This window comes from Colius striatus, chromosome 5, assembly GCF_028858725.1.
Source record: "Colius striatus isolate bColStr4 chromosome 5, bColStr4.1.hap1, whole genome shotgun sequence".
NCBI lineage: Eukaryota > Metazoa > Chordata > Aves > Coliiformes > Coliidae > Colius > Colius striatus.
The window spans coordinates 48,106,916-48,251,094 of NC_084763.1; the positions used below are offsets into that span (position 1 = coordinate 48,106,916).

The 144,179-nt window shown below is 40.0% G+C and overlaps 1 protein-coding gene across 5 annotated transcripts; it reads left to right on the forward strand.

Annotated features, from left to right (window-relative positions):
* Positions 1-4,025: 4,025 nt before the first annotated feature.
* On the forward strand, positions 4,026-119,301 carry NRP1 (neuropilin 1). 5 transcript variants are annotated; one of them, XM_061996167.1, is made up of 18 exons: positions 4,027-4,156; positions 4,310-4,812; positions 8,072-8,246; positions 51,457-51,638; positions 56,236-56,463; positions 64,111-64,266; positions 66,586-66,752; positions 84,457-84,612; positions 87,457-87,601; positions 90,084-90,415; positions 94,996-95,140; positions 98,277-98,381; positions 101,343-101,402; positions 108,467-108,604; positions 111,773-112,047; positions 112,542-112,635; positions 114,210-114,269; positions 115,587-119,301. In XM_061996167.1, exons 2-18 carry the CDS (start codon positions 4,746-4,748, stop codon positions 115,874-115,876), a joined length of 2,775 nt encoding a protein of 924 aa, XP_061852151.1. In that variant the 5' UTR covers positions 4,027-4,156; positions 4,310-4,745; the 3' UTR covers positions 115,877-119,301. The 5 variants fall into 5 exon arrangements, with proteins under 5 accessions (XP_061852155.1, XP_061852151.1, XP_061852152.1 ...); XM_061996168.1 differs by having other exon boundaries at positions 111,776-112,047; XM_061996169.1 differs by having other exon boundaries at positions 98,277-98,360.
* The last annotated feature ends 24,878 nt before the right edge of the window (positions 119,302-144,179 follow it).

Sequence of the window (144,179 nt, forward strand, 5' to 3'; positions counted from 1 at the left end):
ACTGTAGTAAGCAACAGGAAGCCAAACAGTGATTCATATGGCCAAAGCAACAGGAGAGGAGATGACACAGAAGCCTGATTTTGGAGAGATTACTGGGGAAGATAAGAGAAAGAAAAGGAAAACACTGGAGAGAAGGTTATAACTGCACATCAGCCTATGTATGAAGATATTAGTAGATACTAGCGAATGTATTTCTACTCCTCACTAAATATTCATAAGAAGTCTCCATTTTCAAACATTTAATAATATGAATGGGTTTAATTTGTTGTGTTTCCTTTTCAAAATAGTACCAAATAATGGTATCTTCGGCAATGGATTAACCATTTGCCAAACTTAGTTTTTAATTAAATACATCACTGTGCTAAGTGAGTGTCTAAAGGAGTAAACTTCAAAGTTGGCCTGTTCTGCTGTTGTTAAAATGGGAAAAGTGTTTTTTCCTTTGGAATTTTAAGTTTTATATTACATGATTTAGCCCAAGGCAACTATTTTTTATGGCTGAATTATAAAGTTCTTGAGAAACAGGTTTATGATAGAAGTGCAGACAATCTTCAAAAAAGCATTATTAGCACCAAGTCAAATCACAAAGCAAAGATGGGCCTGAACCCAAACCCCAAAGCTAGCCATTCCATTTACTTTTACATACACTGGATTCAGATCCAGTCTTTGCAACACTAACTAATCCTTGCCATAAAATCCCATTACTGATGTGCAAATGGAGAACTGAACAAATGTGTGAGCAGTTGCAGGATCGGGGCCTAAAACACCGTGACTAAAATGTGAGAAGTGGATTATAAAAAGAGAGTTCTGAGTGTCTCATTTGATGACGATTTATATTCAAGATTATTAAAGATTAAACATTTTCAGATAAATATGTGTAAACCAAGGATAGGATGTCTTCACTCATCATTTCAGCGCAATTCAGACATGCCAGAAACCTGTGCCTGTAACTGAACTGGAACAAAAAAAGATTAATAGAAAAACTAGACTAATGCCATTCATGTTAGGATAGGAAAGGACATTAATGTACTAGATTCTGATATATTTCCTAGGACATCAGAATTCAACAGCTGGAAAAAAGTCCCAGTGTTAAATCCAAAATGCCCACAGAGTTCTGAGGAAGGGCAGAAATTCTCTTCCATGGGCCACATTAGCTACAACAGAGGCCATTCCTGTTCAGCTGTCTTTGCAGCCTGGAGCACATCTCTGTGCAAGAGAAGGAAGCACTAATATTTGAGACATGAGCATGTGGAAATAAACGTCAGTGTATGGATTAGTGGTTACAAGGTAGGCTGAGGTGATAAAAGCAAGCTTCATCATTAGTCTTACAATTTATCACATTGTACCATCTTCACTAATGTACAAGTCCTGTCTGCATGTAAATGTTTAACTTCTCTTTCAGAGAATGGAATTTCTTTAAAACACACCAGCTCCTAACACACTGTGCCTGCATCTGTGGAAAGTGACTTGTTAATCTGATAGGAAAACAAATGGAAAAACCACCACAGTTGGTAGGTTGGTTGGTTGGTTGATTCAGAGCATCTTTGCAGCACACATCTGGGAATGAGTATTTCCTCTCTGTAGATTTGTAGAAATTACCTGATGGACTATGCTAATCCCAAAGCAAGAAAGCCATTGTTGTCATGCATGAGGTGTAATTTTTTATATAGATGCTCTCTGGATATCTGCTTACCACTTTTCACTTACAGAATTTATCTTGGCTTCTGAGGCTGAATGTTTAAAACAAATGTGAATGTATACACTTCTGCAGCCCCTCCAGTAACCCACCAGCAGCAGGTAATTTCTGTTTTCGAAAACAGATGTACTTTATTTTAAAACCTGTATTTTCTTTCAGTCAGTCACAGACTGTGATGTGTTTCAGGATAGAACCAATTTATCTCAAGGACTGTCCAGCAGCATAAGAGTTTTAATAATCAGAGACCAGTGTTAACTCTCCCTTTCCTCCTTGTTCTGGGAACTTCTCTAAGAGAAAAAAAAAACAAAGGGGATTTAATGTGCTACCCATAAAATATACATCCAAATCAATCAAGGAAATGCATAAGTATTGCCTATGATGATCCAGAGACTGTCTAAAGATGAGGAAATGAGACTGAACCCAATAACTCAGTCTGCTAGTTCCAGCCTGCCTGATTTCCAGCCTGCCTGCAGACACAGGCATGGGCCAGAGCAGGGGCAAGGGCAGGAGCAGAGCCAGAAACTGAGGAAGGAAAGAATGAAGTGTACAGGGTACATGAGAGGATCAAACTGCACTTTAGTGCACTATGTTACAAAACTGCAATCATAGAAGGGGAATGTCTGGCAAAAACTCAGAAACTAGTGATGAGAGAGTGCAGTATGAAACCGGCAGACAGATTTCCTACAGACTTAATCTCCAGACTTCAGGTGACCTTAAAGTCAGGGCTTCAAAAGGGCAATGAGGGAGAGTGAGAGTGGAAGGCTCAGACTTGGGGCTGGAGACAAAGGGATGGAGAAGGCTGAACCTGTGTATGATTTCTGAACACAGATGTAACACATTTGTAGTTAATCTATCTGGCTGCAGCCTTACAGCTATGTTTGAAAACTATTTCAAACAAAGTTACATCTTCAGAGTGGACAGGGATTTACTGCTGTGGCTGCACTTGGAGGATGACCCAGCCCTCTGCATGCCCAATTCTTTTCCCCCTTGCATCCTTCAAGAGTAGGTTCTGTAACAGGCCTTTTTCCTGATGAAGCATTAACAGAGTTTGCTTTGGTTGTGCACCAGTAACAAACTGTTTTCAAACTCTGCTCTGGGATATGAGTGTCTGACATCCACTGCTGACCGCAGGTCATTTTCCTAGCGTAGACCCATCTTTGGGGACCATTTAACATGGAGTTTCAGCTTTCAGCCTTAGAGCTCTCCCTCTAACCCCTACTCCAGAGACTGGATTGCCCCCACACAGAGGGAGCTCAAAGCACTCCACATAAAAGAAGCAATTAGGTTCAGCTAGGTAATCACTCCCCATCTGCAGGGACAGTCTGTAAGGCAGAGCAATGGGGCAAGGAAGGGACAAGCCCCATAGCTGGTGAGCACCAGACCGTGCAGCCAAAGCAGCAGGATCCAGAGCCCACTATGACCCCAGTTTGTGCCTATCCCCAGGTGCCAGCAGGGGTGGGAAGGATGGCTCAGAAGACACATACTCCCCCGTGAGGATTTCATGCCACGTATTCTCCATGGGGAGCAGAGACAAGTTCAGGGGATCTCAGCAGCTCCTTAGCCTCTCCAAAGGCTTCGTGAGAGATAGACCAGTGGGCAAAGACACAAGGGAAACTAAGAGAGGTGGGAATGACAGCCAGGGAGGGTGAGAAGGGAGAGGGTTCAGTAAGGTTCCCCAGAGAAGGGCACAAGGGCAGTGGGTCTGAGTGAACTTGCCACCTGGGGCTATCCCCACGGGAGGGTCCTCACAGCCCACTCCACACCAGTGCAGCCAGCAGCCCCTGGGATCGCAAGGGACGCTGGTGTCCCACTGGGGGACAGCGAGGACTCCGAGAGACACGCATGGGCTGCATACTCACACGAAACAAAAAGGAGCGGGGCGGCGGGGAAGGGGAGGGTTGCGGAGGGTGAGTCCCGGGAAGCAACGGGTCAGGATGCCTGCGGGCCATGGCGGAGGGAGCGGGCCGGGAGGCGGGCAGGGGTGCGTGAGTCTCCGTGTGAGGCCGGTGCGGTGGGGGCGGCCGGGCAGGGCAGGGCAGGGCAGGGCACGGCGGGAGCCCGGGGGGGCGGCGGGGCGCAGGTGAGTGCCTCCGGCCGGGTTGGCTCTACCTGCCGTGGCGGGGGAGGCCGCCTCTCGTCCCCCCTCTCTCCCCTCCGCGTAGCCCCGAGCCAGCCCCCCGCCTCGGCTGAATGTCAGGGCTCGGGCTTGCCGTGTGTGTTTGTCGGTTCTTCCGCGCCGCCGATGTCTTGGGGGGCTGAGGAGGAGGAGGAGAAGGAGGAGGGCGGGGAGGGGGAGGGGACTGGGGCTTGGGAGACGGCAGCTCCTCGGCCTCTCTTATTGCCGCTGAGTTGCGCTCCTCTTCCTCAGGCTGCGAGCAGGAGCCGCCCGGGTGCTTCTCCCTTCCCCGGCCGGCCGGGAGTCCCTGCAGCGGCAGCGCGCCGGCTCGCCTCCCGCCGGGGCAGGTGAGTGGGGCGCCGGGTACCGCCGCCCGGAGCTGGCGGCCCCGCAGGAGCCGCGGCTGCGAGAGAGCGGGACAGGCGAGGGAACGCAGTTTGCCAAACTCCGGTGCCCGACTGGTCCCCGCTGACGGCCGCTTTCCCTTCCTCTCTCCGCAGAGCACCCCCCGCCCCGTCTCCCGGAGCCCCCCCCCGGCAGAGCACTCCCGAGGTGCCAGCAGCCGCCCGGATTTTTGTCTGTCTTGTTTGTCTATTTGTTGGGGTTGGTTTTTTGTTTTGTTTTGTTTTGTTTTCCTTCGTTTTCATTTGGCTTTCTAGTCTGGGAATGGCAGGGGCAGCAGCGCCTGGAGAAGGAACAAGTGTGGGGAAAGGGAGAGGGAGCCGGAGCTAAATGACAGGATGCGGGCGACTTGAGGCACAGAAAGAAGCCAGCCTCCCTCTGCCCCCGGGACTGCCCTTGCCGACCGTGCTTTCTGCTCCCGACTCCGGCTGGAGGATTTAAGACCTCGGAAGTGTTGTGCGTGGAGGGCTTTTTTTTTGTTGTTGTTACTTTTTTTTTATTTTTTCCTCCTTTCCCTGCTGTCGGAAGGGAAAAATGGATTGGGGACTTCTCCTGCGCTGTGCAACCCTCACCTTCACCCTCGCCGGGGCTCTAAGAAGCGGTAAGTGTCACGGGGGAAGTCAGGTCTCAGCTCAGGCTGGCGGAGCGGGGCTGGAGGGGGGGCGGACGCTGGGGCCCGTCAGCCGATGGGGCCAGCATCCACTCGAGCCCGGCGGGGGGAACTTTCGGCCGGAGATGGGAGGTGGCACGATCCTCGCCCGAGGACTGCCCGCCCTGGCATTGCCTTCCGACTTTATTTTACGCTCTTTTAGGTTGTTGTATAAAGCAGGCTGCTCATTCTCGCTAGATCAGGACAGCCAATTATCTTAATAATGTTTCCTCCCATAGGCAATTAAATCTCGCCTTCGATATCTGAAAGATAATGAACACTTTAAAAGGAAGGCGTTCTCTTCGTCATCCCCCCTTTCTTTTTCCAAAACGTTAAGATTTCAGATTATCGTGCCTTTCGCTAGCTGTGTGTGTGTATACCTGCGGGTAGTCTTCAAAGAGAGAGCTCGCTAGACTGCCCCTTTCCCAAGTCTGCAGTTTACGTGCAACTTGCACAGTGCCAGAGAGAAGCTGAGCTTTTCTATGAAAGCTCAAGACTCCTTTCCAAGAGATAAATCCCGTAACGAATGACTGATGTAGCTAGTGTACTATCAGGCAGCCCTTGAAAACACAACTAATTAAAAGCAGCGTGCTCCTCCTTCCCTGAACAATGCCAGGGCACCGTGAATATTTCACTGCATGATGCATTTTTAAAGACAGTCTAATTGTGAGACTGCTTGACGTTTAGCTCTTGCACATGAAACAGCTCGTGCAAGTCTTCCTTTCCCGACAAATCCTGAGCAATTATTATTAACTAATTATCAAATATTTACTTTTTCCTGACTGGGTTTTCAATCAAAGTAATTAAAAGAAGAGAGCACCCTCCACTTATGCTGGTATATTGTTTTAATAAGAGACCGCAAGCAGAGTGTCATGGAAGAGAGAGTATTAAAATTGCGTGTTTTATGATAGAAGTTAATCTCTTTCCCAATATGAGGAGGCTGCTTAATTTAATCAGGGCAAGCTGTCTCCTGCAGTGCTGTGGCACAGGAGCAAAGGTTCTGGAGGTATATGCCAAGCCCAACTTGGGGATGCTCTGAGAGAGGCACGTTGCTCAGCCCCTGGCCCAGGTGAGGGGTGTGGGCAGCCACCTGCCTGGCTCCCACATTAACCAGGTGCCCCTAGTCCTCCATCCTATGAGAGGTGGGAAGGGGCCAACTCATGCTCCTGTTGATTGTTTCTCCCCATTGAAAGGAGAGTAGAGCAGGTTTCTGGGCAGAAGCCTCCACCGTGAGCAGTTAATGTGGTGGCCTTGCTAGAGTAACCAAGGCCATTAACCTCCTCTGTAACCTACCAGACCTACTAATGCCACCTTCACCTACATGCGGTACTAGTGTCTGCTAAATTAATTCATTAACCTTATTTAGAACTAATGGCCCAAAGTCATTAGAACCTGCTCTTCTTAATCAAGTGTGAGAGAGATTGCACAGAGCCAGGGAGTCTAGCAGACCGCATTATCTTATTACACTGTCACTTTCCCAGAAGTCGCAGATTAAGGAGCGCTGGTGGTACTGAGTCCACCTCAGCGTCCTCTAAAGTGACTCTGTCAAGTGACTAGAAGCAGCACTGCTTTATTTCAGGCATTTAACAGATGCCAGACTCTGCCATGTTGTTTGCAAGACTGGAGTGGGCTTAATGAGACAGGATCACTTTCCGAGTGTGCTTACACAGGGAGGAAAAAGCAAGATTCCCTGAGAGCCCCAGCCAGCGGATTAGCAAGATCACCAGTGACAGCTTTTGAGCTTTGAGCTGCAACGCCTTTTGTTCTGGTCAGAGGAAAACAGCCTGTTTTGCAAAGGCAAAGAGGAAATAAATAATAAGATAGTCTTTCCCAGCAATATGCTTAGCAATATCTGGGTTTTGCCTGCACAGCTGAGGATATATACCCTTCCCTCCCAATTTATTGAAAATAATTTCTATAAAGAGTGTAGCTTTATACATTTTTGATGTGTGCTTACTCATTCATTTCCATTTGACCTGTTTTTTCCTACAATAAAATCCCATACATTTATAAATTCATGCTGAGAGCAAGGAATACCATTTTGCTTTCACAGAGAACATATTAGCTACAGCACTGCAGCCTGTATGTACCATTATTGGCATGTAGTGATATATAGTCTTGCTTTGTAGTGTGGACATTCTTCCTGTCTGTAGTTCACTGTCATATTTTATTGCTCCAAATTAAACAATCATTGTGTGGAGAAAGTTTTTCCTCCCTGAAGGCCTATAGAAAAAGACCCATAGTAGTAGAAAAGTGGTAACACAAACCTGCACTGGACAGGGAAGTGACTCACAGTGTAGGCTAGATTCCTCATCCCTTTTAATTTTTCCTATAAACTTTAAAATGATGGCCAAAGGAGCAAGAAGCAGCATTCCACATTTCACAGTCACACTTGGTGATTCTGGAAACTTTTGCAACTCTTTTGCTATTAGAAATAAATCTTTGTTGTTGTTGGGGGAAGGAAGGGACAGAGGGAAGAGGAAAGGATGTTGTTCTGCTCCATTACTTTGATGCAGTCTCCAAGCATGAACAAACTTCCTTGAAGGAATAAATAGCGGGTGATTTCTGCTTCACTAAAACCACTTTGTTCTCTGCTACCCTGGGTTTGAAGAGCACAGATAGTTTCAACCTGCCTAGATTTATTGACTGATAAAACAAAGGCAGGGTCTGCTGTGAATGAGCTTGTATCCACCAAGACAATCTCAGTGGGCTGTGACACAGACCAGGCTTACCTCATAGCTGGGCAGGGGGTCAAATGGCATCCTTTTAGTTCTCCTCCCAGCTTTCCTCAAAACTTCATACTTCAGAAGATTATACTTTTTTTGGAGACAATTGAGTCTCAGACACCTTCTGAGACAACATTGATGCTGCTGTGGGGATGCAAAGTTTGGACTCTGTAAGGGGAGGGGATCTTTTTAAAAGGATGCTGCTTAGGAATGGGGTATCTTTTGCTGTATGCTGTGGGTCCAGCCGCTGGAATTAAGGATGGGCACGAAGTGGCAGACCTCTTCCCTTCGGTAAAATGTAGCAGAGATGCCTTTTTTAGCTAAAGGCATAAGGGTGCAGCGAAAGTTCGCTTGCGCGCCTCCCCCCGTCCCGTCCAGCATTCCCACGGCGCTCGGCCGGTTGTCTGCGGCCGGCTGAAACCGGGTGCTAGCCGCGGGGCGGGGGGGCGGACTGAGAAAAGCCCATCTGTTTGCTTCCCCTGCAGATAAGTGCGGCGACACCATCAAAATTGTAAGCCCCGGGTACCTGACGTCTCCCGGCTACCCCCAGTCCTACCACCCCAGCCAGAAGTGCGAGTGGCTGATCCAGGCGCCGGAGCCTTACCAGAGGATCATGATCAACTTCAACCCCCACTTCGACCTGGAGGACCGCGACTGCAAGTAAGTGCGGGCGCTGCCGGGCGCCACGGCGCCACCTGCCGGCCCGCCGCCGCCACCGCGCCGCGCCCGCGGATCTCCCGCCGCGCTATGCTCCGCGCCCGCGCCACCCCCGGCCCCTCTCATTGCCGGCGGGATGAGGACCGTGTTTCCGTAGCGTTCGGCGGAGCATCCTTCGGGCAGGGGAGGTTAAAAAGAGTTTTGCGACTTTTTGAGTTTTTGTAGTGTTTGGATTCCGTCTGCAAGTGAGTGGCGGTGGTGATGATGCACGTTGTGCGGGCGCGATCAGGGTGAGGCACCGTTGCATGTTTGTCGGCCTGCTTGCTTGTTTGAGTAAGTCTCTAGGAGTTTTAAAACATAGTTCCTTTCATTTTTGCATTCCCGCAGCTGTATCAGAAACAGGCAATTTACAAACCGCCAAATCCTCTTAACGCGGATTTGTCTGGCATTTACTCTCACCCCTTAAGGGGCAGTGGACTGCAGGACTGATAGTTATATTTCCCCCTTTCTGCTTTTGCTGCTGATTTATAGCCAACAGCTCTTCTTTTCCCTTCTCCTGCTCTACGGCAGTGCCCTGAGCAGAGGACAGGGGTGGCTGAGGCTCCCTTTGCCCCCCTGTGCTCACGTTCCCTTTCACCAGCTGTTTTCAAGAGCAAGAAGGGGAGTCACAGCCTTCCAGAACTGTTCTCCACTTTTCCCCACATCTGTAAACCATGTAGCTTGCACAAGGCAACACGTGGTCAGATCATTCTCCTTAACATGCCCTCTAAATTCAGGGTACTTGTTTAATGAAGAAACTGTTTTATTGATTCATTATTTTAAAATTTCTTGAATATCATGTTTTTTTCCAACTCCTTCTGGCAACTAGAAGAGAGAGTTATTTTTCATTGGTGCTACCAGTCAGGGTTTTCTCTGTGTGTCAGAAAGATTAAACTCAATAGCTATTGGTGTTTGGCATTGGATGGGAGTATTTGGGACTTTATAGGATGTGGTCCTGAAAAAACTTGAGAGCAACTGTACTCAAGCACTTAATTTTTACCATGCACGTCTTTGCTGCTATTATTTAATAAATTGATTACTTAGATGACAATTATTGATTTCCCTCAAGATGAAGTTCTTTAATGAGGCAGTGTGGTGCTTAGATGCCTTTTTGTTGTTTTTTATAAGCTCTTAGACATCAGCATTCCAGTACCATAGTGGAGTGATAATGCAGGAAAACCCTATGGTCATAAAACCAAACTGACTCTTCGTTAAAATGAGTTTTTACTGTGGTGTTGGAGCTGCAGCTCATATTCATGCCATATGTTCACACGCTGACTTCCCATTCTTTAATTTTTAATTTGTTGTACTTGGGCCGTGATTCAGTTCCCTGTGTCTTCATGCTACAGGTTTTGTTCTCACTCTGTGGGACAATGCTTTAAAATGTTTGTCTGCTTCTCTTTATCTCTTAGACAGAGATTAGGAAATTAAATCAAGCATATTTCAGTGTCAAATCCTTTTTGTTCCTTGCTAGAATACATGTTTTTCCAAGGCTGTAAAACCAACATAGTCTTTGACAGCAGTAAATTGGTGTAGAGCATGCAATTATTTGAAGAACAACTAATCTTTGTGGCATAGTGTTGATCAAAACAGTGCTAGACTGAGCTGAACTGGGTCCAGAGAAGGGATTGACTCCCTCCCTCCATTTCTCCCTTCACAATATTCATTGTCCATTCTCCCCACTTGCATTATTTCTTCCTCTGAACAGGGGCCTAGTGCAGTAATGACATGGTAGTGGGTGGAAGGAAGTCTCTAAATAGGGTCGTTTGCATTGTCTTTGCAGTGTGTGGTGGTGATGAGTTTACCATTATTTGGTCTATGCTGAAATGCTAATCTCTTAGGCTATGCTAAATTACTCAGCTGCTATTTCACTTATATTTAAAATTACTCTTTTTAACTTGAAAGGGACTGTATTTGTGCCAAAACACTTTGGACCAGAATAATAGAAAATTATTTCAGCAATAGGAATTTGTCAACAATCTCTATGGCTTGAAATTTCGGTTTCTACTGACAAAACTCACATTCCTTGTAGCAAATATTGGTTACAACAGGAGATTAATGCAATCAAATATGTCACAAGATTTTTTTGATTTTGCAGCTAAGTACATTTTGATGTCCTAATATACTTAGATTATTAGCAACTCAGCCTGCAATCTAGAAATGTGCAATTCATGTTACACTCTAGTTTATTGAAAGGTTTAGCACTGGAAATTAATAAGCACTTAAATATGAAATGCAGATAGAAAATGAGAGATGAGGGAATTCATGTCTGGAAACAAAAAATGCCCCATACAATTAGAGCAAACTAGAGGAGAAGATTAGCTTGCTGGCCTAGCTCCCAAAATCCTCTTTATAATACTGTTCATTGCATCTTAGACCTTAGCTAGCGTTGAAAACAACTTTAATAACAAGGACCTTCTGAGTCTGGGGAGGGAAACAATGTGACTTTGGAAAGGTTACCTTCTTGTTCTGTAGTGCCAACAAGAAAATCAAGAGACCTTATCTAACTTTGTTTTAATATTACTCTATATAGAAGACTAGAGGTATTGAAATGTAAAACTGGTGAAAGGTTGATTCTCTGAGGAGAATCAAAAGCAGCAAATCCAAGCATTAGCTGTACTGAAGCTGTTCCCAGTTAGTCTCTTTGGATGTTAAGGTTTGGAATTAATTTTAAAAATATGCCCTTGATTTACCTACTTATTATGCTATGCTTTAATGAATAAGTATTTCTCAAATGACTCCTAATAAAATTCATATATGTATGGCTTTTTGACGATCAGGGCCATTTCAGCCGTTTTAAATTTCAAGCAAACATGGTGAAAATTCCTGTTTCTCTGGAGGCATTCCAAAGGACTCAGCTTTCCCAGTTTTGAAGAATAAAGATACGCAAATAATTAAAAATATGTTCACACAAGCTAGGTTCATCTAATAAAAATCTTCTAGCCATAACTACTGAACGAGCATAATGGAAGCCCTGGGTTTCGACGGGAAGTATACAATCTTGTCAACCACAGATTGTTATCAAGGACATACATAATGAAAAAACACACAGTCTCTTTTAAACTTTTAACTTTAATGAGTGTTATGCCTCCTCTCCAGGAGGCCAAGAAACAGAAATTGTGGTTTTACTTTAAGAGAAAAGTAGTTTCTGCTTGCCATTTTGCCTTTTCTCAAGCAAGCCCCAGTAATAGCCGTGCATTTGTGGAGTCAGGAACATGGTTAACAGGAACAGAGGAGACAAAACATATGACTACATATTAGTTAAAACGCTCCAGTGTTTGTTGCATGGGGTGAATGCTTTTCAGCACTTAGTGCAGGCAGTACAAGTCTCGTGTTGCTAAAATATCCTACTGTGTAAATGTAGCCATCTTGAATCTAGTAAAACTTTATACCTCGATAATAAACAAGAATGTCACTGATACAGTACTTTCAATTTATGGAACTTTTCCGGTTTCCCAGCAATGCACACTATCAGCATGATAATTTATAATGGTTTGTGACAAATGTTGCTGAGCAAAGAGGTGTGTGGTTACATTCAGATCAAATGTCATTATCTAGGGAGCAATAAAAATTTCACAGACACTAGGTTAAAAACATTAAGAAAATGAATGTGAAGCTTCAGAAGAAAAAGGCTTAGGAAAGGTGGAGGGTTGGGTAGAGAAAGCCCAATAGTGGTTTCCTTACTGACAAATTATTGACTTTGTTGCCAGACTTGACTATATTGTTTTACAAGGTTTTCATAAGTATACCACACAGCACAATTGGTTTATTGGCCATCGTTTATAGAGGTGGAGAGTAAATATCATCTTTGCTTGACAATTATAGAGTGTGTACACAATGCTGTCAAATCACTTGGAGTGGAGAAAGTGCCCCTTTTGGAAACATTCGTGTTTTAGAAAGAGAGATATCATAGATAATTATTCTTTATATTGCATTTACTAGGGATTAGTTACACCGATGAGATTAAAGCTATAGAGAAACTGCAGTTAGTTAAAGAATACAGAGAAAAAAATACCTATGTTTGTTTATATAGAAGAAAAACTACTCCTCCAGATCCTTGTGTATGCTAAAGCATAGCCCTTCAGTGTGAAACTGTAACCCCACAGAAATCCTATAGACGTTAATAACGTTAGAAATTCATCCATCCATTTTATTTCTAAATAATGTCAATGGATTTATGCTATAAATCTGTAGGCATTACAAACTGAGACTGGTAAAATAAACAGGAGCAAGACAAGCCATGGCTCAGACTTTCTTCAGTTTCTTTAAAGTTTAAGTTTTCATTTACTTTTGTCTAATCTTATTCTTCTATGCAGCAAGCTCTGATTTGTTCTGACTTTGTGCCTCAAGTTTCTCTTGTGCAGAGGTGGTTTTTCAGCCCTTTGGATTAAGCCACTGGGAGTAAGAGGTTCCCCAATAGAATTGTGCTGCCACATCAGCGCAATGATGCAGATGTCCTAGGTGTCTCTCTAGAGAAGAACCACCTGTAAAGGACATTGTTTGGCTGCCTACCAAGCCTTTTTTATCAGTGGGGTCCTGTCAATGGCTGCACATGATAGCTGTTTTCTGACTGCCTAGAAATGAAGCTACAGCTTGGCTCTGGGCTTACCAGCCCTGAACTGCTCCCACAAACTGCACCAAGGACATCTCAGGTGTGATGGAAGATCTGAGCCCAGTGTAGCCCCATTATTGTTAAAAGCAATGGGAATTTTGCTCTCCAGTTCCACAGAACTGTCTCCTGTTGCTCTTTAAGGCTGTGAGGACGGGTGCAGCACAGGCCATATAGGACTGGTTTATGACTGTAGGGCTCATTTTGATGGCAAATGTCAGTCAGAGCTTCCTAATTCCCTCTTCCTCCACTGCTGTTGAGTGTGGCAGGATGTGAGCTGACTGCAGGCGACAATGCCAGATAAGGAGCAGAGCTAGCAAAGGAGCAGATTCAATCCAGCCTGTGACAGGCAGGGACCATATTTGCCCATGGTTTAGCAGAGAAGTCAAGGTCTCTGAGCTTTCAAGCAGAAATACAGTTTTAATGGTCTGGCACCAATCCCATGGGCAGTGGGCCCAATCCAAAAAGCACTGGGCTTTTAGCTTTTTTCCTCAGGACAAGGTACCCAAGCCAGGCAGGAATGTCACCTCCTCACCTGCTGAGGGCAGTTGGATGAATGTCCACACTCCTGTGTTTGCTTTTATTTGAATTAATTAAATTGCCCACCCCACACACTTTGAGCCACCCCACTACATACTTCACTGCAGGAAGCTGGCACGGGCCTGAATGTCTCTCTGTCAAAGCCAGGCTCCATACAGCCATGAGAAGGATGGGCCCAGCACCGACCCACTGGGAAGGCCATAGCTGGGTCAAAGGGGTGGCATCTCCATCCCCTTATCTCTCTCAAAAATCTCTCTTTCAAAAGATGTTTGGTTTCACTGAGAGACAATTTGGACGTACTAAAGAGATGAAGAGGACCATCTTTCATTCTGTTCCCAAAACAAGAAACAAGTATTTTTGGCATAGTTTAGGATGAGTCATTGCAGTGGATTTGAGGGATGTGTGATACCTCATGTTTCTGGGTGCACTTCCAGGGCATTGCTTTATATAAAGCACAAGAAAGGCTTTCTCATGGAGCATGATGCTAGACTCCAGGCAGCCCTGCTGGTGACCACTCCTATTTGATACCCTCTGGAACACTACAGTAAACTCTGCCAAGGATAAGAGTCAGCTCAGAGCCTGTGCAGTATCGGGGAAGCAAAAAACACTTGTTGCAGTAGACATGTTACCACACAGACATACATAACAGTAATTCTTTCTCTTAACTTGAAGGCTCTGAATCATAAAAGTATATACAAGTATATGTTTTTTTGCCACAGGATTCAGCATGTATTTGCACACAAGTATCAGATGCAAGTATCTAAAGATAATGCCTTTATTTTATTGTGCTTTGGAGGCTAAATAAGAGTTGAAAGATGTTGGAAATTATATTGTTTTTCTGATTACACAGCACGATAAACCAACTCTCTTGTTGTTTATCCAAGCAGTTGACTCTCTGTTGTCAAACTGTTTAACAATCCTTTCCTTTAGAGTACTGGTTTGGGTTTGAATTTTCACAGGAAAAGGTATTAGGGAAACTATGACCAAACTTCTAGAGAGTCTGTGCTGGCCTGCGTTCGGGGCTGAGGTGTTGGAACCAGAGCCTCGTCTTGCACTCTGTGTATGGGTGCATTACCTGGCACATCAGAGTCTTTACTTGAATCTCTGTACAGTAGAGCATTAAAATAGAAATAACAATCATATGCAGGTGTTTCTATTAATCCAAGACAGTTAAGTGAACACTGGGGAGAATTCTGTCTTGATGTTCCACTACCAGATATCCCTCAAACAGGAAGATGTTTGAGGGTCAAATATGGATTCTCATAAGCCTAATCCTTCATCCTTTCTGTGGACAGAGACAGACAGTTTCCTTTCTGAGTTGAAACCCAGAGTCATTGGTATTAGCCCCATGAAACATTTGATAGGTTCTCAGTCAACTCCACCCTGCTCTCCTCTTCATCCACCTCTCCTGTGCTAATGTAATTAAAACAAAAACCTATGTGTTGCTGAAAATTAGTTTCTTAATTATAGCTTATTGCAAGCTATAACATTGGATCATAATTTGATAATGATGATACAGAGATTTTTTTTTGTACAGCTGATGTAAAACTAAATTCAATTATTTTCTTCTGTAGTATTTCTAAATAATTAAATTATGTCTGAAAACAGGATATAAATGCACTAACATGTGTATGTCTAGACTTATATATCACACAGAAGTACTTGGATATAGACAAATGTGTTCCATGCACCTCTTCAAGACAGTGTATATATACACACATTTAAGCGTATAGTATAGATTTCTTAGTTTATGTAGAAGTTCCTAAAGTAAATCTACTAATTAAAGCACTAATACTCATCTTAAGGCTGATAATTGGATATAAAGAGAAAAAGAGACGGGATTAGTGTTCAGATCATGTTCCAAATGCCTCTTAATTGGGTGTTTGTAATCAATCCTGATTGCAAGAGGCAGTGGTTTGGCAGAATAAAGAATGAAAAAGGCTTAGCCCTGCTATTTTCCTGTTAGTTGACTTGGCCGTATCATTTAGGTCAGGATCCAGGGTCAAACAAGGTAATTTTGTCAGCTTTAGCGATACTCTTAAAACATAAAAATGTCTCCTAATGATATTTTTTTCAAGCTAAAAACCCTCTCAAGCTTGAGAGTTATTTTTATCCAGAATCTTAAAAAGTGTTTTCAAGTGAACCACAGAAAAGACTTTGTTCTCCTGGCCTCCATCCACCACTGACTTCTGAAATCAGGTCTGAGTTCAGTGTGGGTCTTTCATTGCATTGACCTTGGCACTTTTCTCACCAAGCCACAGTTTTCCATCACAAAACCACACAGCTTGGTATAATGATCATTTCTCTATCCCAAGTAACCAAACAATTTTTTAAACAGGGTGACAGATTTCCCTTTTGCACCGTGGGAAGCAAGCACCTGGCTATTTCCAAATAGAGTTTTAATGAACTTCCTGAAGGAGATTTGAGAGAAGTTTTAATAAGTCACCTGCCAACTTTTTGGGAGCATAGGTCATTTGCTTTTCTGTAGGAGTTCACAAAAATGTGAGAATAACCCCCTTCCCAAGTGCTAAACTTGCATGGAGGAAATTGATTTTCATGGGCAATATCAAAGGTTTTTAAAAACGTAACCTCAAAAATCAAATTTCTGATTGTTTCTCACACATAAGGTACTGTGAAACTCTGTGATCAACAAAGCTGGTTGTGAACTGTGTGAGCCTTATAATAACTCATTTGAACAGGAAAGGATTGTGCGTATTTAGACTCATCTTGCCTGTTAATAGCATTACAACTATTCTACGTAATGCTATAAAGTGAAGAATTTAGATGTCTCAAAAGGACCATTGAGAAAATATCTCCATATGTGGAAGAGACACCCATTTGACGTGGTGATTTCTTCCAGAAGAAACTATACACATCCCAGAAGCACGGCAACCAGCTGTTGTACAGGAGAAACTGGACAGTTGTCTGCTGCCTTCCACATGGATGTGGAGCTGCATTGGCCAAATGCTTCCCCAAAGTACAGATGAGCCAGGCCTCATACTGAATGAGAGCCTGGCTTAATCCCAGCATCTTGTGCTCCGTTACACGTTTGCACTGTGGGCTGGAGCACCCCAGTGCATGTGGAAGCACGCATTGCTCTCACAGCTCTACCCTGTGGCTTTCCATCTTGGCAAATAAGATAGAGATAGTAGGTTTTGGGTTTTTTTATACAACAATCCTCCTTAAATTGGAAGTTTATAACTTACAGACAAATAGAGAGGTTCACACCCCTGTGATTATTCTGCCTCTGAGAAATGCTCACTCACAGCCAAAGTTTTGCTCATCTTATTCACATAAACAGTCAATTAAAACAACAGACTCACTTGTGCAGGGCTAATAGCCAGGACATACATTTATGGCACTGCACAAACTCAATAGTTACTTCTTATAACAATGGATTTCAGATGCTTGCAGGGTAATTTACAATACAGTAGAAAATGCAACTTAATTCCTTTTTGTCCACTCAATTCATAAATCACCATAAATAAGCCATCATTCCTTCTCCGGAATCTTAGCTCATGAAGTGAAGGTTTGGGAAAAGTTTTAAGTACACGAGGAAGAACCAAAGTTCACTTTATTGCAGAATCTTGTGCCAATCTGTCATTAAGCCAGACAACTTCTACCAACTTTCCTCTGATATATTCATCTGTAACAAGGAAAGCAGATCAGCAATTTAGAAAAGCTTTAGATGATCACCATGCAGAAACATAGGCTACATTGCCTATTTCCATAGCGATCACTCCACTTTGCCAGAGACTTGTATCTCTCATGCTAAAAGCCCTTCTTAGAGGAAATCCTAGGCTGTCGTTCCATTTGAGTAGCTTTAGTTAAGTCTGCAAAAATATGCAAAGGTAGTGCTTAAATAAAAGCTCTTTTTTTTTTTCCTGTTTCACAGCCATCTCCGTAATCTGTTTTGGAGACAGAGGCATAAGATGTATTAACATGGCAGGCATATGTTCTGATTGCTGAGTGTTTTTTGACATTCCCACAAAACCCCTGAGATTTTGTGTCACAATTCTAGAAACTTTATCTATTTGTATATTCATATCTGGGCTTAAATTCAAAACTTCTTTACATGTGTTTACAGCAGACATCTCCTTTTATCTCAGATGACAAGCAGCTAAAGCACGTACCCATTTTAACCACTCTATATAGTCTAACATTCTAATGCATTTCAAAAGTTTTCTGTCGTGTTCCAATAGCACATACACTGTGTAATGTAGGTATATAAAATAGATACAAGACCACATTGAGCTGCCAAGCAAATGAGGACAGCTCTACTGATGCCTGTAGCGTTGCACCTGCTAATAGCTCAAACACAAAATACCATAAGCATATCGTATTATGTTCCGTACTGGTTTCCATTTTCATTTATCCTCCATGGCTATACTAGATGATAGCCTTCAAATAGTATAATAGTCTTCTTTATCTCATTTCTCTGACATCATTTTCAAGTTCCTTATTACTCTTGAACAGTGTAGCTAATAGTGCCCAAATTGCTTCTCATTCTTCCCATCATAGCATGTCATTATTCAAAAAAAGTGCTCTTGAGCCTTTCCCACACAGATATCTCTTCCCCAAATTAAACTTAAAACTTACTTCCAAGAGCCACTCTCACATTTTGTAGGCAATTCAGCTCCTTCTACTGACTATTCCATTTTTAATTTGCACATTTTTACGCTTCATAATTAACCATACCTATGTATTCCTTGAGAATTGAATCTTTGTCTTCTAAAGCCTTGTCTTCATACACTGGTTTTTGTACTGATTTAATTATTTCAATTAAAGCTTTGTTTGTGCATTGTTTAAACAATTCAGCACACAGATGAGGATACATGTATGCTGGTATAAAGATGTCTAGCATCAGCAGTTTGTAGCAGGGCCTGTACTGCTTTACCTATAATTGTTTCTAAACTAGTATAGCTAAAGTGGCTGTAAAAGGATGTATAGACCTACTTCTGTGGCACAAATGCTAGCAGAAGTTTTTGGATACAGTGTTAGCTAAATTTGTTAGCAAAAATTAATTAGTTCGCCTTACTGATTGCAAGTTGCAAATTGCATGTAGCTGTGTGTATATATATATATGTGTGTGTACATACTGGGGACCTTACTGATGTGTCCACTTTCTCCCAGATTTTACTCTTCAAACAAAGGCTTAAGCAAAGTATCCAAGCTAAGCAGTTCCTCTGCCTACTGTAACTTATGCTTTCCAGGAAGGTTTTTTTTGACCTCGCCTCACGAGGCAGCTAGATAAATTACTGCAGTGTGACCTTCAAGCACCTCGCTTACTCCATGGAAATTATCCATATGCACACTCTCACCTCGTGATATTCCATATGACATGCAAGGCAGTTTATCCCTTTTTTTAGTCATTCCTGCCCCCAACCCTGACGTTACAAAGTTAAAACATGCTCATAGGTGTAACCACAGCTCAGCTGATGCTCTGAAATCAAACTCTGAGTGCTCTGAAAATAAACATGTGATCACCAGATAACTGTTGTATGTCCCCATATGCTCAACATATAAAGGAAAATATATCCTTTCTTTATCCTGTATCCTTCCCTGTCACATCCCAGCTTCAACTCTTTCTCATCTGAAAGATACCAGATAATTTTAAGTAAAGTAAGTAAAGAAAGGAAGCTGTTTTTCATGGGCCGTACTCTTAATTTGTCCAAAGATCATTCTGCTGAAGTTAGTGCAGCCCCAGTGATTTATATCAGCAGTCAGGAGCTGACTCTACATTTCTGAAGTTCCCTAGAAATTCTCAGAAGAAAGGCCAGTATTGTAGCTGAAATGGCATTAACTCAGAGTGAAGTCAGTTAAAGTTTTGCCATTCAGCAAGATCAGACTTTATTGCTCATGCAGAATGGGTAGGATCTTCTCAAAAGTAGGTGGAATAAAGATGGAATAAAGACCAAAGACCTTCTGCCATGTGTACAAACTCCTCTTTTGACTAATAGCTTAAAGAAATACACAGGATTGGGTGCCAGGGCACTGAGGCTGCTAACTCTCTCATACTATTTGATCTTGGGCCAGTCAGTCGTCATCTTGGTACCTTAGTTTCCTTAGAGAGGATAATATTTCTCTGGTTTGCAAGTGTCTGAGGATGCACTTACTAGTATTTGTGAAGTCCTCAGAGGCTGCTGGATGGAAATGTAGTGCAGTGTAACAGTTATTTGCCATTGTTTGGTATTTGTTCATCTTCTACCTGCTAATTATTTCAATTTTTTAAACAATACACTGCTGTGTAAAATTACATGTGGCAGTCTTTTAACTTTCAGAGAGAAATGTTATCTAAACAAAAATAAAGAATAGGACTCATGTTCACAAGAGACACATTATCCATGATGAGAAGAATCTGTAACAGACACAGCACTAATGCAAAACTGAGCACCGAGCAGCATCCAAAAGCAGGCAATTTCAAATGTGTGCATATTGCCAGTACAAAACCAGGCCATTCTGCAAACTCAGTGTCCCCCAAGGAGTAGTGAACCTAGCAGCAGCAATGCTAATGGCTGTCTTCTCATGTGCAGTGAGGGAAAGCAGCACTTTAGAGCCACCTTGGGCAGCTGTTAAGTTATTCATTCTTAACTTACTTCTATAAAGCTATTATTGGGTGGAGGCAGATGACAGAGATTTTGGGCCTTGCTCTGTCTGCTACGGAGGGAACATTCCCCATCCTTGCACATAGAATTAAATTCTGCCTTCCTTTGAGTCAGTGGCAAAATTTCTCCCCGGTTTTCTGTTGTTAAAGTATAAATAATGCATAAGGTACTGTTCTAGGTCACCTACCTTGTTTCTTAGCCTCCTTTCAGAACATTTCAGGCTATTTTGTGGTTTTCTTGCTCTACTTAGTGCCTCATCCTTCCCTACTTTGGCTCCTTAGATGATGTGGAAGCTCACATTTTCCTGAGTAAAGCACAACAGTGTTGCAATATTGTCCACTCCAAGTTTGGGACATCATAAGTCAGGCTTCAAAAAATTGTGAAACTGTGTAAACATCCTTGTATCTCAATAATTACTGTTGGTTTGTTTTTCATTATTCATTCTGTATATTTTGGGGGATTTCCTCTGTAACAATAATAAGCAGAAAATTCCTCCACTTTAAGTGAGAAGTTTGGCAAAACCATGATATCAGCAGCTGATACTTTAAAACCTGCAACCAAATTTCAAGATATTCATGATAAAAATTGTGAGAGCTGTCAATGTTGTATTCTTGTTAAAGTTCCAACTTCCTGATGCTGTTTCTGTTCTCAGTCACAGCCCTGAAACTCCCACTCAAGTGACAGACATGGAAGAAAAATAGAATCAAAAGGAAATGGAAGTGTTGAATTATATTGCCATCACTGCTTGGCTGTATTTCTTCACCCCTCACTGCATGATCAAAAATTTAAAAGAGCAGGATTCATGCCTGTGTTTCTGCCCTTTCCTCTGAGTATACATCAAATGGCATTAAGAGTCTTACTGCTATGGAGGTTACATGTTTGCTTGGCTTTAAAGCCAATTTACACCAATGAGAAGAAAATTGATTGAAAGTCATTAAACACAAGGACATGACTTTTGGCTTGGGAAGACCCTTATCTGCAAATTGCTGACATGTCTGGGACAAAGATCACACTGGCTGCCGCAGGATCCTTACAGTATCCCACTGCTATTCCTTGGCAGGCACGTTGGAAATAAATGAGGCGGACTGACACAGAAAAAGCTTTCTTGTGCCACGTTCATTTATGTGTTGTGTAGGATGATTTTTTCAGGATAGCCTTCTCTTTCAAATACTACACAAAAATACTGTGCAAGATAGCTAACACTGACATTAAGGTTCCCATCCTCCACCTAACTATACCATTTTTATGTCTGCATGTTTCTAGTGAAGTCGATGAAGTTGTGACTAACTGCTTTGTATTTCCTTTACGCTTTGCATCCTTCCCTGCTGCAGTCACAATAATTGCAGTGGGTCTAATCTGATGTGCACAAGCTGAGAAGTGGCCATAGGGCTCTCAAGTCAGGGGGCTGTTCTGAGGACAAAACTAATTTTCAAAACACTTTTATGAACTCAAGTAAATCTTAATGTTTTTATTCTGTTATTACTTTAAAATAATAATCCCAAATTGACCTGGGAGCTATTACTCAGTGAGCGCTGGCCCCTTGGAAGGTTTCAACTTGTCAAGTTTAGCCATTTTTTGAACGCACAGAGGAAGTCATTAAGGCACATCAGGCTCCTGATTGCTATTAAACTCTGCAGAGGGTTCTGTGTAAAAATCAATGCCATAACAGGGCTACAAGAATCTAAGAGGCAGGAAAAGCATTTCTTTACCCTTTGGTAACTCAAAAAATGGATTAATAGATTTTGTGAAACCTCCAAAAAAAACCACCTATGAGCTAGGGACCAAATGTAAACCTCTGTGACAGAATAATACAGCTTAGAAAGCTCTGAGCAGATGAAAATGGGATTATAATGGAACTGTCACTGCTGTGACCTCAACTATATGTTTCTGTGCTAGAGAAATCTCACACATCTGCACGTATATGCACGTATGTACTTATTTATTGTATCACAAGGAATACCTTTTTTGTTGTATTAACACTAAGGAACCTGGAGGGGAAATGCATTTTTGGTAAGGTCTGACCTTATATAGCTTTTGCCAGAAAAGTATTACAATAATTTTCCCTATGAGTTCAGTTTCAGCATCAGTAAAAGTATTCCGTAGATGGCCATGGGTTTTGCTTGTGTGGGAATGGCACTGAAAAATGCTGCACAATTTGCTGCTAGTTGAAGACTTTTGTAGAAAAGAATAATTTTCGTGGGAAAAACTATCTTAAATTTTATTATTATTAACATGTAGTATGTAAACCAGGCAAAGTCATGCAATGGCTTAAATTCAAACAGTCCAATTCTCTTCCCCTAGAAAGCAAAGTGGCAGCATTTATTTTACATTAATTGCATTCATTTTTTATGAAAAAATATTGAAAAATCTTTTAAATTTTATTCTTTTTCCTCAACTCTTACATGAAAATAAACTTTTACTTAGCTGCATTAAATTAACTTCATTCTATCACAGGATCATTTACTTTGGAAGGGATGGCAGGAAATCACCTCATCAAACTCAAAAGAATTTTCTTTTATATAATACAAAAGCTAAATGAACCCAATGTTTTCATAAAACCAAAGAACACTTAGTTAAGATGTTTCAAAACCTTTATTTCATTGCCCATCCCAGCCTTTCTGCTCAAGTAAATACTAGTTTCACACCAGCTCTCCTTACTCATTTAAAAAATTTATATTGCATGCTTTTATTGAAAAAAATAAAGGTTCCCTTGTGGTTTTCCATTTTAAAATACATGAAAATGTCACACAGGCTTGTCCACCCTAGGAGTGGGGCTGAGGGGTAAGACCACAAGCATTTCCCACAGGATCCTGCTGGGTCATAGTCTGCCATCTCAGCTAAGCCCAGAAAAGGCTTTTTTAAAGAAAGTGCATGAAGGCAAACTATCTCATTATCAGGGCTGAAGGCAAACAAGACTTAGGACCAAAATAGGCAGCTTTGGTCCAGGCGGAGGTAAGTTTTTCCCAAAGCTCACCAAGGCTGCAAGTGTCTGACAGTTTCCACTCTGTCCTGGGGAGCCACCACTCTGCATCCCCTGGGGTCCATAGTGAGAGCACATGGATGTGGCTGCAGCCAGCATGACAAACTCTCCCAGAGCATCTGGGCCCAAGAGAGAGATCTGGAGAAAAGGATGAAAAATAGGCTTTCTGTTAAGGGTGGTATCAAGCACACGCAATGAAAAAGCTCTTGAGGAGTGAGCTGTTAAAGCCTGGTTTAGTGCATCTGGTCTGGATCGGCTGCAAAGAGGGTGCAGATTGCAGACTGTTTCCCCAGCACAACACTAAGGAGAGAGGCTCCTACACTCTCATTATAGCAGGGGAAAATCCACTTTTCTTGCATGGATAATTTGGAAGTTATGAATCAGCCTGTTGTTTTTATTTCTGTGGAGTACAGACAAGATTTGTGTAAAATGAGGCTGCTGCCTGTCTGTCAGGCAGCTGTAGTTTTTTACCCTGCAGCCTCTTTTAATGTGCATTCTTGGCAAATTCTAAAGAGAAGCAGTCACAACTGTGCACTCAGACATTAGAGCAGACTTCATACCCCAGTCATTGAGCTGGTGACTTCACTCATGCATCGCTCTGTGTTGGACGCAGCCATTAAGCATCCTGACCCAGTAACCAGATAACTGAATTGCTGTCTAAGTTAAAAGGCCCTGTGAAAATATGTTCTTGAATCATCTGGTTTTGAACAGAGATTAATATTTTCTTGCAGTGTATCTACTTTTCCTAGGTATTAAATAGACCATTTGGTGTCTGCTGGTTTTTAGAGTTTTATAAAGTAGGTGTTAAAGGCTATTCCAGTCTAACTCTACAGGGTTTTAAGGCATGAGAGACAGTTATCTGCAGAAAAATGCCCATCTCTCTCAAATAATTAGCAATTATCTGTCAAAAAAACTTCTGAACCAACTACAGTAAGAAAAACACTTTTCATCTTTGGCTTCTTTTTGTCTCCCTCTTTCCCCCCTGTCACCTTTCCCCTAGCATTTTCTAAGCAGTCTTTGCCAAAGGAAACACTGATGAAAGTAACTTTCAGTGGCTGAGCAGTTCTCTCCGTCACCTCCTCCCTGTCCGCCCCCTAGATTGCAACAGATATCTGCCTTTGTACACACCATGTCAGAGTCCAGCAGAGGCATTTTATGTTCATTTTTTCTCCAAAATAAATAAGAGCAGCACAGATGATGCAAACTGGTTGTAGACATCCCATGGCTAATAATGGAGCTATGTTAGTAATTGCTAATAATGACCCAGTGTTTCAGCATAGGAACACCATACTAGCTGTAATGTGGATCTGGCCTTAATAAAGTGACACAGATGGTAAGATTGTTGCATATTTCTTTGTAGTGGAAGTTGAAATTTTACTATGGGGGAAAAAAAGCATTCTTATATTTCCTTACAATTATTTCTTTAATATTATCAGTACTGGCATGCTTGATCTATGAACTGTGTCAGTGCCACCTAAGGAACTTGAGGAGGAGTCTGCAAAGGGAGGAGAACCAATTGTTTCCACTTAGCAAAGGAAGCACTTAGATGCTGTTTGACAGAATTGCATTTGCCTCCCTTGGCAGGGATGACCTGTTTTGATCATACGCAACAGCCAAACAACAAGCAGGCAATTTGCAGTAAATCAGACTTTAAACATCTCTGTAGCTGCTATCTGAAAGACTGATTCTGGAGTCCTCTCTGACGAAACAGAGCTCCCACATCTGTACCTCGGTCATCTGGGAGTGCTTCATTGCCTTTTTGCAGGCTACAAACAGCAGGAGTACATGCTTTGTGGGCTGGCTTCTGGGTTTTAGCTTCCTTTGATGAGCACATAGTATGTGCTCCTCTGGGAGTGCCCAGCATCCTCTGTGCTTACATGCACAGCCACTTCACCATCCTGGTGAGCCAAAACTAGTGGAAGCATACACTGCTACTTTGGCCTGACTGCAACATGTTTCCTTTGAAAGGTGTTTGTAAAGCTGTGGCAACATGTCAAAGATAAGAGAAGCAGGAATTGGGTTTATTTGCCAAGCGCCTGCCTTTGTTGGCTCTGTCTGCAAGAGCAGCTACCCTCACTTTTGAAGTCTCCGAACTTGCTGCATGTTCATCCACAAAAATCGCTAGCTCACCCAGACCTAGAGTGTCAGGAACAGAATTGTCCTTCCTGAAAGATTAGGTCACAGCATTAGATCAAAGTCCTACTATGACATTTTACACCACATGGATGCAACACCCAGCCAAGTTTCAAGTCTCAGGCACAGGTGTCTAGTAACTGTATGATGCACACATGAAAGTTAGAGCCAGAAGCCAAAATTACCGGCTAAATTTCATCTTTTTCCCAAAAATTACATCTTTATCATCCGTTCTTATATCTGCTTTCCCATTTTAAAATTTCAGAAGATTGCTATTAATTTCTAAAACTTTCATGCCTGTCTTTCCTTTGCAATTTTCTCTCTTCATCTGGCAATTCAGAACTGAGCTTAATAATGCTTTTTAAGCAGTTGCAAGTGATCCAACAAAGAGAATTCTTCCTGACAAAAGGAATGCTGCACAGTATTAATTACCATGTGAAGGGAACATGTAGCAGAATGCAGCAATAGTGTGTGTGTAGGAAATAAACACAGTGTATTTGCTGCAGAGTTTCTGCGTAGCTGGAAGTGCATGAGCAAGAGTCATAAGCAAATGTCATTTATAAATTGTTACAAGAAAAAATAGTGAGAACATGCAGAAAGAGCACCTAATTTAACCTAATTCATCCTTCCAAAAGCTTGATGTCCCCTCTAAAATGGATATCTGGGCTTCTCCTGCAGTGTACAGAGAGGAAGATACCTCCAGAAAAATACATCCCACCTTGAGACTGATCACCAGGATAAGTAATTCTTTCAAGGGGTCTTTATCTCTCTCCCCAGGCTGCCAAGGGATAACTAGCTCAGAGTACTTCTATGGGTTTTAGACAACTACTGTAAGGTGAAATAAATTCCACTCAGTCCTCAGAAATGGCTGCCCAAATGGGCAGGAAAGCTGGCAGACTCAGACAGCTGCAGAAGCTCATTTCTGTCATGGTGGATGCAGACCTGATTGCCAGGGTTGGTACAGGATTGCCCATTTCAGTAAGGTTGAAAAAGTCTTGCAACTGTTTGGAAATTGTTTGATATGTCACAGACTTTATGCACAACAAGTAGTATAATCCATTTACAAGTGAAAATGAAAACAGATAATGAGCACAAGACTTTTATGTCCTGTTCATATAGATGTAAACGTTTTCTTCAAGAAGTGAAACTATTGTCTTAAAATATATCACATGTTGATGCTCTTACAGTGTAAAATTGTGTTTGCTTGGGTGGTGTTACCTGCAGGTTCTGTGAGCTGTCTCAAAGCCTTTTTGAATCTTGGTGGGGCAGGCTGACAGTGACCGGTGCTCACTGGTCTGTGACTCTCAAAGTCACTCCTGCAGAGCACATGCACTGCAGGAGCACACTGGTCAGCAGTTATTAATCTTCAGTAACAAAGAAGATACTTGATAGGACATAAGGATATAAGGAATATCCATGAAGTGGAAGGGAATGGAAAGGAAAATACCAGTGTATAAATGCACCCAGCATAGACTGCCTGATCCAGTAAATGCAGGTCACTCACTTGAGCTTTCCCATTCTTCTCTCAGCACATATTCAGTCCTGTTTAACATACACTTGAACCCCACTTAATCTAATGCAGCCAACAGGTGCTTACAAATTAGGCTTATGTTTAGTAACATGACTGAATTAAGGCCCAAATTCTCCTGCTTCAACACATGAGCAAGACTGTGTCCATTAAGATGAAGCATTGCACACTGGATTTGTAACCACTGCAGACCACACCATGTGGACAATGAGGCACTATCATAGAATCATTTTGGCTGGAAAAGACCTTTAAGATCAAGTCCAACCACTAATCTAACACTGCCAAGTCCACTGCCAAACTATTTTCCTCAGCACCTCATTTACACATCTTTTAAATCTCTCCAGGGATGGTACCATCTCCCAGGGCAACCTGTGCCAGTGTTTTCACAACCCTTTCCATGAAGTTCTTCCTAATCGCCAATCTAAACCTCCCCTGGCACAATTTGAGGCCATTTCCTCTTTTCCTATCACTTGTTATTTGGGTGAAGATACCAACCCTCACCTTGCCACAATTTTCTTTCAGGTAGATCTTGTCTTCCCTCAGCCTCCTCTTCTCCAGGCTAAACCCCAGCTCCCTCAGTGGCTCTTCATTAAACTCATTCTCCAGACCCTTCACCAGATTTGTTGCCCATCTCTGGACATGTTCCAACACCTCAATGTCCTTCTTGTAGTGAGGGGCCCAAAACTGAACACAGTACTTGAGGTGCAGCCTAACAAGCACCGAGTACAGGGAGTCAATTGCTTTCCTGGTCCCGCTGTTCAAACTATTTCTGATATAAGCCAGAATGCCATTGGCCGTCTTGGCCACTGCTGGCTCATGTTTAGTCGCCAGTGGATCAAGGTCCCCAGATGAAAACCTATGAAATGGTACTGTTCAGACTTTTCACATGCATCTGTTTAGATCTGAGCTCAAAACCTGTCTTAATCAAGGTCAAAACCATGACTAACTCTTAAACCAAGTTATGAAGCTCAAATCCTGAAGTTCCTGTTGCTGCAAAACTCCCACAGACTTGAAACATGCAAATCGGATACAGTTCATAGAGTCCTGGCAGATTGTCAGGGCAGCGTCCTTAAGTTCCTGATGTTTTGCTAAATTGTAGGAAGTAGTTTTGTACTTGAAAATTCAGGGAAAAAATAGATCATACTGTATTTTCACTTACAATCTCATTTGTTGTCTCTAACTTATGTAACTAAATAGGGTAGACTTCATCATTAATAAGCAGTAATGATGCCAGCACTCTCTTTTGCTGAGGCTTTGGCCAGGCTAAGGACGCAATGCTAATCTAGAGTTGTTTCTGTTTTCCTTAAATAATGTTTTTATTGAGCAAGAAGCGGATGCCAGAATGGCCTTTTGATCAGCTAAAAACAGTGTCTCTAAGGGAATCTTTCCTGTTTATTGTACGCTGCTGCATTTGAAAAATGCTATCCTACAGTAAAGCTAGACTCCCTTAACATACACGAAGCAGGGCAAACAGGATGAGACCAAAATGGGAACTGTATATCACAGGAACTCAGAAAGGCAGGAAGTAACAAAAGAAGTAGAAATTCTTGATTAAAAGTATAATTGTACCAGCTTGTGTAAGAGGATAATGACTTTCAAATGTCAGCCTTTGTGCCTGCTCAGAACGATAAAGCTATTAAACCATATGTACTGTTCTTAATTCCATTTCTCATGGCAAGTCATTTAGGATCCACAACTATTTTGTCCACTAAAAGCTAAAGTATTTCTTCAGCAGTATATTCAAGCAGTAGATTAAAAGGTGTGCTGACTAGAGCAGTGCCAGCCAGGACTGCTGCACAATAGTTTAAAACATGTCAGAGATTCTGTTATAAGCCAGTACTGTCAAGGATTTAAATATCAGCCATAAAAATTCACTCCTAGGATAAAAGTCGGCTGAGCAGTGAATAATTAAACCTAATTTATTAAAATAAAAAGACATCGTTTTATAGTTTAGAAGTTTTATGTGTAAAAAAGAATAAGGTCTTAAAACATTTTTTTGCAGATCCATAACTAAAAAGTAAATCTGTTTCAAAAATTAACACAATAAGAAATTAACTCTTAAAACAGTCTATGGTTTTGTTATTTCAGAAACTTATTTACAGCAGAGATAGTCACAAGGGAGCTACCAAGTTTTAAAACCACTGCTGCTCAGTTGATCTTGGTCCAGCTCTGCCTTGCTAGTGGAAAAAAAACAAAACATTTTCTTCAGTGGTAATTAGATCAAATGCTAACTTCCTCATCAGGAAGTTAGATTCTGGAAGAAAATGTGAGACCTTAGCTTTGTAATCACAATGTTTGGTAGTCACCTATAACATCAGTAAAGTTGCCTCCCGAGACAGGAAGACAAACATGCTGCTGTCACCTTGGGTGCTTTAGCCTTCAGTAAGAGTGCCCTTGATGCCAGGCCATGGGATAGTGTTGCTTCCAAACTGAAGCTCTTAATAACATGGTTTATAATTATAGGCACATGCCAACCAAAAAGCTATAGAATAAATTGTCATTACCAGATGGTTCGGTGTTTCGAGGGGAAGATGTTAACAGAGAACAGCTTCCACAAGTCCTTCCCAGCAGGTGATATTTATGGACTGTTTACAAGATTTTCACATATGACATTCTAAAGAGGTTTGTAACTTTTATACTCTGCCATCCAGTTTATTTATTTTACAAAAATCCCACTCCAAAGGTCAGCTATGTTCTGTCTGTCTCAGCAGCTCCAGGCCTTGAGAAAAATGCTCAACACAATTTCAGCATGGAGTAGTTAAAACGAATGTGCTTTTAAACATGGTAGAGTAGGGTTTGTGTCTTGTTCTCATATCTAAGACCCTGTGTCTCTTGGCTGTAGGCCTCATTTAAATCAGAGCACTGTTTAGCACCTCTTTCACATTCAAATGATGTATTTATGTTCTTTTTTGTGGAATCATCTGTGTATTTTCAACACTTCTCTTTCATATGAAAGTACATAGAACAAACCAAGAAGACAAAGATTATGTCAGAGTGTGTGAATAATGCTGAAGTGATCATGATGCATCTATTCTTCTTTGCAAAATCTTCAGAAGAAAGCTTCCTTTCCTTTTCCAGCTTCCAAGAAGCACAAGGAATCACAGAATCATTTAGCTTGGAAGCTCATTTCAAACACTTCTAGACTGGCACTCTGCTCTTGGTGTTGCATTTCTGTCTCTGAGCTTCCTCCTCTGCTTCATGTGATTCAGGCACGGAAGCCAAACCCAGTACTAACTTCCCTCCCTACCTGACAACAATACAGAATGTCTTCTCTTTTTCTTACCCCATCTTATCCATATTTCTAAATAGATCTCATGCTAAATTGCATGTACCAAAATTGCAAGTGAAATTCAAGAAATGCAAAAGCTGCTACTCTCGTCTGGTCAAAACGTGGTTGCACCCAGTAGAGCCATAGATAAGCTTTTTTATTTGTACCCTAAACGTCGCTGTAGCGGGCAGGTATTACTAGCTACCTCAAGTTATATTTCCTGTAGAAGACTACTAATAAAATTTCAATGACTGAAAAGTTGAATCTCTGATTCACAAAAGCAATATGATTACAGGGCAACTATTAGTTATACAATGCCTGATTTGTGATACATGTTTATAATCAATTGCAAATTACATGCTTTTCAAGCATCTGCTGTAGTTTATTGTGAGTCTATTAAAAAATATCTAATATCCAGTAAGAAACCATATGCAAGAAATCCATCACTTCTTTTCTGTCAGGAGGGTCTTGTAATTCAAAGAGAGGCTGTCTGTCTTCTTTGTTGTATCCTCTGGATTTGATAATCTGAAGCTTTCTGCTAAACCATCATGAAAATACCTTCGTGATATTTTCACTTCTGCCATAATAAGCATCTTTTCTGACCAAGAGGACAAAGCAGATACACAGTGTACAAAAATGGGCACAGCTGTAAAATGGCTATTAGTTCAGAGTCACGAAATAGTGCTATTAGAAAAATAATTATCCACATTTTCAAGTCAAAATCACAAAATTGTTATTTTCATCTGCTGGTAATATTACAGGCACTATTTCTACTACTCAGGAGTAGAGATTTCAGTTGCTCTTAGGGGTCCAATGTCTAAACTTTGGGAGTAGGATGTGCAGTTGCTCATGGGATGCATAGGGAGGTTTACCATTTCTGGTCCTATACAAGTTTTGTCAAATTACAGTTTACAAATTCCACATTCTTCAATGGAGAAAGAAAACTTCAAACCACAACTCAGGCGTAAGGTATAAAAGCAGCTATTAAATATACCTACTGCTACATGTTTATACATATATTAAGGAGGACTTGCCTTGGGCTAGGCCTCAGCGGGTTAAATTGCATCCACTTAAATTAATAGAGCTCTGTCAGTTTTCAACTTTGGCAGAGCTGGAGCAGCAGGACAGGACACCATGCAGGTCCTGCAAGCAGAACCAGAAAAAGCTCTGTGAGCAGGACTTGAACATATTTTCAAATCATGGCTCTACCAGCAGAACCTGCAGACTTCCACGCACTCTGCTACTGTGTCTGCAGAGTTTCACACAGTGTCAAAAGGGAGATTGCAGAGAGTAGTTTTTTGGTGTTCCCTATTGGTTAAGGTATCTGCCACAGTCCTGTGCACAGGAAAGCTGCTGCATGGCTCCCTTGGATCTCCTAATCTCAGCCATGTGGCAGACTGTCACGGGTAATCTTTTCCCTTTTCTTCCCATCTTGGAAGAAGTTCTATTATCTCTGTGAGAATTTAACTTATGCAGAAACCGTGGGATCAGGATTGTGGCTTCCTCTGTTACACCTAATTAACCCTGGGAATTCATTTCCACAACAGAGAAGTAGGCCAAGAACATAGGTAGATTTATGAAAGAAAATGAAGGATTTGCAATGAAGATGTGGAATATCCACAATTACATTTCATGTGATACAAAATAATTAAGGGATATAAGCCATAATGGTTCATGGCACAATCCAAGTTATAACAGATGGGGATACGATGAAATTTCCCCATGGGAAAGTGATTTTGTAATTGTAGAGGTGGGTGTATTCCGTTTACTTCTGTATTTATTTTAGCTGTGTATTTTATTTGTATAAACATTAAGGAACAGCATCAATCTATAACCTCTGGGTATTTTTACCATTTCTTTAAAATACAGAAGTAATTGCTGCCTACTTCTTAAAAATAAAAGGGGGGAAAAAAAACTAAAACCCTCTCTTTTCCCCACCCACACATTTCTCTTCACTTCATGTATCCCAGTCCTCAGATTGCCCTTCCCTCTCCAAAGGCCTGGGAAAAGATTCACAAGCACATGTGAAAAATGATAGTTTCACATGGCTGTAGTAGGTTCACATCCTTATTATGTAAATGAGTGGTTTTGGTTTGGGCGTCTCTTTTGTGGTTTTTGTGTGGATGGTTAAATACTTAAACACAGTGGGCCAAATTGTTCCTACTGGAATTTCACTGGCTTTGGCTAAACTACACCAGCAATGGAAACAGGCCTTGGAACCAAAGTCTACTTTTGCATATAATGAAATAGCCAAATGGGTAATGGGATTGCTGCGCAGTAGCAGAGAGGAAGAAGCAGACATGAACACATTTCCTTTTGTTCAGTAATTAATGAAGTACCTGGTGAACGATAGATCTGAGAAACCTCACTTTGCTCCTGTGATCTGCACTTCCTCCAGACAGGTAAGCACAGAGCTGTGTGTGCTGGAGACTGATTAATTAGCCCAAGCCAGTTGTAAAATCTTTAGGAAACAAGTGGTGTCTGTTTTCTTTTGCACAGGATGCCAAGAGGTGTACTTAAAGTGTGAGAGTCAAAGGTCAGTTTGACATCAGGTACTCTAAAGAAAGAGACCTCCTTTGGATCCCTGTTTCATGTTAGAAATACTGTCTGTGAGGCGTGATACTATTGTACTTGATAAGAGAAGGAGCGGGACTAATCTGCCACAAGGAAAATTTAGGTTCAATATTATGAAAAATGTTGTAACTGTGAGATCACTTAAGCAAAGTAGCAGGCTGTCAAGGGAGACAGTCAAGGCTAGAAGTGACACTTTTCTATCAGAGCTGGTTTAGAGAATAATTAATAAGCATTTCTCTTTGAATGGGAGGAGGGGCACCAGGCTCCACTAGAGCTCTCTGCCAAACTAAATGAGCCTACAAGTCTCACAGACACACTGCGAGTTAATGCCTATGTACAGATAAAATGGAGCTCTCTGAAAAGACTTTTCCAGCCTCTTCTCAGCTTGTGTTACATATTCTAAATGTAAATCGAATGCAAATACCTTGAGCTGTTCACCACAAAGCAGTTTACAATCTCCTACGCTAAATCTGACCCACTGGAAATTTAAGGGTCCACAGCAATGGTCCACATAATTCTTTCAAATCTAATTGGGGTACAACAGCAAAAAAAAAAAGTCTACTCCAATCTCTATGATTTCTTATACTGGTTTCATGTTTATTTTCATAAATTTCTTGTCATAGTTTCATATTTCTAAGTTTTTAACCGATCTCTTCCACTATCAAAGTTAATGGATGTGTTAACGTTGCATTCAGTGAGAAAATGCATAAGCGAGATTGTGTGGCTCAAGTTCTAAATATTCTGCTAAGGTTTTTATCTTCAAATTGTTCAGGCTTATCCACTTGCAGTGAACCAGCGATAATAAAGTATCTTTCTTTCTGTCTTTGCCCTGGAAAGATAAAATTTGTCATTTCCTAGCATCATATCCAAGTGCAGCAAATTGCAAAATAAATGCACTACCTCTGTATTATTTTGGAGGTGCAGACTACAGAAGGTTAAATCTCAGTTCCTAATTTGTGCCAACAGAATGGCACACATCATCATTAAAAATCGTCTTTTAAAAAGGCCAAAGAGTTATTGCCTTGAGGAGAATAGCAAATTTGAATTTGGCACTTTTATGGCTTGGCCCCTTTCTAAAAAGCTTTAGTAAATGTTGTTCTCTACCACCTCCAGTGGAGTGGTGCTTCATAGAAGCTAACATTCGTTTTGCCCACTAACAGGGCTTTTGGTAAAGTAAGGGATAGCATAGGTAACATGAAATTTAATCCACAGCTTTTCATTCATGGCATCCTGCAGAGTCACAACCCAGGGAACCAGAAGAAAGAGATCAGAAGGCTTTAAAAATGTCAGGCAACAGGATCTTATTTAAATTATTAGGTGAGATGCCCTCTTGTTTTTAACAATAGCAAAACATATCACATAGTCTGTTCTCTTCCTTTATGCTTTTTTTGACAGGTTGGTGCAAATTGCATGTAGAATTTGTATTTCTGCTTTTCAGAATCACTTTGGGCAACATTTGAAAACATATTTTTGTAAAACAATGTAATGTTCAAAGCTATTTGAATCATATAGAAGCTGGAGGATTTCTAACAGGCTCTTAACCAGTATTGACTGAAATAAAACCAGATAAAAAATGAGAAACCTGACTTAGGTGAGGCTGATAAGCAGTCAGAGAATATAAGAAGGCTTATCTATAATTCTGTTAAGTGATTCAACTTTAAGAATTGCACATTTCTCATTCACATACATATGCTAAAAGGGGTTTTTTTTGTTTTCAACAACTAAAATCGTTAAAACCTTATGAGAGGAGAATTTTTTCTTGTTATTTATGTTGGCTTTATTGCAGAAAGATAGGTACTATCCCACCCTGATGTCATACTGCAGAACAGTAAAACCTTTTTCTCGAGCTCTGTGTGTAACCTCTATGCTGCTAAATTCTGGTGTGTGAGTTGTCTCACTGTCGTCAGCAAAAGCAGGGCTGTACAGTCTAATTCTTAAAATATGTCATGTACATATCAAGTCTTGGTGCTGTCGTTTTTATCTCAGATTTTGTAAGGTGAAGCATATGGCCTCAATATGAGACTGGCTGAATATTAAATTTCTCTAGCTTACTGAGTAATTCATGTTGCTAAATCATATGAGTAGTAGATAGTGCTGATTTAATAAAGCACCAATCAAACAAGACTTATGTGCTTAAAATGAAATAAATATAAATAGAAAGTCATCAATATACACATGATTAATGATCATGCTTAACAGTCATTTTCACCATGCCTTCTAATTATGGATTTGCGTGTATGTGTATAAAGAGTGGGCTGAAATGAGGGGAAAAGAAGATCTCAGCGCCATTCTGTCTTCCTTACTTATGTTAATGCCTTTGGGATTCTTCTACAGAATAACACAGATGTTGGAGAGTATAGAAAACAGGATGGACTATTTTTAGGATTCAATTCATGTGAAATCATTTTCACTTACCTTATAACAGCTCCCTGATTTTCTCCCTACAGTATGTGTTGGCTTAAGGTAGATGGGCAGGGGACTGCAAAATTGAAGTGGGACTTGCATCCTTAAGGAATAAAAACATTGGAGACAAATTGTGTTGTAGAGGAACAAGCTAAAGTTCTGCATGTGAAGGGCACTGGTTATACTCTATGAAAGGCATTTCACATTCAGAATGCCTTGCCATAGTGAAGTTTTTGCTAATGTGCTCTCTTCCTCTCATCTTGCCCCAGGTATCTAAGACAGTTCCTACATGGCAAACAGAGGGAGAGTCATTTATAGCACCACAGACTCCTGCTAAGGCTGGCAGGGAATGTCGTTAACCTCACAAGTCTTGATGTAACTGAAGAGGCTCGAGATCTGTATGGGAGACAAGTCAGAAATTAACAGCCTCATTAATCAAATCACAATGTTTTGACAACTTCATGGTGTGTATGTAATCTATCCTGTATACAGTTTGACTAAGGCTTTTATGCAACAAGAGCTTTTTTGCAGTACCTTGATGTAAAAGGACTCCACCCCAGAGCACAGTTACTAGATTATATGCTGATTGTCAAAGGATGAAAAAGCATAATCAAAAGAGATTCAAATAGAAAATACTCCCAGGATTATGGAGGAAGCAGCACTTCTTGTTTCCTGTTCCTCTTTTACTGACTGAAGTGTAATCACCAGACTTTAGAAAGTCTGGGGGAAAGGTGGCTGACATCTCACACCTGAGCTCAGATACAGGAAATAGTCTAAAGAAGAGACCTTTTGAATACATTTGCCCATTGTGTTTAGTTAAGATGAAGCAAGTATGGATAACCTACTGGGCCACCCTACTACAACACACTAGAGCATGTGCCTCAGATAACCAGTTCTCCAGAACAACAGGATGCTCAGCATAGGCTAATTCGGAGTAGTTTTGGGTCCCTCAGCTGTTAGTCCACCATTTTCCGTTTAAAAATGGACTCTCTCTCAAATCCTTTGTTCTTCAGGCTCCTTGTAAATACCCATATTAAGGAGCTTAGGGATACATGGCTGCCTGCCTCTTTACACACCTAGGGATTTATGCAGAAGACTTATTAATACTTTTGAGTATTAACTGTGGAAATCCCTGCACATCTAGACAAAACTAAATCCATAGGTATTTCTGGGTTATAAAGAAATGTTATTGCATGTTGTAATGTGCTTAGTAGAACGAGGTTTGATGTTGAGGCAAACGTAGCACAGTGATGTATTTCACTAGGAACATTTTAAAATCGAGGCTCACAAAAATACATGGTATTTTAAGTCTCTTGGTCCTTGATGTTCATTGTCAATTTGCAAAGGTAAAAAAATTAAATCAATGCTAAAAAGAGTTAGGAGCAATAATGCAGAGTTGCCAAGTAAGTACATCTACTTATGAAAAATGTATTAAATCACAAAATTAATGATGGTCTCAGTAGTATTGTAGCCACCTCAGTTCATCCAATGCCTTCAAACCCTTCTGGGGAGAGATATCTGATTTTCCAAACTGGGAAACTGAGGCACGGGGAAGTGAGCTGACAATTGGCTTCATGGAACAGTGATGGTGCAGGAATGGTGGTTTTAGCCTTCAAGTCCAGTCTCTTCCCACTTTCTCCCATTATCTCCCATCTCCCCAAACAACCTAACTAAGCCCCATCATACTGAAGCTATGTAGGCTGACCTTTGTTTGCATTTGAAGCATGAAATCTCATCTCAGGAATTGGTTCTGGGGCCAGTCTTGTTCAACATCTTCATCAATGACCTGGATGAGGGGACAGAGTGTACCCTCAGCAAGTTCCCTGATGACACCAAACTGGGAGGACTGGCTGATTCCCCAGAAGGCTGTGCTGCCATTCAGTGGGATCTCAACCGGCTTGAGAGTTGGGCAGAGAAGAACCTCATGAGGTTCAACAAGGACAAGTGCAGAGTCCTGCATCTGGGAAGGAACAACCCCCTGCACCAGAACAGGCTGGGGATGGACCTGCTGAAGAGCAGCTCTGCAGAGAGAGACCTGGGAGTCCTGATTGATATAACCATGAGCCAGCAATGTGCCCTCATGACCAAGAAGGCCAATGGCATCCTGGGATGCATTAAGAAGAGTGTGGCCAGCAAGTCAAGGGAGATTCTTCTCCCCCTCTACTCTGCCCTGGTAAGGCCTCATCTGGAGTTCTGTGTCCAGCTCTGGACTCCTCAGCTCAAGAGGGACAAAGAACTTCTGGAGAGAGTCCAGCACAGGGCCACTAAGATGATTAGGGGACTGGAACATCTTTCACACAAGGAAAGGCTGTGAGAACTGGGGCTGTTTAGTCTGGAGAAGAAGAGATTGAGGGGAGATCTCATTAACATTTACAAATATCTAAAGCATGGATGTCAGGAGGTTGGGACATCCCTTTTTTCTATTGTATCTAGCAACAGGACAAGGGGTAATGGGATGAAGGTGGAACACAAGAAGTTCCATTTAAATATAAGAAAAAACTATTTCACTGTTGAGGTGAGGGAGCCCTGACACAGGCTGCCCAGAGGGGTTGTGGTCTCCTTCCTTGGAGGTCTTAAGACCCACGTGGATATGTTCCTATATGACCTGATCTAGGTGAACCTGCTTCTGCAGGGAGGTTGGACTAGATGCTCTAAAGGTCCCTTCCAACCCCTACCATTCTATGATTCTATGATTCTATGATTCTATGATCTCGCTCTCTAATCTTCCAAATTATGGCCCTGTTAGCTACTGTGTGAACAATACAGAGCCATAACAACACAGGAAGTTTACAGGTGAGAATAAACAGGCAGCCTCAGGCAACTCAATTCCCTTCCAGTGCTCCTGCCTTCCCAACCAGTGGCTCTTAGGAAAGCAGAATGACTCCCAGCTTCCAGTCTACTGCTTGCTGGACATCTGCATCCACACTGCAGTTGAAGACATGACTATAGCATCTGTAAGGATGTGAAATCTTTACCCAGTTAGTGGGATAGCTTTGGTAGCATAGGTTTTCTTGTCCTCAGTGGGAATATTCAGCACTGAGTTGAATACACGACATTATTAGTACCTCAGCCAATTAAATAAAAATAGTTCAGACATGTGTCCCTGTGTTGTAATCACATCTCGAAATGCAAGAGTAGCAATTTTTGGTAGAGTTTATCACTGCTCTGAGCAGTACCATTAATGAGCAATACTGTGATTTTCCCAGAGTATAATGCTGCATAGAAACCTTACTCAGGTTTTTTCCAGCTGATCTATCCTCTTTTGCTGGCATGAGAGGCTCTTTCATGATGCTTATCTCTACAGAGGAAAAGAGACAATCCTTTATCAGTTTGTCTGTTATCCCTCTGCTAGTACTGATTTTTTTGTGAATTCCAGTGTGGAATTTTTGCAGAGGAAAGGGACAAAGGTTCAAATTCTTTCTCAAAGCTGGCTGGCTAGTGTGGTTCCTGCATGAGATGTGATAATCATGCAATGGCAGAAGACACTTCATGGTACCTATTTGAGGAAAAATGTACAGTAATTGAGGAAAAACTAAAATGTGACGTGTTATATGCCAAATACGTGAAAATTCAATTCACTGTAGCTGTTTTGGGAATCTTTTATTCTCAACACGTGTTGATACTGTGAGACAGGCAGGATTTTGTCTCTCCAATAGTCTCTTAGTCTCTTAACATCCCATTATTCAGAGAGAAAGAAAGACTGGCTTTACAGTGCCTGCGAGACCAAATTCAGGTTAAAGCTAATGAGGAATGTGTACCTTTAATTTGTTAAAGTGTTTTTCTGCATGTTTCAGGAAAGACAAAGGATTATTACCACTTCACCCCCTAATAAAAACCAGGATCTTGTATCTTGGAAATGTTTACAATGTAACAAAATGAGATAATGTTACGTTGTAAAGTTTTAAAGGGGACCCATTGGCTGATACCAAGGCTCAATGGCATGAAACACTTGAGTTGTTCAGACAGGAAGGGTTTGTATTTTTAAACTATGAAAATAATGTTCCATTTTGAGAAAAAAACAAGTGCTTTTGACAAAAAAAAAAAAGAGACTTTTCCAACTACAGATTCTCCCCCTCCCAGGTACCAACTGTTTTATTCAGAATAAGGGATGAACACGATGCATATATCATCTGGCTCAAAGTGGGGTGTGATGTTGGTTATTTGGGTATCTTCACACTTAGAGATCTAAACTGCAGGTTTCCATTTCACTGACATGCTACAAGGTGATGGCATCTGTCTGTTTTGCTGGTGGAGAGAGGATGGCCACAGGAGTGCACCTTGTGACCTGCAGTGCATCCCAGGAGGTGCATCACCTCATGCTAAGCACAGGGAGGATTTGCAACAGGAGGATGAAGACTGCACTGGCTAAAGGAGTCCCTGATTCCTTCTGTGCAAGCCAGACATCTCTGTGAGCCAGCTCGGAGGGCTCAAAGTGAGGAAAGGAATGGGGCATTATCTCATTTCCTTCCCAGACTTCCTACTACTGTTTTGGGCAATTTATACCTTTAAGAATGCATAAAGCAAACAAACTTTGTTCTCCCTAGTGTGCGAAAGCCTGTCTTTTGCATTATTAAACCACAGAGGAAGGCATGGCGTTATCTCACTCAAATTCTTTGCACGTACAAGGGAATCCGGCCCAAATATATTTCACGGCTTGTCTGTCTGGGTTAGTGTGCTGCCTGCCATGAGTGAAGGAGAGGAAAGAATCAATGCTGAATACCACAGAGTCTTATACAGATTGTTCTTGTATGCTTATCACTACTAAGTAGACAAATAGAAGTAAAAGCATTTTTAAATACCTGAGTAGAAGTGTAAATGAAACAAGAGCCATCAAATCAGGATTTTATCCACTTAATTGCAGAGTAGCTGTTTTCATCAGCTGTATAATGGTTTATTGCCTTTCAAGGCTTATTTATTGTAATTGATTAATGAAGACTTAGAGCTCCACTCTCTTATGGGTAGTAAAAGAAGTTGCCACACCATTTCTGTTTGCAATTCATTGAGTTACTACAGGTCCCCTTTGTATATCAGGTAATACATTATTATAGCTTCATGTCGCACTGTCCATTTCCCTGAGTAGAAAGCAAGGACAGAAGCTTGACCCATGAAATGCAGAAGACAAATCAACATCATTATCCCATGCTTTCTCAGGCACAGCAACAGCCCTTTCACAAAGACTGTGTTTTTCTGGATGACAGCTGTCGAAGCAGGCACAATAAAGATTGGAGACAGAGGTTCTAGGAGAACATTACTACTGACCTCAACAGCAGCAAAGTATGAGTGTTAGGTCTGATGTAGGTTTTGCTCTGCTCTCATTCCAAAGGTGGGGGTCATCTCATAGCCATAAGGCTCCAAACAAGATTTAGCCTGCACACAGCATAGGTCCAAACGCTCAGCAGACTTACAAGAGCATATCTCAAGAAGTTGCACTGACGGGAGAAGAAAAAGAAGTGGAAAGAAGACAAATTTGGTCCCATCTAATGAATACTTCCTTGATATTTGTTCAGCTCCTGCTGGGGATTTGAGCACATGTATGCAATATGGTCCCAATTACTGAAGCCCATGAGCTGTGTGTCTGTGTTGCATGCTTGTTCATCACCCTTCTTTGCTTTCACGAGTGAGTATTTAGTACCAGAAGAAAACTATGCAAAAATCTTTAGTAGGCACTTGTGAACTCTGACAGATTTTCAGCTTGGTTTTCCATCTTAAAATAGTGTAGACTGGTGTACCTCTCATGCAACTCCATCTAACTCTCTAAATTTGTACCAGAGATGATGCTGATCTGCTGTGCACGTTTTCCTTCATGTAAGTCATTACCACATGCCTCTCTTTCTAAGAAGGACGTTTTTATGAGAGGTGGATCACTGGGGTGGGGTTTTTTTGTATGGCTGGTTTGCCCATGCTGCAGCTATAACAATGCAGTTTCACTAGGCGCTGGGTCACTTGGCTGACCTCAGCTAACAAGCTGTTCCTGTTTTTAGGCTACTGGGAATGTTTATTGGCCACTGTTTTCCTCCATTCTAAACATATAGTTATTTCTCAAGTCCCATATAAATCATAAGGTCACAAAACTCATAAAAACTGTGACATTCTCTGTGATAAAGGATACAAATGAACTAACTTCAGGCTTAGCAGCTTTAAACATCTATGATATATTTTATCATAATATAAATACATTCATTGATGTTATATATACTTTTTAGTTCAAGGATACACACAGTAAAATGGTGCTAAAATTGCTCAATGGGACAAACTTTTATATACTGATGTTTCAAATTGGTACAGTTTCACTCTGAGTTCTATTACAAAAACGATGTTCTCTTAAACTCTGTATGAAACTGAGTTTAAGAGAAATAGCAATCTGTTTGTAATAGATGTTAAACATTCACATACTTTATAATAAAATGATACTGAGGATGTTATTGAGTTTCCTAATGTGGATTTCAAGAGCAGAAACTCATGGAGATATCTGTACTAACATGCTGGATTGACACACTGATGCATGTACCACTCAACTACATCTATAAGGAAATACATTAAGTTATCATTAGGAGTCTTATTGGTAATATCTGTCCTGAAAATGGACAATAATAACAGAAAAAGATTGGTGGCAGTTACTGGTGGCAATCTCAAATTTTCATCAAGGTTTCCAGTCTGCTTCCCTGTTCTCGTTTTCTTTAGTTGTTTTGAAATACACAACTTTCAGGCTAAAAGTTTCCCAGACTGCTCCTCTGCTTGGAAATGAACTTTGGAAGGACAGATGAAATGAGTCCAGTCTCTTTGTTTTTGTACAAAGAATGTGAAAATACACACACAGAAGCACACACACGTCCCCCTTGCAAAGAGAAGAAGAACCGTGGGACTTTTTTTCAGGCAGCTCTTCAATCACACTTACTAAGATCAGAAGGCTGAAATTTGAAAGCACCATCCATGAGTAAATGTTCCTTGCACTGCTTTTGTGAAATATCATTTAGATTTCAAAAAGCCTGGCCTTCTTTAAGGTTGCCAGCTATGCATATTACTCATGCTGCTTAAGGGTTGTTTGTTAAAGTGGCAATGTACACAATCAAATGATTTTGTGCTGAGATAACGGCCTGCCAAGAAACATGCAGATATTTTAAGTGGGTTGATCTCTGAACTACGAATGCTTCATATTCAGCTTTGTGTGCCTCCCGTGCCAGAGAGTGCTTCTAGATGCTATGGCCAGGTACTTCATCTTTCCACATTTGTATTACATGAAGTATGGCAAAATGATTTTCATCTTTAAGTATTACAACAGATTGCTAAAGGTGTCCTCAATGTTACGAGAGTGTTTAGCTGATAATGCCACGCATTTCACACACTTTAGGACTCTGTCTTCAGTCCAGAAAAGCCTTGAAAGTTTTAATCTTCTTTATGTAATTCAAACTGTTTTTTTCTGTAGCTTAAGAGAGTCTGCTTCTCTTTCTCCCCTAAAAAAAAAACCCCACCACAGAAAAAGCTCTAAGTGTACATGATTAAACACTGACAAGTAAAAAGTTTCAACAACAAAGCTGTATGTTTTCCAATAACTCCACTTGTTTATACATACACCTAGTTGTGTGACTATATACAGGTTTTAGACACAGTGTCAGAAAAAATCAATCCATTCATTTATGTGTGTCACACTTTCGGGCAAGGAAGGCCCATAGCAATCATTTATGTCAGTTCAGACTAGATATGTGAAGACACTGATCCCACTGCAAATTTTTTACTTGGCCAACAGTCTTTCCAAAAGGAAAGTGGTGCAGAAATCAGAATAAAAGGAACAGTATTGGGAAACAGTAAGCTCCATGTGCCTGATGATGCATGCTTAATACTCTCTTAATTGTTCCTAACTGGAAAGAAATGAAAATTCCTATCACTTTACTGCATTTATAAAGCTTCAGGACAAGGTTGCTATGGAAGAACACCACCATAGCTCGTGTTTTAAAGCTGATATGGAAATCTGCAATTTCCTTTCTCCTTTAGCCTCTTTTAGTTTCATTAATTATGAGTGTCGCTCAGAGTGGTTTTGGACAGCCCACAAGGGACAAATATTTGAGTTTCAAAAGCGTGGAACTTATTTTATGTTCTGAACTTTCACAGTTTCTGTGAAAAGCTAACATCTACCTAATACTTCTAAAAGTCAAGTTCCTAAGGTTATGATGAATATACCACATAGATCCCAACAGGATAATTACAAATTAATCAGCAGTCCAAAACTCCCAAATGGAATACTATAAGGTTGCCATCACTTTAAAGCATTCTTTTTCTACTTTCATGGAAAGAAAAAGAAATCACTAACAATTCTAATCTTTGCTTGACACAACTCCTTCTCTGTTCTTTAGGCACTGAAGGAAGCAAAACTGAAGTTTCTATAACGTAACGATTAAGCAGGCTTTTTAGTGAATTCAGCAGTACATGCTGACAACAACAATTCAACCACAAACTGTTAAACTACTTAGGAACATCAAAACTATGTTTAACAGATATAGAGGCATACGGATAGTCTGACTCCTTGCAGGAGTGTCAGTATGTATATTTGCACAAGTTTCTGTATGCAAGTAATTTCATGTACTTTTACAGAAGCTGCACAAATGCATTTGTGAGACTATGTGAGACTTTGGATCCCTTTCTTCAAGTCATTCTGTGGCTTAAGAAAACTTCCAAGTTTTGAGCCTCTGCTAAGAAGCTTTATTCAAAACCCACAGAAGCTATTAGGAATCTTTCCATTATTTCAGGAGATGCTACACTGGATCCTTACATTTAAATCACAGTATCTGACTTTTCTAGGTTTTGTTCCTTAATGTTTGCAAAAATTCTGGGAGGCTGTTGGCACTGTCTTTCTCTTCTATCTCCACATATGTAAAATGAGAATGACAACTTTACCTCAGAGGAATGTTGCAAAGCTTCACTTACAAACAGATTGGCATACTTGGATGAAGTTGCTCAACTAAGGAGAAGTTTTCTGATTGACGGGCATCTCTTGGGAGGTCATAAAAACAAGAACAAAACTGTATAATTGAGTTTTTGGAAATAACTTTTTTTTGTCTTACAAAAGCCTACTCTTAGGCAAGATGACTCCTTGTGCCATCTTTTGTCTCTCTCTTATCACATAGAATATCTTTCCAAATCTAACTGTGTCAAGTGAGTGAGTGAGTACCGAACTTAGTCAAGGCATAATCCTGACACTTGAAACATCCATATGAAAGATTACAAAGCTTGAGGTACAGTGAGTAATAAGCAGATTACTTTAAAAAAAAAAAAACAGCAGCTTCTTAGCTGACTCAATGTAGATAACGTAACTATGAAACAACCAGTAAAAATTAGACTACATTTTATTTTTGTGAAGAACACTGGAAAGTTGGCAAGAGGTAAGCTTTTGCAGTGAAACAGGGAGGTGAACAAGTTGTAAATGACTCTAATATCTTCCAGATGGCATATTTTACTTGGGAACTGGGTTTAGAGTAATTAGAGGCATGTGAATTTCCTATAAATACTAAACTTCACCAGTTTGACACTAGAAAGCTCCCTCTTCTCTGAAGTCTTTAAGCTGCTAAGTGTTTCTTTTTCCCCCACTTAAAGTGGAAGTTATGGATTTGTAAATTTGTCTTATTTGACAGACAGAAAGCTTTTTCCATGAAAAGACAGCATTTCTCTATGCCAGAAAGTTATGAACTGAAGTTCCTCACTGAAGAGGTTTAAAATTGAATGTTTCTTCCCAGAAGAGGTTTTCATTTTTATATACTGCTATCATTATATTATAATTTATTACAGTATGTGGCAAGCAGTGAAATCAGTGGAGTTTGCCCTACCTTCAAGATCAAATCTTTTCATTGGCAAAATGCTTTTTGCAGCTAGATATGCTGAAGACCTTAGCAGATGAATTTTGGTTTTATTTCCCCTAGGACACTGCAAATCTAAAATGGCAAAACCTGGTTCACAACCTCTGATTGTTGTTCGTTTTGTGCATGACATTGTTACATTCATTCCCAGAGCAAATCCCGGTGTTTACATTTCTGTTGAAGAATTTTCCAGATTTTATTTGGTGTAAATAGAATATAACTAAGTACATACAAGGTAAAATATTCTGTCACCACTTGCACTCTCTTTAGCCATATATCAGTGTAAACTGGCTTAGATCCATTGACATAAAGAGGCTAATCTCATTTGCAGCAGCTAAAGATCTGTCTGCTGTTCTCAGTGGAGCTGTATAGATAAAAGTGTAGATATAATCTTGCTTATTTAGTTCAGATCTTCAGTTTTGCCAGTCCCAGGTATTCAAAAGGCATGAGACAAACAACCAGAAGCATGTGATAAGATGAAGGATAATCAGATTTTTGAAATAGTAGTGATTATTCTTATTACTTCCAGGTTTTGAACTTGTATCGGTTAAGATATGTTGTATTTCAGACTCCTCTGTTCAGCAGAGAATTAAAAGCTTAATTTTAAAATGAAAAGGCAAATCCCAAAGCATTAGATGATTCCAGAAACCAGTGTAAGAACAAAACTGTTGCTGACATTAGTGGCAATCAAACTGTTACAGTGGGTAACTGTAGATCTTCATCGACGCCTTTGTTACATCTTTTCTTTTTCTTTGTCTTGCACTAAAATAGACCCTCACTAGTTCATTCTTAATGGAGACCCACTGTCAGTTAATGGCATTAGTAAATTACTGAACAGTGGCCAAATCCCAATGGCCTTATTCCCAGAAATCTCTTAGGTTGACAGGACCTTTGTATGTGTAACTTCAGTGAATTTTGGCCCTGGGTGAAGACCATAAAAACACCAGCTCACAAAAGACTAATGGAAACAAAGGCCCCCCAAACTAACAGGGGTTTCAGTAAATTACAAATTGCAATCGATTGCAAATTGCATATTTAAATATCCACTTCAGAGCACTTTAGAGAGCTGTGGGATTCAGATGATATGTTGCCTCCCTTGGGAGGCTGCATCCGCACCATGAATCCAGTACAAACAAAACCAGTTTAAAAGCCTCCTGCCATGGACACTCCCACCACCCCCTTTCTCACAGAGCCTGCACTGCCTGCATGGTGCTAATTCTAAGCTGTATGTATGCTAAGCTGTATGTATGTTCACATACAGAGAAATGATCTGTTCAATTTTTTTAAAATAGATTTAAGAAGGCAGTGGGGGTAGGGAGATAGAGAGAAAGAGAGAACAAGGGAAAGAGAGAGAGAGAGAAAGAGAAAGGAAGAGAGAATGACAATGAGAAAGAAACTAAGAAAGAAAGAAAGAAAGAAAGAAAGAAAGAAAGAAAGAAAGAAAGAAAGTTACTTTGCTAATCATGTCAAAGACATGTCCACACCAACAGTTCACTTGGTGAGATGCAGAAGGTCTTCTCCATTGAGAAGACTGTGGAGTGTGATGGGAGCAAGTATCCAGGCATGAATTCACCATACAGGACCCCGTGGTATCAAGCACACTGGTATGGGGCTAAAAAGCAAAAGTAACCTGCGGTTCTCATGCCTCCCAGCACCCAGTGAGTACCCATGCACTGCCTAGGCATGATCATTGGCTGCAGACACAGCAGTCACCCAGAATGTTCTGAAGGCCACATGCTGCTTTCACCTCCATCAAGGTGTATATTGCGGCCCGTATGTGAGGAGTTACATCCCCTCCATGTGGATGTCTACCTTGAGCTGCCAGAGAAGTGTCTCCAGAGGAGGAGGCTGCCCCTCAAATACCCATTAGACAACTGACCTTCCCAAGGTAGGGCACAGGAGGCCTCAGAGGGCAGTCAGGCTGCACAGAGGCTCAGATGGAAAGCAACTCAACAGACTCTGAGGTTACAGGCAGAAAAACAACCCATTTGGGGCTGTGCTTAATTTTTTATTTTTAACAGCATGTACTTCTTTTTCTTGTTGCTAATAAACTGGGATCAAGGTTGGTGTCCCTCGAGTGTCTGCAGTTCTTAAGCTTTTAGCTCTGGGATGCAGATTGCCTAGTGCCACAAGCACTGCAGTAAATCCCACACCACTAACCCTCAGTCACTAATGGGGCACAAATCCACAGTACAGAATAACTTGAAACTCTTTATTTAGATTTCCTCTTGCAATGCCTTCTGTTCAGAAAAAAGGAGCCTTGTGAGGAATTTTAAAAAATCTTTATAAAATAAAAGAGAAAGAAAGATGCATACTAAGAAGAAAATTCCCAGAATCAAAGGTAGTCAGACCAGGGCAGATAATTCCTGTCAGGGAAAGATGTAGCAGCTTGATGGAAGTGGAATCAGTGATAAAATAGAGAGGTGAAAAATCTTTTCATTCTAATAAGGTGAATAACCAAAATACTCATAACCACCCTATAGGTGCATATCATAGTAACCTGCAGAAAAATATGGTGTATTCAGATGTATATTATAGTTATATATTCTTCACTGATTGTTTCGTAAAGTTAAATGGCAGATACTTAGATTTCAGATTGGTTCTGCATATGTCTTGGGAAGGAATTTTTTAGGCAAAAGGTGTAAGATCTCACTGCCCTAATAATAGGAGAATGTGTAGAAGCTAAGCATATCTTGGCAGAGTGGCTGACTTCAGCAGCAGACGGGGCTTTCCAGCACTTTCACTTCACTTTCTTTCAGTGTAACATGCTACAGTGCGTTTGAGGGGTCGGCAGCATGTTCAGAACTGAAACCAGACATAGGCACTGTTATCATCTACCAGAAACTGGAAACAAAAAATTCACCATGAACTGTTCAGCAGGTGTTTATATTTTTTATTGCCTAGTGCTCATTTTAGAAGTCTTGTTTGGCCTTGTCCTTGAATCCATAGCTTACATTTTCCCTCCCCCCAAAAAAGAGCAAGTTTTTTGCAATTCCTTCAAGAATTTGTAGAGGAATTCGAAATTCCCTCATCTTTCCAATGGGAATCTGTCCCGGACATTGTTTTACTGAACCATAAAATTAGGACTGTCTAGTAATGGCATGTTCAGGCACCAGCTGGGAGGAGCAGGGGGAGTGTACGAGCTCTGCAGCACGTTTCAGTAGGCTCCCATCCGAGAGCCACGCACAGTCCTTGTGCACCACAGAGGGTGCAAACAGAAAGCAAACAAAAAATGGATATCAAGAAAGACCTAGAAAGTGCTTCACCTGAAACTGCCCTCAGTGTAGTCCTTCACTAATCCTTCACCTGAAACTACACTTCATGGTTAGCGGTATGTTTATATTTACATCTCTGTGCCATAAACCCTGAAGGACTATAACGTTGCAGGAAATATTTGCCACACCACTGACAGCAGTAACTGAGTGAAGAATTGCCAAGTGGGAAATCCAAATTTGCAAACTCAGTATTCTGGGCTGCATGCCAAGACTGTCTGGGCACTGTGGAGGTGACACGTTCAGTCTCCTCACAGGGATGCCAATGTGCCAACTGCATCCCTGGCACAGCATCTTCTCCTGACAAACTGATGGAGAAGAACTGCTACCAAGTCCAGAGGGAGATGCAAGCTGCTTTCTGAGCTTCCTTGGCAACAACTCCATTTTCAAGTTGTGACTGTACTTTCTCCTATTTACAAGAACAGTTGTTTGTGATACACTATGGTCTCTGGTAGGATTTTGAAAAGTGCAAAAATGACAGCAGCATGTTGGTTTCCAAGTATAAACTAGTAAAATCCAGAGTAATTTCATTTCCCTAACAAAAAATATATATACTCATTTACGACAGCCCAGATATCAGATGTTGCCGCCAGTGCAGGAGAATCCAAATCCATTCCTTAGCTGCCAAGTGGAGCACATGATTCTTAGAATATGAAGGTTGTAGAGCTGATTTCTAAAGCTTCCCCTTTTCAAATTGTACTACATATATATTGTCTCATGGCTAAACTTTTCTCTCCCTCAGTAATTTTTCAGAGCACATGAAAAAGAAATGAAAAATCCACCCATCTTCCACAGGTCTACTTGACCTATAACTTGCAAAATCTATTAGAAGACAGCCTTTTAGTAACCAAATCATGTCATTTACAACTGCACAGCAGTCAGAAAGGCACCATAAATTATGATTCTGTCACTATAAGGGACAATGGAAAGGTGTGGGCAGGCTATCACTATAAAGGAGGAAACATAGGAGAGTCATAAAGCTTAATATGAATATTTTTTGCTGAATTTACTTCATATAGGTACTTTCATCTGAATTTTTTGGCTATATATGAAAGACTTAGTAAGACTATAGAAGATTTTTCATTTTTAAGATGTAGCAGAATAAAAATACTGCATTCAAACCTGTGGGACTTTTTTGTCTTCTTTATACATTAAGTAAAAAAAAACATGTAAAAATCTGTTTGGCATTTTGACTTAAATTTTTTCATATACTTTAATAACTTATAAATAGTATTCTTCTTCGTATTCATTTGAAATTTGATTTACCACTGAGGCTTGAGCCATGAGTGGTGCCTAGGAAATAATGTTATCATGGGAAGAAGAGCAAAAAACTGTCACTGAGATGCTATGGTTTTATGTGGTTACACTTTCTCTTTAATAAGCAGTTCAATATTTAGAGAAAGGTTGTCTCGTTAAAAATTCTTAACTTTTTTTTGCCTAGTCTGCAAATTAGCAGCCTGCATCCCTGTATACTACCAACAGATTTTGCAGGGAACATATAGGCAGTATTCTTAAGGATATTTCTAAAGATAAGAAAAGAACAAAACAAAATTAAACAAATCAAACAGTTCTGACACATTTTTACAACTTTCCTCCTTTCAACTCCTGTTATACCTGTATCATAAAGAAATTCTAGAAAGAACAGAGGGCTAATTTTAAAAATTGCAGGCTACTTAAAGCATCTGTAAAATGATCTTGTAAATTAAAATTTCTGCTTTGTATTTCCACCAATCTGAAACGGGACAGTGAAGCTAACAAGCTGAGCAATTGCTACTAGAAAAATCAAATACATAAGAGGAAATGCAGTTAACACAATATTTCACATATGTTAATGCTTACAGTTCCATCAGTGTCAGCTTTATTTTCTACTTGATATACACCAAAGCTGGCACACAATCTTAACTGATGAGGTAATGTCATTTTTAATTTAAGGAGCCTTAAGCCATCCACTTTAACTAGTGATATCATCTTTGCAGTTGTCTCATGGGACTTCATGTAAACATAAGTAATGTGCCCTGGACAGTTTGGAGCAGAGTTGTTAAAAATGACATTGGTCATCATGAAGACATTTTTTTTCCTTTGATCTCTTTAAAAATGTCAGGCACACTTTATTTTCCTGTCATTTTTAGCTCTTCCTTGTATATTAATATGCTCAGAACATTTCAGTGAACATAACAGTAGAGTAAAGGTCTAAACAAATTAATGGCAAGATTTTAATGTCAGTTGTAGTAGGATAATGAAAAGTAAATGAGATTGTCTGGCTAACAGAAACTTGTTAAATAAACTGACAGCATGACTGAGACTCAGAGATACAGGGACAGAGAAAAGTCTTGCACCACAATCCAAAAGAGGACCAGAGCACAAACCAGGCTCCAAACACTACCACCTTTTTAGGAGAAGATTAAACTGATTCTACAGGTTGTGCTTGCTCCTCCTTCCTGTCCGGGGTCGAGTGAAATCATCTGCTAATAAAACTTAAAAACAGACCTGTCTCTGCAGCTTCTGTCTCCCCATGACTTTTATTCTCACTTGTATTCTCTGGGCTGGCTCAATACACCTAGCTGCTGGGAAATCCTCAGCCCTCTGTAACGAAATCCATCAGAACAAGACCTACACATTGACATCTCTTGTGACTGGGCTGAGGAACTCTAACATAACTGTTGTTCCCAGGCAAGCTTTTACTACCAATCATTGTTGCATTATTATTATTATTATATGTTTTTCCTTATAAAGTGCACTTCTTCATTCATATAACCAGGCAAAAATTATTTGTAATGAAACAAAATTTGCCTTAAAAAAACAAGTGGTGTGACCGATGTGTTGATTTTGTGATTTGCTCCAAATTACTTGTCCAGCTAAAAAGCAAAATAAGAGATTTTTTCTACCGCTGATCTTAAATATGTTGGAGTTTTGAACAAATTCAAATGTTTAGGGATTTATTTATTATTCTGTGGACATATGTTTGGAGGACAGCATATGGAAATCAAAGTATTGTTCATAAAGAGCTCCAGCCAAAAAGACATTTTTGAATTCGTAACAGAACTTCACAGTTTGGAAAGAATGCTATGCATTATGTATTGATAACAACACTACACAGACAAAGGAACACAATTTAATAATACAGAATTGTGCTCATGAGATTTCCTTTTTTTTTGTTAATTGGTTACTTTAGCTGACATTGTCTGCAAGCATAATGGACACCATTCTTCCTAATAGTTCCATGTTGCCAGATGATGTCTACAGACATAATGTAGTCCATTTTAATTATTTCATTTTGCTTACATCTTTCAGCATAATGCATTTTCCAAGCAAGCTACCATTTTTCTTGATTATCTATGTTGTGTTATGGTTTCTAAATTAATTAGGTCTCCTTCTTTCCTGGAAGTTAAAACTTTCTTCCTTCCATTTGTCTACCAGGTATGATTACGTTGAAGTGATTGATGGAGATAATGCTGAAGGACGCTTATGGGGAAAGTACTGTGGAAAAATTGCTCCCCCTCCTTTAGTGTCATCAGGACCATACCTTTTTATTAAATTTGTTTCTGACTATGAGACACATGGAGCAGGATTTTCTATCCGTTACGAAGTTTTCAAACGAGGTGAGAAACAATTCATTGTTATATAGATCACAACCTATGATTTTTGCTTGAATCAAAAAGTTCACCGTAATTCTTTGGAATGGGGGGAATGCATGAAAATACTTGAAAGAGAAAATTGTATTACCCTTGTCAATCCAAGGTGGGACATGTATTCAGTCGGTGTAGATCGTTATGAATCCAATGGGGCAGCTGCATCCGAGGATTGACTCTTCTACATGTAATATGATCGTCTTCATCAGCTGTTTGTTTCAACCATTAGCTTTTTTCTTTCTTTGAGATAACAATTACTGTATGATTTACAATATTGCTGCCTTAAGAGCACTGTAACCTTCTGTGTCCCTGACTTATTTTGGTTAGCATTCTGCTCTGCATTCCCAGGAGAAGGCTGTGGGCTCAGAAATGACCAGAGTACACATGGGCAGCAGATGATGTTGTTTTCACAAATCGTGTTTGGGAGGCAAAGGAGAGGAGAAGCTCACACTGTTCACAGGCATGTCCTGCTGGATGCTTTTGCTATCTCTGCTGATGAGCTGATAGCTTTATGGGGCACAGAGAAGGTCCAGAGAAACAAACAATCCAGAATTAACCAGACCCATAGATGGTCTCTCTTTGATAATTCTGTTTCTGAGTCAATAGCCAGAAGGGCAGCAAGATCATTTGGGCTTTGACACACATCTCCCCTACAGCTGGATGGAGATAAATAATTCGTATGTTCCCAACCTCCATAAGACAGGATTCAAAATTCATAATATACAAAAAGACAATAAGCTTAACTTTATAAAGAAAAAATGTATTGATTTCAGCATCAATATTTAGGGTCATATTCACAAAATCAGCTCAAAGCTCTGAATTTCCAATGCACACCACTCCCAGACTGTGCTCCGTTTTCAGAACCAGTTCCAGTCCCTTTAATGCACCTACACCAGAGCCAGATTTTCAGCTGCGTTCAGCACACACCCTTGGTGGCAGCTGTACTGTTAATTGAGGAGAAGCACAGTAGTGAAGTCTCTCTTCTTTGCATGCTATTGCTGCTCTGCACAGTGCTAATTGGGGCCACAGACCTCTTGTTCACCATCTTCCTTGTCTGTAAATCCACTCTTAGCTCCCAGAAATTCTTTTGGTGACCTTCAGGGTCACATTTTTTGAAAGAGCTCAGCATCCAAATGACACTAAGCTTTCCTGAAAAAATATCTCTATTTATTTTGGTGTCTTCAGGGAGGCTAAACTCTCGAAACTGTGTCCTGAAGTTTCTCAATGCAAGAGTACCACCTTTCATAAAGAACAAGGCTGAAATACAAGAAGAAGTAAAAATATTACCTGTGAAACAATCTATTTTAGCAACTGAGTGTTTTCAAGAAAAAAGCTTTTATTTATTTCCTAATAATGTAGTGGCAACTCAGAGCTCTGACGGGAACATTGTGTTTGTTTCCATATGTGGTCATTTACATCTCTCCATGATATACATGAACCATGCTAAGATGGCATTATGAATGTGATTTCACACACACAGAAGTCAAGAAATTCAAAATTATGGCTTCCAGAGCAACTTTAAATCTAGTTCATTCCACATAAGCTATATATTAAGGCAGGAAAGTTATCACCAAGTACATTGTTAGAAAATGCTGTCTGTACACAAAGGATACAAGTTATAGTTGCTGTGGGAACACAGGTCTTTTGAAATTTTGAGTTAATGCATATATGCTCTTCCAAATTTACATTTTAATATCTATACCAAACAAAACTGGCCAGTTCACCTTGTTACACAGGTGAAACTCAGTTGCTCACATCAGACTAATGCGCTTCATTTTAGCATATTCCCAATTTAGCTTATCATTTCCCAAGTATGAGAAGTATTAAAATGAACGCAAGCCCGCGGTCCTGTGGTGCTGAGCTGCATTCCAGCACACGATATATTTTTGTCCATTATTCCTGCAAGAGCATTCTTAGTTTTTTAGAAAAAAACCTGCACTATGCTACCTGTGTCCTAAGCTGAATTCTAAACCTGATGCTTAAAATGCCGCATGCCATAGAATGGTAAGGAGACATCAGCACAATTAATGACTGTGATTAATGAAGTATGGGCTTTGAGAGTAGGACCTGCCTTTACTTCTGATCCAGTTCCTTAGCCAGAAAAACACTGAAGAAGTTGAATTCCAGACTAAAACGTGAAACACATATTGCCCAACATTTAGTCCATCTGAAATGTTCATCCATTTGTCTTCAGCAACCCGCCTATCTTAGGATGGATGAATGGCCTATTCAGTAGAAGAAGATCTACACAATTCAGATTCAACATTCCTAACTTTTGTCTACTACATTAATGGTGTAAACTGAAAGAAAAGACATTGTCGTCCAAGAAAGCAAATTCTTTTCTGTGTCAGTGACAGCTACAGTGAGCAAATGAAATTATCCTCAATGTCATGTATTACTCTTTCTTTGTTCTCTTCATTGCGTCCTCTCTTTCTTTTAGCTCATATCTCTTCCTTTCCTTCATACACATGTACATGTTTCTCCACCTCAGGAGTATCTATTCTGCCAGTTTTCCATGAAGATTGCCCCATAGCCTCAGTACTGGTTTAATTCCTGGAGCTTCTTTGCAGTGTTGATATAGGGTCAAAATCTGTGCAGGGCATTTTAGTGAGGCAGCTCTTCTGAAAACAGGTTTTGTGTCTTGCACCAGATTGACTTGAACATGTTTAAAATGAAGCAAGCTGGTATTGAGATGCTATGTGTGAGTGTAAGTAGCCTGACAATCATGCACTCACAGAGCCAGGATCTGGCTGTATTTAATAAAGCAATAATGATCCTGGCTTACATTTTATATTGCATCTTTATTGGATTCCAAGAGGAGCACAGAGCACTTTGTGCTATGAATGGCATAGCAATGCTATTTTATCCTGGATCAGCAGCTACTGGTGGGAGTGAGGAGCAACAACCAGAATATAACCCTCCCATACATGACAAGGAGACGAGGGAATGACAAGGAAAGAAGAGAAATATCTAACTAATGTGTAAGGAGATGATTTAATTATGGGCAAAATGCAATTTCCCAAATTGGAATGGGTCAGATTACGTGACCATTAGTATCTACATCTTCCAAAATATGCCAGGAAATGTTCTGAATATTGATGTGATAGCTCAAGCACTTCCTACCAGTGTCTGATGAAGGACAAAAATACCTGAACTGACTAAATTCATTCAGACCTCTCTCTTGCATGCTGAATTGAGCTGGGAGATGGCCAAATCTGTGGGGGGTAATATATTTGGCACATTCACAAGGAAAACATTTTCTATGGTGAAATAGGAGTATTCATATATGCAACAAGCCAGACTGTTTTCTTTCAATGATCTGTGTTAAGCATTGGAAATCCTCTAAGGTTCCTGACTACTGTCTCTAAGGATGCTGGGCATCCAAACTGACACCTTGCACACACTCATCCTTCAGCACAGACTTGCCTGCTGCCACCAAACTGTGTTGTCCGTGTGTTTCCCCTACCCCATGTCTGAAGACCTTGATCTGGCTTATCCTGCTCAAACTGCCCAGGTCAGCTGTTATCCACCAATGTCCCAGATCCTATAAATCACTTTCCACTAAATTTGGAGCGTCAAAAGTCAGAGAAGGTTACCTATGCTAACCTTGTGGGAGGATGTGTGGGCAGTGCCTGCAGTTGACTTCTGAGCACACCTGCAGATGTGGGATCCATAGAGAGGATTCCTGAGGGACCTAAATAAAGGAGAAATGTAATCTGTCAACAAGAGAGGGACTCAGGTTTTGGCCCCTGTACTCACAAAGGCAAATCTAGTGATCTGGCCTTTTATACCCTTGCATCTTTACTGCCACTTCCTTGCATCACCAAATGCGCTATTTGGAACATCCCATTATGCCATGGTGGGGACATCAGGGAAAGCTGGTGTGTCAACATTGACATTAGGTGACTTCTAACAACACTGCCTGCAATCACACAGTTTATCATGCCTGCACTAACAGCAACATTTTACTGGTGCACCTGTGTCAACACCACTCAGAATGAGTCACTCACCCTTGGTACATGTACGAATTACCTTTCACATTTAGTTTGTCAAGGAGGCATAGGTCACATCTGGCAGAGTTACTGAGTCAGTGCTCCAGGAATCTGAAACCACGACTCCCTCTACTGAATTCACTCACCCGCTTTTGTAAAAAATTCTATTTCCCCAATAAAAGCCTGTCAGCCGTAAGATTTAAAGATTTGAGCTTGAAGGGGCTATAATTATTTCTCTAGGGCTCTGCCGAGATTTCTGCAGCTTACACTTTCATTGTTCCCACATGACTTTGTATTTGTCATAATTTTTTCTAGAGCTGGTACAAGTTTTCATATTGTTCCATACAAACTGAAAATTGGAGATCAGACAGTATATGCGAACTGCGCTTTAAAACCTGACTATCGATAACAGAAACAAGCTGACTGAATGATTAATGCAACAATTTAAATGAGGTGTTTCATTGAAAAGCCACCTTTGCTGCTGGAGAGACAATACAATCTAATTTGTTTTCCAGCTAACTGCTTTGCTTGGTAGCATAGTGTTAACCCAGGTGATTTTTCTCTTTCTCTTACAGGACCTGAATGTTCCAGAAACTTTACTTCATCGAGTGGAGTGATAAAGTCCCCTGGATTCCCTGAAAAATATCCCAATAGCCTTGAATGCACTTATATTATCTTTGCACCAAAGATGTCAGAGATTATACTGGAATTTGAAAGCTTTGAGCTAGAACCTGATTCAAATACTCCAGGGGGAGCATTCTGTCGCTATGACCGATTGGAAATCTGGGATGGATTCCCTGATGGTAAGAGAAAAATGGGCTGTGGTATGCATAACCATTACTCCACTGTGGGCTGCAGAACGCTTACTCTCATTTTTTTTAATGTCATATTAGAGAAGTCCTTACTTGATTTAAGTGAAATGAGTTGAATTAGAGAGAAATGGGGAAAATGTTCTGTAAATTCATTCGGTAAAGAGTGTCGCAGTGAATGTGATTTGATTTTTTTTGATGAAATATGTTTCATTTTGAACGGTTGGCTTGGGGCAAACCTGTGTTTTTAGAGAGAATATGTGATGGACCTCCTATGGTAAAATAAATCAAATATGAACCATTGTAACAATCCCCAAGCTTTCACAGCTAACATATGAGTATTGTCCAGAAATTTCGAACAACTTACACAAACTGAACTTCACATAATAAACCTTTGGCATGTGGGAGAACCAGGTTAGAGACCAGCATTCAAACCAGAGAATTTCTTTTCCAGAGAAGACGTGATGTCCATACAATTAAAATCCTAGTGAATAAATGATTACCCAGGTCAATAAACTGTCACTGAGTTATACATTTGGGTGGCTTTGGTGACTGAGCACTGCAGGATTCCTCCCTTATAGTGCTGTGTCTTCCAGCACTATAAGCAAATCCAAAGGTTTTATCCTAATTTGTTAATTTATAAACTCTGATTAGTTGGACACGTGTGTCAGGGTGAATGTGTTGAGTACCCTTGTGGAACACTTCTCTGCCATCTCAGTAATTTTCCACTTAGTTGTTGACCACACTTGACCTTGTGCAAATTCACTAAGTGCATAGCTAGATAGTAGCTAAACCTATAGAGCCCGTGAACCCTCATTTTATGCTCCAGCCAGTCTCATACTCCTGTTTTACACTGAGACTGGTTATCAAAATGGCTGCATGATCACTTTAATTTTCTTATACAGCAATGGATCCACAAGATCCAAGTCCTCTCTAGGTAAGACAGCCCTGTACCAAGTCTCCAAGGACCTCAGCTCAATAAACTGCTGCTCCAGTCTAAAAGAGACTTTTCAAGCTGAATGCTTAACCTTTAGGGTGCTCAAAAAGCTATGTAAAACTGATGGTTCATGATGCCTGTTTCATTGTTTCTACGTATGGCATAAGCTAATAAAGAGAAGCATCTTGAAGCTGTCTGTTTTTCTTCTTAATTTTGTAGAAAAATTCAGCAATTGAAGATTTATGTTGTTTATGCTGGGCACTAATTACTGCTATTTCAGTTTTCCACTGGTGTGATAACCCATATTAATAACTATTTTCTTTGCTTTTGTGAACAGCAGTGGCAGTTGCTACAAACTGCTAGTCCTACATTAATATTTCATTTAAATGTCAATGTATAACTTAACAAACTTAGTTTAATAATGCATTTAAACTTGCCTATTTTCCTAGATAAATCCCCAATATAATTTTAATTAAAGCTTTTATTGATGCTGCAGTAAATAGGTATGTGCTTTTTAACATATACTTCGGTTTCCTTTTTGTTTTATGCTTAATGGGTTTATCATGGCTCTTTTCTATCCACTCTAACAAACAATGAAGAGCAAGCCATAACAGTAGCTGAAAGACTGTTTAGTATTTAATGCCTCAGTTAGGAAAACAGTATTGTAACACCACAATAATGAAGTCTGGAACATTTAATAATAGGTTTATTTGTATATAGGCCAAAACTGTCCATGCTGAATTCCTGTAGAACTTGCATTTAAACTGACATGTGAAAAGATGATCCAATCAATCAATTTATGTATAATATTATGAAAAAAAAGAAGTGTACTATTGTTAGTGTCAGAGGGTTTCTAAGTAGTAATTTCCCGGTTCAAGAAAGTGACTGAGCCACTCTGAAGAGCAATTAACAACAGGCATTTTCAGCCTTCCAATTCCCTCTCAAACCGTTTAAAGCCAAAATGCTCCCGACATCCAATAAGGGTGTTTGCATGTTTGTAAATTCAGCTGGATTTGTATACTAGAAAGAAATGTCTCCTTAGATACAAACTGTTGGAGGTTGCAGCAGTGGTAGGGAAATGTTTGATGCATGTAGGACAATATTTAGCCAGCAGTCAGTCTCTCTTGTTTAACTTAACACTACAAAGACAGAGAGGATGTGATTGCTTCTCAGTAAATGCATCACAGGATGAATCCCTGGGAGGGAGAAGGACTATTTCAACGAAGAGCAAAGCTGATACAGGAAACCACTGGTATGACCTGGCCATAAACTAAAGATAGAAATTAAAAGGTTCTAGATATCAAAAATAGAGTACCCAGATACTCTTGTACAGAAAATAAACAAACAAACAAATAAATAAATAAATGGATGAAAAGGAAGGCAAAATAGGTCTACTTGGCATCCATATGGAAGTAAAATATTACAGAATCACAGAATCTTAAGGGTTGGAAGAGACCTCGAAAGATCATGTAGTCCAACCCCCCTGCTAGAGCAGGACATCCTAGAGTAGGTCACAAAGGAACTTACCCAGGTGGGTTTTGAATGTCCCCAGAGAGGGAGACTCAATAACCCCTCTGGGCAGCCTGTTCCAGTGCTCCCTCACCCTCAGTGTGAAGAAATTTTTCCTTATATTTCTTTGGAATTTCTCACGTTCCAGCTTATACTCATTACCCTTTGTCCTATCACTGGACATCACTGAGAAGAGACAAGCCCCGTCCTCCTGACACCCACCCTTTACATATTTCTAAACATTAATGAGATCTAAATATTGAGATCGTAAACATTAATGAAATCAATAAGATTAGACAGTATGGTGGAGGTGCACCTAGGGTGACTCTTTCAGCCATTTGTTTGCTTCCCTTTAGTCCATGAAAAAGTATTCTGAAGCTACATCTACACTGTTAACTAAACCAGGGCCAAGGCATGATTGTGTGCACTTCTTAATGGCTGGCATACTCCCTTGCACAATTTCAGCCCATGTCAGTTTGCACTTTCCCAAGCACATTTTGTAGGACAGCAAAAGCCAGGGATCACTCCCAATAGGCGTGTTGGACATGGCCATTCTGCTGCAGAGGGAAGAGCCCTGTGGGAGTGAACTGTGTTACTCTTAGTCTGGTTCCAGAAAACAGTCCCTGGCCACTGGCTGCAGGTCTGGAGAGTGGGTGGTCACCGGCCTGGTATTCTGGTCAATAGGAGAATAGTGATATAGATATAGGTATAGATACAGATATAGATATAAGATTATATAGATAGATTAGATCTAGATCTCGATAGAGATAGAGATAGAGATAGAGATGATAGAGATAGAGATAGAGATAGAGATAGAGATAGAGATAGAGATAGATAGATAGATATAAAAAAGGAAGTTATTTTGCTTTATTATACTGCACTGCTGCTCACATGCCCAGTTATGTTACAGGTTAAAGTTGTCATTGCAATACACTGATACAAACATTAAATAGAAAGCCCCCTGGATATGCTGCTCTTACCCAACTCTGGAAATCAGGCATCAATATTTGAGCTAGGCCCTGTCAGTCAGAGAACAGCACCCCACTCTGATCTGTGTCAGATATCTACTTTAAGGTGCAGTTAAGGAACCTCTGGAGGGTCTTATTGACTGTACTGGGAACTATGGATCACTAACTCAGACATAAAGTTTAAGCACTTAAGTTAGGACAGATGAAACCCAAGGTAAGTGGAAAATGTCATCACTGTAGAATTTGATCAGCTACAGTCACTAGAGATCAGTGTTAAACGAATTTGCAGTTTTTTACAGTTACGTTTGCTTTTTTTCTTCCTCCCCCAAAAAATGAGTAATCAAAAAGAGAAGTGTTCTCTTGAACAAATTTTCACAGTGATGTTTAAAAAGATATGACAAAGTTGGTATGCTTCCATTTACAGTTTGTTTCTACATAACTGCCATTTTTCTGATGGAAAATAGTTTTCTGTTAGACAACTTGCCGACAGCTCTATCAGTCATTCACAAAGACGTTAATCCTGAAATGCTCTGTCACAATCATCAAGTTCTCAGCCTACCTGGTTGCCCTTTTAGTGAATTGAATCTGGCAAGTGCTGAAACAAGACTCATGTCTTGTTTCTGCAAAGTATGTGCTTCTCTTTGAAGCATGTGAGCAGTTAGATTGACTTTGAAAAAGAATTCACCAAGGACACTTAGGAGTCTGAAGTTAAACAGTGGTTTAAGTGTTTTGGTGGTTTAGAAGAGGAATAGTAGGCATTCAGGAATGCCTCAAAGGTGGAATTTTGTTTCTGCATAACTGCATGCCAAGGATACCTTTTGGTTTCTTCTTTAAAACAAAACAATAAGCAAAATAAGCCCCGTTGGAGAATATTTGGGAGCTACAGGTGCTTATTGCAAATATTGTGCAGAAAAGAGACTGTGGTTTGAAGGACATAGCAGTTGGAGTTAGAGCAGGATAATAAGTAGATCACAGAATAGAAATGTGTGATTTTGCATGAATATAATAGACACCAAAAATATCTTTGCCCGAGGCACTGATACACCTCAGTCAGCCTTGGCTGAGCACAGTCCATTGATGACTTTGAAGAAAAATGAAAACTCCCTTAAGTGATGAATTGCATATATTCATCATGCAGCTCTCTTTGAAGCTCTATAGACTGTCTACTAGAGGCTAAAAAGTAATTTAGAGAAGTTTACATATGGTTTGAGAACCACAGGCTAAGCATTGCTGCTTCAGTTGATACCAGAAGAGCTTCAACTGAATTACAGGGCAAAACGGAATGCCTTGTCCCGTTGTTAACATCAGTGCAAATGAAGGTTGCTACTAATCTAAATGTGTTTCTCCTCTGTTGTGGATGCTTTCTACACTCCTGTGAGAAGATAATAAGATATAGGAGTATACATAAGCTCTGTGTAGGTGACTACTGGACTGTGAGGATGGGATTCACTTTTCAGTTCTTTTCTCTTCAGCATCCTAAATTGTGTATAAATGCTTTGTCAATAACAGTCATACTGCTATGAAAATACTGTCCACAGCACACCAGCATACTTTTAAAGGCCAGTTTTAAAATTTAGCAGAGGGATTGGACTAGATGGTCTCTAGAGGTCTCTTCCAACACCTACCAGATTTCTTGGTTACCCCTCCAACTTTTAACCCAAAAGTTACTTAGTTTTCCACTATATCATACCATGCCAGTAGAAAGAGGAGCCAAGGTCTCAGAAATAGCTTCAGCATGGGCAGCCAAATCAAGTAGCTAGCTCACCAAAAATGCCTTTGTTCTGCAGGTAATATAGAAGTGTCCTTGAGTGAGGACATTTCATATCTGGAGTAGTCCTTCCTAGGGGATGCTGACAAAGCAACACAATGGTCTAAAGGTAGAGATTGCACAGAGCTTTCCAGGCCTAACGACTTTTCATCACCTGCTACCCTAAAATTCCCATTTCGATCTATATACAATCTACTATGAAAGCCCAAGGGTCATGAAGATGGTAGAAAAAAGCAGTAGCATAGTCAGCCTAAGCAGACAGTAGTGTCATCCACTAAATGATTGATCAGATGGTGTTTCCCACACCGCATTTATTTTATATGGTGACACCCGAAACATTCAATAATTTATTGTTGTTCAAAAGTTTTCAAGACTTGAATGGAAAAAAGGAGAACTTTGTGTTAAAACATAAGAATAAGAACCTCTATTTCATCCTGTTTTGCTCAGATCAATACTGTATTAGCTCAGTAGGCTAAGGTTTACATGTTGTGCAAAAAGAATTCAATATCTCTCTGTGTCACATTGCACAAGGTTTTGGCTCTTATATCTACATAGCTAGCAAAGGGAACAGTACTGTAATAGCAGGGCCAATTTGTAGAAGACTGAAACACAGAATCACTAAATATGTCTTAAAAATTATAAACCAGTGAGTCATGAGGAATCTTAAAGCCTGTCTGCTTTAAACAAAGTTCTCTTCTGTTTGTCATTTCAAAGAGGCTTCTCCGCAGGAAATGGGAGGAGGGAGGCTCAGAGTGCTATAAGATGGTGGCCTTATCCTCTTTATTTTCTTGCAGTTCAACATCAGCAGCTATAATGTTGAAAGCCAGCATGGGAAAGAGAAGGATCAGAGCTGTTTGCACACAGAAAATGAAAAAAAAAAACCCAACCAACCAAAAAAAAAAACCCCACGAGCAAACACCCTGCAGCAGTTGGAGTGGGGGCATTATTTTTTGGGTTTTAAAAAAGCTGCAAACTGTAGTGGTCTAAAACCATTTTCCTACTCCAAATAGTGAAATTGTAAAGCTTTAATGATTTCTAAGACAGGGAAGAACTCAACTCGTATCCTTGTATTCAACTTGTAGGGTGTTTCAGTCTGTCAATACTGCCTTGAACAACCCTGGTGGAAAAGGGTTGAACTGGCAGGTGTTTTAAATGCCATGGGATTGCCAAGGCAACTGAAGACTAACTATGGCCAGAATATGGATAGAAAAAGCACATGCTGGCAGCAAGAGCTGTAACATCTGAGCTCCCTCTTTCTGGCAATGATAGGGCCTTACAGAAATGTGTAGCTTACATAATAAAGTTATTCCAAGCTGGAACTGTTTTACTTGTTGGAAAATGCCAATAAATGACTACAAAATTATGTTAGCTGAGGATTTTCTTTGAACTGTGAATAATTGGGATATATAAACATTTTATATTTTAAACTGAAATTGAAATGGACTTCCTAGAGAAATGACAAGGTGCTAATTTAAGCCTGGAAAGACAGTGGTGTAAGCATTAGAGTGATGTCTTGTGATTATTTTTCATGATTGACTCCATTGATGGGTTTTAGCATTATCTTTTTTTATTGTTTGTAAGCACAGATGTACCACTATTCAACAGCCTAGGGACCTGTCTGTAGGGAATGCTCAAGTGCTAGAAGGCCACATATGTTGATTGTGAATTGAGTAGCTTAATTAAGGAAAAAGATGATCTCACTGAGCAGGAAATCCAGAAAAATATCAGAAACTGGTTTCTACATTATTAACACTGAGAGAGATCATGTATGTTTGTATCTGTGTGTTCTGTGACATGGAGATATACTTAAGAAATCCTTGCTCTTTTGAAAGGATCAAGGTTTTCCTCTTGAATTCTTTTACAGTATTCTTTAATATTGAGCATATGGGCAAAAGATCTATGAGGGTGTTCTGAAAGGTTAAATAAGAGGGAATAAAGAGTCATTGGTCATAGCCTCAATATGAATGCAAAAAATGTTTTTCCAAGTTCACTGTAAAACTAAGATTTTATCTGCAGTGTTGATCATAAAACCTTGAAGATATTGTTTGAACTTATGTTCCCAGAGCATCCTGTAGAGTGGATGGGCAAATCAGGCCATTCAGACGTCCTTGTCATAAATAGGTGCTTCAGTCACACTTTGGAAAGTACTTTTGGTGTTCTGTAGATGTAATTTTGTGCATCATTGCCCTCTTTGCACACTGTAAAGGATGCTTTTTGAAATCTTGGTGCTATATATTTTCAGAGGTTTATGAAGTGCCATCTGGAACATTTTAGAAGTAAGATTACTAGGGTAGGATAAGCAATTTATTGTTCACTGCTAAGTTATTGATGAGATTGCGATTTTGAACTGTTGTGGAGATTCACTATTTCCTGCTGAGGGACTCCCTTTAAGAGGCTATTGTGGCATCTATTGTTGTAGCTGAACTAGTAGTTTACTATTATATGCCTTCTCTTTGCAGTTGGCCCACACATAGGGCGTTACTGTGGACAGAACAACCCAGGACGTGTCCGGTCTTCAACAGGGATTCTTTCTATGGTATTTTACACTGACAGTGCAATAGCAAAAGAGGGATTCTCAGCAAACTACAGCGTGTCGCAGAGCAGTGTATCAGAAGGTCAGTGTTTATCTATCCTGCAGAGCTTCTTGGAAAAGCTTCTCTCTTATGTCTTCTTGCACACCAGGTGTTGCATGAAACTTTAAAGAAACCTCAAATAAATAAAAGGGTAGGAAAGGATTGGTTCTGGTTTGCTTTTTTCTTTCTTTCTTTTTTTCAAAAAAAAGGAACAGCTGCCCTTTGAAAAGCAGTGCAAGAAGCAGAATTCTTCTTATAGTTTTATTCTGCAGTATTGCCAGGAAGTCAGGATAATTATTGTGAAAAACTGTGCTGACCAAGGAAATAGAGGAATGCAGAGCAATTCAACACTTGCATTAAAACAATGAAACATGAACAATGAATGCATTGTCCAAAGCTGCCTTTTATTACATGGAATAAGCTTTGATGATCAATTTCTTGAATAAAAAGAACCCATTTAATATATGTGCTCTTGTTAAATCATTTTATAAGCTATCTAAGCTTTGTTCTCTGTCTCATATTTTTTTCCCACTTGCCTCATGCTTATCCTTTGGACAGAGAATGAAACAAAGTGAGGGGACACAGGAAAATAGTGGGCTGTGTTACACCACGTCCTTGCAGATTTCCTTGCTTTGCTCAAAGATAAAACACACACTTTAAATCAAACACTCTCATCTTTCGAAGATTTAATTTTCAGCAGATTCACTAAGATGTAGCTGTTTAGTTAAAGAAGAAACAAAAGAAAAATGAGTAAACTGAAATTATCCCTGTTATTCCCCACTGCTTCTCTGCCCCTTCCCTCTTTATTAGCTCTCTTGTACGTGCAGAGCCAAGAAGAGGGAATAGGACTTACCCACTCTCTGTGGGTAAGAAGGAAGCACCCTTCTTTGTCTCTCTCAGATTGTACCTCAAGATAGTTTGGCTTCTCCTTATGTGAGTGCTGCTCCTATCCCTTCATTAACTAGCACAGGTAACTTGAGACCCCATGTCCTTGCCCTCTTTTTAGATAATTTAATGTGACTTCCACTTACCATAACTTGTATTCTTTGAAGTAGCTTATGGCTCTCCTGATTCCAAGCAGAAGTTAATTTACTTTGAGTCTTACCCTAAGGTAGTTCAGCTTCAGTACTTCACACGAGGATCCTAATATGTTGAAGCAGCACAGAAATGGGGGCGAGTTGTACACCACAGGAAATGCAGTTTGGAAACAAGTCTGATTATTCGATTAGGGGGCACTCCGACTACAACTCCTGTAAGGAGTATCTCCCTGATAGCATTTCTGAATAGATGGGTTTGTATCCCAGATAAAAGATCTAAATGTGGATTTTTTTTCAGATTTTCATTGAAAAAATATAACTTTGCTTATTAAAGCTTATTTTTCCAACTCGTGGATTTTTAAACCTTCAGGTCAGCACTCAGGTCTCTGTTAGAGATAGGTCAGCTACAGAGAAAGGGGAATAGAAACAAGCATACTCAAATGTCTGGGCCTCTACTTCACACACTTATTTTACCTTAAACTGCTAATGAAGGACTGAATTATATTTATATATTATGAAGTCCCTGAACAGAAGCATAGGCCCATATTTTCTCCTGCCTTTGCAATGGGGTTACTAAACTTCAGACAGAGAAATGGATGCATGAGCACCTGAGTGTGAAGATCCATCTAAAGCCACTGGTGTCTCTTGCTTTAATGAGGGCTGGAGACTGTATTTTTGAAGAGTGAAAGAATAATTTAGTCTCCATGCCCTATCAGCCTTTGAACTGAATATAGTGGCTAGGGTGTCAATTGATTCTAAATTACCTAGGTAATTTTTGTGTCAACAAAAAAGATTGTATGGAGATAATCGACTCATTTAAAATACAGCACTGTACAGAAGAAGAGGTGGCAGTTCCCTTAGATCAATAATCTTCTGCTCTGATTCAAATTTTGTTGATCTGTTTCTTTTCAGCTTCCAGGGTCCAAAGAGAATGGCTATATAGTCATTATACAGTCATATGGTCTGCCTTTCCTGACTTTGTGCATAATTATGAGTTGAACATACGTTGTTTTATATTATGGATCCGTGCCTGTGCCACCCTAGAAAAGAGAATTCTATTGTCTTATACAGAAATGGCTACAATACGGGGCTAAAAATATTTGTATGGCATTATTACTGTAGGAATTGCCATGGCAACTCGAATGACAGTATTAAGAATGACACCATAAGCCCAGTACTGCCTCACTTAAAGTTGCTAAAGAATTCAAAGTCACATAAAAATAAATTCTTTAGATATTCATATTCAAAGCAGGAAAACGTTCTCATTATTCAGTCTAAATCAAAAAGCTGACCATAATAATGATGGTAATTTATTTTTCTTCAGATTTCCAGTGCATGGAACCACTAGGTATGGAGTCAGGAGAAATTCACTCTGATCAAATCACTGTCTCCTCCCAGTACAGCGCTATCTGGTCTTCAGAAAGGTCTCGGCTAAATTACCCTGAGAATGGATGGACCCCAGGGGAAGATTCTACCAGAGAATGGATACAGGTAAAAAGATATCGTTTTAAAGATATTATTAATAATACTCTGTGGGGTTTATTGAATGTGGAGGATGAAAAAGGAAGAAGAAAAAGACACAGTAAAGTACTTCTGTGTAATCAAAGGATCATTGCAAGTGAATAGCTCACATTCCCTATTAGACACACAAAAAAAGACTGACCCCCAAAGGTATCAAAAAAAAAAGGAAAGGTCAGGAAGATTAATTCTTCTGCTTCCCATGTCTATTGTTTTTTCAGTCTTCTGGGCACAAATAACAGAGATTTTGGTTTAGTGGAAAAGTCAATATTAGTTTAACATGCACTTAAAGTGGAATGTCCCAGTAAACTGAGCATGTGCTATGTCTCTAGCTGATTACGGTTAAGTATTAATATGGCATGGTGTTTTTGTGCACTCACATTTCACCTCAGAAGACCTATGTCCCTACTAGAATATGTAACACATGAAATGAGTTCAGCAGTCTCTGTCTAGTAACTATTCTTCCACATACTTGAACACAACATTCATTAACAAAATTGACTGCCTCTGTTCTGCTCCATTAATACACAAGAAACTGTGCAAACATTTGTCGCCACAGAGTGACTCCTTGAGTTCAGACTCCTTGAGTTCAGTCAGTCTACTTGGGCTTGTTTTTTGCTACTTCTTATCAGGTCCATAGCTTAATAGTGCATGAATGACTGTATAATGAATTACTGTATAGAAATCATCTCTTTCTATATCTATACAATCAGGCAAGGTGAAAAAACCTCACTGATTTGTCTCAACTGTAGGTTGACTTACTCTTCTTAGTTGTAACCTAGATTTTATTTCTGTTGGCAAAAGCTAAGAGAAAGATTTGAGCATATTAGATCAATATTACTAAAGTTGAAAACTTGTTCATGTATTTGAAACATTCCTCCTGCTTCTGTTGTTTTCTATAGGAAATTGCTAACTGACATATAAAAACAATGCCTTATTAGGCGTCTATATGAATGTTCACATTGGTGTTTCCTGTGAGGTTTGCAGTCTGCAAGAAAGCTTAAAAACATGTCGAGTAGTAGTTAATAAAGGGAAGAAAGAGAGGGAATCTTTCATTTCTGATCCTTGGCACACAATGGGACTCTCAGGTGTCCTGCTTAGGGGCCTTAAACATCCTGTGCTCTTGGTACATTGGTAATCGAGTATGATGGACCTAATCAGACTTCAGAGTGGCAAGAAAGTTTGTTAATCCTTTTTCCTTACTTAAGAATAAATGTTAAGATCTCCTCAGCCTTATCTAAGTGCAAGGCATGTTATTAATCATTGCCACTTGTAAGCCGTGGAATGCACATGGAAAAATGGTGGAATGCATCAGAATCAAATTCCATGTGTTTCATCTGGTCAGAGGGCCACCATTTTTTCTTTATTTCCTTCTTTTCTGCTGTCACTTATGCATTTATTACTAGATAATCAAAACAAGAGAGTTAGTTAAATCCCATTCATGTGTTCTGTGTGCTTATTTACTTTATTAATTTATAATGAGTACACACATGTGTATCTATATATATATTTAATCCTTTCACTTAGAACTAGGTCTTTCTGAGGAAAACTTTCAAAGGACTTTTTTTAATCATTAACCTTTTTAGTAACAAACACATAGCAAAATCCAACAAACTAAGGTTCACCCTTAAAACAACTCAGGGTACCTCAGGCCTCCTGCCTGTGAATTTATCAGGCTTCTTTGCCTACTGCCATAAGCCAGGATGCTCAGGGGATGAAACAACATCTGAGCATAATTTTTAACAGCTTTACACTGCCTCCAGCTACCACATCAGCCAGGAAGTTGGTTGTTATTTGTGTGCTATACTGCTCACACCACAGCTCTCACCTACTTCACCCAGCTTCAGGTTTAGAAAAGGCAGTATGGACCATTTTCCTGAGCTATCTTGCCCTAAGGCATCTCCTCCACTGCCTAGGGCCCATGTGTAAGGACCAACATCCCCAAGGCAGACTTAATGACAAAGCAACTAGACTGTAGCAGCCTTCGCTGCAGAGCTGGCTCTTGTTTGCAAGACTGAGCCTAAAAAGTCTTGCTTGAAGTTTCATTACATTAAATAGATGCGCCTAACACGTGTTGCAGAAGCTCTGTTAAAACATTTGTGCTGCCCAACCTATGTAGTAGAAGCAACCAAGCTAGTCTGAAGACTGAGTGTGCTATACCCTGGCTTTTCATAAGGTTCAACTCTACTTTCGTTCCATTTGTGTCAGGAGGCTTTTACTTCTTATACTTACTTGTTAGGGTTGTAATGTAACACTAACATTACTAATTCAAACTTCCAAATGTTTTCTAAATGCTTTTCTGTCAAACCTAATTGGCAATCTTGAGAGGGGTGTTAAGCACTTCAGACCATCAGGCACCTCAGTAACAGGGACCTTGCACGTGTGATTCACCACTTTCTACAAAGGCCTGATGCCATTGGCAGTAAGCACATGTTGTGAGATTGTGTCTGGCTAAAATATTGAAATCCTACGTTTCCTCTGTACAAATAACCCTAGGAACAGATGTTCATCTCCATAAGAGCTTACAGACAATCAACCAAGGACATAAAATACTCTGAAATTACCTATTCACAAAAAAATCATAATATTTTATAAAAAGGAGGAAGATGCTTGTATATGAAAGACTGAGGTCACTTTGTTCTGGTTTGTTCTGTATGCTATTGTAAGCTAGTCATTTATGTGAAGTATTTGCTTTTAGCTAGTACGGCATGAATGGGTTGTTGTTGCACAGTGCAACAACTCTAGAAAATATTCAAGAGGAAAAAACAATCTGAAGGATATAGCAATGCTGAACTTGGAACTCCTAAAGCCAAAATTTCTGCCTGTATGCCCTTGTCTGAGAGACAAAGATTCTGTGTACATCAGTATTCATTAATCTTTTCACGATTGCAGGTTTCCATACCTGTACACATAACTGCAGCTGGTTAAGTAGTGATGTCTGCCTTCAAATTGCTAATATGCATATGCAGCTATGGCATATATATGAGATATGTACAATCATACATGGGCAAAGCAGCTTGAAAATTCAGCTCCAAAAACTAATTTCCTTGGTGTATCTTTCCCTGCATAGGAGAAATATTATCGTTCTCCTTTCCCTTCCTTTTACCCCTCCCTGCAAGGTTAATGTTTTTGCTAAGACAAAAGAAACAGAAAACCTCAGTTAAGTATCAGCAAAGAGGGAATGGTATCTGTGGAGGACATCTAGAGGGCACGCGATATGATTGTCTCCTTTGAGGTGTTGACGTCTTTCAGACCATTTTACTGAAAGGAATTAAGAAAATAGTTTTGGCTTGTTGATAGCAGCAGATTTGCATGAATTCCTTCTGTGGAGGTGGAACTCCTTCTTTGGTGGAAAAACTGGATTGCTTCTTTGTGGCTGACAAGGGGCTAACTCATGAGTTTATCTGAATGTCACCTGCTTATAGGGCTCTGCTAATTGAAAACTGCCTGTCCATTCCTCTCCTTAGTTGTTTGGAAATAAATGTCAAAGGTTAGATTCAAAATATCCATAGCATAGTCATACCATAAGTCTACCCAGTACTTTATCCATTTTATTTTCACCCTCAAACACTCTTTTGAAAATTGCTCAACTTCAGATTTGGAGTGACTCCATAATCAGAAACAGAGTCACTCCAGATTGAATTTCTCCTTTAAAAACACATTAATAAAGCCTATGGATTTTCTAATACAAATGGAATAAGGATACACATGAGGCAAGGGCTGTCAAAAATAGGCACAAAGTTAATTTATTGTCACATGGGATGTTATAAGCTCCTCAAACTTAAGCTCAGCCTAGTTGTTTATTACACTTAACATTTCACACACTCGATTGCCCTTCAGTGTGAAATAGAATAATTTAAAATACAAAAATAAACCCTGCCCTTTAATTTAATCAAGAGCAGGGAACTGCCATGGTGATGTAAGTCATTGTCCCTCATTAATGTATCCTTTCACAGGAAAAATAGTGTAGTGTTTCCATTTCTGTAATCTGAACAACAAACATGTTAATAGGTATCAATTACCAGCCAGTGTCAGTATGTAGAACCAGTAAGAAGGCCAGTGCGAGGGTTTCACATCTGGTTTTAGTGAAACTGTTCCTGTCTGTGGTATTTAAAATTTAAAGAACTCCTGTTATTGTGCAATTGGGAATCCTAGGGGAGTACAATGTTAATGAAATCCATAACGTGCAGGGATTTTATGATTGCATTTTCAAGGCATTCTTTCAAAAGAGACGACTGATTTCTGCCGTGGCAGCAGAAATTGTGTTTTTACAGAGTAGATTTAATGTTTGCATTTAAGAATAGCAGTTACGTTTACAATCTTCTGAAAAAGTAACATGCAAAATCCTCATATTTAGGGAACTTTTTGCATCTTATTTTTGAAGCCTGTGAGCAGGACCCTTGGGCTGCTGCGCATGGCAAGCCCTTGAACCTCTGAGATGCCCCAATGGGTTGTGGCCAGCAGTTCCCCCAGGCAGTGCAGGAGCAGCCGGCCAGATAGGTGCTGTGAGCTAAAGACACTCCAGACCCACGTGTGTGTGGTTTTGAGGGGAAATGGATTGCCTGTTACCAGGGTCACTGGGAACCTGGGCTATCATCGACCCTCATAGTGGTAGGCGTTTTCAAACCTGCAAGGAGTAACACCTTCTGCAGAATCTGTATGTTTCCTATCAAAATGTTTCTTCTAATGCATGTAACACAAATCTTTGCACTCCCACCAAGCTGGATGATAGTTTCTGGGTGGCACAATTTTTCTCTCGTCCTGTAACAGTGACTGAGACTTCCAGCTTGCCTGGAAAGAAAAGCAGGTTTGTTAATAACATAAGATCTTCAGTTCATGTTATGGCTGGGGTTGGACAAACCCATAAATCCAGCTTTTAGAATCAGATCAAAACTTTGCAGCCATATAACAAAAACCACTAGTCTGGTATAAACACACTCTGTCAGTTCAAATTTTTTCAAAAAAGCTTAACAGGGGGTTAACATAAAGACATTATACTCTGGATTGGACATTATCTGTCCTTCTGCAGCTGACATAAGGCCATACTCTAAGACGAACTCCTTGTTGTGTGTTCTGGTTAATATGACGTAAATGGCTAATTCAGCCCAAATTTATACTGCTGGGTTTCCCAGCAGGACACAGATCTGGTATCACGTGTGAACAGAGAGAGTAAGAGATTGGCATAGGGAGTAGCTTTGGTCTACTCTCTCTGGCCTCTGCCTGCCTGTCTCCACCTCAACCCTCATCCACCCCTTTGGCACCTACAACTCTTGCAGAGTAATTCTCTAGACTTCTATATTGTCCAGCCCCAGGAATATGTGTTGATCTGGTACAAAATTCTCTCTGTGCATCTTGCAGCATTTAGGGATCTGGAGATGGGCCAGGGAAGTAAGAATAGAGTTCCTCAAGAAGCAACCTGGGAGATCCCCCTCACCTCCACTGATTAAAATATCAGTTGTTTATTTAACACTAAGTCTCTCATGCAAAGAAAATATACCCCCATTGATTTAAATGCTTCTGTGTATACACTACTTCACCAGAAAGAGAGGGACCTCTGAGGCCGAATTTTCCTTTCACATTTGTCTTTATTCCTTTATGTTTGTAGTAACCTATATTCTTCATTATTCACTCCTTTGTAGGCAAAACCCAGGAGCATGCATCGCTGATGGGAACAGTTATATAGACTAGTATGGATTTATTCCTGTAGCACTTCTGAAAATAATTGCAGTTCATCATTTGGTGTCTTGACCTTTCATCTGTATCATAGTTTATCTCCTTACCAGATATTCACTTAAAAATATAGCCAGTATTAAATATGCTGCTGCACAGCACATTTCTTTCATTAACAGGTTTATTCTTACATCTGGCAGCTGTTTAAGTTGACTGTACCAAGGAAGCTTATCTAAATATTTCACATGAAAGCTCAAGAAAATGCAACTCAACAATACCTGTTATCTTTATTCTTATTATTTCTGTTTCTTTTGGAAATTGATATTGCAGTGAAGTGCATCATATTACTGCACAGAATAACATGAAACCTGGGAAACCTCAGCCTGCTAGTTCTCCTAGCCTTTGAAGGACTGCCTGAGAGCTGAAGTTCAGAGGCTTTGTGACAGGGCTTGCCCATCATTAGGGAGCACACTGACATGAAAGCAGAAAAACTGCCAGTCCTTTGTCTTCTCTAGCACTTTAGAATACAAGTCATATATTTGGTTCATGTCATTTTACAGTTCATAACAGCACTCCAGAAATTACAAAAAAGCAGAGTTAGCTTTGTGTCAAAAAGTGTTACAGTTATCATACGGTCTTAACATACTTTGCACATGGACAAAGAATGACAAAAGAATATTCCTTTCTGGAAATCACAGACAGTACAGACTCTGACACAGCACAGAACCAGGGTTAATTGACCCAGCAGGATACATTCGTACCTTTATTTACTGTGACATGGGAATAAATGGTAGAGTTTCACAAAGCAAGTACTGAAATTAGACGAGAGGGAGAGAGAGAAATAAAAGGGCTCTACAAAGTATGAAGGCTTTTTTGATTATTCAAAGTGCTTTGAGAGCTATTTTATCACCAGAAAGTTCCCAGCCATAGATTTATCACTCTGGGGAGGCTGAAGGGATGCTCAGAGAGCTGTGCAAAACCATTGGCAGCCTTCTTGCTCCAGAAACGCAGGTGCAAAATGCAGTTTAGAAGAAAATTCTCTCTACCTCCCTCTGACATGTTTCAACATCAGCCTTAATACAGAGAGGAGTCCTGCGTAGCTTCGAGCAATCCTGTGTGCAACATATGGAGGAGCAGCAGAAGCAGAGCCCCTCCGAGCCTCCACTACCAGCCTAATCATTGTAATAGTTTCAGTTCTTTCAGGGGATCCATTATGCAGAGATCTGAGTAGTTTGTATGTAACTCTGTAATTACCTATGCATCCACTTCCCAGTCCAGCCCTACATCCCCTCAACGGCTGCAAGACAGATGGCCCTTTAGAGCTGAGATGGCGAATTAAAAATGTGTCCAGCAAAAGCACTGATTCAGCAACTACTAAAATAATTTTGTAAATTTGTATCACTTCCACTAGTTGGGTTCAGGGGGGGAAAGAAATTAAAATCCTTACATACGGTTTTAAACTAAACACCACAGGTTTTGTTTCAAATGGCGTCTTCTTCTTCTACTTTCTTTCACAGAAATTAAAGCCACTTAAAAAACTCCACACAAAATGATCCTTTCCTCTTTTCTTTTTTTTCCATTCACCAGGTTCACATGTTTGGCTTGACTCAAAACATTTGTTATAGTTGGCTGGTTTTTAAACTGCCATCACGCCAAAAAAAATCAGTTGCTTGTGCCACCCTGCTTAGTAGGGGAGCTCTCTCCCAGATGGCTCGCAGACCCTTTGGGGGCTCAGGCAGCCTTGCCCACCCAACTACCAGGCACTGCAACACATCTGCTCTACTGCAACCAGGACTTTTTGGCAGATGTAAGGGAAGGTATCTCAGAAGGAGATTTTTCTGACTCCAGCAGAAATAAATTAATCTACAAGACTAGGCAGGTGCCAAACTGCAGGCAAGGTAGAGCTCAAGGCTAGAAGTTAAGTGACTAAGAGTAGTGGCTAGAAACACAGCCTTGGGTAGGGAAGCACAGCTGAGGTGAGTTATAGTAATAATATGGAGCTAAAGGTCTGTATTCTCACTGGGCTGACCCTGGGTTGGAGATGATAGGTGTATTGCTGAATGCTTTGCAGAGACAGCTGAACATTTTTATTCACTCTTTGCACACCTGCACAGTAGTATGAAGCTGAAGACTTCACAAATTCTCTGAGCCCTTCCCCAACTCAGCATCCATGCTCCAGATTTTCTGTTGCTGGGCTGTCATTTGCCTCCCCTGTCCTTGTGCTTTTCTGTCCCGGTTTAATTCTATTCTGCCCATTACGTGACATTTTCACAGCAGTAGCAAAATAAGTAAAGTGGAAGGATAAATGAGATTTCTTCCAAGTGGCAAATAGCTGCCCTTCGGAAAACAATTTCTCTCTTTCCCACAGAAAAAAAAGAAACAAACAAACAAAAAAAAAAAAGGTATATTTCAACAAGGAAATATTTCTATTTTTGCTTTACCTCAAATGTTTTCATTCAAGGTTTTAAAAAACTCTTTAAAAAGGCATCAGAGTAAACTCCATAGGTGGCTGACAAACAAAACCTGCCAGTAAACAGTTGACCAAACATGAATGTGAGGTTCAGTTCCTCTGTTTTCAGGAGTAACTGGCTTCTCATCACAGAAGGACTGTCTACACATAGCTTCCACCAACCAGCTGTACCTATGTGGTCTGGTCTTTCTCTTTCTTGCAGCCTCCTGTGTTGAACACTTTGGGCCAGACTTGTTTCTGCCATTGGTCCTCTGAAGCTTCTGAAAAGACTGATTTGTCCTATCACATAGCACAGAATAATTTTAAAACACTCTTATCAGACCATAGAAATTAACTGTCTATAGGACTGTTCCCCCCTTTAATAGGAAAATACATCCTGTGTTTATTTTAAAGAGCCACAGCATGTAAAAATCAATAGCTTTACTCTTTATGTAGCTGGAGATAGAGCAACTTTTAGAGAGTTGGAATGGGGGTACAAAAACCAGGCACAGTTAGCTAGCCAAAGAAACCCTGGAAATGAAATCCCCATGGCTAAGTTTGAGCAGGCTTTGCTGGGGTCAGCTAGTCTCCCTGGTTTACTTCAGCACCAGGGAGGAAGTTGTCTTAGTAGTCACTGATCTGTACCATCCCTTCTCCTGTCCCACTTCCTCCTCTGGCACAGGACAAGAGCATTGCTCTGAGCAATGAATCTTCCAAATCATAGCCTCAAAAGTATTTCATCTACACGTGTGCATTTTCTCAGAGCTATGGGGGACACACCAAGGAAAAAGTAAAATGATATTTGCATGTGTAGTCTTTGTCTCTTGTTTTTCACCATACATTTACAGTACCCTCACCACACCATGTAACTGCAGCTACCTGATATTTTTCTAGAAGACAGCAGAAACTCATATTTTAAAAAAGCAGTGACTTGCTTGGTGACCCAGTAGTAAATTAAATTCATCATACACAATGTGTATGAAATAGAAAATTGAATTTTGGTGCAACAAAACTGACAGTTCCATTTAACAGAGAATAAATGAATGCAGACTCCTGTGGATGACTGACTGGTTTAAAGAGACTGTGCTGATTTTCCAAGATGAGAAAGCTGATCACAAGGAAATGTATACATTTCTGTGTGACACAGGTTATACACCTATTCCAATCGCCAGTGAAATTGGGCTTTAAAAGTATCGAATCTTAGACACTAGCACTTTTTCCTCATTTTAATGCTATTTTTTATAGAAAACCCAAAGCCTAAACTTTCAAAACTATCTAAGTGCAGCAAATTCCAGTGATTTAAGTGAAACTCTGAACACAGTGATTGCACAGTCAGATCTCTCTGCACCATCAAGGTGTGCTGAGACACTAGATGTTTAATTCTGCATAGTATATCATCCCCTTGCTTACCAGCTTCCTACTCAATTAGCATAGGAATGCTGTGAAACGGGAGGAAGCAGAAGTTATTTCTGTGTGTTTACACGTGTGACATTGTACTTATATTCAAAATACCAAAATGTATTCTAAATCAAGCCTTTCTGCCTGTACCCTCTGATTTTAACAGGACAAGAGCTGTGGCAACAAAAAAAGAAATTGCTACAGAAGAACTTTATAGGCAAAATTCAGTGCTCTCTACCCAAAGCCCAGTTATTCACATGTGAAGCAGTCTGATAGAGAAGCTTTGGATTGCTTGTTTCCCACTTGTGTAGTAGTTGCTCAGTACACTTGGGGGAAAAAAAAAGGGTCGTACAATTATGCCCTTCTCTCAGAAAAGAGTGGTTCTGCAAGTATTGCTATAGAGTTTCCCTTTTCTATAGTTTCTCAACACAAACTGGGGAAGGTTACATTCAAATCGCACTAAATACTTGTCTTTATTCCAGATCAGGGGATTAAGCTCAGGTTTAAAATTAAATGTAAATTACAAATAAGTATTCAGAAAACGTTAATTAAAAGTATTACGTTCCTGACTCATTTATTGCTCAGCAAGGGTTCCTAAGTATCTTACCCAGAGAAAGGGGCCATTCACATTCCTCCTTTTTTGACCAAGTCATTGTACATGTCTTAGGTTATCCATTTGCAAGTTAATGTAGTGCCAAAGCAAAGGTTTTCCTTTTAAAGAAGTCATATTTCACAGCAAGATATGCTCCTGCAAGATGTAAAACAATCTTTTTTCTAAAAGCACTGGGAGTCAATCAGTCTCTCTCTCTTCATTGCTACAGAGAGAGTTCAAACCGCGTAAAATGCTGATTACTTAGATTCCAGAGTCTATAAAAATCCCCATACAATTACATTTTCTTCCCTTTGTTATCAGAGTTTACTGTAGCTTGGTGTTCAGGTTTTAAGTAGTTTTCAAGTAAAAAAAATAAATTAGGAAAAAGGTGTTTTCTGAGTCTTCCAAGCGACGATCATGGTTACATCAGAGCACCACACAAGTGCGTAAGGTGGAGCTTGCAAATGAGGAGAAGGGAGATCGTTCCCTGTCACTGCATGTGCACTGAGTGCATGTCATACCATACAGGGGAGCATTGCATTGCCCTAGCTTTGAAACCAAACTGTTCAAAGACTCACACTAAAAATATCACACAGAACTAATGTGTACCAGTGGCAGTGCTTCTCCCGCCCCACTCACAGCATTTCTCTTTCACATTTGATCTTTATAGTTTCCATACTGGAACGATTTGGTTTGCTGAATTCTGGAAATGTCTCAAGTTGAAATGCTAGTGTATTAACCTGCTGTACTGAGTCTCTTTTGTTTCTCTTTACCAGAGTGCTGCTTGCCAATTTTTACAACTACAGCAGATTTTACTATTCAGACAGAACCAGATGGAACACCAGTTCAAAGAACATGTCAGAATTAAATATTTCTTTTTTAATTAGTTGCTTCTGATTTATGCAAAAAAAAAATTAACATAAGAGTGGGAGAATGTGCCATGAATCCAGATGCAACACAGCCCACACAAGCATTATCTTTTCTCTATCAGAAACTCAGAGGCCTTTCCTTTCATTTTTTTCTTGTCTTTTTTTCCTTTTTGTCTCTGGATTTCATTTTTCTTACACTTTCTGTGTCTTTTCCTTCTTGAACCAGACCCATAATGATAATTGAGGTTCTCTTATGTTCATCAGTCATACTTTTTCATCATTATCTTAAATTTTCTCTTGCAAAAACTGGCAGATCTGCCTCTAAAAACAATTACAGTACTCAATACAGCAATCCCAGCATCAATATCGTAATGTGATAGCATCTGTTCTTTGTTTTCAATTGGGGAATCTTTCCACTTACATTTTTTCTACTGCAGACAAGGATCTAGGCAGAAGATGAAGATTCTGAGGAATATTTCAACTGCTAAAGAAGGCTTATTTCCTCTTTGCTGCCAAGCATTCCTATTTCTTTGGCATGAATGTTTGCTCAGCTTATCTTTCATGCTTCCCCCTTTTTGCCAAGTCACATAAGCATCAGTTCAGTAAAGCACAGTGACTGAGGACAGTTGTTGGGCACAGACTAGAAGTTGAGCATGTGATTAGCTGCTTTCTCTTCTGAGGCTTTCAGGATGTTGCCGTCAAGGTCAATGAGAAAGATGTCAGTAACTCAGGAGAGATCTTACCAACAGCAATATTTTCTCCTCATTTTCTTTATGGAGTTGCCACAAATATCACTGAGAATTTTGCACAAAGATCTGAGGTGTTTTACAGCCTTAACTTAAATCTGGGGTGAATATTTACATCCTGTCATTAATCAAGCAGTCATGCTTTTGTAATGACTACTTGTCTAAAGAATTTTGGAAGTAATCTTCCAACCAAATTAATTAAACTATTCTAGAATTCCTTCTAGAGACTGTGCCATTTTTCTTAGCCTTATAACCTTCTTAAAGCTCAATAAATAAAGAAATTAAGTGCTAATTGTATATAGATCATGGGAGAGCATGATCAGTCAAATCAACAGCAACATCTAATAAAAAAGATCAACTCTTAGTTAATTAAATATTTGACAGAGGAACAGTAAAGTGTCACAACAGTTAATCTGACTCAGAGCACTGTATGCTATCTAGGGAAAGGACACAGTTCTCTAAAAATATTTACTTTGGTATGTTGTGTCAAGTGATGGATTATACAGCTTTTCAAGCCACAAGAGATGCCCACAACAAAAAGCTTCCTGTTGTTAATCAAACTCCAGCACTTTGTCCTTTATTTTCTCAGGCTGTTGAACAGACCTACGGTAGGAGTGTTAAAAGCTGGTAAAACTGCTCCCTTGCTGCAGCTCCCTCAATGACTGTATTTCATTTAGCAAGGCAGGTTTTCATTCTGAAAATAAGGTCTTCCATACTATGACATGGTTATGTATGATGACATGAAGCAGCAATATAGATTTCAAGTCGTGTATGTTGTGCATTCTTTATCCAGCAGTTTGATAAGATTTGCTACAATACATTGTGCAGAGATAAATGTTATTCTTTTTCCTTCTTCTTAACTGGTCTCTAATAAAATGCATATGCCACCCTATGCATATCTATATCTTAAAAATATTTTTGACAGTAAGATAGCAATAAAAATATTTTTCCTAGCTGCTAAATGATATTGCAGAAAAAAGTAGGGAGGAAGTAATTCATACATAGAAGCACCTAGTGTCTTGCAATATGCTCTAGCAAGAAAGAAATTGATTTTAGAAGTAGAAACAACTGGGGCTTTTTTTTTTTTACATGAACATTTCTCTCCTGGAAAAGAATACACACTTGAGGTGTTCCTCATTTCTTGTTAGAGACCCATTCCTACAAGCAAGTCTGCTCCCAGTCTCATATTTGCAAATAAAGGCAGTCGTGTTACAGTGCAGGCAATTATCGAAGGCTGTCTTTTTGGATACAGCCCTAAGGCATCGTTTTCCAAGAGAGATATGCTTTTTTATCTAAATGAAAGTGAACAAAATTTGGAAAACTAACTATCAGCATACTGTAGTTAGTCAAAGCTGAAACTCTAGTCATGGAAATGAAACATCAAGATTTCGAGTTTGGAGACAGTTGCCTATCTTAGATCACAGCCGTACTGCATGCAATAACATACAAAATCACTTGCATCCTCTAAAATAAATACCAGATGTTTGTTTGTCTATGTGCAGAAAGTTAAATGTCAAATAATTGCATTTGATGTTCGTCTTCAAAAGTACTGTATTTCATCACCACCTCTCTCCACAGTTCATTTTAACATGACCACAAGTTCTTGAAACAAAAAGGACAAGAAGGCCAAAACAAAAAACTAGTTGTTAAAGTTTCGCTTTACTATCTCAGCTGGAGGACACTGGATCTGGGGAAAATGGGGTCACCTCTGGTGCTGTTAACACCTGGAGACCTCTGTGGAGATGATAGATTAAGTTGACTGGAAATTACACAGACAGTTGGACTCTATAAGCATAAGCCTTCAAAAGCATAAGAATTCCTAATTATTTGGTGACACAGCTCTACTAGAGCTACTGCCCTCTGCAATAATTCCTCTGAATAACGTGGTACTGGAGCATTCTGTCTTACCACAGCCACATTTTGGTGCCTTTGGGTTCCAGTTGTTAACAGCAGTTGATATGGTTGAACTTTAGCTCTGAGCAGTCCCTGTAACATTTACAATGTGTATTTTAGGCACAATCTTGCATTTTACAGAAAGCAAAGTTTCAAGTGACATTGCAAAGAAAACAAAACACATCACAAACTGATTAATGAAGGTGAGCTTAACAGCCCTTTAAGATGTGTCATGCAGCTTCCAAGGTAGTCTTCTACATAATTTATTTCTATCGCCTTACTTAGAGAAGAAGATTGATACATTTAGAGCTTGATTTACAAACATACTTGGGCACCACAGAGGGCTGCTCAGCGTTGCAATTCTGTTTGTATGCACCTGGAGAATAATGGTTCCTCTCCTGAAGCCACTGCAGAGAACTGTCAAAGGAAGGAAAATGCCTTAAGCAATACCTCTCTCCTGAACCCCTGCGTTGATACAGAGTTAGTACTGAAAACTCCAATTCTTCCACTTCTGTGCTGCTGAGCCCCACCTTTCCTGATTGCACTGCTTCTTCCTCACAACATACTGATGAGGAAAGGTTATTCTTATTTTCCCCTACCAGCTTGTGAGCAAACACCCCCTGGCATCTGGCAGGTCTGGGGTTACAGCTAGCTTTTGCAAGGGGTTTAAAGCTGTGGCAGACAGCTGAACACTCAAGCCATCAGCCTCCCGACACTCCAAGAAAGGACTGCTGTTGACATAGTTCCCGTTTTCAAGCAGCACGTAAAGATTTGCTGATTTAGAGAGAGCAAATCTATGTGAAGACATGTTCTCCCTAACAGCAAGAGATCCCTCTCTCCTTCCTGTGTTGTATTACACAGTTACTCTAGTTAGAAGTCTTTTCTGAATGTTTGTACCAGTGAGCTGTTAACTTCTGGCAGGAGAATTTCTGCCTTCTGAATTCTGCCACATTTTAAGCATGAAGGTAGATGTCTATATCCCTTTTGTGTTTAGGACTTAGCTCTGGGCAGTGAGATAGATGCTGTACAATATTCAGTGCACCAGGAGCTAAGGGGACATATTGAATACTGGCATTACGACCGAGCAAAATTTGAGGGCCTGAAGTTCTTCGATGGGACAGGCCTGAGTCATCTGAGTGGTCAGAGACTGGTAGCTGTAATTGTTAACTCAGGCATTGACTATTCAAATCTTCCCCTAAACCCCTGATGTTAAATTTTAACTTGGCTTCAGATACCTAGAACTCTTGTAATAGGCCATTGCTTGACTTTATTCACAATGAAGTACTTACTGTATATTAAAAAGCCCCTACTAGAATCATTTCAAATCAGTTGGAACCGTACAGGCTTGGGACCCTAATCATTTCAAAACTGAAGAGCTGTTTCAAATTGTCAGAGAAGCAGATCATTTAAATAACTTAGCTCTGCACTCCCTCAGACTTCCAGATTTTCAAGTGCACTTCAGCCTGGAAGTGAATGTGGTATTGGACATAACTCAGTGCAGCACACTTTACAATCAGCAGAGTACAGTTTGGAGAGCATTTGAAGTTAAGCTGAGATTGCTCGGTGCAATGATGCCCAGATTCCCCCATTAACTTTCAGATTGCAACAATCTAACATCTGAGACTCTCCAGTTACTTTAAATCACTTGATTGTTTTTGTAAGGTGGTGCTGGGGTTCTTTCTTTTTTTTTAAGACTGAATTTTTCTATCAAGACAAAACAGAATATTGCAGTATTTCACCCCTAAAGACAAGGGCTAACATATAGAATTCATCAGCCTTAAAGCTAGGGCAGGGTCCTTGCCCTGAAAGCTTTTTCTATCTGTCACACACAAGGCCACTATTCTTGTGTTGAAAGACTTCAAAATGCCTTGCATATGACATGGACTTTGAGAGAGGAGCCAGTCTGTCCTCAATAACAATTCCTTCAGCCTTTTGAGAGAGAATGCAGAGCATGTTGATTTAACTGCTCCAATGCCTTCGGATATATGACATATATCCAGGAAAAAGGATGTCTGTGGGACACAGGAGACGTATATTTTGTATCCTGCATAGTTTGGAAATAATGAAAAAGCCTGAGACATTCACAGGGCATTCACATGAGAAGGGTTAATTCAACCTTTTTTTATCCTACTAAAGTCCGAACAACAGAAGTTCAGAGGAATGAATTACTCTGATTAATATTTTGTGAATAGTGTCATTTTATGTTGAAATTAAATGGTTTACTTTAGGAAACAAGGAGAAGGTTCCAGCTGCACAGAAAAGAGTGTGATGAATTAAATTTTAATTGTTTTATTGTTATGGCTAAAGAAAAGCTATAAGGAAATGGCAGGTGTGTCAAAGCTGTGGTCAGCAACCTGTCTGTGAGAAAGTTTTGTGCCTAGTTACAGCCATCTGGCAGATGGATTTGTGCATTGAGACAAAGGTTTCTTTGGCCAGCAGAACTGACTTGAGTAGTCACACTCCTGCACCCCACATAGTCCTCCCAACTCTGCTGATACATCTTCTGTGATGCCACATGATGAACTAGATGTGGAAACCAGATCTGGATGACAAGTAAATAATTTGGGGAGAAGGAGGTTAACCTAAATTACTTACCTATTTGGTTGCAATGTGACTTCATGGGAAAAAGAGAGAGAAGGAGTGAAGAGAGAATACTTCTAACACACCATGTGGTTTAACCCCAGCCAGTAACTAAGTACTACACAGCTGCTTCCTTACTCCTCCTCTTTCCAGTGGGATGGGGAGAAGAATTGGGGGAAAAAAAAGTAAAACTTGTGAGTTGAGACAAAAGCAGTTTAGTAACTAAAATTAAATAAAATACAATAATAACAATATTTTTATTATTATTACCATGATGAGAAGGAATATAAGAGAGAGAAATAAAGTCCAAGTTAAAAAAAAACAAGTGATGTCCAATGCACTTGCTCACCACCTGCTGATCAACACCTGAGTAGCAATCCACCTCTCCCAGCAGCTCTTCCCAGTTGATATACTGGGCATCATATCCTATAATATGGAATAGCCCTTTGGCTAGTTTGAATCAAGTGTCCTGGCCATCCTCCCTCTCATTTTATTGTGCACCTCATTGCTGGCAGACCATGAGAGACTCAAAAGTGCTTTAGTTAGGATAAACACTACTTAATAACAAAAACTTCAGTGTGTTATTGACATTATTCTCACACTAAATCTAAAACCCTGCACTGTGCCAGCTAGAAGGAAGAAAATTAACTGTTTCCCGGCCAAAAACAAGCCACGTGCTTTTATGTGCACCCCATAGCATTCCTTTAGCAAGCAAGGTCAAAAGTATATTTGACAGTTGAAACAGAGTTATTGCACTTGTGCTAATGCTTCTGTTTTCTTCAAACACATCATACAGTACAAGCAACTCTTTTGCCTTTTTCCCAACAAAATCACTCAGTGACTCGTAATTATCTTGTGACTAACTAATACACAATGGGATTCTTTTCTCCTCTTCTGTTTGCAAGTGATGAGCTCCTGGGTTTTAGCAGAATTCTTGTTATCATTCCCTAAGTGCATGACCTTGATATTGTACTATTAAATTCCATCCCATTTCTAATACTGCAGTCCTCAAGTTCATTTATTTCTCACTGCATGACTCCCCTCTGTACTGACAACGCCTTGCAGCTTTGTGTCCTTAGCAAATTTCATTAGCATTTATGCAAGGTGGTTAATGAAAGTATTAAGTAAGGCTGTTCACCAGACTGGTCCTTGAGAAACTTCTGTAGTAGCTTCTCTCAGTCTGGTAGTTCCCACTTGCACTGATGGGGTCTCTGGTTCCTCCACTGAAGAGAAAAGATATTTCTCTGGCATGTCAATAGCCTTCCTGGCTAATTAGGCAAATGCTCCCATCTCCTGTGATGACACTATTTACAAAAGAGGAGATTGTGGCTATGTTATTATCAATAATATGTTGCAATTTCCATTATATAAATCCTTTTTATCTTTGTAAAACATAGGGGAGAGAAGGGGGCGTCACTTCTGCAGTATTGTTGCGTTCTGTACTGATTGTCCTCATGTCTCAATTCATTTATTACCACAGGTAGATCTAGGCCTCCTCCGCTTTGTTTCTGGAATTGGTACCCAGGGAGCCATCTCAAAAGAAACGAAGAAAGAATATTATCTGAAAACATATCGTGTAGACGTCAGCTCTAATGGAGAGGACTGGATTACACTGAAGGAGGGAAATAAGCCCGTCGTAAGTCTTTTCTCTTTTACCTCTCTTTGGCCAAGAGTTAAGCTGTTGAACTATTTAGTTACTGTCAATTGTCACAAGAAGAGGAATAAATTATCATCAGTTTAATCATGTTGATCAAGGTTAATAATATCCTGAATCCATAAGGAAGCTAATATCTCAGTGTTAATGGGCCCCAGAAACTCTTTAGTCCTAAGTCTAGAGCAGCTGAAAAGTGTGCAAGGTGCTATCCTGTCTGTTGCGCTCATCACAGTTTGAGGGATTTGGGTCTTTTCCCAGTTTGCCAGAGATTTTCTATGTGACCTTGAGAGGAAAACTTTTAAAAAATACATAGGTGCTTCATCTGCAGTGAAGCTCTGGATATGCACTGTGTCAGTGCTTCAGCTCCTTGTGCATAACCATGTTGTCTTGCAGGAGTGCTAGCAAGCAATTAGTAGTTTGTTAGACCTCCAGGCATCTCAGTGATGGGGATTATGTAGGCGGATAATTAGGCACATCTTTCCATCCTTACAGGTTTTTATCATCTATCCATTTATCAATGGATCTGTTCTCTGTAACCTCCCAATGAAACAGCTTTAGACACTTGTAAGGAAAAATCTGCATTATGCTCTACCATAAGCATAAAAGTCATGATAGAATGAGAAGTCAGTTCTGCTCCAACTCCCACATGAATAGCCCCACTGAGGCAATGCCTTCCTTCCCACCTCACTCAAGATGTTCCCAGGAGCAGCATCCCCAGAGGCTTCTAGGGGCTGATGCAATTGGAAAGGTTTTGTGGTACCTCCCTTCAAAATAGCTTTTTTGTGACCTTCTGTGAAGACCCAGAAGAGCTTTGTAATATTAAACACTATCAGTGTAACCATATCTAGCCTAAATACTGTTTTGTCCATGATTCATCTGTGAGTGCTATGCCAAGTCCACTACATGTATCTAATCACAACACATATATCTTTCTTCTTTGGAGCACTTTGTAAAACTATAAAAAAAAATGAATCCTGAAAGCTTCTCTTTGACGGGTATTGTCCTGGTTTTACAGAGAAGGAACTTTAGAAGGTCAAAAGCCACAATGTGGGCACTGTATAATGATGTATAAAGGTACAATAAGTGACTTGCCCAAAGTCACAAAAGGAGCCAACACTGAGGCCGGTAAGAGACACAGGGTTTCCTGGCTCTGGTTCCAGTAATCTGAACAAATGCCTCTTTCAAAATCAGACCATGCCTGATTTTCATTACTAGCTTCAATTTGTAAGCTCTCCAAGAGTGTATTTTACATGAGTTTCTCTTGTATATGCTGTCCTTAATTAGTGGGAACACTTTTTAAACCTCTGGGATTTTTTCAAAGGATTTATAAAAAAAAATCAGGTCTCTAAATTGACAATGTATTTCTGTTGATCAAGACAAGAAGAAAACTATACACCAGTCTCCCTCTGATATCTCTATTCAAATGAAAAGTTGAGGAGACTTGGGTACTGAAGGAACAACAAAAGCAGACAGACACAGATCTCTTCAAGGCAACTTCACACAAGTATTGCACTAACCACACATGAGGACCTGTGTGCCTTTGAGAAAAAACTTTCTCTGTTAGATGCACACCTTGAGAAAATTACAGCAGGTCTTCCCAGAGTAAAAAGTTGCTGAGAAGAAATATAGTTCAATTTAAAATCTCTTGCTAGATATGAAACTCCTACATTATCGATGTATTATATCATCAATATAAGACCAGATGTAGCTGAGCCTGACGAGCTCACAGCTGGCCACTGCTGGCCTCTGCTCTGAACTAGTGCAGTTGTTGCAAGTAACAAACAGGAAGGTAGACAGTGTGTGTGAGAAATGGGAGAATCTCCCATAAAAGGAGAGACATTTGTATCCATGGAAAACAACAGGAAATATGTCCTCTTTACATAAGGAAGAAACAGGAAGCTGAATCACCTTCTTTGGACTAGAACAGTGCAAGGTTTCAGCAATGCTAGGAAGAAGCACGTCTGCAGGATCCTCAACATGAAAGCACAGCACAATCCTGTCCTTTCTTGTGGAAGTCTCATTGTTCATCTAATTTGACTGTTAGCCTCAGGGGATGCAGAGAAAATTTTAAGTCTGCTATATAGATTTTAAATAGACTTCCATATATGCATCTTCTAGTATGCAAGAAGAAAGTCTGAGTACTTGTTAAAAAGGATTTTAAAACGGAAGGTTAACAAAACAAGGTTTGCACGACACACTCTGCAAAACTCCTAAGCTCAGGGATAGCAGAATAATATGTTTTTATCCTAACTCCAAATAGGATGTTCATGTGGGCTCAATGAAATTCAAACCTTTAATTTCAACCTGAGGTTCTGTAGTTTTTGCTTTAGTCTAAGACTGTATGAGGAATTAAACTGCCCTGATGAGGCACTGAGGGGCTCTTTCAGGATACAGCAGTCCTTGGGTGACAAAGATGAGTGATGTCATTCCTGCATATAGATCTGGGCATTGGGAACAGCTCAAAATAGGCAGGGAGTGGACAGATCCCTGTTGTGCTCAAGTGAACTCCTGTTCTCAAAATGGCCCTGAGCTCTCCTGGTCTGCTCTACAGCATTATGGTATGTTATAAGACTCTGCAGGTGGCCAGTATTTTTTAGTAGCATTAAATAACTTACCTCTTCTTTTTTCCTCCCCAAGGAAAGGTTATGTGTCTGCAAAAATTGTGGTAGGAGTTTAATGAAATAGTTACCTATGCAAGTCTTTGTCTCATCACTACCAAAATAACCCTGGTTAGACCTGGCATCTCAGCTATCTGTAAAACATAGTTTAATAAACACCCTTTAAGAGAAAGCCTAACAAATATATACTTTTTCTTTCCACACAAAGGTGTTTCAAGGGAACAGCAATCCCACTGAGGTTGTTTACAGACCTTTTGCCAAACCAGTTTTAACACGGTTTGTGCGAATTAGACCTTTGTCTTGGGAAAATGGAGTATCACTGAGATTTGAAGTTTATGGCTGCAAGATAACAGGTGGGTTCTTGGGAAGGATTTTTAAAGCAAGGGGATTTATTATGCCTATGCTATGGGTTTCATTTGTATGAGCAAAATGCTTCTTCGCTGCTTCCACTATGTTCTGAATGTAGAAATGTGAAAAAAAAACAGTAAAGAAAATTAAAACACAACAATCCAAACATCCAGTGTTATGTGATTGTTGTTATGTCATTATCCTCTACATATTCAGCTTACAGATTACTTTTCTTGCAATTGTTTTGTAGCTTCATGCAAAATACCTGAGATACTTAGATATTTTGCAAGTTCTCATCACGCTTTTCCTTCCTGACCTTCAGTCCTTCTCTCTCTCATGCCTGCTATTTGTAGGTAGTTCTCAGCAGATTTCCCAAGGAACAAACATACATAGCTTAAATCTGAAGCCTATTCGACAACTAGACATATGTAGTCAGGTTCCCAGAAATGATCAGTATCAGAATATAACTCCTATATATCACAGAGTTGACTTCCAGAATAACTGCCTGAAGCAACAGCAAAAACATCTTGAGACAAAAAAAGAAAAACACAAAACAGGCACAAGCAGCAATTTTATAGAAGTCTCGTTTTTCTGATTTTAAGATTTCTATAACTCCTAGAAAATTAGGCCATTTTAAAGTAAAAAATACAAGCTATAAATGAGAGAAAATGTTAATGAATTAATATTTTTTATCAAGTTGGTTTTTATAAAAAATACCTAGTGCTGTTTTCATAGGATCATAAAGTCATAGAATGGTTTGAATTACAAGGGACCTTGAAGAACATCTAGTTCTAATGCTCTTAGACCAGGCTGCTCAAAGCCCCATCCAGCCTGGCCTTGAATACCTCCAGGGATAGGACACATACAGCCTCTCTGGGTAACCTGTTCCAGTGCCTCACCCTCACAGGGAAGACCTTCTTCCTTATATCTAATCTAACTCTACTTGTTTTCAGTTTGAAGCCGTTCCACCTTGTCCTATCACTACCTGCCCTTGTAAAATGTCCCTCTCTGGCTGAAAATATTTCTTAGGGTTGGTTTCCATACAGCAGGAAAATATGATTACTGATAACTATGTTATAGAATACTAGGTCATTCTATGAAATATTTTCAGATTAGATAAAAGTAACACCAGCAGAATTGCTGTTAAATTTTATATTGGAAATCTTCATTTCTTGTTAGCAGCTTTTCCTACATCTAATTTACAATAAAAGAAGCAACTATTTAGCTTCTGTGTCATTTGAAAAAGCCTGAGAGACCAAAGAAACATGTTAAGAAAATTTCAAATAAAGTAATAAGTTATATTTTGCAGAATGTATAAAACATTTCCCTTTCCACTGTCACCAAAATTAAAATAATCTGTAATTAGATTTTGACTGATTCTGGAAGTTTTCTCTAGGGGCTTATTCAGAAATTCAGATGTGACCCTGCACTCTTTACTGTAGTAAGAATAATAGAAAACAATAACAGAACAGAGTTTTCTGATCCTTTTGGTTCACATCAAGCCAGAAATGTCTGTGGTATTTTGGCACTTCCTGCCAAAATTAGGATGTGCAAATTTGAATAAATAAAAACTATATATAAATCTGAAGAGACTGTATTGAATATAAGAAAAAAAATAATTAATTGCTTCAAGGGCAAGTGCAGAGTCTTGCATCTCAGAAGGAACAATGCCATGCACCAATACAGGCTGGGGATTGACCTGCTGATGAGCAGTCCTGCAGAGAGAGACCTGGGAGTCCTAGTTGATAATAAACTATGCAGGAGCCAGCAATGTGCCCTCGTGGCCAAGAAGGCCAGTGGCATCCTGGGATGCATCAAAAAGAGTGTGGCCAGCAGGTCGAGGGAGGTTCTCCTGCCCCTCTACTCTGCCCTGGTGAGGCCTCATTTGGAGTCCTGTGTCGGGTTCTGGGCTCCTCAGCTCAAGAGGGACAGAGAACTTCTGGAGAGAGTCCAGAGTAGGGTCACCAAGATGATGATGGGACTGGAACACCTTCCTTATGAGGAAAGGCTGTGGGAACTGGGGCTGTTTAGTCTGGAGAAGAGGAGACTGATGTGGAATCTCATTAATATTTACAGTTATCTAAATCGTGAATGTCCGGAGGTTGGGGCATCGCTTTTTTGTATTGTATCTAGTGACAGGACAAGGGGTAATGGGAAGAAGCTGGGACTGAAAAAGTTCAATTTAAACATAAGGAAAAACTATTTTACTGTAAGGGTGAGGGAGCCCTTGCACAGGCTGCCCAGGGAGCGTGTGGAGTCTCCTTCTCTGGAGGCTTTCAAAACCCGCCTGAACATGTTTCTCTGTGAGCTGATCTACGTGGACCTGCTTTGGCAAGGGACTTGGACTAGATGATCTCTAGAGGTCCCTTCAAACCCCTACCAGTCTATGATTCTATGATTCTATGTCAGTTGAATTTACTGATGTGTGGTTTTTCTGTTTTGGTGCTTGCTCAGATTAATTTCTTTATTTGGGTGTTTTCTCTGTAGATTATCCTTGCTCTGGGATGCTGGGTATGGTGTCTGGGCTCATTCCCGACTCTCAGATTACTGCATCTACTCAAGTTGATCGAAACTGGATCCCAGAAAATGCTCGCCTCATAACAAGCCGTTCAGGTTGGGCGCTGCCACCAACTACTCATCCATATACAAATGAATGGCTTCAAATAGACCTTGGGGAAGAAAAAAAAGTCAGGGGCATAATTGTACAAGGAGGCAAGCACCGAGAAAACAAAGTATTCATGAAGAAATTCAAAATTGGCTACAGCAACAATGGATCAGATTGGAAAATGATCATGGATTCCAGCAAGAAAAAGATAAAGGTAAGGACGAAAGCTCTGCACTGAAAAAAAGTCACATTATGAAAAAATTTTGCATTACATTTCTACACATCTATCTGTAACCTTAGAAAAGGCACACAGCTGGGATGAAGCCAAGCAGAAAGAGTCCAAGGGCAGCAACCCTGAAGGGATGCTGTGGGAACCCACATGCCTGAGGGCAGGAGTTGGCCTTAGGACATTTACTTCTTCAGCCAAGGTTTTGGTTTATTCAACAGCTAGTTCAGACTTGATTTCTGCAAGGGTGATGTGCCTCTGGTCCCTAGGTTACTGTAAAATCCCATGCAATAGTAGAATGGCACACTGACAAACAAGTAGAGTTTCCTTTGCAGTTTTTCCACTGACAGTGAACACACTTATTTGAGACACTGAATTACTTTTCCTTTGTTTCATTTTTGTCTGAGCCATACAAGAAGAATGGTGTTATTTACCTTAATGGGGCAGCTGCTTGGTTTCTGAGCTGCCTGTAGAGTGCTCTGAGAGCTTCACAGTCTCTCTGGAATGGTCTGATCCCAGTCCCATTGGAAGAATGTGATGGTGGTTTTGATATGTTATCCTCTCCTAAGTGAAAAGTAACTATTGTGCTGTCACAAGGGAGGCATCTAGGAGGTAGCTTGGGAAAAATGGGCAACTAGTTCATAGCTTCAAATCAGAACCTGCAAGACATCTACAGAGGAGGTCCAACTGGATTACTGAGTTAGATGCCAAGGAAAAGAAAGGGTTTTGAGGAAGGTACCTATTTTGGTTTGTGTTTGAATGTAGGCTTTTCAGGATATGACTGTTTAGCTGATTTACCCCAAATACCATTCATTAGGCCTTCTGTCTTGTTTTCTTATCATTGCCTACAAAGTGCATTTTGGCATTGAGAGGCATAACTCTCTTTTAGTCTTCCTACCCTGTTTCTTGGGGGAAACTGTGTGTATGCAGATCCTGTTCAGGAGCTGGTGCATTGGTACTAGAATAGTCAGGGAAACACATAGAATGGTAGGGGTTGGAAGGGACCTTTAGAGATCATCTAGTCCAACCTCCCTGCAGAAACATATACCAAAAATGTGCCCTCAAAAGGCAAACTGGTGTGGTGCTTGGCAGATGGCTTCATATTTCAGCTGCATTAGTCTGAACATTAGATGTAAAAGCTTTTTTGCTGTATAGACTCATCCATTGGACAAACCTGTGTTTCCTTAAAGGAAAAGCTGAGTGGGCCCATGGATGTAGCTTTTCCAGGCACATTTGGTAAATATTGGACTTCATTCTCTCCTGTTTTAATCTCACTGAATATGTCTGCATTTTCTCACTTCTCATCACTTTTCATCATTTGTTTTGGGGATTAAAACTAAATGAATTCAGCCTTTGCAGTCAGCTCCTTTCTCTTGTTACCATGAGTTTTGACTTCATCATAAAGTGCGAAGAGAGTGTAAATCAACAATGGGATCTAACCATTTTCTTTCTAAAATAGATGTTGTTTTGACATGTACTTCTACACTGTGGCTCAACGAGGGAAAAAAATAATGCCATATGCTTTCAAAGCAGTTTGCCGTCTGCTGCATGGCTTTCTGTTTTCTAATACGAGCACTTGCCATCATTGTCAGAAGTTAGCAGTTTGACAAGAAAACTAGTGTGCTCACTAACACACTGAGCCCATCCTCAGCTTTCATCGCTCCCAGAAATTAACTTTCAAGATTAATGGAATGGAGAGGGCTGGAAGACAAATCTCCTGTGGCATAATTGTAATCCTTCACAAAAAATTCAAGACATTTAATAAACTTTCTTCCGAAGGACAATTTTTTTTAAAGAGAATCAGATAAATCCTATGATTTGGGAGTTTGAGAGATTTAAATTGTTAATACTGGAATGTAGTATTTTTAAATGTAAGTAGAGCTGGATGGGATAGCATGTTATAATGAGTCACAGCAGGAATATGGATTAGAAATAGTCCTGTTATATGAAATGAAACACATCGTTTCACTTGGTTAAAGTCTTGACTTTCAATAAACACACAACTGCATTTTAGGAAAAGAAAGAGCAATGACAAGCTAAATGTATCAACAGAATATGTACAAAGGATGAAACATCACCTTGTTTCTCAACATGAAGTTGTCATCCATGCCTGCAGTTCCTTTCACTGCCATAACTCACTCCTCTTTGGATGACCCAATTTCTGCTGGTTTTGAAAGTGCAGGAAGTTTCCCCTTTTAGCCTAGCTCAAACACTCGAAGGAGTGAACATCACTCAAAGCCTCAAGCAATCACATAGAATCCCATTCTCATTTCAAGATACAATTTGTATTTCTTCTCCATAGCCTTATTCAAGTTTACCCCATAAAGTCATCTTTCTCTTTCATACTTCTCTCCTCCTTCCCTTCACCTACTGATGACTTGTTTCTTGCCTTCTCTTACAGTTTCTGACACAACAAATTTCTGACTATCCTTTCTTTTTGGAACAAACTTTAATTTTATTTTTTTTCTGCCATGTTTATTTTGATTTTAAAAGATATTAGGAAGATTTTAATTTTTCTTGTCTCTCACCAGTTTAGTTTCTCTTTCATTGGGCTATTATTTAGTATAACTTTTTTTTTTGCAACAAAGTAAAGCAATTTGTGACATAGTCTATATAAAAGACACTCACAAAGTGAAGTTTTACTGTATAGTCCTCTCTTCTCCCCCACAAAGAATATCAGCACGTGTTATAAATGAACAGTCAAAATTGAATCACAGGCAGATCTGCACTACAAAGGACAATGATTCAATATAATTATAATTCAATATAATTCTAGATGCCTATTGAATTCTAATGTCTATGTGTCAGTACTCCAGTGCTGATGTCTTTTATAAAAGAGTTTTCATTATTATATGTTGCTATTAAGACTACTATTAAAAAGGAAGCAAGGATTCCTCAGATACAGGTGTCTGTCTACTTTTCACACATAAAATGGCATTCATTCTTTCTTATATGGTAGGTAGCCTTTCTGATCATTTGCACTATATAGCTATTCAAATACAATAATATGTAATTGCATGTTAATTGGATCTGACAGGCTATCTACATGTGAATTCTTGACAACTGTCTTCCAAGCACTGTCAGAACACAAGGTCAACCAGTGCCCCTTGAAGCCACCTTGGAGATACAATCTCCTGTAGGAAATGGGAGCAGAAGCTTTCATGCTGAATTTTATTTCATTTACTTGCTCAGAGTCTCTCATCATTATTGGCTTTTGTGACTAGCACTCACCAACAGCCAGAAAGAGTTATGGACCATTGGTTCATAATACAGATGTGTATAGGAAAAAAAAAAAAGCAAAATTTTTAAGACTACCCTGAATAAACAAGCAACAATCAGTTTTACCCATGCTGATTTTGTGCCTTGGGAAATCCAGACAGTTTTTCCCATGGCGTCTGTTTTATCTGCCCCCAGATAATAGGAGGAGTTCATTTCAGGTTGGGTTTTGTTCTCATCCAAAAGGAAGGATGTCTGGTGGTTTCCTCCTGAAGAAACTTCACTGATATGAGTTGGAAGTATCTTATAAATAGCACTTTTAATCCCCAATTTGAGCTCAAATCCAAAGAAGATGGTTTTGCTATTTAAGTAGTTCATAGAATAGTTGAAAATACTTTTACTTTGTTGTTATATGCATTTTCATATTTTGTACTTTATTCTCTATAAGATATTCTGAAGACATTTTTCATCATAAGATAGGGTAAAAATAACTCCTTTTCTCTGTCTTGGTTTATAAACTCTTCATGGCGGGGACTGCTACTTTTCACAGATAATTCATTCAAAGGACCAATTATCCCTATGGAGGTACCCAAGGTGTTGCTCTAAGTACAAATTATGACTTGTTCTATATGTAAAAGATCATTGACAAGAGGAGCTGAAGGTATCAAACAGATGCCATTGAGAGCTGCATTATGGCTGAAGAACCCGGAGTGCGACTCAGAGACGAATTTTTTGTCTGAAATGTACATTTGCTGACCTGCCTTGCCCGTTAGATTATATTGCAGTTTTGTCAGGAAGCAGCTTTCTTCTTCCTTTCTTTCTTCTTATTCAATAGCAGGCTCGCTGGAAGAACTCTCACAGCTACTGTTCCTGAAGTTTAATTTATGCCTTTTGAAATAACTACAACTTGTGAAATTCTGTCACTGGGGGAAATCAGATTGAAATTTTCTCTTGAATAGTTGGATTATTATTGTATCCACTTAAAAGGTGACAGGATCTTCACCTCAGCCATTTTTTTTTTTTCTCTGAGAAGTGTTGAAAATGTCACACAGTTAAACCCAAGATCAGAACGTCATTTAAAAACATGTCTCATTAAACACTCAGCTCTTGTTATGACCCTGATGGATTGCTTGCTACTAAGTTTATGAAAAATGAAATGCATTACTTTTCTGAGAAGCTTTAACTATGTATTTTCCATTCTCATCTAGGACAGGAATGCCTGACGATTATTACACAGTTAGAATCTGGCCTACTGCTCACCTAATTCAAAGACTAGAGAATGAAAGAAAAAAGATGTGTTGAAAACAGTCTTTTTTTTTTTTTTAACAAGTAGCATTTGTTATGCTTTGCAGACTTTTGAAGGTAACACCAACTATGACACGCCTGAACTGCGGACTTTTGAACCTGTCCTGACGAGATTCATCCGTGTCTACCCTGAGAGAGCCACACATGGAGGACTGGGGCTGCGAATGGAGCTGCTGGGCTGTGAACTCGAAGGTAATTGCTCTGCTAGAGATGAATGCACTTTATTATTTTCAAAAATACATTCTCCACTTTGACTATTGCTGGCTGAACACTGCTGTGTCTGTAAAGACATCACGTCGGACTCTCACTTCTGTGACTGCCGTTAGTGCTGTTTCTTGGCCTAATCAGTTCTTTCTCTGCAGACATTTGAATATGCTCAAGGCACAAATATTATTCTTTCTCCCATTCCTTTGTTGAACCACAGTGATATTCTCCACATGGTTTTCTGTTCCCTGAAGCAGCCTTATGATTATGCTTCCAAGAAACATAGAGTTATTAGGGGACAATAAAGACAGGAACTTATATTTTATGTTACCATGATACAACCATGGCATAGATGTTTTCTGAGAATGGAGAGGGAGCTTGAACTAAATATAATAATTGTGTCCCTTGCTCCTTCAAAAAACATGAAAGTCACACCAGTGCTACAGTGGTCAATGATTGCTTGGCTGGACAGTCAGTGCTGTTCCTTTTGGGAAGGGTAGAGGGGACCTCTTTGTTCCTTACCAAGCTTTAATTTTGCAAGAGTACATAAGAGATGAAAGACCAAGAAAAGCAGTTTAGACATTTATCTTTGGACTATGACATGCAGTCAAGCTTTGATTCTTTCTATATAAACAATAATTATTTAACTTTTTAGATAACTACAGATAACACTACATGAATTTCATTATTTTACCCAATGGATGGTGTGGTGGCGTGGCTTGTAAACCACACAGCTTAACAATGCACAGACTAATAAACCATATTATTCAGAGTTTCACATGGTATGTTGTGTAGAAGTAGCTGAACAGGCTCCCAAGATGAATGGAACTAACTGCTCTGCCTCAATTGCTTTCTCACCATTTCTCCCCTAAGGCGGAAGAGTGGGAGGCATTTAGCTGTGAGAACTGATGAGTTCTGTGTTGTTTTTCAGTGAAGGCAAGATTGAATAAGTGTGGTTTTTACTTGGCCCGGAAAGCAGGGAGGTTTGAAATACTTCTTAGTTCCTGCAGGAAGTCCTCATTTCCTGTGGGAATACTTAGTTCCTGCAGACTATTGTGCTAGTTGCTCAGAAAAAAAGAAAACCCAGCACCTGCCTTATGTAAACTCACAACCTGTGGGCTAAGTCCTTTGTCCACAGGGCTCCTTTAGCCACCTAAGCATCCAGAAGTGAGTCTGTGGAGTACATCACTCAATGGAGGAGATAAAAAAAGGAGACTGACCAGAAAAAACTCCTTTACTTTTAGGCAAACTGCAGCAGCAAGTATAATTTTTCCCTGCAACACATCTGCTTGCATTTGTCTTCCTGCTATGGCGCAATGCTCAACTTTAGGTCACCATGGTCAATTCTCACTTACCTGTGGGAGAAGCTTAATGATAAAACTTTGTTGTATAAGTATCTCAAGGAGGAAGTTGAATGAAGAGATGTCACTTGAGCAGAAAAGGAGTTGACATGACAAAAGAAGCATGGAGGTAGGCACAGACAGGAGTAAAAATCACCTCTCCATCAGTAATGGGCAAGGGGAAGCTTTGTGTGCTCAAAGCGTCCCAGGGGGCTTATATGAAACACTGGCAGAGATGTAGGCAAGCTTGAGGCTATACAGGGGCACAAAGATCAAAATAAGAAACTTAACTCGATGTAGAAATCTAGAGGGAGCTCCCAAAGGGGTTTTTAAAGAGATGTGGAGAACTGAGGCTCTGCATAATTCATAATGGATATAGAACTGTTTCTTTAACTAGGGCTAGATTGTACCTGTAAAGCATAGGCTGGCATCCTAAGGAACCATGATTCATTTCAGAATATAGTTACTTTAGAAACTACCATCTCTCCTGACTTTTTCAGAACAAGATGCCAGTGCATAAGATTTTATGTGGCCAGAAGGCTCTGATAACAGTGGAAGAGCAAAGAAGAATCCAAGAAAGAGATGCGTTACTGCATAGCTTATAATGAGAGTAAACGTTGTTAATGAAAATAACAGTAGGTGAGAGCAGCCAAAAGCCTGGATCACACTCCCAGAGTGGTTATCTTAAGCCAGGGCAGCATAAACATAAACATAATACCAAGTATCTGTACTCTGATTTTCCAGATACAGTGTGTTTTGCAGATAGTTGATATAGATATATTTTCTGACATCTTGCACAAATCTCAAGCTTTTAAGTGTAATAACAAAGGTCAGACTTTTACTGGTTATGCAGCAGCTACCAGAAAGTCATCACCAATGAGAAGCAGGCAGGTGGCCAGGAGAGATGACTGACATCACTGATGTCTTATTTATAACTTCAACAAAAACAAAAGAAGCTCCTTCCAGATCTCTTCAGTGAATACAAAGTGATTCTACATCACACTGCCTTCCTGCCACTGTTGCCAGGATTCTGCTCAGACATTTCCTTTCTTACATGTGCTTTGCAGAGAGCAATTTGCTTTGCTTCAGCAATATGGTGAGTGCTGGAGAATTTTCACCTTGAGCATGCACCTCTCCCACTTTTCTGTACAGGTCCACTCACGCACACTTTGACTTGCAATGAAATGATGGGTTTTCTACCTCTCCCCCAAGCCTTTCAATTTGTTGTTAGACACAACAAACACTCATCGACCAGTGAATAGACAGTCCAGGCTTTACTGCTCTAACAAGCAACAGGACAAGAGGGAATGGCCTCAAGTTGTGCCAGGGGAAGTTTAGATTGGATATTGGGAAAAATTTCTTCACCTTAAGCAGTGCCAAGAATTGGAATAGATTGCCCAGAGAAGAGGTTGAATCATCATCCCTGGAGGTATTTACGAGAAGTATAGTTGAGGTGTTGAGAGACAAGGTTTAGTGCTGGACATGGCAGTGCTAGGTTAACATCTGGACTCATGATCTTAAAGATCTTTTCCACCCTAAATGATTCTAAGGTCCTATAACTCACTCAGCCCTTGAGCTAAGGAATGGCAGAGTGCCTTAGCATGAGGAGGCAGAACAAATACGGCCCACTGCAAAGCAATACTAACTAACCTGCAGAGTAGAGCTGCTCCTTTCCTCAGATACAACGTATGAAGACAGCATATGGTGCTCATCAAAATGTCACTGCCAACTGCATGCTGATTCTGCAGCACATGTTTTAACTGAACAACCGGGTTTTGTTTCAGCTCCTACCGCTGTCCCTACTGTTTCTGAAGGCAAACCCGTGGATGAGTGTGATGACGACCAGGCAAACTGTCACAGTGGCACAGGTGATGACTACCAACTGACAGGTGCAGAAACCATCCTCATTCCATTGCAGCTTTGTTGTAGCTCATATCCATCACCAGTTACCAGCTAAATGTTTGCACTGATTTAATCACTAAACATAAATGGACATTGGTATGCAGTTCGCACTGTCAGTGCTGTCAAAACATAGGCATCTGCCTTTTACATACGACAATACTTTTGATTGTTTTCTCAACTATGTAATTTTAGAAGCAAATAACAGTGACTAGCTGGAAGAGAAAGCAATTTTTTTGATCAAGAATTGTGTCTAATCAAATGTCCTAATCAAACTTTCTCTTATTAAGAAGAAAGCTGGACAAACATTTTGAGATTTATTGTCTGAGACTGCTGAACTCAAAATGAAATATTGTTGAGGTTCAAGATACATATATATTTCCATACCTAAAATTTAGTGTAGGATTCAGATCTCAGCCCTGAACAAAGCAGACTGATTTCATTAAAACATACTCACACATATACTGACAGAAATATTTTCAGGAGCTTCCCCACCAACACAGAATTACAGCCATAGAGAGGCTGATGTTCTCCATGCTGCCATCACTAGCAGAAAAAGAAGAGGGACATACATAACATAGTCTGTATCTAGAACATAGGAAACATACTAGTTTTCATATTCTCCCACTTTGGTACAGAAACACTGTCCTTCTGAGAGTTGACACTGCACCACCACATTTTTCATCTCTTCTTGAAGGTCACTTTCTCCACAAAGCTTTGGGCCTATTTGATGAGATCTTCCTGTAGTAGGTCCATATGTCTACAGTAATTGAACTTATTTTTGGGCATAGCAACACAAGTTACTTCATCACTTCTCCCTGGTGTGCCTCTCTAATAAATGTTTATTATATATAATATCCATGATATAAAATAGCACTAAAATCTGGCAATAGCTGTCCAAGAGGGCATTGGGAAACCTTAGATAAGCGATTGGCTTTTTGGAAGCAGCCAAGTAGAACATCCACCAGGAGTTAGATATGAAAGTGCAGTTTCAGCATCAAACTTCTTTGAGCTTTACCAATGTCTCCTCTAAATACATGTTGCAAATCATAAATTGAAAAACAACACTGCATGGTCACTGTCACTGCTTTTCAATTCAGTATCCCAGATGAATCTTATTCTTTTTGAAAACAGCCATGCAGAGAGTCTGATAAAATAGTCTGTATTGTGTTAAGGTAGCTCAGAAAGCTTTCAATATTACTAAACGTTGTAATTTATCGCTTTTTGTGAAAGGAGAGAGCCAGGTCAGGAAACGCTGCGGCTTCCTGCAAAGCCCTATGTTGAAGGCTAGCTTGCAAAGCCAAATAGGTAGAGACATATTTCATGTAGATGGAGGCTTTGGGAGGGGAAGGAGACAGAGCTACGCAAGCACCTTCCCTGTTCACTCATAGTCCCTGCACTTCAGGGAGCTCCAGACTGCATACCACATGTCCCTCAGGGAAAGCTTATTGAGCAGAAGAAACTACCTCTGGCAATTTTTACAGGTTGTGCTTAGGGAGCAGTTTATAATCTCTGAGACAAGAGAACAGCCTGCAGCCTTCCTGAGCACCAGCTTTTTGGGGGAATTGACCCTATTTCAGTGCTAAAATTGAAAATTACTACATGTCCCTTCTACAAAAGTGCAGACACTTTAGTGTAATTTATTACTGTATCATCCAGAAACCCTGAGCAGTGCATGCCCCGTTGTTCTGGATACTGTAGAAGCACTACATTGTATACCTGATGTTACTTATAACACTAAAATGCACAGAAGTGATTTGACCAATAATTCCACTGTAAACATTCTTTTCTTCCTCCAAAATGCATAGAAGGAAAGTATGTCAATCTCATGGCCCGTTAAGGATAGCAGGGCAGTGCAGAGGGGACTTCATCAGTTCCTTACCGTCTTTTATCCGCTCCCAATGTGAGGCACCCGCTTTCTCATGGGTAGGACTGTTAAAGTCACTTCATGATAGCACTTGCACATATGTGAGTATCACAATGAAGCCTCCCTTGCAATTAACTGTAATTGTGCTGTAGGCCAGATTCCATCCTGCTCTATTTGGACCCCATACAGAGCTACCCTATTTGCATGGCTTATAGCATTTCCCATCAGATCATTCTCACAAACATAAAGCTGATATAGCTTGGGCATTCATTCTCATTGGAAGTCATCATAGTCATACTTTCTATAATGCTTTAAGTACTTGCTTGCTGGAGACAAGAAAAGCCATTGACTGGTAATCAGCACCCCACTGTGCATTTATAATTGTACTAATTTACTTTTTGTTTCCTTTATCAATATGAGGCTTATTTTAAAAAGTCAAGTGTTTTAAAAATATCAATTAACAAGCTTAGGAGAGGGCCACAACCCCACTCACCTCTTGTTCATCTGCCTGAAGAAAAAGACTAAGGGGAAGTCTTTAATTCCTCCTGCTCTTTGAGCCAGAAGTAAAACCTGCCTTGGATAATACCCTAAAGCCAGGCAATTCCATGCACCTCACTTGTGACCTGGCCTCACAACACAGCTATGATACTACACACTTGGAGGACCCAGTGTGGCAGGGGCTGGAGGACCTCACATCTCTGATGTGAGAAACATGGGTGAATTGCACAAACTGATGATATTTAGGAGGTGCTATGGAAATCAGTTGTTGATTTCCTATGTGATTTAGAGCAAATCCGTGTCTGTAAAACAAGGACAGCCACAGGGACATGGTGAGGATCAGTTGTTGTTTGCAGGAACTCCAAAGATACACAGCTTTATTTAATGATGAGTTCTTGTTTTCTTTTTTTTTATAAAGGAAACCAGATCTTTAATGTCATATTTTCATGCTTAAGCTCACATACTCAGTTACCTACGTGTCTAATAAAGATGGTAATATTTCAGATTTATGTATAGGACTTTCCTAATGACTGCTTTGTCCTTTATTGTGTCCCATGTATCATGATATGCATAATTTCTTTTCCAGGTGGTACTACAGTGCTGAATACAGAAAAGCCAACAGTGATAGACAATACGTTACAACCAGGTAAAAACAAATCATTTTTTTCTTATTAAAAACATAATACATTCCATACCCAAATTTCATGCCAGAGACAAAATAATGAATTGCAGCACTTCCTGACTTCCCATTCACTAAAAGTCTCTGAAGTAAAGAAGCATCTGGTCTCTCAGCTCTGTACAGTAAATATTTTACTCCTTTCATCCACATGTAGACACAGCAGAGAACAAGATTTCCTTCTGCATCAGCAAATGCCAAATGCTGACAAAATTAAACTAACTTAATCACACAGTGCACTCTGTTTAAATGTGGCATGTGAGTGACACAAAGTGTGTTTGTAAACTGCAGAATAACAAAAACAGAGCCACACAGACCCACTCACTATTTATAGCCGTGCTTTTACAAAACTAAGACAAGTAAAGTTTGCCAGTTTTCTCCACCAGGGAGCTGGCAATTTTACAATATTATTTTCAAGCAAATTTTCTCAAAATAAGGTTATATAAACTGCTACCATGAACCTGCAAAGGGAAGAACAAGTTGTCACTGGCAACAGGTCCTTTTCACTTAATCATTACAATTACAAGCAGCTTTTGAAACCCTTAGTGTGATGCTTCCACGGCTTTCATACTGGTTTTTAATATCCTGTACTACTGGGAGTAGGGGGGAGGATAGTTTGTGCAGAAAACCCAAACTCTAAAAACTGTGAGCACCAGTTTAAAATCCTTTGCATTAATAATTGTGGAGCAGTTAAGAGGTCAGTTTTCAGTTACTCCCATTTCCTCCATTAAAGCACAGTCAGGCACAGTCTTGCAAGTGATTTATTAACAGGGTGGGTAAGTGTTTAGCATTGTTTACTCAACCATGTGACACAATCCGCTCTTGCTTCAAGTGAAAAAAAGGCACCAATAATGCAGAAGTTTCCTAAAGGACACTGATGGTGTCAACCTGATTAAGAGATAGAGCTGTCTTGTCTTGGATGTTGTTCTCACTCTCAGCCTCTGCATTCTGATATTGCAGAGGCAAATGCTTTTACTCCTCTCAAAATTTGTCCCCAGGGTCATTCAGTTGGCTTAGTCAGCATGTACTATTTCTAGCTATGCTCTGCTTTATGAGCAAAGTGAGCTTGTGGAGTACCAGTGCAATGAGGAAGAGGATGGTGGGCTGGCCCACTCTCACAGGACACCTCTCAACAATGCTCTTTCACAGTTAGAGCTGCCAAGGGCTGGGGGGCTGCTGCAGATCCCACAGCTTGGAAAGGGGTGGGGGATGGAAAGGAAGAAAAGATGCCGTGCAGTGGTTTTAACATAACACATTTTAGTTGTTGTTTCTGAAAAGATCTTTTAGCTTTCTGGTTTGATGAAATGAAGGGGATTTTAGGTTGGGGTTTTTTATAACTATCTTCTTGTACTTAAACAAAGTGCAAACTCCTAAACTCCCTCTGTGCAGTGCAGTTTTCCTTCTTCCTCCCTGGTGACAGTTACATTTGCAGGTTGTATTTAATCCCCTTGGCTTGGGTGGGACTCTCCAGTAACAGATTGACTGGTTCTGCCAGAGATCATTTTCTCTCCTTACTTTCCTCCTGCACCACCTTTGCTTATTCTGTGATGAGACAAGTTTTTTTCTCTGCTAAAGGAGGTTTCTGAGGTTCCCTTCAGAGCATGCCAATGTTACTTCCCTGCATTGTGCTGGTAGGAACTGCTTCCTTCCGGGGAATAAGGGACAAATTCACATCCCAAACTCCAGGCTCCCACATGGCAGCACATTACAAAGTTCATAGATAGAGATCAGTCAGATGCTAATAAATAAGAATAGGGTTTCCAGAATCTCCAGTCTAAGACATAAAGGTTTCCAGATGCTTCATAATCTCTCACTGAAAAGCAGCCAGAAAACTCCCAAAAAGGGGCAGACAGAAATTCCCCTCAACATGGGGAAACCCCTCCTGACACCAAAGTGGTGTAAGCACTTCCTTCTGCTGAAGGGGCACCTGACTGGCACCATGAAGCACATCAGAGCAAGAGGCCATGCAGCAAGAAGCAAGAATCTGCTACAGCAGGCACGAATAATGTAGTTTAAAGTAACCTTGGAGTTACAGAGCTGCTCAGGGGCCCCCAGCTCTCAGCTGGCTGAGGATAAATGCACTCCAGCTCTTTCAGATGATCTGAATCTGAACAAAGTATGAATTTAACACATCAAGGGCTGAGTCTTCAGCTTCATCCTTAATTCCCTCTAAGGGCTGGTTTACCTTAAGATGCTAATACACCTTGAGGTAAATGATGAACTCCAAGCCAAAGAACTGTTCCAGATCAGTTGCAGGATGCAAGTTCCAACGGGTAACCCTTCATGAGCTATAATGTGCCAGTGCTGGCTACAGCAGCTTGCATCTCAGTGACTGGGGATAGAAATTTATCAGTCCTCTCGGAAGCAGCACCTTCTGTGGCACAGGTAATTCTGCAAAAGGTGCCAATGCCAGGTATTGCTGTCCTCCTGCCTGCATTCCAGCCTGCAAGCACCTCTAATCACAGTTAAAAGCAAATAAAACAGTAAAGAGAGAATAGCTGGAAAGACTCCATATCTAAACAACCTTGCCATCAAGGAGACTTTTACAATTCATTTCAAGGGGACTGAATTGTAAGAAAATTTAAAAGAATCATGGTTTCAAACTGCCAGATATGCTTAAAGATTTTATTAAATTTATTTAAAGACTATTTTCCTCCTCAAAATTAACATATACCTTTATTAGATCTATCTGTCAAGGTAAATACCATTCAGGCCTCAGTCCTAAGACTCACCAACATGTAGTCTTTTTTAACACATCTTTTTCAGTTCCAAAGGACTATTTCAAATGCTTGACTCTTAGCTGTTTACATACCAGAACAAGCTATTCATTTATATTATGAGCTCTCAGCGTATAAGTTGAGTCCTTTGTAAATCAGGCTGTTCAAGAAGTATCCTGTCTGTCATACATGCAATAGCTATTGCAGAAAAAATATAAGTGAGAAATCCCAAGGTTAAAATCTATACTAAGAAACTCTTTAAAGGCAGAATAGGTCTGATTCTCATTCTCATTTATTGTGGGACAACTTTGCATCAATAAAGGGATATTAAAGCAGTGAAATTATCATTTACTATCATTTAAGGTAATTCTGTGCTGCCAGCATGTGCTATAAAAACATGAAATGGAAATAAAAATCAGACCCAATATACTACTTTGAAGTTGCCCAAATTATGTTTGTAATTTCACGTTTTAATATTGATTTACCATTTGGAAAGAGTATCCTATGGAGAATTTTCATAGCATCTTGAGTGTCATCATGCTCTTTCTTGCCTCTTGTTGGAGGCGTTATAAAAGTATGTCAAAGTCTGTGGGCCATGAAAGATTAATGGACTTGTGAGGAACTCACTCAACTAGATTTTCAAATGACTTTCTTGTTCATGTGCACTAATGATTCCAGCTGTGAGCAAGATGTGGTCAAGAAGTACAGCTGTTGACTATTCTTTGAGAAGATAAATCTGGTTTGGTTCAGTATCACGTACCCTACGGTTTGAAAAAGGCATATGGGATTTCATCATATCTCCCTCAGATTCTCATCTGAACTACTGCTATTTGGTTACATAATAGCTGGTTTTCTTCATCATCTCAATACACACAAAGCCAGAGATCAGTCACCTATTGGCAGGAGAGTTATCCTAACAGGGGAACGGGCCAGTGCTGCAGAGGCAGCCCACCAAATGCTCCTTGTCCTTACTTTCCTTCCTTCCACCACAGCTGCCAAGCTATAGTTCAAAGACAAAGAAGAGGGCAGATTGTAGCTTACCATGAGCTACTGTATCAGCCTCCTGGGACTTTTAATAGAAGTGTTGAACTATTCTGTCTTTTGCTGGGGGAGATCCATTGTCCGTACAACTAATGAACCTATCCCGATGCTGCTGTTATTAATTGGCTAGCAGGTCTATTTTTTCTTTTTATGGGTCCCTGGGAGAAGCATTGGAAGAGACATGAGAATAGACAATAAGAGATAGCATGTTTAAGGAGCCCATAAAATACGAGCACTCTGAAATGCCTTGCCTTTGACCTTCAATCCCATTGCTGTGATTGTCTAAGGAATACATTACCACAATCACTTTTAAGAAAACAATAGGAACCTAGCAAGAAAAGACTGACTGAGAGCAGGTTACTAGTCAAATTCGGCTCCATTTCAGGGGATTTGCATTAACTTCTGCATGGAAAAGAATTTCATTTTTATGTTACACCGTGCTGTCTGTGAGCCTGAAGCCAAGGAACACAGGCATGGCCAAAGCACATCAGACTTTGGCTCATTGCCAATTTCCTGGACTATGTACTTCAGATGAAAGTGTAAGAAACTCTTTATTAGGTGATGCTGTGAAATTTAGCTCTGTTTTGAAACTCTGTTTCTAATCCTAATGTTCAGACCGTGAAGTAAAAAGCTTTTGTCACCGCCTGCACTTCAGGATTAACAATTAAATTCTGAATATTTTCCTTATCCATTTCAGTGTCCAGTTCTCTTTGAACTGTATTCAGCCTTAGCATTCGAGGGAAGCAAGTATTGCTCACACCATATGAGAAATGTTTTTCCTTTGATCTGCATTGAACTTCACTGGATATCTCACAGCTCTGAGGCTATGAAATGGAGAAAATGGAATATTGTACTTTTCCTTCTCTGGGTTCCTCACCCATCTACACGTCATTTTTACTTTTCCTGTGTCTTCTGCTATTTATTTTTGTTCAGAGTTGAACAATACCAGTCTTTTCAATCTCTTTGTGCTATGTGCTCATTTAAACTGTGTGATATCTTCAGATTGATGTGATCTCTCTACCACTGTTCTCCTTTCTTGTGGTTTCAATGCCGCACAGGCTATCACTAGCTTTGCATGATATAATCCTTTGGGATTAATAAGATTAATTTTGGTTTACATTTTTTCAAGACCTTTTCTAAAGTTCTGTTTCATGGCTCTGATGTCAAAGCCATGCAATATAGCTCTCGCTAGGCCTCCTTGACAATGAAAGGCTGTTTTTCACGAACTTAAAACCCTTTAATACATTTCAATGTCACTCTGTTTCTTTAAAAACTCCCCTTGATTTTCAGATGTCTCCTTTTAGGCAAGATGGCTTTGATCATGGCCCCATTGTCAGGAGAAAAAACAACAACAAAACCATATACTGAAGAAACATAATGGATTGCCTTTCTGCATTCATGTGTGCATAGGCCGAGCTATGCTTCTTCAACATTTCGAGCCCAAAGAGAGATTATTCACCACAGTCTGCCCCTTTCCTAGAAAAATATAGCGTCCTCCAGGAAACACATTTTCTGCACATTGGATTCCTGTACCAGACATTATCTGTTTAATTCATTTGTTCTCAGCTAGGATGCCGTATTTGTGACAATGTGGAGTAGACCCCTCCAGAGGCCAGCAGGAGGGAGGGGGGGAGGCAGGAGGGATGGGGCAGATGAAAAGGAGTGAAGAATGAGAGCTCAGTGCAGAAAGATGCCACAGCACAGCTGAAGTACTGACAGGCAGCAGAGAGGGGCAGAAGTTGCCGCACGTTCAGACCTCTCTGCTGACAGAAAGAAATAGAGGCCAAAGGGGAGAGAGCACAGTGGTTGCAATGCAGGAATACAATGCATTGAGTTAAAACTGTGTCTGAGGACAAGGACCTGCCACACAAGGATACAGTAGGCAAGGAGAAAATGATAGATGGACTTTTTTCATATCCATTCTGTCTCAACCTACTCACCTGAGGTTTTCACTGTGTTGATAAAATGAATATTCTAGTTTACTTACCATTAAAATTGGATTGTGAGTTCAAAAGCCTTTTCAGTCTTCCCTGGGCAGCTCAGTACATGAAGGAGGTCTTTGCATCTTCAGACTGGAAGAGCAGCACCTCAAAGGTCTGGCCAGCCACAGGTTCCAACACACTTCCCATATTTCTGCATATTTTCCCACAATAAACAAAACACATTCTAGGGGTTGTGTTATCTTTCCTGGCTTTTTTATTAATAATAGGCAAGAAACACAATTCTTCCCCCAGTGCTAATATTGATGGGAGCACAGAGGCCTTTGTTCTTAGTTCATACTTGCACAAAGAATCTCATTAAAGTAAACCTAAGTTATTCCTTTAACAAGGCGTGAGTCATGCCTGAGAAAAGACTTCAGGATTTGGTCGCATTGCTGTGGGAAGGGTATGGCTTTACCGGGAGCTGTTATTGCTCAAGGTGAGGTAAACGTTCATACCAATGGGGTAGAAACCAAAAGCCCAAAAGACTTCAAACTGCTTCTGAAAATATGAAATGTGAGGGATTTACTTGCTATCTTTCTATAATCTTTCCATTCAAATTCCAAGTTCTATTGAAGAAAATAAGCTACTATGTATTAAACCTTTGGGCAGAATTGAAGAGAAGCTGAAAACAAGATATGATCTCATCCTGACCATAATACCAGACTTCCCTTGTTTTACGTAGAGCTTGTTTTGAAGCTTATTTTGAGTTCATTTGGCAATCAGCCACATTTGTCCCTTTTCTGCCTCAATTTGTCCATTTCAATGCTGCCATCTTGTGGGCCTACTTCACGGCTTGGAAGATGCCAACATTAGTTTCTTACTGAAGCCACGTACTACACATTTCACCAGAAATCCTTTCCTGCCAAGGACATTCCATTAGTGTTTCTGCCTTTTCTTATTTTGCCCAAATCTTTTTTAAATTGTTGCAAAATGTTACACCATTATGATACAAGTAGATATTAAGAAGCAGAAAATAAGTAAGCCAGAGAGTTCTTTTTGAGTCATATGTTACGGCACAGTTATCAGGTCATGTGAGTAAATCAGAAGAATTGATCTAACCACAAAAAAATCCCCAAATATGAGTCATAAAGAGACAAGAAGCAATCACATCTTTTACTAGAAATAGTCATTCTTCACCTGTTTCCCAGCAGGGCTGCTCATGTTATGGCTTCTGTGGTCTTCAAGTAGGAATGGTTCTGTTAATGGTCAACTGCAGGCAATTGATTTTAAGTAAAAAATGTGAATTATACAATTAATGGGCATATTCTGTCCCTCCTTTGCCCTTTCCCCACAGAGCTGCCACTATACAACTTCAACTGTGCCTTTGGCTGGGGATCCCAGAAGACTTTGTGCCACTGGGAACATGACAACCAGGTGGATTTGAAGTGGGCAATCCTGACCAGTAAAACTGGACCGATTCAAGACCACACAGGTAACCATGAGTTCATGATTTAGCCATTTTCCATGGGAAGAGGTTGTTCTGTTTAATATCAACATGCCTTCCTAAACCATAGGAGAGTGAACTACACTTAAAATATGTAGAGTCACAAAGATGATTGTCTAGGTAACCTAACTTGATATATGTAGCCACAACCGACCATCCTTTATATTAGGAAATAAAGATCACTAATTGCCTGGAATATTCCCTTCTTCTGACTTACCTTTGGATAACCATCATTTAGGGTAGAAAAAAATCTGAATGACCAAATATTCTGCAAATATCACTTTACAAAGTGCTACATTCACAAACAAGCCTCATATTATTATTTGTAGCTACAGGTACTGCTTACCACAGAAAGGTATTGTAAGTGAAACTTCTCAGATGGACATAGCTGCATGCCCTCTTCTACACTAGAAGTTGAAGATTATAGCCATCCCTTTGCTCACACATACATTTTCCAGAAATATCACCATGGGAAATTAGCTGGTTAGTTTTGTAGTATCTAAGTCATGACTCTGCCTAATCAGGCACTAAATATGCTGCTGGCTGGTGAAAAAGTGAGGGCACTGTTTGACCTGCACAGCCTCTCCCTTTAGTGTTCTCTCTTGCATATGTGCAGATTAATCAAATGTGTTGAGATGAATCCCCCTTCCCACTTCTGCAACCCCTTTGCCTAATGAGAATGACAAGGAAATTAGACAAAATTGGACTTTTTAAATTCTGAGACACTTTCAATTGAATCTTAAGACAAGTACAGTAGTTTCAGGGAAAAAAAAAAACTTATAATACTTTGACTATAAATGGCATTGTACAAATAAATGGCATCAAATTAACTAAATGCAGTTAGCTGATGTGAAGGCTGTAATGGTGGAAAAATTGATGCAAAGTGAAATGGCTCAGTAGGATCTGACATTGAAAGGAGGTTAAAAGCTATGTTAGCCAGAGACTGACAAAAACTAAAAGGCATGCATAAGTAAAGCTCTAATTAAGACAATGAAGACAGAGTTCCTGACCCAGCACTGCAATAATATTCTGGAAATAAGAGCTATCTGCACTTTGCCACCAAGGATTATAGAGAGAATGAACCTGTCTTCAATCAAGAGGTGAAGAAATTATATTCTTCAAATGAGATTTTGTGTTTCTGCTGGGCCCTGCTAGTGCAGGAGAATTATTTGTTCCATTAGCTGTAGTTTCAGTAAGTCTTACAGGCAGCTCCTTTTTCTCCTTATTACACTATCAATATTTTCCAAATTTTTCCTTCAACTCTGAGGGCACCTTCACCTGCCAGATGTGCCATTCACCTGCCAGCAGGTACAGAATGAACGGGGTAGGTGTGAACACAGACCATGAGCAGTCTGAATGGCACTAACGTCTCAAACAAGCCTCTCAGTGTCACCAGTACACAACGCCATCCTATATATTGGGAGAATTGCAATGAGCAACTCCCAGGGATATCTTGCTCTCAGCTGCACATGTGTAAAACTGAAGAAACTCTTCAGAAGTGATCTTCAACAGCAATTGCTTTGAGCCAGCAGGATACACTGTACGCCACTTCAAATTATACATTTTATGACTAAATCTTGCCAGACCTAGGTCTTCCAACTGAGACAACCATCCTAATGCTGTGATTATTTTTGGTTTTTCCTCCTTTTTGGATTTTGCTGTCACTATTCTTTGATGAGATTTGCACATGTTGTGCTGCCCTCTGCACAGAAGGGAAGCTGGAAAGAACATATAGACACAAGCACTCCTGCTGAAGCCTTTTTGTATTTTTGCAACTTAACATCATCTTCCTCTATTACATTCTTTTAAAGACCTGGTACTTCCACATGCATATCGACCAGGATATCTCTGATTGCCCACAGAACAATGCAGACAAAAGAAAACACTCTTGTCTCATGTTAGAAGAAATCGTTGCTGCAGGGCTATACCATTACAATCCAGCAAGTCTTAATTGCATAGTATTTCAAATGGAATTCAAGAATATCATGCATAAGCAAAGACCAATGTTGATAAAATATCACTCTTCTAAAACATTTTCTTTTGCCTCTTTTTACTTTTCTTTTGTTTAAGCATTGGTGTATACTTATTTCAGCATTTGAGGAATAGTATTTCTTATTATTACATTTCTCCTTACTACTTTCAAAATAACTTTATATCAGTGCCAGTAAATGCTATCTCCATCCTTTTGTTTGAGCACATTACACGTGCAATCTATTCTTACACACACCAGGATGAGCTTTTTCCACCATAATTCTCTTCAAAGAAGCTGTTCAAAAGCTGACTGGAATGTATGCCTGGGTGGTGTAAATCAGAAGCACTTCTCTGTAGTCAGTATCTTACTTAGCAATTTTCTGTTACCAAACTAATCACACTCCCACGTGCTTCTCTCCCAGTGTGATTAAGCAAGTAATTTTCCAAGTTAAGGGTATTAGATGTTCAGATTTCAATATGTATAAATCCATTCTACTCTTATGAAAATACCAGACATAATCTTACCCTTTTGGGAAACAGCTCACAAATATTCAGAGCCCAATATATTATTACAAAAATCAAGCAAATAGCTCTGGCACCATTTGTGACAATGCTCAGACTCTATTTAGGAGCACTGTTTAGATCTCAGTTCCTGATCTCTGACCATGGCTATTCAAAGCTGGTTTACCCTCTAGTGTTCTTCCCATTCTAGTCTTGCCTTTTTGAGCATAGATTATTTTAAACGGAGATTAAAAATACCCCCTTGCACAATTAGTGAAGAGTAGATCCCAGGGATTTTGATCTAGCCTGCTGAACTAGGGCTGGCTTTCTTCAGGATGTGCACGCTGACTAACAGGGTATATGCTGTTCACACCGAGCATGCTTTTGCTTTGTTCCCCAAACAAAAGCAAATGTCTAATGTATGCCATGTAGTGAATATGTTATAGTTCACTCTCAGCACAAACCTTCACCATGAACAGCAAAGGAGACTGGCAGAAGAAAGAAACTCTCCTTAGAGCACATCATATTTCCCTGATTTCTGAAGCCAATGCCCACTGACTGTCTCAGCTGTGAGGCTTGACTCATCAGCATGGAAAGAAACCAAAATGATCAGGGGTGGTTGGGGCTTCTTAAGTAAACAAATGAAAGCTGGTGACTATTCCTAACACAGTCCTTCTGTCACAGTAGGAGATGGCAATTTCATTTACTCGCAAGCTGACGAAAGCCAGAAAGGGAAAGTCGCCCGACTGCTGAGCCCTGTGATTTACTCGCAGAACTCTGCCCACTGCATGACTTTCTGGTACCACATGTCTGGGGCACATGTTGGCACCTTGAAGATCAAACTGCGGTACCAAAAGCCAGATGAATATGACCAGGTGGTGTGGACCCTGAGTGGGCACCAGGCAAACTGCTGGAAGGAGGGACGTGTTCTTCTTCACAAGTCTGTGAAACACTATCAGGTGAGCTTGGCTGCTCCTCACTGAAGTAACAGGGCCGAGGCCAGTAGGATCTTACTGGTCATGTTTTACACAACACAACAGAAAATGACATTGAAGGATTTATGTAAACAATATTATACCTACAGATGAGGTGCTGTTGCTGTGACAGTAATAATAGTGGCATATTTGATGGTATTTCAGATGACAGTGATATAAGCAATTTGTTATTGAAGGCCAAATAAATGGTTTAGAAATCATTTTTCACCTGTCACAAATTGCATCCTTGCAACAGTTTTGCTGCTGAGGTAAAAATCTTTAATGAAGTTATGACATTATATCAATCCACATGTGGTGAATTCATAAAGGCATGCAGTGCAGATTGCCACAATCAAAGTGCACGTAAATGTGGCATCATGACAAGTGAAGATATGTGTTACCAACTAATTAAGATATCCTGAATGCTGCAATTGTGTATTAACAGGAAAACCATGTGAACATTATCTTGTTTTTGCCAGGTGGTTATTGAGGGAGAAATTGGAAAAGGAACTGGAGGAATTGCTGTGGATGATATTAAAATTGACAATCACGTAGCACAAGAAGATTGCCGAAGTGAGTATGAATAGCAAGAACATATAGAAATCTCATCCAAAATGTTATTTATTTTGCTGTGATAGCTGTTTTTATCTGAGAGAAAGGGATAGATGACTGTTGTCGATGAAGGAATTTTTGCACTGAGATGATCTGGCCCATAGCTTTATTCATAGAAACTACTATTGGTGCTGCCTCAGTATCTTTTGGATCAGAACTGACATCCTAATGACATGGGTCACAGCATGCTGACATCTCTCCCTATGTTTTAGATTGCTGCCCTCTTTAAATTTCTCTGCTTTTCCTAATCCTCTTCCCTGTTTTAAATAAGAATGAAAATACAGTTTTAGTTCTTCACCCTTTTTAGATCAATTACTACCAAGCCTACTTGAATTCTATTTCAAAGAACCATATCAAACCCTCACAGGATACATAGATAAGGCAAAATAACCCCTGCTCTGTCCCCTGCTGTCTTGTAATTCTGAGTTTGATGTGACTCATTTGGTATAGTCACCAGCTCCTTGACACACGGGACACAAAGTAATGTTAGAACATGGCCTTCTCCACATCTCAGCCAGGCTATTCCTGTGATGCTATTTGAGTCCTTTTATTTCTGGCCAGTCTTGAGTTACTCCAGTCACTGCTGATTATATGTGTGTTGCATACCTCACGTAATTTGGCAGCAGTAGCTTCAGATAAACACAAGCAAGTGAACCCTCTCCTTCATGATGGAGATGAAGCAATGACTTCTATGTAGGAGAGGGAATAGAACTGAGAACCCTCAGCATTAGAAATATAAACTTTTGCCATGCAAGTTGGCAACACAACTGAGAGCAATAATAGAGGGAGTTCCTCACCTTTTGTAGCTAATAGCCTTTTGAGGGTAACATGACAGATTCCAGCTGCATAGTAATTTCACTAACAGGAAGACAAAACTGTGCAATCTCTTTTTATCACACAGCCCACCTCCTGTGGTTCATCATACACCACCAGTGACAGTTACTAGGAAAGCAAGGAAGGATGCAGTGCTTAGTCCCCCTTGCAGCGTCCTCATTGCCAAGAAGGGTGTTGATTTCAGTGATGTGATTTACCTGACTCCAAAATGAGAGAGGAAAGTAATTTCTTTCCTACTTGTACATGTTTAGGTTGTTCAAACCAAATGATGAGCAAAGATTTTGGCCTGTGGGAGCTAAAGCCAAAAGCTCGGCCTGAAGCCCAAACACAAGCAGTCTCCTTGCAGCCAGTGAAACTGTTCTTGTGATTAGCTATGCCCACACTGATGAAGTGTTGTGGAATTGAGCTCCAATATTGTAAATACAATGAATGAGATGCTAATTCATCGTACTGATTTCACTTTCCTAGGCATGGAAAACCCCTGCTGATAATTAAAACTGTGCCAAGACTGGGCGGAGAGGAGTTTTTAAATCTTTCTTTTTCTCCATTAATTTTCAGACCCCATCATAATGAACAGTTCTGTCAAGCTGACATAATGATGCTCTGACACAGGAAAATCTGCTATACCATTATTGCCAGCATGATAGTCAATCAGTGTTTGTAACCCTAATAATCAATGTCAATTCTCTTTGCTTCATTAGAATCAACTGATGTGGAGAATGAAATAGATGAAGAAGAAGATCCAGAAAGTAATCAAACAGGTAAAAATTGTGTTATTGTTAAAAGGGAATGAATTTTAAAGTGCATTTTCATGTGAATTTGTGTATTTTTTTTTTATTTCTAGATTAGTCCTCTAACTGCATATTGCATTAAGGTTTTTTGATTTATCTAGATCAGATGCTAGCAAGGCTTACATTTATTTGAAGGATTTAATAGTTTTATGCTTCTATGTCACATAATCTTATGGACTTTATTATTTTTACCTATCTCAAACACTTCAGATTTTATATACATAATTTGTTACACTGTATACATACATATACTCACACACTATAGCTCCTTAGTATTTTGGTATCTATTGTCCACAGCTGAAGAAACAGCTATCATCATATCTTACAATTTATGACTCGTGCAATGCCTAGGTAATTAGGCTCAAAACTCTTCAGGCTAATTGTTTCTCAAACCTGGCTGAAAATGTCATTTTATGACCAGTCTACCAAAGCATTATCATTTTCAACGTTGATAGCTGTAAATGGATCATTAAATGGATCATAATTGTCATATTGTCCCAATAATAAAAGAAGCTTGCATTTTTCAGGCAATGAGCTTAATTTTTTTTCTGTTACAGTCAACGGGGTTGTTGTCACTGATCTCAGTGAAAGCAGGGATTGTCCATAAAGACTTTTTGGCTTTTCGGCTTTTCCTACAATGATTATCAGGATTTGCAAGCTTATGGATCCCTTTCACAAACCAAAAGTGTTGACAGAAAACATTATGATAGGCAGGGAATATTTTACACAAGGAGCAGAGTGCTCTTTTGTGTCGGTTCTAACAGTATTTCCATCTCAAGGTCTAACTCTGAAGTCAGTGAAGATAGGTACAAAAAGGTCTGGAGATTCCCAACCAATGTCTAAGGCTGTAAACATTCACACTGAGCTGAACAAGATTTAATGAACGATTTTGAGCTAAATATTGCAAGATGGCAAAATCATAGAATCATAGAATGGTAGGGATTGGAAGGGAGCTTTAGAGATCATCTAGTCCAACCCCCCTGCAGAAGCAGGTTCACCTAGATGAGGTACGTCTGGCTATTCATTCTCAAGATTCCTACTTAAAGCAAGGCAGAATCATACCCCTACTAACATGCAGCAGATTCAAGGATTGGAGAACAGTATGAAAAAAATGAACAACTGTTTTGGTCACGTTATGATTTTCAGCTATCTCCTAGAAACCAGGTATTCAAATTGTGCAGCAACTTTTGTCACAAACCAGACATTTTCTCCAAATTTCCAACTCATCAAACAAAGCTCGACCTAGAACCAGTTCTGAAAATTTTGCCATTCTTTACTTCTTTTCAGGGTTTACACCTCCATACCACACAGGCGATGACTACGACGATAACATCTCCAGGAAACCAGGCAACGTCCTGAAGACCCTAGATCCAATCCTTATTACTATCATAGCCATGAGCGCACTTGGGGTGCTCTTAGGAGCTATCTGTGGAGTTGTCCTGTACTGTGCCTGTTGGCACAACGGGATGTCAGAGAGGAACTTGTCTGCACTGGAGAATTACAATTTTGAACTAGTCGATGGTGTAAAACTGAAAAAAGATAAACTAAACACACAGAATTCATACTCGGAAGCATGAAGGTATAAAGCGACTGGAGAAGTTTCAGAGAATCGGGATGGAAGGACATAGCTCGGTCGTGCTGGGGAACTGTTGATCTTCTTTTACTGTACAGGCTGAAAAGTGCATTGATGACACTGAGCCAAGCTTTTCTCAGGAGCTTCAATGAGTGTGTAACCGATGATAAACATGGACAACAATCTGTGTTAACAATCTGAATCATGTACAGTCTGCTTTTTCTGTTGGTTTTATTTGAAATAATCAAATGCTGGTGTTGAGACCAAGTATGATTGACTTACAGTTCATTTTGTCTTTCTTTCTCTCCCTCTCTTTTTGTTTTCCGTTAATGGATAATTTTGGTTTTACTGTGCAAAATCCAAGATGCTGTCACAAAACGTATTCAGTGGGGTCCTTTGGATGGACATGCTGTCTGTAGCTCAGTGCCCAGAAAATATTGGAGTAACAGCAATTTAGTGGACTCCTGCACCTGTATTTGTGTATAATTGCTCGTGTTGTGCATAGGCAAAGAAGGGTTAGGATGTTTTTGAAAGTACTGTTGCATCAGTACTGATATAGTGTGTCAGCTCTGTTTACGAAGCAATACAGTCAAATTTTATTGATGTTTTTCAGTGTTGTACTAAATTTTGTGCTTGTGAACTCCATAAAAGGGTATGTGCCATCATCAGACACAACTGGTAACCAAGTGTACTGCCTAAAAACTAAACAAAAAAAGTCCTTGGCACTGGCTAGTGTATGTCCTCTCAAGTGCCTTTTTGTTTGTACTGCTTCTCGTTGTGTTAACATTAACTACAGCTCTGCTTCTCTGCAGTTATGCCCTTGTCTTTAATCACATTCTGATGGCTCACTAACTAAAGAAAAGTATATTTTAGTGTAAGAAAATAGCCTCAGCAAGGCAAGGGCTAATGAGATTTGACTACCGGGCTCGATTGTTCTGCTTTCTGTATTTCAACTTCATGTCTCTTGACCCTTTTGTATAAAGCTGCAATATCCCCTTTTATTGTTCTTTCATATAGAATGTATTTTCAAATGTAAAATCTCTCTCCCTTTTTCTTCTCTTCTCTTCTCTTCTCTTCTCTTCTCTTCTCTTCTCTTCTCTTCTCTTCTCTTCTCTTCTCTTCTCTTCTCTTCTCTTCTCTCTGAGTAGATCGTATAAGCATTTGCCATTGCCAAGGAAAGAAAATTGCAGCTTTAACTTGCTGGTAATGGCAAAGGATTTTATTAGAGTTTGTGCTAAAAAAATAAGGGAAAATTCTAGACTTTACCCTCCAAAGTCGAACTTTGGGTTTCTTCTTAACAGCATAAAGTGACAGTATCTTTTTTCCTGAAGTCATGAAACATGTCTTTTATCCTGAACAGCTTGCCTGTTAATTACACTAGGGAAAATGATTCCCTTACTGAAAAAGTTGTCTTTAAAATAACAAACTTTCCTCCTCCTGCCCCTACCTGAAGCCAGAGTTCTGTTCTCTCAGAAAATGTGTATTTTCATGCTAATCAATATTAATTAGGATACTGAGGGCAGAAAAAAATCCCACAGTGTATGTAGACCATATTCTTACCATCCTGTAATATCCAGCTGGCTTTTCATACCAGGAGGTTTCTGTTTGACCAGAAGTGCAGATAGTGATGGACAGAAAAAAATTGTGTTTGACAATTATGTGGAATTCTTTTAATACTTTAGGATAAATATTATTGGACAAGTAATATTCAACACACTATGCAGCTGGTCCAACAGGGTAAAAAGAAACAAGATTTTGTTTCCTGCAGGGGTCCAAAGGAGGAGGCAAGAGACCAAAGGGGATCACTCTCCTCCTGCAGCTGTGACAGGAGCCCTGGCGTTTTCTGCAGCGACTGACACACAGCACAGCCATAACTGGGGAGGCAGTGGAATAAGGCAGCTTTAACCTTCCCCTGAGTATCTACCAACCAGCAGATAAAACTAGCGCAAACACGGGGAAAGGAACATTCTGCAAAGTGCTGAATTCACATTTTTCCTCACTGAACTCCCCGAGTAGAGTCAGGGAAGTGATTGCGACTTTCTGAGTTAGACTATTCTAAACTTGCTTTTGTATTAGAGCAATGAAGTATCCTGTCCAGGATTAGGACTAAAGAAGGGCTAATTCAGCCTTGAATTATATAGAGCAACAGAATCCAACCTTATTTGTGAAGCATATAATGTCACCAATATGGACTTGAAAATAGGAAATTCTGTGAATAGGAAAATCACAGACATGCTATTTCAAATGAGTTCTAAAGGCAAAGACTACAGTTAAAATTCAAATACCCAGTTCAGGTCATCAGACCTTAGATGCCTAAATTATAAGAGTTACTTGGCCAGGCTCTAGACTTTGAGTCCTCTAGAAGGTGAGACCGAGCACCTAAAGCCTGAAAGTTTTACATAAATGATAGTCCTTGAAACGTCCCAAGTGACAAAGTCACTTTGGCAGAGGCAGAAGTTGCATTTGTATCTAACACTGTAATTTGACCATAGTGGTTTCACAGCAGCTAGTTAATTAACCCAAAGAGAAAAAGGATTTTTCAAACCTATTTTCAGCACACCACCACCATTGTGTGATTCAGGTGTTTAAGTCTGTTCTCCTTAGCTGAAAAAAATTCTGGTCCACTAACTTGACTGACATTTACATGCAAGTATTGCCTTGAAGGGAAAATCCCATACGGGAGCCCAAGCCCAAAACCTTTTGAAATATTCCCATGGATTTCAAAATATTCTGGACCAGCTCTTGGTCTTGATCTATTTGAACAGTAAAGCTGGTGGCTGGTGAGTTTTTTTTGTTCTTTTGACATACTGAGAATAACAAACATAACAAGAAATTTATCTCCTTTGCGGTCTTGAGACCTTACTATGATAATGAGGATCTAGCACTGAAGATTTGATTTCTCTGAAGTTAATAGAATGAAAGTTGCCCTTCAATAAAGGAAAAATGATACTGCAACTTTACATTGAAAAGTATCTTGCACTGATAAATATATTTAAAAGAATTATATGTTTATAAAGTTATTAATTTGTAAAGGCAGTGTTACAAAATGTTCCGTTTATATTGTTTTAGATTGTTTCATAATTTTTAAAGTGTAAAATATCATATTTTTTTCTTTATTGAAAAACTATAAAAATCTTCTGTAGTAAAATGATTTCATTTTACTGGTATATTATTGCTTCATGTTTTGTACCATCGTAAAACTTTGTGCAAATTTTTTTTACAGAAATTTTTATTTTCTATGACAATATGACACTTGTAAATTGTTGTTTCAAAATGAACAGCGAAGCCTTAACTTTAAATGACATTTGTATTCTCAGACACTGAGTAGCATAAAAAAGAAATCACATAGAACTGAAATGTAACTTAAATTTCCAAACTATGACTACTACATTCCAAAGAAACAGTTGAATTAAACATTTTCATAAAATATCCCATACCTGATGTATTTTGTTATACTAAAATGGATTGATTTTATTAAATGGCTGGTTTTATTTAGCATCTTGAAAAAACCATAATCATGTTTACGTCTGTTGGTAGGCAACTCCAACAAACACACACCTTTGTGGGACTGTTCTTGGTTTAGGATAGAGCGATTCACCATCTGCTTTGCCAATTTTCTCTCCCTGCTGGAAGGCACTCCCACTACATGCCTAACTTTTAGCCAAACAGTGGGGATTTAAGAGAACATATCTGCTACCACTGCTCTTAGATTATACTTCACACCTTGCTGCCATGGGAAGCCCAAGCCACACACTCTAAGCAGGTCATACACACTCCTTGTGGCTTGCTCTCATTAGGGGAAGGAGGAATAATGTCTGTTTTTGACAAATTGCTCCACTAAGTGTCTGCTCCAATAGTGAGATATCTCAGGATGAGCTTCCTACAAATTTCCACTGAAGTCATCACGACTTCCCTAAATCTCACAACACAGAGTACAAGTTCCTGACAGGAACAAATGCTGCAAGGGCAGCCCATTGGGCCTAATTTGGCATTCATCTGGATGCTGAAATCAGCTGTGGAATGTATGATCATGGATAGGGAGACCTTCCAGAGATTTGTATCCAGATCAGAAGCTTTAGATTGTATATTTCATATTTTATACAATACTTACTTATTTCTTTCTTTTTAATACTGAGCACTCTGCACATTAAAGTTTGCCAAATCCTTTTTGTACATTGCACACATGAACAGTGCACATGATGTCAATGAATCATTAGGCTGAGTACTTGTGGACATTTATTTCAGCTACTTTCCTACTCCTGAGAAAAACATTGTAATTACCACTTTTTTGATAATTGTTACATTTGAAGAGAAGCTATCAAATCTTGTCTCTTCCAGAGAGCAGCATTGTGGGTAGCTGTTTAAAATATGAGATGGAACTACCACAAGGCACCTGAGTAAAACTTTGTTCTGTGGTCAGAGATTGTTTCAAAAGAGAGTTGTGAAGGTTGTTGTTCATATAATCACCAAATCTAAATTCCTTAGAAATGTACTTCACTGCCCTCTGTTTGCTTCCACGATAACCAGCCACAGGGCTCTTCGAGGGAAAACAAATAGCAATGGAATTAATTAGTGAAACAAAGAAATCTATAAAGCAAATCCATTGAGACTGAAGATCAGAAAAGAGAGACAAGTATTTTAACTTAAGAAAAGTCTCTTTCTTTCATTTAGGTGAAATTAATTAGCCTAGAAGCTAACAACTACTTTGCACTAAATCTTCAGTTTTCCACACTAAATGGGCTGCATAAAGGAAAGAAAAATGGTACAATGTGATCTGAATTCTATTTCAGGACATAACTTGTAAACTTGAAAGAAAAGAAGAGCAGATGAAAATAACAGATGGGTCAGCTACAACCAAGCACTGGCAGGAGTGCATGACTCTGAGACACAGATATTAGGGTCACGGTCCATAAAAAGGGCCTTTGGCAAGTAATGACAGACAAAGCCTCTTAATATTTCACCAATCCCTGAACCAGCAGCCACAAGACCACAGTGCTGAGCCCAGTCCCATTTTCTTGCTTTTTGGCAGGACATAAAATACAATTACACAGCAAAAGGCAGATATACAGGAAAGCTGACATTGGCATCATGGAAGTGACAGCAGCGCCCATCTGTAGCAACTTGCCTGCTGGACTGAAGCTGCCAGTCCCAGCAGAGATGACACCTCCTCAGTCCTCATAGACTACCTTTTATGAGGCATATGAAAACTTAACAGGTGGATACTAACATGGCTCTAAATTTAATCCTCCTAAGTCTTCTCTTACGTACAATTAGTCCATTTCCAAGTCAACTCTCCTTATCTTCTTTCACAACATCAAATGTCATTTAGTTTTGATTTTCAGTTCACAACATCTGGTTGTTAGACCCCAGAATTAATTCCTTTGTTGTTCCTTAATTGTCATATCCTTTGTAATGCAGCATTACATTATGCTTAACAGCATATTGGTTCAAGCAACGTTAATTTATTAGAGCTTTAATTTCTTCTTCTATACCATTTAATTGCCTCAAGTCACCACAATTTTATCTACAAGTGTTTGTTAAACTATAACATAGTGTGTCTGAGGGGTTTTTTGCCATGAGATACTTTGTGCAGCTGGCTTATGTGTTGATTAGTCCCCCTGCAGACCCTAATTGCTTTTCTACAGTAGGTCAGTTCTCTATATATACTTCTATTCTCAGAGCTACACACAATGAAACTGTAATCTTATCACCTCAGGACTGATAGTGTCTCAACATTTATAACTGAAAATCTCATTAAAAAGTCTTCTGGCATTTTTCACAGATGGATTGAGTCTTATCATATGTCCAAACCTGATTCCACCTTCAATAATGGTATTCTCCCATTTAAATTTGCATTGTTTTTATTCATCTCTCAGACATTTGATTCATGTCCCTGTCATCCTACAGCATCACTGTGCACCATGCACTGTATTTTATTACAGACAATTGTGCTTCCATAATGAGTGAGGTGGGTCCGATTGAAAAAAGAATTGCAGTCTTGCTGAAGTACTGGTGATACCAGAGAGAGAAGTCAGGTGGTGCTCTCAAGGGGACAAGGTAAGGAGAAGGTTTGGCACAGTTTGTCTGGCGTTGCCATGACAAAGACTGAGGGATTTAATGATGAGAGGCTGGACAATGATGGGCTTGCCTGAGGAAACAAGCATTTCAGGTGACCTGAGCTGCAAAGGGAGTTATCAGAGAACTCCCTTTCAGTTCCTTCATTTTTCCCTTGAAAAAACAAACAAAATGAAAAAAACAGAAAACCTTCCCAATTCTCAAAAATGTTTGAATTACAGAAATATTTCTGTCAGCTGCCATGCATTTTTAAATCCTCAGGCATGGAAGAAGTGAGCAGAGGTACTAATCCAGGCATCAATTCAGGTTATCTGAACCTAAATGGTAGATTTCTCCGCTCAAATGGGCAGAAGGTGTGGATGTTTCTTTGAAGACCCAGGCAGCATCTCAGGACTGGCATCATTTTCATCCTGAGCATCTTTATCGCCTTTCCTCTGTAACATGTTGTTTTATGCCATTTGTTTCAGCAGTAAATTGCCTGGGCTCAGCTACTGTGATTTTTTTTTTTACTTCCTACTGGTAATGTATTTTTCCTTAGTGCAATGCATTCTTTCCTCACTGTTTAAATACTATAAACATGTCCCCATGCATTACTAAAGTATGCTTAGCATGAAATAACCCCACCCAGTGCCACACTTACTCTGTGTCGGAAGCCAGGAGAGCCCATCTCGTCCCACCCCTCCTCTTCCACATCGCTGCCAGGGCCATGTCTTTCATAAATAGTCTACCTTTCAGGGAGCCTTGATATTTTACACATCAGGTCTGATATCTTTGCATTAATTAAATATTGATAACAATCTTCCCACTAAATATTTACCTATCAGTTTCATAACTGTTAGCATAACAGAATAGGTCACTCTTATTTCATCTTTTGAGAATACTAACTAGACCCCAGAGTTTTATTTCTTTTTAACCTTCTAATCTGACTCCATTTCCCATAAATCTATCAGCAAGGAAAAAAAAAGAGAAAACCTCATATGAAGGTGTAGCTGTATCCCCTTTCTATTTATGTGACTGAAAAGAATGCATTGAATATGTAAAAAAATTAAATTGCTTCTTACTTTGAACACGGGGTTTTTGAGGACTGAATAGGAAAGCCACCAGGCTGGTTCGAGAGGCTATTAATCTGGGAAGCAGAAAGGCAATAGCCACTGAAGCCTTCTGAAAACTATCCTGTAACATCTGGAAATACTGAACAACTCTGCAAAGTGATGGGAGCACAGAACTATCAAAGTAGAGAGGCTGTGAAGGTAATGGTTTATCCCAAGGGTGGTTGACAAAATGGAAAAATGGGAAAATACTTAGTGTTGAGTTAATAAGAAAGGACCTCCTTATTCTGGATTCTACTAGTTCCTCTCTTAATCAGTCCTCAGAAGATGGGAGACAAAGCAAGGAATGAACTTAAATATAACTCATTCCCACCTACAGGTCATGTTGTCCAACGGTTATCATACAGCTCTGAAAATGAGCCAAGGAGAATTTGGTTGCCACCATCCTTTATGTGAAAGATCTCCAGCCCTCAACACTAACTTCTTTGCACATCCTCTAAACAGCTACATGCAGGAAGTGATACCACTTTGTACCCTCTGCCCACATATTCAAATGTATTTTTTATTACTGTACACCATATTATCTTCCTTTTGCATTTCTTTGGACTCCATTTCCAAGTCCTGCCAAATGAGTCTCTCTGTCTTGCATGAGGCAGGACACTCCAGTACCTGTTCATCAGTCTATGAGGCACAGTGTGGGACCAGACCTCTCATTTGCTCAGCCAATGCTGGTCTCCCACCCCAGCCACTCTTGGCCTGATGGTTGTTTCGCCTCACTATCTTGTTTGCAAAAGGAGGTCATTGAAAGTTCACTTGAAATCTCAACTCTTATTTCAATGCCATAATCTGTAGGCAACTAAGGATCATCTTTGCTACTTTTAACAAGTCTTTTCACAATGTATTCCCTCCCTTTGCTTCATGCATACTGAGGTCTCAAAGTGGTCAGCTTAAATCCATATATCTTGATAAAGTGTCTGAATTATTGCTGCTGAATGGTAGGCCATTATCTACAATTAGTTTATGGCTCTTAATAGCTATTACTGCAAAAGATGGATTTCTCTATAGCATAAATGTCTTACCAAAGATCCTGTTAGTACTCTTGCTTATGAAAAGTTAAGTGGTAGCTGCTTTCTGGAAAAGATCAGGTTACTCTCCAAGCTGAAATAAACCGATACCAGCTTATTACTATGGGTAATAAATAGGTTATATGCAGTAGGAGGACTATTTGGTTTTTTGTTGTGCACTGTAAGTAAAAATGTAAATGTGCACAGCACTATATAAGACAAACAGACTGAAGAAGTGCTGTGAGGATGTCACCGTCTATGGAGAAAAGTATCAAACGTCAGTCACAGAGGATGTAGTAATTTGCCCCAGAGTAGCAGCTTTTCTTTGTCTGGTTATAGAAGTATGGTGGTTAAAACAGTTAGAATAAGTGTGCCAATTCATTGGAGAAAACTAGGGATTTATTAATCTCCTTGAAGAAGTGCCTTCTGATAAAGGACATGCAAGAGCAGAGAGTAGAGGCAGAGTAGATGGGGTCATGAACTTCATTTTACTTCTCATCATGAGCAATAGTGCTAAACTGATAGTCAGTCAGATCTCTCATTTTCTTTAATTTAACGCCATTCTTCTTGCTCCTTGCATTACTGACCCCACATTATAGCTGAACCATGTGGTTTATTACAATGCTAAGCACTGCTTTAAATGCACATGAGAAGATTTCAGTGCTTTTTATACTGCATAGTTATATGTGGTGAGTTTTGTTCTTTTCATATAAAGACCCATCTCAGAGCTAACAACTTGTATTATTTTAATCAAGTCTCATTTTGCACAGGTTGTGAACTTTAATACAGATTTCCATTCCTTCTGGGCTTCAACTATAACACACAGCTCAACGCAAATCTGACCTTTGTGGTTTCATACCAGCACATACTTGCTGCAGGCATTTCATTAGACACCAATAGTAGCAGAGCTTTCAGACTTTTTACTAGCTTTTTTAGTAGCTGATGATGATTACCAATATATACATTTTAACCAATAACATACTGTGTGTTTATTAAATATGGTAAGCACACGTAGGCACTTCACACATAGCACACATATGTCTCCTGAGATGCAACCATGATTCTAAAACAGAAGTTGAAGAAGCACTAGAAGTACTAGAAAAGAGGGTTTGCCTAAAGGTAAATATCTGTGTGGTATTAAACATCTGAAGGTTTTAGTCAGGCTTTGGGATTCCTTGTGACAGTGTCATGCACTTAGAAATGCAAAGAGCGTCTCTACAGGCAGGAGTATTTTCAGGCTGTTCTCATGTTGCTCTTCTAGCTCAATTCCAGCTCAGAGCTTGCAGGCTACAGAGAGAGTATTAATATTCAGCAAATATTTTCTGCTATTACTTTATGCATATAATAATTTTTGAGCTAAAGGAATCTGTATTTTATGTTTATGTTGTGATAACGCCTACAGGATAACAAATTCTTGTTCCATGGTGCAAAACAATATAAAGATACAGAAAATGTACATTCCTGCCTTCCAGACAGAAGCTATAATGTGGCTGCCGTGACCTAGAATGTTCTGAACCTAGTGTTGTCATCAAGTGCCTTTATTGCCAGCTCTGTCTCTTGTATTTTCCAGAACTGTTGCTGGATTTTATGATCAATACATCAAAAGTATATGATGCTACTACAAATGTGGCCAAATAGCCTTCAAGGGCAGCACTGAACTTATCTACCACTAATGAAGCTGGACATCATCTCCAAAGCACAAGTTACATCCACTCTTTCAAACATCTACTAGAGGATGGGGTGAATTTTCACTTACAGTATCAGTTTCACTTGTCTCTATAATAGCTAAAATTAGTAGTTCAGACTTAAAGGCCTATATTTTAGATGGGCAAAATGAAATTAATAAGATTTAACTATTTCTAATTATGAACAAACTAGTGATGATTTTATTTTCCCAGGGAGAAAAATCTGAAATCCTTTGACTTATTTTTGTCCTACTTGGTTTTGACATCTGAAAGTATTGGTCCACCTGCTAACCAGCTGGCAGAAACAAAATTTAATCATTTAGGTCATAGGACTCTCAAAACTCACTGGTTCTGTTTCAGTAATGGAAGCAAATGCCTAGTGTGAAAGTAGGTAGAACTGTGACTCTTTTGTTAGAGTGGTCCACTGCCACCCACACAATTATACCTTGAAGAAGTTTTATCCTACCCTTATATTTAGGCAGACTTGGGTAGGGTAGTGTTTTATTCAGAGTCCAGAACTAAGAGCCAAATCTGGATTTTTATAGACTTGTTAAATTTGCTTCTGAAATTGGTTTTACTCTGGCTGCTACAAGCTAATTATACTGTAATCCTACAGTGTTGCGGTTTAGACTGATCCTCGCCTATCTAGCAGTCATCTATTTTCTCACTTCCTCATCTTGTGTTTTGGTTTCATTCTGATCTACATGTATAACTTCACACAAAGCTAGGGGGTTTTTTTTAGAGATTTGATTTTTCTGCAATTTTATTCTCTGGTACTTCTGACTCCATGAATAAAAAGCATACATTTCAGAAGTGTAGCTCTTCATTCTCTCTGGGAAGTCACACAATTCTGCAACTTATGGTTGTATTTCATAACTTCCCAAGCATTTAAAGTCATTATTTTAAATGCTCTGCCAAGTATTTTTCTCAGTAAGAAACACATTGATGTTTGTGACAGGCAGCATGAAGAATGACCAAAAATCATGGTCTGGTATTGATACAGAAGGAATCCTAGTGAACATATTAATGAAACCTGACAGAACCTTGAAATTACCTGGAAGTGTTAGTAAGCATTATTACAGATATTGTTATTGACACCGCTGTGCTTGCAATGAATCTCAGGATCTTTTAAAATTACATTTTATGAGGAAAACTCATATTTCTTATCTGAATATGCAGTTTTACAAGAAGTTTATGACATGTCTTCCTTCTTTATTGCATTTGTTGCAAACAGGATAGGACCCAGTATATGCCATGTGAATTCCCATCTTGGTGAAGTGTGTTCTGATTTTTCAGTGCTTGCTGCACCAAAGATATAGAGGCATCTGTATCTTCATGTTACTCTTCAATATATTTGGAAAGCTCCATGTTTCAGGTACTTTAATTTTTGTCTCTTCCAAGCCTGTTTTCTACTTCTCCATCTTCACTCTGCAGAATGAAGATAAAGATTTTCTGAATCTCTCTTCAATAATTCTAAAGAAATACCTTTTTTAAAAAAAATATTATTTCCTCAGATCAGTGAGTGTTCTAAAACAAATATAAATGCATACAAGAGACAGCTGGGATCCCTTAGGTGCATATGTTATCAAATAGCTGGAAGATACTGTACAAACTAAATGCATGAATGACAGAGAAATGGGAAATGGCTCATCATTTCCAAGCTCTTTAAATAGGAGCAATCAGACATCCTGAAATCTGCTAAGCTATGCTGAAGCAGGAGAAAACTGAGCAATCAAAATGTCCCTGCTCTTCCTGCTAATAGTGCAGCCAGAATCAACTCCGTGGGCCTTACTCAAGTAAAACAGCCCAGAAAAACAGATGGAGCTTTGTATGCAGGAGAGATGTTCAGGGCCACTGTTTGCTGGTGCCAGCTGAAAAACAATGACAGTGTCTTAGAGGACTATTAGCAGACAAGCAGACAAGTAATAAGGGCCATAGCAAGAGTGTAAGAGAAACCTGAAAAATGCAAAGTAAATGTTAACAAATCACAGAAGCAGAGAAAATTAGTCACAGCAATCCACACCGACTTTCAAAACCTAATCGTTATCATCTTTTCACATAACACAATTTTAGCTTTTATCATTGCAATTTAGATATAGCTCCCAGCACTGAGACTATTTTTTTTACTTTAAATGCAGTATAGTAGTGAAAACTAGGACTTGTAAGTTCAGAATATACATTTAGATGTCGTTTCAAACAACTACCATTGCTAACAGATAAATAAAGACACTTTTTACATTATTTCCTGAAGTTAGTAGCTTCTCATCCCTCAAGCAGTTGAAATAACTTCTGATCCCTAGACACATTGTTTGGTGCTTAACTACACACAGATACTGCTTCACTTGAGGCGCCTAACTCACATCTGTGAGAGTGTCTTTCTCTGAATACGAAAGAAACATTAGAAGACAGATCTCTTGCTTTCCCCCAAATCAGTTCCAATGCTCAACTGCTGTAAATTACTATTCAGTGTAAGCCAAAGTCTCAAGAACTTGCTGGCTTGTTTGCTGTTGGCAAACACATCATGATCATTCAGCCATTTTCAAGTTCCTTTGAAACTCTTCTACTTTTAATCTTACTGGAAAGAATGAAAACTGAGATGAATGATTAATGTGCACATGGGATCTGTCCAAAATTTTAGCCCAAAACCTGGTGGCCATCATATGCAGCAGCATAAATAAAAAATACTTTAAAATACATCTGTAATGTTTGGCATCATCTCAATATTCCTCACACAACAAAACTATATGACTGAAAAATTTGTTTGATGGCCATTGATAGTGATAGGACTTGTCTTTTTAAATTCCAGCTTATTTCTAGAGTAATTGAAGTCTGGTGCAGCTCCTAGGTCAGGTTCCACCTTCCAATACATCATTATCATATGATTGCAAATACTTCACTCTTTTCCAAACACTGAAGAGAAACACAGGTCCAAGTCTGAGAATTAATATTTCAGATATCATGGATATTTTTAAACCTTTGAAACAAGCTAACCCTGTGGACTGAAAAAAAACCCCATGTCTTGTCAGCCAATCAAGATTAAGTGATCCCCTGAAGCAGGGGTTTGGCATTGTGAGAACACTTGTAAAGCTTGGTTTGAAAGCTGCTTGAACAAAAATTCAAGTACATTGAAACAGTTACTGAAGAGCACGTAAAGTACTGAATATTTTACATGTGACCTTAGATTCCACATGGACAGAATGATTAAATAAAAGTTAAGAGAAGTAGTTCATTAAGCAAAAACTGTGACTGTGGTTTCCTAACATGTCTTCATCTCTCCATGGACAATGGTTTCTATTTTTTTTCTTTAGCTTATGGTATAGAACCAGTTGTCACCAGCACTGCTACCTTTTCAGTGAAACAGAGCATTTGACTGAGACAAATTGTCCAGTTTTTCTAACTATTCAATGTACAGATTCAGCTGTCACTTTTCTGAGGGCTTTGCACTGAAGGCATAACAAGAGGATACACAGCTTAGTCATATTACTGCCTTCAGCACTTAATTAAAGAGAGTGCTACTAGAAAAGTGGATTTAATCCCAGTGTTTTAATTAAATTCTGGCTTGGCACAAGTCCACTTGGCTGGATTCGATTGGATATAGTTCTTTCCTTTTTGCTCTAGACATTATCATTGAACTGCTGCAATGATTCTCCCATTGCATTTGAGTGCAAATAAAGGCAGACCTCAAAAACAGAAAGTCTCTTGCATAAAAGGGATGTAACATGAAAGCTACTATGTAAGACTAAAGTGTCACATCATTTACATGTTCAAATTGTCTGAGGCAGGCAGTTGTGTTGACACTCCAATCCCATACTGTGTGTGATGATGTAGCCATGCTCAGAGCTCAGCACAGATCACTAAAACTAGTTTGGAAAGGTCTCATCTGTACTGCAAGCAAGAGCCAAGTTATCACTTCAGAATTGTACTGGACAAGTTCAGGCAAAGTGCAGTGACTTTGTATGAATTACAGAGGGGTCAGAGATTTCCCACTCAGAGTGACAGAGAGGATGAAGTCAAAATCTTGAACATGTTGAAGATGGACAGTATTTTGCAGCTTTGTTTTACTCATCTTTGAGAATCCTAATTATTTAAACACAAAAACTTTCAGAGATATACATTGCTTAGGAGCAGGGCTGTAACAAAGTGTAGTGATTTTTGCCTGGGCCAGGTTTTGGTAGCAGGTGGACCAAGAGAGGTGTCTTCAAACAAAGAGCTGCCAGAGACTTCCCCTGCAGCTGATAGGCCTAATGCCAGTCAATTCTGAGATGGAACCACAGCGGACCCAGACCTGGCCAATTAGTGCTGAGGTAATGCCCCTGTGAATAAAGTATTTGAGAAAGGGAAGAAGTTGCTGGGCAGTTGCTAAACTGCAGCAGCTTCAGGCACTGAGAATGTGAAAACGCCTCCTCAGACACCGATGTCAATGGGGAAGGAGGTGCTTAGGCCCTGAAAGAAAGACTCCTGTGACCTGTGGTGAGGACCATGGTGAAGGGATTTGTCCCCCTGCAGTCCATGGAGGCCACCAGGGAGCAGACACCCACTCGCAGCCATTGGAGGACCCCACGTTGGAGCAGGTGGATGCCTGAAAGAGGCTGTGACTCCATGGAAAGTCCACATTGCAGCAAGTTGCTGGCAGGACCTGGGAAGCCCGTGGGGACTGATGAGCCCATACCTGTTGTAACAATGCAAGCAATATTCATCCAAAGATGTAGAGAAGCTACGTAATGCACATACAGATGCATACACAGGCAACATAGTTCAACCAACAGCATTGACTCAAAGCCACCCTTCCTTTGCTGGCTACTTCCTTATATGCTGCTTCCACCCATGTGATCACCCAGGGCCCAACTGAGTAACTTGCAGCACCTATTCTTGATAATGGGAAGTAGCTTGCCAACTGCATTAACTTGTCCCTACCATCTTTATTCAAGCTGGCTGGTCCAAGTCATATTTGTACCTACACACAGGAGAGCAGGTTTGCTGTCGGGACTTGTGATCCTGTGAGGATCTCAGGCTGGAGAAGTCAGTACCTGAAGGACTGTTCTCCCCATGGATGACCCAAGTTGGAGCAGGATGTGGGGAGTTGCCCCCATGGAAGGCCACATTCTGGTGCAGTTTGTAAAAAATGGGAAGAACCATGCCCATGGGAAGGACCCACTCTGGAGAAGTTTGTGAGGGACTGTCTCCCATGGGGAGGAACCCCACAGAGTAGCAGTGGGAAGTGTGAGGAGGCCTCCCCCTGAGAAGAAGTAGCAGCAAAGTCCATCTGTAATGAACTGACCGCAGCCCCCATCCCTTGTGCTGCTGGAGAGGGAAGGAAGGAGAGTCCTGGGAAGAGAGAGAGTTGGGGGAAGGTGTTTTAAGATTTGATTTTATTTCTCTTTTGTTTTGATTATTCTTTAATAAATCAAACCCTTTTCTCCCCAAGCTCAGTCTGTTTTACCCCTGACACTAGCTGCTGAGTGATCTCCCTGTCCTTGACTCACAAATCTCTCGTTATATTTCTCTCTCTCCTGTCTAGTTTAGGAGGGGGAGTAACAGAATGATTTGGTGGGCATCTGGCACCCAGCCAGGGCTAAACCACCACACAAAGAAGTTACAAAACTTCTGCTATTAAAACTCCCGTCAGTGGTCAATAGGTGGTAAACCTCCTAAGTAGCAGAGAGGAACTGAGCATCACCCAAGGTCACAGTTCAGTTGATCTTATGGTGGAAAGGGCTCTGAATCATATAGTTAAGTATAGTCACCAGACTATCTTTCTTTCATCAAAAAGAAAGCAAAGCAACACAAAATGGAGGTCTCTTCTTTTTTTCCACTACATACCACAAATTTTAAACCCTGGTATTACTCTCAAAGGTAAAAACCTTGGGTATTTGCTGTCTCCTGCCAAATAGTTGGTCAGGCATATGATAGGGAAGAGGAAAGGACAAGAGTGGAAGGAAGCAAGAAAAGAGACTTGGAAGCAGAAAACTTGAAAGGAATGAGTTAATATCGTCCTGCAAAAGACCAGAGAAAGGGATTAAGCTCTGAGTCATAGCAGTGGGATTCATCTTCATCCTCTCTAGTCATCCAAGTGAAGACTAAGCTAGCCATGTAGTTTCCTTCTGTGAGTAGAGATGGGCACCTCCAGATGGCAATTAAGCTCACAATTCTTGGATGTCTGTCTTAGGAAAAGACAAATCCCTGATGCTCTCCAGCAGCCATGTAGCAACATGCCACCACTGACTCAAGGCTCCTTAGTTAATTAGAGTTGAAATGTCAACATATGCATTGCTCACCACTCCCACAGCCATAGTCCTCTCTCACATCTAACTGTTACTGCCTGCCTTCAAGCATAGAAAACAACTGTTGAAAGATATTTAAACTTTTAGAGAGAGTACCGCTGGTAAGGAGAAAAAGCAGAGCGTGTGATTCATCACATTTTAGAACTACTGAAAAACAGACTAGTCTCAGCATAGATACTAGTCTGTACCAGTATGATAGCTCCGCTTCCCCTTAGGTGGTGTGTGAAATACTGAGACTACACCCCCTTCCCACATGAAAGTAGATACTAAGTGCACATGTTTACCAGCCTGAAAGTCATGCCACATAATGCCTTTACAGCTTGTCAGGCACTTGCCAGTTTCACTCTCTGAAAATTGCATTTTGCCACTCTCGGTTGGCCTACCCATTCTGCCATTACAAAGAAAACTTTTCACCAGAGAAAGAACATTAGTGTTCAAAAAGGAGAAATTAAGAGGGGAAGGGGGGAAAAAAGGACATTTCTTACTGAAAATAACTGCATAATTAAGGAGTAAATCACATCACAATGTGCATTGTTAAACTTCAACATTGAACTTATGTGACTCCAGCACATTATAAAACTAAATGCATTCAAGCCACCCATCAGGATGCAAATGTCAAACTCAAACTTGCATGTGCCCAGATTTATCTTTATAGAAAATTATAAAATAGCCAGAAGGATGTTTGCTTTTGTTATTTTAATTTAGGGTTCACAAAAGCTGATGGATCCACAAGGCTTCAACTAAGCAAATTCTAGAGATTAAAAAGCACCTTCTGAACTCATCTAAACCTCAAGTGTCTGATAACCTCATGCTGCTAGGAATCACCCTGATCTCAATATTCAACCAGGTCCAAAGTGCAGCTAGCTTGCTGCTCCCTTCTGCACAGAGCTGCTCATGATGTCATGATCCATGTCTGTGGTTTTGCCATACTTCTCTTTTGTGACTTCTACTTTTAAGAAATACCTATGCCACCGGCAGGCCATTTTCTTTTCCTCAGTGAGGCAGTTCTCTATATCATATTGTAGTCATCTTTTTACTTTGTGAGTTACCTTATTGGTGTGATTCAGTCTCTTGGAAGGCTGGAATAGGGGCTGACTGCTCCCATAGATATATTATTCAGAAGCATTTTTGTGCTCTAAGCTCATTTAACAATAGTTAAACTATTAGCTGGGCTATTTTTCATTTTGCACCAGTATAGGGAGGTGTCACAAAAGAGAAACTGATAACCCTAATCAAATGAGCACCTAATAAGTCTCTGTGATGTTTCACTCACTAAGATCAAGAAACTAGTTACAACACTAAATATGAGTCTTGTCAAAATGCCATTGGTCATCTTTCCCTTCTTCTTGGAATAATGATGAGGTTTTTCCACTCCTTCCCTCCCTACCAATCCCATGTCTGCAGGAGACTCGGGTTTGGTCCTGCACCTTCTATGAGAGTGCTGAAGCAGCAAGAGGATCTGGGAACAAGAGAAGCTGCTGACAGATAGATTCAGTGCCTAACAGAGATTGTGTGAGCTGTGCAGGAAGATGAAAGCACTTCTCAAAGTGCAAATAGCCTCTTCTCTCTCAGAGCTAACCTCCCACAGAGGCACCTTCTCTTTACAGTCCCAGCACTTCAAGATTCATGATACAGGGTGGCAAAACAGCTCTTTATGACCCAAACACAGCTTGCTAGCACCCCCAGCTCACTCTCATTTTCTTACACCAGATGTGCTGGAGTTAGGGGAGAACAGCGGGTCAAAACAGAGGACAGGGAAGGTTGCAGCTGGTAAGGAGGTCACTTTCCCCTTGGAGGCTGGCTGGAAGCAGGAGGGATGATTCACACATGTTCCCCTCTCTCCAGCTCCAGGAGCTCCATGAGACCTGCAGGGGGTTCCAAAACACGCTTGTGCCATGTGGCACCCAGAGGAAGGCAGCACCTGACCCTGGGGTGATGGAAGTGCTGATGACAGCTGCTGCTGGACCCAGAGTGCATCCACAGCAGCAGTGGTGGGCTGGCAGGTGGAAGGGGTGATCACCCAGGTTCTCTGGAGAGTTTGAGAGAGACAGTGAGAAGTTCAGGTTGTTGTGAGGTGATTCAGGGAGTCAAAGGGGGATTATGGTGTGTTCTGGGGGCACATTTGAGTTGAAGCAGTGAGACTCATGGGGTGGCTGAGGGCAGCCCTGGGGAGGGAGGGGGTTTCAGCCATATGAAAATTTTGGATTGTGGCTTGTAGGACCTGGCAGTCTGGGCACGCCTGTCACAGCATTTAGAGGCACTTTGGGTTCTGTCTTTCCCAAATGAGTACTTGTAAATTGCCTTGATGTTAATGAGAATTACATGCACACATCAGGAAAAGAATAGTCCCTCTACAATGGGCATGTGACAGCTAAAGTGCATCAGTCAGCAGGGAAACAAAAGAGGTCATAATTTATGTAAAAGGTTCATTTTTAATGTAAATTCTGCCCTCAAATGCTCTGCTTACCAGCCTGAATCTGTGGTATTTGGCAGGGAAAAATGAAAGGGCTAAAAAACTCACTGCTGGCAGGTAAATGCATAATGTGATAGATTGATTTAAAATCCTTGTCATCTTTCTTTTTCACCTGCATACATAACGATCCTCTGTTAGTCATTAGGGCTCCTTGTACCTTTAGCACTGTAAAAAAAATATTGGCTTTGAAATGATACTTCATTGTTAAGGAATTTTTGTCAGCTAGCTCCATTTATCGATGTATCAAAGCCATTTTACAAGAGATAGGCTCCACTTTGGCACCGATAGCGCATACATTACTAGCCTTGTGAGGACTTGCATCTCATTCCGGCACTGAGTGGAAGTGCCAAGTGCCACCACGGTACATAATGAGACATGTTACTCAGCGTTGGGGACAGCAAGGAGACATGAATGAATCAGCCCCCGATGTTTTCTCCTGGCCAGAGATGAAAGGAGTGGGGACAGGATGGGTCGAAGCAGACACATGCTCAGGGTGTGACTGTGCGCAGTGTAGCTGAGGACTCTGCCGTCAGAGCCCCCAGGTGGGGGTAACATATGCCACCAAGCTGCGTTTTTCTGTTGATCTATTTACACCTTCTCTCCAGACAGCAAGAGCCAAGCCAGGAAACACTCTTTTCTGTAGCCATATGTGTGTCTGCAACATGGGCTTTTTTCAGCACACCGGTGATAACTGATGGTGTCACACTGTTTTGTGAGCAAAATTTTGTAGCATAAGCCAAACCACAGAAAGGCTACTACCAAGCAACTATCTCCAAAGCTGTTCAGGCTGTCTTGTGAATTAAATCATTTTTCTTTGTCCTTTTGTTTAGATCTTTACCTTGTGTTGCCAAGCAACTGCACAGGGAAAGTCAATGGCAAAGCTCCCCTTTCAGACCAGACAGGTAGGAGGTCTTTGAACTGAGGCCATCTGGTGTGGAAAAGACAAGTACGGAGAGAGGAGAAAAAGCCCATGGTCTCTGGATCTTTTCTGTATTTTCCATTTTCTATGCCTCTTAGAAACAGAGGATGCTGCAGCAGAGATAGGCAAAGACAAAGCTTTCCTATGCATAGTTTACCATGTCAGTTCAAGGAAAGTGAACCCAAGTGCAAGCTATGTACCGAGAGATGACAAAAAGAAAATACAGTCACACCAGTGATTTCCACTCTGAATTATCTTACCAGCAGGATTTGTCTTGCAAAAGGAATATCTCAACCCAGTTTGCTGCCACTTAAAACACTCATAGCCTAAGCCTCTGCAGCCCAAGAATCTTTGCCTCCATTAAATCATACTGAAGCAATAAGAGATGCCACAGCTTCCTGCCAGCAATACCTACTGCACCTTCCAGATGATAAACTCTGAGCCTACAGGATCCCTGAGACGTGTATTTTTCAGGCTGAAGGTTCATAGCTTAAATAGTAGAAGAGAGGCCCAAGAGACAAGCAAACTGCCGGCTCCTACTGACTCCCGCTCTCAATTAGCACAAGTCACTGGACACAGTCACAGAACTCAAGGAGTCCATCAAAGACTCCTGAGCGTGGTCCTTACCATTCATTGCCTTATCTTTTTTTTTTTTTAGGAATATTATGAATGATCCCAGTCATATTTTCGAGTTATACCACATAATATCCATGCTTTTAAGTCCAGGATTTCAAAGGACTAGTATTACTCCTAATTACACGCTTCGTTTTGTAAATTCTTGGGTTTAGAAGGTATTAATGAGATTGGCCTAGTTAGTAGTATTTTCAATTCATGGTTTTACTGTGCCTTGTACATTTGGCATTTCTCCCAGGAGCTCAGCTGCTGGACTCAGGACACTTCATGGGGACATTTCCAGCTCTCTTTGTAGAAAATAAGCCCTGGGAAAGTCAAGGCTTTTGCACCTGAAAACTCAGAAGAACAGCAAAAACTTTAGTTCAAAACAAGCCTTTTGAGCTTTTAGATCAATCAAGCCAGTACAATGACATTAGAGGTCCCATTTGACTTTTTTTAACAGCAGTAATACTAAGTTGATCAGTGTGAGCTCAGATATTTAAATTCTGCTATAGACAGAACCAATTTAGATTAATTCATCTCCAAAAGCTGTATGTGCTACTTGTGTCTTATTTAATCTCCAAAGGCCAATAAATGCATTAGTAGGAATATGCTAGGAGTGTGCATGCAAGACAGGCTCCATAAGAAGACGATTTACTGTCTGCTGGTTATTTATGGGAACCAGTAGGAGCATGGGAAAGACAGAGAGCTGCTGAAGGCTGATGGGATGAATTTCGCAGTCCCAAATGGAGAGTGAGAGAAGTCACTACATCCAGGAAACCTCTTTTTAAGTGGCCATTATTGTAGGTTCATCATTCTCCACATTTGAAAAAAAATATATTATTGCAAATAAAAAGTTGTATCATGACAAACAGAAACTGCAGTCAAGCCTGATTTTTGTTATGGGTGCAGTTGTGAGAATTGTGTTGAAAATATTGGCTAAAAATATTTCTAGTGTATTTTGCAGTTTATAGTTTGATTTGATGTGGCAGTTTCTTTGTTTCTATCTAGTCTAGAGTCCTGTCTCTGAGAAATGCTGATTCAGAGATCAAGAGGTGAAACCTTTCACAATCAGGTGGTACATTCTACTCCATAAAAATACTATCCAGAGCCAAAATAGTAACAGATTGATTACTGAAGACAAACTAGTTCAGCTCTGTAACAAATGTCCCATATGTGATAATAACATATTATTTACATCTCATATGCATTAAAAATCAAAAAGTCTTTGTCACTAACAACATCATGTACCTTTAGCAGCCATAGACCAGTACAGAGACAACCATATTATCTGCAAGCTGTTGACTCTCTTTCACTGCCTTTTTCTGAACACTGTAAAGGTTGAATTTTTTAACCTAGCAAGGGAAATTCAGTGGTGAGCTATAAGAAATAGGAAATGCTTCTGTAGATTTAAAATCAGGGAGACTCAAATTTAAGATCTCAGCTAAAATTAGATATAGTGTTTTTTCATAACATCCTCATCAGAAAGCTCAGGCAGTGTGGCTTGGATGAGTGGACAGTGAGGCGGATCAAGAGCTGGCTGAATGACAGAGCCCAGAGGGTGGTGATCAATGGCACAGAATCAAGTTGGAGGCCTTTGGCCAGTGGAGTTCCACAGGGATTGGTTCTGGGGCCAGTCTTGTTCAACATCTTCATAAACTACCTGGATGAGGGGACAGAGTGACCCTCAGCAAGTTCCCTGATGACACCAAACTGGGAGGACTGGCTGATTCCCCGAAGGCTGTGCTGCCATTCAGCGGGATCTCGACCGGCTTGAGAGTTGGGCAGAGAAGAACCTCATGAGGTTCAACAAGGACAAGTGCAGAGTCCTGCATCTGGGGAGGAACAACCCCATGCACCAGTACAGGCTGGGGGTTGAACTGCTGGAGAGCAGCTCTGCAGAGAGAGACCTGGGAGTCCTGATTGATAATAAGCTAAGCATGAGCCAGAAATGTGCCCTTGTGGCCAAGAAGGCCAATGGCATCCTGGGATGCATCAAGAAGAGTGTGGCCAGCAGGTCAAGGGAGGTTCTGCTCCCCCTCTACTCTGCCCTGGTGAGGCCTCATCTGGAGTCCTGTGTCCAGTTCTGGGCTCCTCAGCTCAAGAGGGACAGAGAACTTCCAGAGAGAGGCCAGTGCAGGGCCACCAAGATGATCAGGGGACAGGAGCATCTTTCATACAAGGAAAGGCTGCAGGAACTGGGGCTGTTTAGTCTGGAGAAGAGGAGACTGAGGGGTGATCTTATTAACATTTACAAATATCTAAATGGTGGGTGTCAGGAGGTTGGGACATCCCTTTTTTCTCCTGTGTCTAACAACAGGACAAGGGGTAATGGGATGAAGCTGGAACACAAAAAGTTCCATTTAAATATAAGAAAAAACTATTTCACTGTTGAGGTGAGGGAGCTCTGGCACAGGCTGCCCAGAGGGGTTGTAGAGTCTCCTTCCTTGGTGGTCTTCAAGATCCACCTGGACATCTTCCTATGCTATCTGATCTAGATGGAGCTGCTTCTACTGAGGGGATGGACTAGATGATCTCTAAAGGTCCCTTCCAATCCCTACCATTCAATGATTCTATGATTCTAAAACCATCAAGGTGCCAACATTACAATGTAATTGCACACTCGTTACTGATACGTTCTAAAATATCTTGCCAATTTTGCCTGAAATTATCAAACACTTTATTCTTCTACTTCAATAATGACCATATATTTTTTAAACTGAAAGTATTTGTGTGCATATATACTATATATGACTGACAGCCCCTTAGTTCTCTTAACCAGGAAATGACACTGTAGATTTTTATTTGAAGATCTCTGGTAAGGTTCACACATGTATGCATGTGTATATAGATGTTGTTAAAGCCTGTGGTTTTTACACTTGTATGTCTGTGTGACAAGGTGTGTTCACACCTGACAAACTTCTTTAGCAGGAAAGACAATAATAAATTTATCTTTGCAAGCATTCTACTTCTCTAGAATCACCTAACCACCATTAAAGTCTTCCTGGTTCTTTGCTAGGCTATCTTAATATCAATTATTTATTAATAAGAATATTCTGTGGCAGACATAGCAATTCTAGACAGACCATGGACAGATCAAACTGCATCTTTAATTGTATTTTTAAATATGCAAAGTATAAATTCTATACAATGCTATTGAAGCTAAGAGGGTTAGGAATACCTTGCTCTGGTGTCTGTCTTCTCTAAGAGACAGCAGATAACACACTGACAGGAAACCACCAGGTAAATATATACACAGAGCTTGAAGAAACTGTCTCATGAGTTTCATGTTAATTCTTTTTCGATACTCTGGTTCTTAATGGATAAACAGATCAATGTGAATGACCATGTTTCAGGTATACACAGACTGTTTTCCTAGAAGCACCAAAGATCTCCTCTGAAGACATCAAACTTACCCTGAGACAGCTGCACCAGGGCCAGCTGCACAAGAGTGTGGAGAAGACAATAGGTGACCTCCAAAGAAATTAGTGGAACAACACAGAAAAAAGTTCTTGTAAGAGCTGTCATGTTCCTGCTTTGGTCACAAGCTGGCATGCAGAACTGGCAGGCAGCCTATGTTGCTGGAAGCCTGATCTGTGGAGCTTTCTGCTATGTGCTGATTTTGGCTGGGACAGAGTTAATTTTCTTCATAGTAGCTACTGTGGGCTGTATTTTGGGTTTGTGTTGAAAGCAACGTTGATAATTCAGAGGTGTTTTAATTATTGCTGAGTAGCACTTACAGAGTCAAGACCTTTCCTGTTTCCCACCTTACCAGTGAGTGAGCTGGGAGTGTACAAGGACTTGGGAGGGGACACAGCCAGGAGAGCTGACACCAAGTGAATCAAGGGATATCCCAGACCACATGATGTCAAGCTCAGCATATACAGCTGGGGAAGGAGAAGAAAGGAGAGGATTTCAGAGTGATGATGTTTGTCTTCCCAAGTCACTGTTCTGCATGGCAGAGCACTGCTGTCCTGGAGATGGCTGAACACCTGCCTGCCCATGGGAAGGGAGGAATTAATTCCTTTTTTTTTTTTTGCTTTGCCTTTTAAACTGTCTGTAACTGAACCCATGAGTTTTCTCACTATTACTCTTTCAATTCTCTCCCGCATACGAGGAGTGAGCGAGCTTCTGCTTGGGGCTTAGTCACTGCCTGTGGTTAAACCACAACATGGTGCTCAGGAGATAAGGACAGCTACTGAGCTTGTGGAAAAAACAAGATGCATGTTCTGAGGATTTATACTAAGAAATCACGTGCATATGTAAAGAACTCTATTACACCATCTGTGACCAAGCATATTGCCAGACACTGCTTGAAACCCATCATCTCGTATGATCAATAAGATACCTCATTCAGATGGTATTCAGAGATGAGACTTCAGGATGTGAGGAGCTCTTGGGGTGCAGGGATGAGCTATGGAAGAGTGTCTATAGCCATGTGGGCCACATTATTCCTGTCTGAGAAATGCTGTGCAAGCAGCTGAGCACTCAGTTCCTCCTGACATTTCTCCCACTGGCTTCTCATGCTAATAATTTTAAATTTATCAGAGTACACTGATTTTGCTATTTGAACCTCTCAATTATCCTTGTGTCTGTCTTTTTTTTTTCAAGAAAGATTGTGGTTTAATACAAAACACCGTAGTCAGGAAATCAAGAGCTTTTCCTTCCACTCCCAGCTCTGGCACTATCTTCCTCCATGGCATTGGTATCATCTCGGGGCTCTCACCCTCCCTGTGCATACAGAAGACTGTAACACCTGCATAATTGGAGAAATTTGCTGGTTATATTTGACCAATTCCATATAAATACCAAGAATTTAAAGAGCAAGGAACTCTCTATATGCCACATGGCATTGATACTAATATATCAATAAATTCCTCACTAGCTGCAACAGATGCTCAAGTCGGTAGTTTCACCACACAATACAATACACTGTTGTGCCCTTTTCTGTGAGTAAGAATAAGCCAGATGCTATCCCACAACACATTGGCAGAAATATGGTGCTATACAGCCAGAAAAAGCAAACTTTACCTCTACTACAGATGAGCCTCTGCAGAACAGCTTTTTAAATCTTCCTTTTCTGAAAGCTGATTAATTTTGACAAAGTATTAACCTACTCATAGCTACCCAGATGATCAAATACTGCTGAAACTGAGACTGATGTATCATGGAATATAAAACTCCCCTAATGTCACAATCATATATATTTCTTATATCTTTTTATAATACCATTAGACATAGGAAACAAATTAGGGATTTTCATTTTTCCTCCATTAAATATTTTTCCTTTTTTATCTTCTCTATTCACTCTCATTTATCTTCCTTCTCATCTCACCAGAGAGCAAACAGTGCTAACCTGCTTTCCTGCTTCCCTCATTAAATATAATTTTAATTATTTTTACTTCACCCTTACCCATTAGTTTTCTAAAGTTCTCTTCCAGCTGCATACATTAACACCTCACTATTCTAATCATTCTCTGTTGCAAATATCATCACCTAATTTTGGCACCTGAATCTTTGCTCTTTGATCCTTTAATTGGCATCTACTCTTGAATTCCTACGGGACTGTGCTCTTTCACTACTCAACTTCCCAGTAATTTACATCACCAACTCCTAAGCCTCCCTACCTGACTGTATTTCAAGATATGTTTTCACAAATGGTTGAAGCTACTTGAAGACTATGTGCCTACCAAGAAGTTATCCTGCCAAGACAAAGTCCCTTGCCACACCTTCCCACCCCATTACTGGCACTGGCAAAAACACTTTTGCAACTATACAGTCAGCCAGACCACAACTGTTCTTTCAGTTCTTTGTGCTTTTTTTGGTAGGATACATTTTCTGGGAGATCAGTTAATACTTGCAAAAGGGAGACAGCAGGGCTATGTGAGCAGAGAGAGAAAGGTGGGATTGCCTCTTTTGGTCTCAGTCACATAGATGAATGTACAGTATGCATGAAACTGCTGTCTGGTAAGTGCAAAAACCACACAGTGACAGGAAGAAATGTGCATTTAGACTCTTTCTAGTTACCACTTTTCTGGTTTAATTACAATCAGAGTTCTATGCAGGCAGTGCATTACCTTTTTGGGGAGGGGGTTGCTATTTGCTCTATTGAATTGTTGAACTTCACCAGGCCTTTGGTTCAGCCAAAAGCAAAACACATAGCAAGAAACAGATAGATCTTGCAAGTCTTATTCATCAACTTCAACAGGAGTTTGTCTGGAGGGGAGAAGGGAAAACCGTTAACGAATAGGGCTAAAAATAAATGCAAGGGTTTCCTGACATTGTTTTCTGGTCTTCTATATTCCCCTCATGAGGGAAAAAGAACAGTGGGATTCAAACAGCCTTTTGGGTTTTTGTTTAAACTCAGAACCCAAATTAATACATAAGTAATAGCAGGACTCGGAAATAAGAATGGGTCTTGATTGTAGCCATGCTGACCTTCTGTTGTTCCTGGGGTTTGTGAGAGAGAAAAGAAGGAGGAAATAAAGAATTGCTCACCATTAACAACACTCCTTCAAATTATTTGTTACAAGTTTAGGTATCCAAAAACTTAACACATTCTTTTTCCTCCAAAAGCTAGACCACTTTTGTAAAAGAAAACAGAATGCTACGTTTATAGTAAATATCTTAAACTCCTACATGTCAGAGAATATAATGAAAGTTCTAATTGTTTTTTTCAGTATCTTCAGGGAACCTGTCAGAAATTCTCCACATCTGCAGCAGCTGAATACACAACTTTTCTAGCGATATATCTATCTATGTCAGAGGACAGGCTTGAAAAAGAAGCAGCAATATTGATCTTTCAGAAATCTATAAAAAAACTATTTAGATTCATCTATCTTGGATACCATAATTCTAGAGCACTGCTCTGGCTCTTGGATTCCCTGATACATGCTGAAAGCTGGTAGTTTGCCTATTTATTTTCTCTTTCATTTCTATTTCATTGCAAACTGCTCTAAAGAGGTTCAAAGAAATTCACAAGTTTTCCTAATAGATTATAAAAGTTAAAAGGCTCGTTTCTTAGGGGTTTTTTTTTCTGTTAGGCTAGACATCTAGAACAAGCACACTCCATTCAGAACTGGAAGTGCCTGCAGCTTGATGCACTGATGTATCAGTTTTCTCACTTTTGCCCTTCTGATGCTCTTCCCCATGCTGCTGCAGGGGAGTAAGGGAGTGCCTGTGTGGAGCTGAGCCTACCATGCCTACCAGGGTTAACCTGTAACAACTCTTGTTTTGCTATCACAGTCAGCCTTGACTTTATTTCACAGAAGCTGAGATCCCAGAGGATTATCGGTTCACCTCATACGACCTTCAGCACACAGAAAGAAAGTGTAATTCACTCAGAACCTTAGGTCAGAGATACTGGCTTGACTAAAGATTTCCAGTGAGGAACAAGGGCCAGCTGAACTGTTGCAATGTGCTGCAGGGACAGCTCCTCACCTGGCTCACTGCTTCCCAGGTGCTCGTCCTAGTCCTCTGCCCTTGCAACTTTGACAGCTGCTCCAATTGCTCCCCATGGTGCTCTCAGGTGTTTTGCTATGCTTTGCACATCTGCTGGGATCCTGCATCCTTTTGATCTGTCTGACCACCTATCTATCACCATTCTAAATTCTGTTAGACAAGAATCACAGAGGCCCAGGGCCACAGTGCTGTTACCTGCTACTGTTTTATCCTTTAGTTTGTACCCATCAAATCACACTGCTCTTGTTAAGGGGACGAGTGCCTTGAACACAACATCAAGATGCTATCAGCATTATTTCTGTGTACATATCCTGTTTTGGTCCCTCTTTCTTTTAGGTGCTGCCCTCCCTGTGACTTCTCCATGACCTTACCACTTGGTCTGTGTGAGTGCCTCTAGTTATTGTGTGTCTATGCTGAGATGCTTTCCTGTTATTGCTTTACCTTAATCTGCTGCATGTGCTCCCAGCAGGCAGAATGTGAGTGGGAGAAGGCTAAACTTGTAGTCAAAATGAATTAATTTGGAAGTATAGTATATTTATCTGAGAGGCAGGGGAATGAAAAAGACCTCAAAACCAAAAAAACATGTACTAAATATAAGAGAATGTGTCCACAGGTTCCCATTTTTCTTCTGATGTAGTTTATGGAGGCAGCTCAGCTTACGGAAGCACTGTCCTTCACCACTCTGTAA

Excerpts from the sequence above, each read along its gene's own strand:
- NRP1 (XM_061996167.1), top strand. The coding sequence starts at position 4,746 with ATGGATTGGGGACTTCTCCTGCGCTGTGCAACCCTCACCTTCACCCTC. Across the intron at positions 84,613-87,456 it reads AGGAGGGAAATAAGCCCGTC|GTGTTTCAAGGGAACAGCAA; the intron begins GTAAGTCTTTTC and ends TTCCACACAAAG. Across the intron at positions 114,270-115,586 it reads TCCAGAAAGTAATCAAACAG|GGTTTACACCTCCATACCAC; the intron begins GTAAAAATTGTG and ends ACTTCTTTTCAG.